General features: G+C 43.4%; 1 protein-coding gene across 1 annotated transcript; it reads left to right on the top strand.

Annotated features, from left to right (window-relative positions):
* The first annotated feature begins 12,653 nt into the window (after positions 1 to 12,653).
* Positions 12,654 to 112,810, top strand: LOC138369813 (uncharacterized). The gene is made up of 6 exons (XM_069333556.1): positions 12,654 to 12,892; positions 19,376 to 19,446; positions 78,738 to 79,439; positions 95,097 to 95,243; positions 109,465 to 109,644; positions 109,761 to 112,810. Exons 2-6 carry the CDS (start codon positions 19,441 to 19,443, stop codon positions 110,271 to 110,273), a joined length of 1,548 nt encoding a protein of 515 aa, XP_069189657.1. The 5' UTR covers positions 12,654 to 12,892; positions 19,376 to 19,440; the 3' UTR covers positions 110,274 to 112,810.
* The last annotated feature ends 31,369 nt before the right edge of the window (positions 112,811 to 144,179 follow it).

Raw genomic sequence — 144,179 nt, forward strand, 5'->3', positions numbered from 1 at the left:
TCGCAGGGGACTTTAATATTGACCTCTGCGAGCCAGAACACCCTACTGCTGTTAGCTTCCTCAACTGTATGAATTCCTGCCTCCTCATACCCTTAATCACTAGACCTACTAGAATCACTGATAGCACTGCCACGACTCTAGATCACATCTGGACCAACATAACCTCTCCGCTTACTTCAGGTATAATCACCGATAGCACTACAGACCACTACCCCACATTTCTCTTAACTAACATTAGCAAACCACCTCTAGAAACAAGGGAGTTAAGCTTTGGGCTGCACAATGAAACTGCTATAAACAATTTTATAACTGCTGCTGATAATGTCAACTGGGAGTCCGAATTAGGTAACATAGGGGACATCAACCTAGCAGTGCAATCTTTTCTACAAACAACTCTTAGCCTTTATAACACCCACTGTCCTAGGCTTACAAAACAAGTCACAAGCAAAAGGCTTAACAATCCTTGGCTTACAAAGGGAATACTGAAATCCATTAACAAAAAACACGACCTTGAGAAGAAGTATAGGTTAGGAATTGTCTCCAAAGAATTCTCAAAGAATTACTCATTATTGCTAACTAAGATAATTAGGCGAGCCAAAACTAATTACTACGAAGATAAATTTACTCAAATAAAGAGCAACATTAAACAAACTTGGAGCACAATTTCACAAATATTGGGATCAAAGAAATCTTTAAATAACAAACCGACTCTCCTGTCTAATAACGATGGTCAGCTTTCAGCCTCTGATTCTGCTATTGAGTTCAATAGGTTCTTCTCTTCCATTGGTTCATCCCTTGCAAATGATATTCCATCTTCCAGTACTGACATTAAGGACTATCTTACAGGTAACTATCCACAGTCTCTGTACCTAAAGCCTATTAACTCCACTGACGTCAATGAGATAATCCTTTCCCTTAAAACCAAGTCTGGTGCCCTTGAGGAGATACCAACTTTAATTTACAAAAAAGCCTCCAGATCTTTAGCCCCTGCTATTGCTTTGCTCTTCAACAAGTCACTTGAACTCCAAACCTTTCCAGATATTCTAAAAAAAACCGAGAGTAACGCCTGTCCACAAATGTGGTGACCCCACAGATGTTAACAACTACAGACCTATATCAATCCTGCCAAACTTGTCAAAAATTTTTGAAAAACTTATATACAAGCAGCTTTACTCATATCTAGCCAAACTCAATATACTTAGCCCTTGCCAATATGGCTTCAGACCCAAAAAAAGCACTAACGATGCACTTATTAGTATGCTTAACTCGATTCATACAGCTCTTGATAAAAAGGAGCTCCCTGTTGGGTTATTTGTGGACCTGCGTAAAGCTTTTGATACTGTCAACCACCAAAACCTTCTTCTTAAACTACATCATTATGGAGTCAGAGGACACTCCCTACAATACCTCGAGTCCTACCTTACTGACAGGCTCCAATATGTTTCTGTGAATAATACAATTTCTCCCACCCTACCCATCAACATTGGTGTTCCTCAGGGCAGCATACTTGGCCCTCTCCTCTTTCTCATCTACATTAATGACCTTCCAAATGCCTCCCAACACCTCAAACCAATTCTATTTGCTGACGACACAACCTTCATTTACTCCAGTCCTGACCCTCTTGCTCTAAATGCCACAGTAAATACTGAGCTAAATAAAGTCCATCTTTGGCTAACTGCCAACAAACTCACCCTTAACATTGACAAAACCTTCTATATTCTGTTTGGCAATAAATCCTCTAGTCTTATAAATCTCAAAATAAACAATACCCAAATTTGTAACAAATTAGATGGCAAATTCCTTGGCATTCTCATTGACCACAAGCTGAATTTCCAGGGACACATTCTAAATATATCAAAAAAAGTTTCAAAAACTGTGGGCATTCTTTCTAAGATCAGATATTATGTACCACGCCCTGCTCTGGTGACTCTCTATTACTCCCTTATCTATCCTTATCTCAACTATGGTATTTGTGCTTGGGGTTCTACTACCCAAAATCACTTACGTCCTCTAATTACCCAACACAAAGCCGCTATTAGAACAATATCCAACTCTGGCCCCAGACATCACTCGGTACCCCTACTCAAATCTCTTAATATGTTAGATATTAAGTCACTGCACATTCTCTCATGTGTATTATACATATATAAAACGCTAAACTATAATGCCAATCCTGATCTTAAAAGCTTCATAGAAGGTTGTAACAGAACCCATGAGCACCACACCAGAAATAAATACAGTTTTGATATTCCTAGAGTACGTCTTAATCAAACTAGAAATGCTCTGCAAATCAAGGGGCCCAGAATGTGGAATGACCTTCCCAACCATGTTAAAGACTGTACCTCTCTCAACCAGTTTAAGATAAAAACTAAACACTACCTAATAAATTCCCTGTAATCTACCTCACTCCTCTATTGTCAACCCATGTCTGTTATTTTTTTTTTTTTTTTCTTTTTTTAATCAACACTGTTTGTCAACCTATTGTATTTGTGCTGCTTTTTCAGTCATGTTCCCCCTTTTTTTTTATCTTTATTTGTATTTGTTCTCAACATCTTTTATTCTTTATGCTCAATTAGTATTAAGTTCTAGATATTAATGTTTTTTCTTGCCCGAAACGCATTGCGTAATAGTGGCTTTAGGCATTGTATGTACTAGCTCTATCTATATATCAATCCATTAATGTAACATCACTTGTATGTATATACCTTACCTGAATAAACATCTGAATCTGAATTGAACTCAAGAGCAGTGTCAGAGGCTGAAAGCAGACCATCATTATTTGACAGGAATATTGGTTTGTTATTTAAAATCTTCTTTGATCCCAATATTTGTGAAATTGTGCTCCATGTTTTCTTAATGTTGCCCTTTGTGTGGGTAAATTTATCTTCGTAGTATCTAATTTTGGCTCTCCTAATTATTTTAGATAGCAATGATGAGTAATTCTTTGAAAATTCTTTGGAGACGATTCCTAACCTATACTTCTTCTCAAGGTCATGTTTTTTATTAATAGATTTAAGTATCCCCTTTGTAAGCCAAGGATTATTTAGCCTTTTAGTTGTGACTTGTTTCGTTAGCATAGGACAGTGGGTGTTATAAAGGCTGAGAGTTTTTTGAAGAAAAGATTGCACTGCTAGGTTGATGTCCCCTATGTTACCTAATTCCGACTCCCAGTTGACATTATCAGCAGCAGTTATAAAATTGTTTATAGCAGTTTCATTGTGCAGCCTAAAGCTTAACTCCCTTGTCTCTAGAGGTGGTTTGTTAATGTTAGTTTGGAGAAATGTGGGGTAATGGTCTGTAGTGCTATCGATGATTATACCTGAAGTAAGCGGAGAGGTTATGTTGGTCCAGATGTGATCTAGAGTCGTGGCAGTACTATCAGTGATTCTAGTTGGTCTAGTGATTAAGGGTATGAGGAAGCAGGAATTCATACAGTTGAGGAAGGTAACAGCAGTAGGGTTTTCAGGCTCGCAGAGGTCAATATTAAAGTCCCCTGCGATAATTAGATGGTTTTTGTTCAGTCTGTTATCTAGTATTAGATTTCTAAGGTTAGAGTTGAATTCGGACACATCTGTGTTAGGAATTCTATAGACTGCTCCCACAGACAGGACAGACTCAGCACCCTAGCTTGACTCTGGAGCTGGCGAAGATATACTCCCCACAGCAGTCTCTAGTTCTAATTACTTTAAGGCATGTCAGTTCTTGGTGGTAGTAAAGAGTAGTACCACCACCTCTCTGAATTGGTCGACAGTTGTGAATTGCCGAGTAGTTAGGCATGTTAAAGAGTTGAGTAGTATCCTCTTTTAACCACGTTTCAGTAAGTATAATAAAAGAGAATTTGTTGTCAATAGTTTCAATCAAGGCACTAACATCATCGAAGTGTTTGCTAAGTGATCTTACATTCAAGTTAATTACAGAGATATTGTGGTTATGTGTTAATACATTGTTTACAGCATGAGCTGTAAAATATCTGCAATTTTGATAATTAAAGTGATGATTGTCATAGATAGTGGATAAGAGGTTTAGTTCTGGGTCTATACTTGTTTGCATAAGAAGGCTGGTTGTAGGAAAACAAGGCAAGAATGGCAATTACAAAACAAAATTTTGATATAAAAGGGGGAAAATTAAAATATAAACAAGACCTATACAAGACAAACACAAAATGAAAAAAAAAGAAAATTGAGGTAGATTGCTTACAAGTACTCTCAGGTACACTGTAAGTAATAATTAGCATTTTGAGACACAGGCAAAGCCAGGGGTACAATGGAGTAAGGGAGTATGGCGAGGCTAGGCAACCTAGGTAATAAATGAAAGCAAAGAATAAAGTTGAATAATAAACATAGGCAAGTTTAATCTAATGATTATTAACTATAAATAGTTTAGTTATGATCCTATAATTAATAAGAACTAAAGAAAATATTAGTGCACTCAATTAATTAAGTCCAATAAATGACTAATATACATTAAATTAAAATTTACTTTAATAAAGTGTAACAAAGAGACTTTGGATACGTAGCCCGCACTAGGTGACAAGGGGCCGGATTCAGGAAGGTACTTACGAAGGTTTTCCCTCTTAGCTAAGAGCGTTTTCCGTCTTAGCGCCTTCGTGGCGGCTACGTCCGTATTCAATTAACTACCCTAAGTGGAAAAACCTTCGTAAGTTCATTCCGGGATTTAAGTGTGGTTTCGACCACTCGTAGCTTTACGTACACTGGATATAAGTCATTTTTTCTCTACTACATAACACTGGGATCGATTTATGATATTGGAACATGACCAAAATATTATAGCTGGTGAATCTAGTGGAGAGGAGTCCTTCGTGTTAGTTATATATGCATTCTCTGCTTGAAACTTGAAGTAAATATGTGTTTGATGATAGTAGAATTAGTTTTATAATAGCAAGGTATTATACCAGTAGTTATTAAGTAAATAAACACTGGTGAACATGAAATATGAGAGAAGGTGATGAGCCCTGCCTGATGGGATCATTTACTATCACCAAATGCCCCTGTTCACCTAGTAGTAAGGGTGTACCTTAGCTATACATACCCATTTCTAATTTATTTAGTTTGGTTTTATTTTGAAATTAAATCTGGGTGAGACATAAAATATGCTGCACAAATGATGTTAGGTAAGGAGAAGGGTAAAAATGTCACAAACTTTATTCATTGAATACTTAAAGCTATAATTATGACTATATAGATTATTAAAAAAGAGAGAGGGAAGTAGGGGTCCAAGACCTCTTCCTGTTATACAATTTGGGTGTGGAACAAGTAATTATCAAAAGAAGGCACCATGCCGGGAAGGCTATGTACCAGTAAGGCAGTGAGGTGAGGCAGCTATTTATTTGAGAAATGCTTATTTTATTTACCTTATAAGCTGAGGCAACTTATTTTATTTGAGGAATACTCAGCTGATTCCTCTACATTTAGCATAGAACAAATTTGTGTCCAAGACCTCTTCCTGTTACTCAATTTGGCTGTGTGTAACCAAACTAGAAGTGCTCTACAAATCAAGGGACCCAGAATGTGGAATGACCTCCCAAATCATGTCAAAGGCTGTACCTCTCTCAACCAGTTTAATAGTTAAACCAAGTATTGCCTAATTAACTCCATGTAACCTAACTTACCTCCTAAATGTCAACCCATGTCTTGCTATTTTTTAAACAATGCTGTTCACCAACATGTGCAATTGCTGATTTATGCTATGTTAACCCCCCTTTTTGTATTTTTTATTCCTTCTTTCAACACAATTTATACCTAATCCCGATTACTATTAAGTTTTAGTCTGTGTTTTTTTCCCCCCCACACCTTGCCCGAAATGCTATGAGTATTAGTGGCTTTAGGTATTGTATGTACTAGCTCTGCCTCTAAATCCAACATTATGTTTGTAAATCAACTGTATGTACTTTTCCTGAATAAAATATATTTATTATTTATTTTTTAATCAGTAAGTATTAAAAGATGGCACCAAGTTGGGAAGGCTATGTAGCACGATTGTGTGTAACAATAAACCAAATTTTTTTTAACAAATAATTATGCACCTGTATGGGAAAACAAATCCTGTCAGCTGTAAAAATATTGATGCAGTTATTTAAATGAAAAATATAATGAAAGAAATATTACTGGCTTATTTTTATCCTATCTTTTTGTACTGTACAGTATATCCAAGGAAGTGAAAAATTGAGACATAATGCACAATTTAATGAATGATTAGCATGGATTAGCAGTTCAAAAGAAATATGACTTGTATTACATATCAACATGAGATCTTAATGATCCATGGTCAACATGATTTAGTAAGGATAATACAGTACTGTATTTGTAATAATACAAACTATAATTTAAAATCTTTATTACTGATTTTTTTTATTAGAAGATTAGGTATACACAGCAATGTGCTGCTACCCTATTCTATATGGAATATTACACAGTGTAGATAAAAAACTAGCTATAAGTTTATCTAATACTCCCATCTCACAGGATGGTTAGACATACTGTACATGGAATCAATTTAGAAAATACCAGCCTCAATACAAAAAACAAATCAACTCTGACTAAACAACTCTAAGCAATTTTCACAAGAGGTAAGCACTGAATCATGGAAACATTATATTATAATTACTCTTACCAGTTTCTACAAAACTCCTCTCAAACAATGTATTTTTAAACATGTTTAGGTATACACAGCATTGTGCTGCTTCCCTATTCTGTATAAAGGACCACACAGTGTAGATCAAAAACCAGCTACAAGCTCACCCAACATCCTCACCTCACAGGATGGCCAGTCATACATGGAATTAGGAGAGAACAAAATACTTAATGCTGATCTATTAGCCTCCACTGGCAAAATCTGGGTGCAGCACAAGAATATCTTCCAATATTCCTGAATGTATGAAGTAATTATAGAGCTCAAAATACCTCATACCATTTGGTATGAAGTCACTGATAACAGGACAATCACAGATATAGTGTTGGAGAGTATGTTCTCTCAAGTAGGACTGAAAACAGATGTTTTTTTCCACCAAGAGGGCTATAAACCCATGGAACCGCCTACCCGCTGAAGCCGTAAATGCCAAATTCCAGCTAAAAAATATCATTAAGACAATTGGCGGGCCCTTTAACAAGCCGCATGCTTTCTGTCCTCTTCGAGGTCACTAGATAGTTAGTGTCCCTTGGGTAAATTCAGTAAATATATACAATAATTGCCAGCGCATCTTCCGAGCAACAAGGACAGCTACACAGTATCTCTAAGAATTACGTAGGTAAACAACAAATGTAACATATTTGTTTACTACAATGTCGGTGCTGGCTGTAGAACATGAAAAAACATTGTTTTACTTCGAAATATACTAATTTTATAAGAAAATTTGACGTAAATAGGAGGCAGTAGAGCTCCGATAAGCCAGCGCTAAATCTTCAATATGAAGAATATTGCTGCTCTCTGATTGGCCAAACGAAACACAGTAGTGACCTCTATCGGCACGCAGGTGAACCAACAATTTTCTTCCTAAGTATACGTTATTGAATCGCACCTAAGCATCTTCTTAGGGCGCACTTAGGAACCTTCGTAGCAAAACCACTTACGAAGAAATACACAGAGCTTCCTGAATCTAGGTCCAGGTACCTATTGACTGCTTGTATATATATATATATATATATATATATATATATATATATATATATATATATATATATATATATATATAATATATATAATATATATATATATATATATATATATATATATATATATATATATATATATATATATATATATATATATATATATATATATATATATATATATATATATATATATATATTGGTGTATACTGGCAGCAGGTTTTCTTTCAAACATGTTTCATTGAATATGACCGCATATTCTGTATTTATTATTTTCTGGTTTAGGGCTTCTATCCCTCTAACTATTTTCTTAGCATCAGGGCTTAATTGAAATAGGAGTTCTCCAAAACTCATTTTCGTACTTTTAAGGTGAAGAAAAGAAGTGATTTACTATAGAGTGTATTACACTTATTTGTATAATTTGTACAATCATCAGCAGATTTCCTAGAATTGATCAAATCTACCCAGCCCGATGGAATCATCGCTTCCCTGGACGTTGAATCCCTTTTTACCAACGTCCCAGTCGACACAACCATAGGAATGATACTGGACAGAGTATACAGAGACGAGAGCACCCCCAAATTAGACATACCTGAGCCACACTTGAAAAGTCTTCTCGAAGCATGTACAAAGGAAGCCCCTTTCATCAGTCCACAAGGAGACATGTATTTACAAATAGACGGAGTAGCAATGGGCTCCCCCTTAGGAGTTTTATTTGCTAATTTTTATATGGGAACCATCGAAGATAGGGTCTTCAGTAGCAGACAAAAACCAACTGTATACTGCCGTTATGTAGATGACATATTCGTAATAGTAAAAGACTCAGATGAACTAATTGACCTAAAAAGACACCTAGAGAGAGAGTCAGTACTCCGATTTACACATGAAAATAGTGAAAATAACAGTCTGCCATTCTTGGATGTACTAATAACAAAAACAGGAACCTCTTTAAGCACCAACGTATATACCAAGCCCACCAACATAGGATTATGCCTGAACGGTAGAAGTGAGTGCCCCCAAAGATACAAAGCCAGTGTTCTCAATGCTTATATTCGTCGAGCGCTTACCCACTGCTCTGAATGGAGCAACGTGAGTAGAGAGTTTGAAAGAGTAACTCAGGTATTGGTGAACAACGGATATAGCAACGCGGAAATAAACGCTGCTATAAGAAGACACTTGGACCGTTGGTATAATTCAGAACCTAGAACAGAAACCACAACACCCCCAATAAAATTATATTACAAATCAACCATGCACAGTGAACATATAAAAGAGGAAAGAATAATGAAAGAAATAATCCGTAAAGGAGTAAAAAGCACTACTCCTAACCAAAACATAAACCTGATAATATTCTACAAAACCAAGAAGACTTCCGAACTCCTTATCAAAAACAGCCCGAAGCCGACGGAGAACCCTCTACAGCAGTCAAGCGTTGTATACATGTACACTTGCCCCCGAAGGATGTAACCTTCAATGTAAGTACATATAGGTATGACGTCGACCAAGCTGACGAGGCGTTTGACATGCCATCTTCAATCTGGTGCCCCTAGGAATCACATGAGACAAGCCCATGACATTACTCTAACAAGAGAAATGTTGAACAAGAATACTTGCATAATAGACAAAACCCAAGATTCAAGAAGATTACAAATTCTTGAGGCAATTCACATAAGAATAGAGCGACCTACCATGAACACCCAAATCACGGAACTATTTACTCTACCCACCATGAGAGTAAGGACAAGGCAAGAACATATCGATGCCAACACAGAAGACAATGTCCAACATAACAGGCCAATTACACTGGATTAATCTTTGTGTTTAGATAGGAGATGCCTCGTATGGGCCAATAAGCCTTCTGCAGCCCCTATGTTTATCCCTTATGTATCCCCCATGTTTTCACCTTCATTGTATTATCACCTGACCTAATGCGGGTATAAAATCAACTAGTATTGTAAGATCTGTTCACTTGAGAATGAACCATGGAGGTTCGAAACGTCGTGCAAATTATACAAATAAGTGTAATACACTCTATAGTAAATCACTTCTTTTCTTCACCTTAAAAGTACGAAAATGAGTTTTGGAGAACTCCTATTTCAATTAAGCCCTGATGCTAAGAAAATAGTTAGAGGGATAGAAGCCCTAAACCAGAAAATAATAAATACAGAATATGCGGTCATATTCAATGAAATATATATATATATATATATATATATATATATATATATATATATATATATATATATATATATATATATATATATATATATATATATATACATATGTATATATATATACATATGTATATGTATATACATATGTATATACATATATATATATATATATATATATATATATATATATATATATATATATATATATATATATATATATGCGAACAAGCCTGAATGGTCCCCAGGACTATATGCGAATGAAAACTCACACCCCAGAAGTGACTCGAACCCATACTCCCAGAAGCAACGCAACTGGTAACTACAGGGCGCCTTAATCCGCTTGACCATCACGGCCGTCAAAAGGAAGTGATAGCCGAGGCTATTTGAGCCACTTCCCCGACGGCAACTCGGATGGTAATCTTGGGCATAGCATTTCACCAAATCACCTCATTCTTTGGGGCACACGTGAGGAACACAAATGCGAACAAGCCTGAATGGTCCCCAGGACTATATGCGAATGAAAACTCACACCCCAGAAGTGACTCGAACCCATACTCCCAGAAGCAACGCAACTGGTAACTACAGGGCGCCTTAATCCGCTTGACCATCACGGCCGTCAAAAGGAAGTGATAGCCGAGGCTATTTGAGCCACTTCCCCGACGGCAACTCGGATGGTAATCTTGGGCATAGCATTTCACCAAATCACCTCATTCTTTGGGGCACACGTGAGGATTGTTCTTGTTTTTGAGAGGCTTGTTCGCATTTGTGTTCCTCACGTGTGCCCCAAAGAATGAGGTGATTTGGTGAAATGCTATGCCCAAGATTACCATCCGAGTTGCCGGTGGGGGAAGTGGCTCAAATAGCCTCGGCTATCACTTCCTTTTGACGGCCGTGATGGTCAAGAGGATTAAGGCGCCCTGTAGTTACCAGTTGCGTTGCTTCTGGGAGTATGGGTTCGAGTCACTTCTGGGGTGTGAGTTTTCATTCGCATATAGTCCTGGGGACCATTCAGGCTTGTTCGCATTTGTGTTCCTCACGTGTGCCCCAAAGAATGAGGTGATTTGGTGAAATGCTATGCCCAAGATTACCATCCGAGTTGCCGTCGGGGAAGTGGCTCAAATAGCCTCGGCTATCACTTCCTTTTGACGGCCGTGATGGTCAAGCGGATTAAGGCGCCCTGTAGTTACCAGTTGCGTTGCTTCTGGGAGTATGGGTTCGAGTCACTTCTGGGGTGTGAGTTTTCATTCATATATATATAATATTATATATATATATATATATATATATATATATATATATATACATAACTTCCAATACAGAGCTTCCTGAATCTAGGTCAAGGGGGTTAATTATGTTGACTCAATGAGAGGGATAAGGTGGGACAAACCACATTGGGAGAGGACAGTGTTGAGGTTATCCTCATTAGCAATTGTAAACATTTTACCTCCTGAGGTCTTTCTCACTTTAATCAAGCCATCTCTAACGAAGCACTGATGAATCGCATCTGGGTTTTGATGACGGATTTGACGCAGGCGGTGGAGGAGTTGCTGTCTTTTTCTAGTCAAGCACTCGTTGATGTAGATTCCCTTTCGTTGCGATGCAGCTGTCCGGACAAGATGCGATTTTATGGACTGGGAAGCTAGCTTGAGGCGAATTTTTCGCTGGTTCAGACCTGATGGAATCTTTTTGCCTACTCTGTAGGCAGCAATAATGTCGGTTTTATTTACACGCAATTCGTCTTTTATGAGAGCATGAACTATTTCAATACACTTTTCACCTTCACGTTCCACAGGAATATTTTGGGACGACACGTACAATAACATAGTCAAGCAGCTTTTGCTGGTCCTGTTCATCCTGGGAGATGGAATGTTGGGCAGATGACACATTTGCAGATGACACTAAGATCTATGATAAAGAAGGAAGTGAAAGTGATATTGAGACCTTACAAAGAGATCTACATGAACTCCACCAATGGTCAGATGCCTCGCAAATGCTCTTTAATGTCGATAAATGCAAGACCTTGCCTGTAGGGCATAACATTCCACGTCACAACTACCAAATTGCCCACACTACCTTACAACAGATAGATGAAGAATACGACATTGGAATAAGAATCCATCATTCACTAAAAGTTGCACAACAAGTGGGAGCGGCAGTAAAAAAAGCGAACCAAACCTTGGGAATAATCAAGCGTGCCTTTACCTTCAAGTAAACTAAAGTAGTCCTTCAATTGTATAAGTCTCTGGTGCGCCCCCACCTGGATTATTGCATACAGGCATTGAGACCTTATCTTCAGAAAGACATAGCTGCTCTGGAGGAGATGCAACACCGGGCAACAAAAATCATACCAGAGATTAGTCATCTCTCGTATCAGGAAGGGTTGAGGGCCACTGGCCAAACAACACTGCAAACCAGGCATGACAGGGCGGAGCTCATCGAAACACTTAAAATACTAAACAATTTGGACGATGTCGATCCGGATACTTTCTTCAAAAGGGCAGATGTAACACGAACGAGGAGCGACGGGTTCAAGCTCAACAAGCCACAATGTAGGACAGAAAACAAGAGATGCTTTTTCACCCATATGGTGGTAAACCCGGGAACAGCCTACCCGCCAAAGAGTGGATAAGGTAAACGCCAAAACTCTACTGGGTTTTAAAATACAGATAGAAAAGATCGTCCAGGCAAATGGGTAGGACCTTTGACAAGCCGCCAACTTCCTGTCCTCGTTGAGGCCACCAATATTAGTGGATCTCAGGTTAATTAAAGGTCGGCAAAGATCAGTAACCAAAGAAAATGGGAAGAGCACCGTGGCGGGTAAGCGAGCGAGCGAGTGACGTCATCACAACAAAGGTAGCTATAGACGTCTCCACGACTCGTGAAGTTCGCCTGTCTTAAAGACCTGTGTCCACAATACCCGCCAAATTGTCCCTCCCACAGTACTCTCAGGACACTTATGGCAGTGTAAGTGTGTGGTGAGGCCACACCACTGAAGACATTGAGGATATACCACGAGGGAGAGACAAAACTGTTGAAGGAAGGAGTCACTGGCTCCGCCTGACCACCTTGTTCCTCGCACTCTCATCATCCTTCGTAAGTACTTGAGTGCATTACCTGCTTGATGGGGTTCTGGGAGTTCTTCTACTTCCCAAGCCCGGCCCGAGGCTAGGCTCGACTTGTGAGAGTTTGGTCCACCAGGCTGTTGCTTGGAGCGGCCCGCAGGGCCACATACCCACCACAGCCTGGCTGATCCGGAACTTCTCTTAGAAAACAGTCCAGTTTTCTCTTGAAGATGTCCACGGTTGTTCCGGCAATATTTCTTATAGTCACTGGGAGAACGTTGAACAACCGTGGACCTCTGATGTTTATACAGCGAAGAGTTAGGGGTGACATGATAGAGGTTTACAAGTGGATGAATGGACACAACAAAGGGGATATTAATAGGGTATTAAAAGTATCAGCACAAGACAGAACACGAAACAATGGGTATAAATTGGATAAATTTAAATTTAGGAAAGACTTGGGTAAATACTGGTTCGGTAACAGGGTTGTTGATTGTTGATTTGTGGAACCAATTACTGCGTAACGTGGTGGAGGTGGGGTCCCTCGATTGTTTCAAGCGCGGGTTGGACATGTAAATGAGTGGGATTGGGTGGTTATAGATAGGAGCTGCCTCGTATGGGCCAATAGGCCGTCTGCAGTTGCCTTTGCTCTTATGTTCTTATGTTCTCTGATTGTGCCTATGGCACCTCTGCTCTTCACTGGTTCAATCCTGCATTTTCTTCCATATCATTCACTCCGGTACATTGTTATTTTACTGTGTAGATTTGGGACCTGGCCCTCCAGTATTTTCCATGTGTATATTATTTGGTATCTCTCTCGTCTCCTTTCTAGAGAGTACATTCGGAGAGCTTTGAGACGATCCCAATAATTTTGGTGTTTTATCTCAACGATGCGTGCCGTATATGTTCTCTGTATTCCCTCTATTTCAGCAATCTCTCCTGCTCTGAAGGGGGGGGGGGGGGAAGTGAGTACTGAGCTTTCTGTTCCACCATTGTCTGCTCCAACATTGTTTTACACCCCCAACATACAATTGTTAATAATAAAAATAATAAAAATTTATTTAGGAAAAGTACATACATAGTTGCAGAGTTACAGTACAAACATTCTGTTTGATTTAAAGATAGAGGTAGTACATACAATACCTAAAGCCACTAGTACGCATAGCGTTTTGGGCAAGGTGAGGTGGGGAAAAAAACACTTGGACTAAAACTTAATAGTAATTAAGCTTAAAGTATAATTGCATTGAAAGAAAAAAATAAAAATAATAAAAGATGAAAAAAGGGGGGAACATGGTAGAAAATAGCCAATATACAAGTTGGTCAACAAACAGCATTTTTTTTTCTTCAACAATAATGTTGGGGTATGGAAATAGGACTATGGAATTGTTGGAGGTGTAGATGTAGGCCAGTGGAATTGTTGGGGTAAATTATATGCCTGGCATTGTTGGGGTGTGGACATTGGCCTATCGAATAATGATAACTTTTATAATAATAATAATAATGAGAAATTCCACTGGGACTGTGTGGTGTTGCAAACCCATGACCAAGGCATTGCCAGCTGCATACTCTACTACTGTACCACCACTGACTTTCTTACAATCGGATTTCTACTGATATCACAGGAAGTCTGTGATATCCTGATATCACAGTCCTGAAGCCAGTCCAAGTTTTATGTAAGACCCCAAGCACTCAGGTGAAGGATAAAGTACTGTAGTTCAACATTGTATGCACAACTTCAGATACACAGAAAATCACACTAAGGTGATATACATCATATACGCCCTGCCCTGGTGACTCTCTATTACTCCCTTATCTATCCATATCTCAGCTATGGTATTTGTGCTTGGGGCTCTACTACCCAAAATCACTTACGTCCTCTAATTACTCAACACAAAGCTGCTATTAGGACAATATCCAATTCTGGCCCCAGACACCACTCGGTACCCCTACTTAAATCTCTGAATATGTTAGACATAAAGTCACTGCACATTCTCTCATGTGTATTATACATATATAAAACGCTAAACTATAATGCCAATCCGGATCTCAAAAGCTTCATAGAAGGTTGTATCAGAACCCATGAGCATCACACCAGAAATAAATACAGTTTTGATATTCCTAGAGTAAGACTTAATCAAACTAGAAATGCTCTACAAATCAAGGGGCCCAGAATGTGGAATGACCTTCCCGACCATGTTAAAGACTGTACCTCTCTCAACCAGTTTAAGTTAAAAGCGAAGCTATACCTAATAAATTCCCTGTAACCTACCTTACCCTTCTATTGTCAACCAATGTCTGTTTTTTTCTTTAAAGAGCGCTGTTTGTCGACATAATTGTATTTGTGCTGCTTTTTCATCTATGTTTTCATTTCTTGTTTTCATTCTACTCATTATGCTCAATTAGTATTAAGCTTGTCATTTAAGTTTATCATGCCCGAAACGCTTTGCGTAATAGTGGCTTTAGGCATTGTATGTACTAGCTATACCTATAAGTTAACAATCCTTGTAAATATTTATTGTATGTATGTACCTTACCTAAATAAAATTGTATTGTATTGTATTGTATTGTATCAATGAACAATCCACTGAGGCTGTGAGGTAATGCAAACATTGCAGGTTTGCATCATCTCACAGCCCGAGGGAATTTTCTCATTGATGTATATCACTTTTGTGTGATTTTCTGTGTAAATAATAATAATAATATTATTATTTATTCAAAAGATGGTGTGTACAAAGAACATAAGAATATTGTTCAATTGAAGGGACAGAAGTTACACATACTAATGAAGCCACTATTACGCAAAGCGTTTCGGGCAAAATTAATAATAATATAGAAATTTTTTAATTAAAGTTGTGACGGGATAAAACACTTAATACTATTAGAGAAGTAAGCTAACAAAATGAGAATGTTCAAGGAAAATAAAAAATGAATACAAAGAAGGTGATACTTAAGGATGACAAGCATAGACTATTACATTATGGAGTCAGTAGTTCTAGCAACAGTACAGGAGTTTATTTACATTAATTATAGAATGGAAATACAAGGTGTAATTTAGAAAAGCAAGTGAACTATTCCTCATAACATTTTCTCTGAACATATTTGAACATAGAGTAACATACTATAATTTAAGGTTAATTTGGCCAACAGTTTCAAATAACCAAGATCATAAAGGACACGAGTAAACACTTTATCAAAGAAATGCCTGAAATTAGATGACATTAAATGTTGATAGTAAATTTTGATAGTAAATGTAGAAATTAAATGTGTGTACTCGCTTGAATGAACTATATGGGGCATAGCCGATTCATTCCAGTGTGGAATTCATTCCATCCGTTCGGCCCCAGCAACTCCCTTTCCCCCCCCCCCCCAAAAAAAAAATACAATCACATTAATACATATGCCAGTCCACATTTGCCTTATGAAAAATTTAAATAATAAAGAATTTGTATTGCAATGAAATAAATTGATATTGCACGTTACAGTACTGTACTTACCCTACCAGTTGAGTTTTGTAGTGCAAACTTTGTTAGCCTTAATATCCTGAGAGTGCCACACATATGAATATAAATTGTTTAAAGAACAGTAACTTTTCTAACAAATGTACATTATACACTACAGTCTGTACATAAAGTACAGACCACTAGAATCACACTACTGCAGTACACTTGTATCATATAAACTACACTTTGTACATTTAATGTCATTAGAACTGTGCTGTACAGCTCAATTGGTACTCCCAGGTAAGTTATGGCTAGTGCTGGGTGCTGGTCCAGTTGCCTGGGCATCCTCGGAAGGTGAGTCCTTGCTAGTGCTGGGTGCTGGTCCTGTAGGCCTACTGTGAAACCATACCAAAACTTTTGAATCTTAGTTTGTTTCTTTCTTGTGAGCTTCATTAAAATATCTTTCATAATATATAGTTTCAGTTAAATGTCTTATCATATATCTTATCATATACATATCTTTCAGATAAAGCCATTTTTATCTGCTTTGTACACTTAAAACCAGCTTTGATTATTAGATATCATGTGCTGAGAAAGTTTATGCTTATATGCATTAGCACTTCCAACATCTACACTTAATGCCTCGCCACAAATTTTCATGTTAATGATGTATTAACTCTCTTTAAATCGACATACCTATTTAGTGCTAGCCTTGAAATTGTCTATGTTTAACTTTACAGCAAGTCTCTCAGCTGCATTTCTAATAGAATCAACTTACAAATTGTTTTATTAAAAATATTATTATTGTTAGTTTGACATTATATACATTTTATTCAGTACAGTTCTGTATTAACCCTTAAGCTGTGCATGGCATACATATACGACAGGACCTGATGGAAAAGTTCAGTTTCTCAAATTTGCTATAATGCTTTCCAATTTTTTGTGCATACTAGCAAATCCTGCAACTTTGTCTAAATGATCACAAACGCAACTTAAAAAATAAGAAAATAAAAAATAATTATAAAAGTGAATATTGAGAATATCAGATTTTGAAATCAACTGCAAAAATATAAACTATCACCAATTGTTCCTTTGGTGTTATTATGCTCTCAGAATAGTATATGATCTTCATTTTCATAGATTTAGAATACATGTTTTCAGTTTAATTTACTGTAAAAAAAAATCGTCAATGTGGCATTTGAATTATACGCCAAACCTAGAAAAAAAATTGATAACTCCAAACATGTAGGGTTTGGGAAAAATCCATTCTAATAAGATTATAGAACAGACAGCTGTGCACATTATTTGTAAAAATGGTGAGAATTGGTCAGAAACTGAATTTTTTGAAGCTGACTCAAAGTTGAAACTCTAGTTTTAGAGATAATTGAAGTTGAAGTTATTGACAATGAATAATTTAGTTCTTATTCATTAATTTACTTATTAGTTTTAATAAAGGTAGTTTGACATTCGTACTCGAATATGCGAAACTTGTAGGTCAATATGTGTTGTAATGATGTCAAGAAAAAATACCCCCCCTCCCCAAGAAACAAAATATAGTTATTAACTAGGGATTTAATTAAGGGATAAAAATGTATTCTGTATAAAAGTTATAAAGCCCTAATCATCAAAACCACCTATAGATACAAAGAAAATAGAATTTGAAATCTGAAAAACTCAGTACAAAAATTCAGTCCCAAGTTCTGCCAGTTGTGACTGATTTATTTGATGACCTATTTCATTCTATCTTGACATAGTTAGGGATGGGTATGCACTCTCCAGGATGTAGAGGTTACAACAAAATCTGATAATAAACAAAGGAGAAAAAACAAATCTCCTCCCCCCCAAAAAAAAAAAAAAATTGGACATTTGTGAAAGTAACAGAAATTAACATTAGGCAATGCATTTTTATGATATATAACAAAATAGAGCATGATAACATACTCATTATTATTGGTATTATTATGTATTACTCAGCAATGGTATACAGGCACCAGCTGCATATCCACTTTGTGGATATTTCTTGCTACTATTCTTCTTTGTACATTGGACAAGTGCTTGCATCTCTTTATTACTGCATTATCCCTCATTTCCAGTTAACAGGAGCTGTTCTCCTTATCAACAAAATGTTCTCCTTTTTAAAAAAAATTGTCTAAAATACATTTCTGAACATATTGGAATGAAACTTTCATGACACTTAAGCCAATAAGTTGGAGATTTGTTTAACATTTAATATTAATTTTCACATAATTCAAATATTTTTTGCCCAGCCCCAGCTTTTACAGCCCAGGCTCTAGCAGCTTTAGGGTTAATGCATGTGGTTTGTATTACGTAGGCTGTTAGAGAGGGAGGGGAGGCAGCCGAGAACCTGCCCATACCCCCTTCCCCTTTCCTGCCCACCCTCCTTACTCCTGCCCACCCTCCTTATTGCTGCCCACCCTTCTTACTCCTGCCCACCCTCCTTATTCCAGCCCACCTTCCTTACTCCAGCCCACCTTCCTTACTCCAGCCCACCTTCCTTACTCCTGCCCACTCTCCATACTCCTGCCCACTCTCCATACTCCTGCCCACCCTCCTTACTCCTGCCCACCCTCCTTATTGCTGTCCACCCTTCTTACTCCAGCCCACCTTCCTTACTCCAGCCCACCTTCCTTACTCCTGCCCACTCTCCGTACTCCTGCCCACTCTCCGTACTCCTGCCCACCCTCATTACTCCTGGCTACCCCCCTTTCTCCAGCCCACCCTCCTTACTCCTGCCCACCCTCCTTATTTCTGCCCACCCTCCTTACTCTTGCCCACCCTTCTTATTCCTGCCCACCCTCCTTATTCCTGCCCATCCTCCCCACTCCTGCCCACCCTCCTTACTCCTGTCCACCCTCCTTATTGCTGCCCACCCTCCTTATTGCTGCCCACCCTCCTTATTCCTGCCCAGCCTCCTTACTCATGCCCACCCTCCTTACTTTTGCTCAAAGCATAATACCTAAAAAAAATTATTTAATTTTTCTAAACATTTACTGTGTTTTGGTGGGAAAATTTAGTCATAGAAACCTTAAATTTGTTTTATTTTGCCTTAATAGGTAATACTGCTTCCAGTCTCTGCTCGGCTACCCAGGACGATAGCAAACACAACTTCTGCCCATTAATGATGGTAAGGACAATTTTATTCTTACTGTACTACCAGTGTGTGTGTTTATCATGTTGATGTCGATATCCAGTGATTGTGAGTGTATTAATCAAGATATTTTCATTAACTAGTGTATTAATGTTGGTGTTGTCATTTACCAGTGATGGCGAGTGTATTAATTATTATCATTACCCAGTGATGGTGAGTGTATTAATCATATTGGCATTACCCAGTGATGTTGAGTGTATTAACCCCTTAACTGCGTTGCCTCCAAATATGACACCCCCGCAGTGCGCAGGAAATAAATTCTCCGGAATTTTTTTTTTTAAAGTGTCAAAAACCCTTTCCTGAATATGGGTATGTAAAAAAAAATCGAAATTGTACTTACTTTGGCTGCTATGGGGTCCATAAGTTGGGGCGTGACGTCATCATTCCCATTCGCCCGTGACGTACGCTCCCGGGGCCAGTAGGGCGTGGGGCGCGCGAGTTGACGCAAATATATATTTTTTCATTTTTTGCGCACAGTTCCAAATACATTTTATTTGTTTTTACATGCTAATTCTATGTATAATGAACACGTACACTATATTATGGCAGTAAAACATCCGTACTGTCCGAAGAATCTGTGTTACGTGCAAGACACATGTGTACACGTATGTTGCACATATTTACCATGTATCATGCTAATTTATGTATATATACAATCTATTTACACACTATACACTGTCACACAGTATATACATTCACCATCAACATACACAGAACTCCTCGAGTGTGAGCAGCCACACCCAGCCAGCCAGTCCTCCCTTATTCCTCCAACATCGTACTTACTATCACCCCCCCTCCCACCATACTGTTATTCACACCAATGTTTCAGGTTCATTTATGTATATTTACAACACATTTGCACACTCTGCACTGTCACACACCATAAACACACTCAGAACTCAGCGAGTGTGAGCTGCCACACCCAGCCAGCCAGTCCTCCCTCTCTCCTCCAACATCGTACTCGCCATCACCCCTCCTCCCACCATACTCTTACTGTTTATATTACACTATTTATATATGTTATGTATACCTATCTACATGTTTTATTCACCAGAACTATGCAAGTAAGCCGGTATTGTGTCCTAACAGTACAGTTGCTACCATACACTGCATGAGAAATCACACAGCAGATGACGCTGCGATTACGACGTCACCTCCCTCACAAAAATAGCTCCTCCCACCATACTCTTGTTGCTGTTATTATACTATATACACACACTGTATATACCCATGTACATAGGTGTTCCCCGTAGTGAACCACTAAGCTAGTATGGTGAGCAAAACAAGATTGGCTCCCACACACAGTGGAGGCTACCTCAATTCTCTCCCTCCCTCACCAAAATTCCTCCTTCCACAATACTACACACAATGCTAATTATAACCACAATCCTGGTCACTAATTCCTGTAAATGAATAATTGACCACACGTTTATTTTGAAAAGGAACCTAAGAAGTCATTTGAAGATTCCAAATGGACGAAATAATGCTGTGGTGCTGTGAACATCGTGAACAGCATTGAATCACTGATATTTGAACATTGTTCCAGGTCATTATCACACTCAGGCTCTTCTATAAGACTATCATGGCTAAATAATACAGATTATATATATATTTTGACATTATTAGGCGATGCTGTGGTCACACGCTGAACAGCAGTGCTGTGCACTCATACTGCGTGCGCCGGCCTTGGTTGCTCACTCACTACTGAGGCTCCAACACCCGGGAATGTGGACCACGATTTTTTTTAAAGATGGCGTCTGTTTACAAGAGCCCTGAGGAAGCTGATGTGAACCCCACGTAGCCGCGGGAGTTTTGAATGGAACGTGAAAAATAAAAATACCCGGAGGCGCGTTGCGCAAACCAGACGTGGGCCTGCAGGCGCATTGCGCAGTTTAAGGGTTAACCCTTGTGTTGCTAAGGGCTATTTGCATCTTGTCACCCACAGGTGCATAACAAAAAAGAAAAAAAAATTGTTTCCTAACCTGTTAATTTGTGTTCCCTGACCACAAGAGAGAAAAAATTAATCGTACGTACAAATGGCATAAATGAGTCGACAATATGAGCGATGACGTCACACCCTGCATGCTTGCTCATGCAAGGTGCGGCCGAGAGGCATCGCGCGCAGTCTTCAAGCAGCCAGAATTGCTACAAATTTATTTTCGCGGCATTATTTATAGTGTCTACGCATATTTTATCACAAATATTCACTAATTGTGTTGCATATAATGTTACTTCATGTTCAATGGTAATAAATGTTGCATACATTGAGTATACACATGCGCACAAAAATGTTTTCCCATTATGCCAATATAATATGTATTCACATTGTTCATTATTATATTTACACACACATGCACACACTATTTACAGGTTTTTGTAATATTATTGCACATTTAAGAAGTCTTGGGGAGAGTGGTAGGCATTGAAGCAGTTGACAGCACACAATGGAACTGCACACGCTTCACACCATGTTTGCACATGTTTACGTTTCTGATCTCTTTTTTTTTTTGTTCTACAAACTAAGCAATCACGCTTGCCTATTGCACGCTTTCCAGCTGGTGGCAAATGTTTTAGTCTGTGTGCTTGAATGACCTCCATGTGAGCGTGCCTGGGTGTAGCAGCATGCTGCAACACTGGGTTCATGATGGGTCTTTGTATGCCAGGAACATCTTTGCCAAACTTTGCTAATAACTGTGTCCCAAGTGTAAAAGCAAACGAACGGAAACTTGGTTTACGTCAAGTTTTAACCAGATACATATTATAGCTATTCATCATGCTTATGTCAACAAGACGGAAAAACACTTTTTTCGTCCACTTCAATGTTTTCTGCACACACTCGACAGTGCCCACCATCATGTCAGATTTATCAACCAAACGCAAGTTGATATTATAGTCAAGAACACACTCTGGCTTATATACTGGTTCTTGCGTTACTCAGTTCACCTTGCCTCTGTTCATCATTGTACCATCACGAACGGTTGTCAGCAAGTTCACTTCTCTTTTGTCTTTCCACGTAACTGAGTGTATTTGATCACTTTTTCTTAGCTGGCAGTCATAAACTTCAAGTTTATTGTCAAACACTGGCATTTCCCTTCTTCTTGGCTTTACTGTACCAAACAATCCAGTTCTATTTTAAATCAAGAACCTAGCTGGCAAGGGACTTGTATAGCAGTTATCCGTGTATAAAATGTGGCCCTTGTTCATCCATGGTACCATCAGTGACTTCACCACACTACCTGAGAAACCATGTTGGTCGTTACCGGGAATGTCTACATCGCTAGCAGAATACAGAATCGTGTGTAAAACGTATCCTGTTTCACAGTCACAAAGAACAAAGAATTTCAATCCAAATCTGTTGCGTTTGGAGGGAATATACTGCTTGAATGCAACACGTCCTCTGAAAAGCACAAGGGAATCGTCGATCACCAGCTTCTGTGCTGGTACGTAGAAATCTCTGAACTTTCCAGTCACTTCATCCATATAGTGTCTGACTCTCCAAAATCTATCATCCTCTGTCCGGTCCTCATTACTTGCAAAATGAAGACACCTGAGGAGTATCTGAAACCTGTCTCAGAACATATATTTCCTGAAGAAAGGTGTTGGAATAGTCTGGTCTTTGCTCCAATAATCTGTGATAGCGTGTTTGACACAATGTTTCATCAACATACATATTGCCAAAAATGCATACATTTCACCTACAGTAGAGTTTTTCCAATGCTGCAATCGTGAATATTCTGTTATCTCTTTTCCAATGAGATGAGTCGCATTAAGGTTCATTTGGTGTACAATATATTCCATGAGCGGCTCATCATAAAATGCTGTAAAGTAATCCATTTCACACATGTCCTCACCATTATCAGGGAAAAGGTCTGTAATCCCAACTTCTTTATTGTCAAAGGCAGGAATTAGAGGAATAAAGTCATCACCATCACTCCACACAAGTACACCTGCTGTCCTGCGAGACGCAACAGCGACTTGACAGCGAGGAAGCGTTGCACACCATGGACCAGGAGCTGTAGCCCGTCTACACAAAGTACGGCCGCTATGTGAACGTGAGGTGAAATCACGTGAACATGAGGGTCTTGGTTCCTCATGTGGTGCCATGCGTCGGCGCTTGGCTGGGCGAGACGCTGCTGACGCGACAAGTTCTCGCCCGGTATCACCACTGGTACTAGCAACAGGCACGGTAACACTATGCTCTGAATCCACTTCACTAAAACCAGAAAATGAGTCACCTTCCTCTGACTCATCGCCCAAAATATCCTCGTACTCTAAATAAGCACAAGAACTGTGTGGTCGTGGGTGAATTGGAGTAGACACTGGGCGAGGAAGCACGGGTGAGCTTGTAGGCCTCGCCATGGGAGGAGATTGTATCTAATATTCACTGTTTGTGCTACTATCATCGGTCAATTGTCTGTAGTCCTTATCAATGTCAGGGTCATCAAAAATCACTTTCCTCACCATCAGAAAATAATTCACTAGTTATTTGGTCTTGAGTAAGTGATTGCGTGGTGCGTGCTCAGGAGGCATTTGGCCGTGCGTTCGCCATGGTGACCGCTGGGTAATTGGGGCCTCCCATGCATTGGTAGCGTGAGCTGGATTTTTTTTTACAAAATGGCCGCTGGTTTACTATAGCCCCTCGGCAGCATATGGGGGGCCCCCTACCCCGCTGGCCATTCAAATCTTGTGCGGTATTCCATCACGTCATATGACATGATGCACAATTTATAGCAAGTTACTCAAGACATCATATGACGTGTTGCGCAGTTTAAGGGTTAATCATGGTGTTATTACCCAATTATGTTGAGTGTATTAACCCTCTGAAATGCAAATAGCGCATAATTTTGCTCAATCAGGGGTGCGCATAACACCTTAACCACTGCACTGTGCCAAACGACAAATGCCATTCGCCAGGTACTGCGCCAACTGACAAAAGTATTTTTTATTTCTTCATATACGGTCGAAGCACGCTCGCGGTAGGTTGGGTACAAAATGGACTCTTAGGACCTACAGTGAGAGGCAGCGATCTTGGAAAAAATTCCCAGATTGTTGTAGGGCTGCTGGCTGGGTTAGTACTAAGTGAGCAACAATGGGTGGCACACGAGCCTCTGGCTCCCAAACGCGGTGTTGACTTGGGTACAAGATGGATTCCTGAGGTGTTTGCCAGATTGAAAAAAAATTCCCAGCATTCCCCATGGTCATGGGCAGGCTCATATTCAAGGTAGCAACCGTGTCGTATTCATCCATATCGAGCTCCCAGCCCTAGTCGGCCATGTTTTTAAGAAAACATCATCTGATGTTGGAATACAAGGCATATTGCTTGAAGATGAGCATGCCAATGATTTTGATAACCCAAATCTGGAAAAAGACCTAACACAGGTGTCTGCTACTAGTGATATGCATATTGAAGTGAACGATGTGGAGAGTGTGTACAGTACACAGCTCTCACAGCCCTGCCGTGCCGGACTAGGTCATCACCATCAGTGGAACAACACAAATTAATTTTTGTATGTTCCACTGGACATTTAGTGCCAAATGCAATTCATTTGGACCATCCGGGAATTCGTTAGAGCGGGGTCTGTTAGAGTGATGGTGCACTGTATTTGAAAAGAAAAAAATGCAAGAATAGAGAAGTGATTGCAAATATTATTCAGCAGATATGTAAGTAATAAAATTTAGCAGATACTGTATATAAGTAATAAAATTTACCAGATATAAAAGTAAAAATAATAAAGAACAGAAGAGTGGGAAATTAGATAATTAATTACTCTAGGAATTTAGATTCCTAGAGTAAACGAATTAAGATTCAAATAATTAATCAAATGGAATACAAATAATTAGCTAATTTAAGAATTAGATTAATATTGTAATACATGAATATTATATGGTAATAATACAACATGGGCAAAGATATGCAATATAAACGGGCAATACACAGGCCAAAAAAAAAAAAGAGAACAAAGTGAGAATTAGACAATTAGATTAAGATTGTGAATAAACAAATGGATTCAGATTCAAAATAATTAATAAAAAAAGAAACATAATTAATCTAATTAAAAATTCAGTAATCTCTTAAGATTGTAATACAGTAATATCATATGGTAATAAGACAAGTTGGATAAGGGTATGCAATAGAAACAAACACATATGGGCTGGAAACACTGATGTACTTAAAGCTTAAGAATCCATTAACAATACTGGAATATTAGACAACAAATAAGACTAGTAGCTAATATTAATGGGCAGATATATAAGTGAGAAATTAAATTATTAATTTTTAATTCACAAAGTAATGAATTAAAGATTCAGATAATTTGGCAAATTAAGAGTTCAAGGTTTATAACATTTTGGGAAATTGAAGTGTTAGTATCAACAGATAAATGGGTAAGTTGCAAATATTGTAAGGTAAGAATCTGATAAATAGACAAATTAAGTATTCAAAATATTATTACATTTTATAAAATTGAAGTCAATGTAGTAATTTTTTTTTTTTTTTTTTTTTTTTTTTGAGATATATACAAGAGTTGTTACATTCATGTACAGCCACTAGTACGCGTAGCGTTTCGGGCAGGTCCCTGGAATACGATCCCCTGCCGCGAAGAATCGTTTTTTCATCCAAGTACACATTTTACTGTTGCGTTAAACAGAGGCTACAGTTAAGGAATTGCGCCCAGTAAATCCTCCCCGGCCAGGATACGAACCCATGACATAGGGCTCGCGGAACGCCAGGCGAGTGTCTTACCACTACACCACGGAGACTGTAATAGTTATAAGAGGGTAAATTGCATGTATTTGAAGCCAATTATATAAAAAAGAAGCATATATTAATTGATATCAAAATATAAAAAAAAAACAAAATTTTAATATGGTAAGGCTTGGTCACTTATGTGTTAGTTTCAGCAATGACATTGGAAGTTTGCTGGCTTCCAGTTATGTCACAATCAATAAAGAAAGACAATAATTGTTGGGCACTTTTTATGTCACGTCTTTTGCCTGTTCTTTCTTGCCAATGATTGTTCCATTCCTGGTGCAGCACTGCTTGATAAGATTTAGGTTTTGTTTGTGAACATGATGCAGTCTGTAGAGGAGGATCAACGCTGCTTGGTAAGGCACTCATTAATATAAAGGTTGGTTTTATATTTATAGCAGATTGAATGAGATCTTACTTATCATTGGGATAAGCTAGTTTAGTGAGCTTACCTGTCTGGTGCTTTAGTGACTGTTTTTATCTATTCTGATAGATTTAATAGTATCATTAAAGTTTATCTCTGATCTAATCAGTTGATGAGCTACACCTGAGTAGTTCTCACATTCTTGTTCTTCAGGCAGTTCAGTAGAGCTGATGATGAGCAAATCATGGAGTTTTTGTTGATCCCTGTTGTTTGGAGAACCTGAAACACTTATAAATCCATTACAGTAGAACCTCGAGTGACGACCGCCTCAAATGGCGAGCAATTTGGTTAACGAACACCTCGATTGCCGACAATTCGTCTTGTTTGGCGAGCACTCGTTTGAATAATGTCAACACCACATGGTGGGGTCGCGCTGCTTCTCGCAGATTCTCGAACGCCTCCGACGATGCAAATAAATTATTTTTCTTTGTTTAACATTATACATTAATAGCTGTTTTAGTGTTTAGTGCCTTAATTTAAACACCCCGCATAGGATAGGGGGCAGCTATAGTGCAGCCATGACCGATAGTTGACAGACACCACCTAGAAAAAAAATCCTGGCCAACATTCCTGGGTGTGAGAGCTTCAATACTGAGCGAGCCACCAAGGCTGACGCATGCGGCATGAGCTCACAGAACCACTGTTCAGCTTGTGACCACAGCATCACCTAAAAATGTCAAAATATATATGTTCATGCTATTATTTAGCAATGATAGTATTACAGAAGACCCCCCTGAATGTGATCAAACTGACCAGGATTCTGATAATAGCAGGATTGTGGTGATATTTAGCACTCTGCTCCATGGTGGGAGGAGTAATGTTGAGGGAGGGAGGGTTGTGGCGTCATCTTCTGACTGTGTGTGGCCACCTTTTATTGACTGGAATTACCACACCAGCTTAGTGGTTCACTATGGTGAACACAAATGTAGATACTTATATATAACGTGTGTATAGAGTGTAATAACAGCAATAGAAGTATGTTGGGGCCACCATTTTGGTGAGAGAGGTGCATCATCTGCAAGACATGTCTTGTTGTTTACTGGTGGCCACTATGGTCTTTGGGCACCATACCAGCTTAATTGTACAGGTATGGTGAATAAAACATGTAGATACTTATATATAATGTGTGTATATAGTGTAATAACACCACAAACAGTATTGTTGGAGGAGAAATATTAGTGCATCTGGCCTCAAACCAGTGAAGGCGGCCGCCACCAGCTGACTGTGTGAGTAGCTATGTCTTATTGTCTTTACTCATCATACATGCTTAGATGTACAGTTTTGGTGAACAAAACATGTAAATACTTATATATAAAGTCTGTGTATAGTGAATAAAGGCAAAAACAGTAGCGTGAGAGGAGAATGTGGGCAAGTGAGGTGTTGTTGAGGGAGGGAGTGCCAGCGAGTGGCTGGCTGGTGTGTGGCGGTCACTCCTCGTTGCATTTTGACTCACAATACCAACTTAGTGGTTCGTTATGGTGAGTAAAACATGCAGATACCTTTATATAACCTGTGTATATTGTATAATAACAGCAAAACTATTTGTTTATTGTTTTATGAACATAATAATTGAATCACTAATATGCACACCATAATTTTGAGTATAGCGATGGTTCACACATATTATTATATAAATATATCACAATACACACTATTGAATAATATTACTGCAAAACAACAAAGAAAAAATCAATCAGAGACATTGAAATAATTAGGTAATAATATCTTTGTGGCAACAAAGCCTGACAGCTCGGGCAGAGCAGACCTTGTCTGGCGACTGCTCTGTCAACGCTTCTTTTTTGCCAGACTTCCCCACCCAATTGTGGCCAAAATATGCCACCTATGATTTTTTTGTTATTTTTTCCATGACCATGGAACACAAATGAACACTTTTATAAAACAAAAGAATTTTTTTATTTATTTTTTTTTGTTGCGCCTGTGGGTGTTGAAGCCATTATGACCTTTAGCGGCTCAAGGGTTAATGATGCTGGGATGTTGTAAAGCATTGACTTTTTTTGTAAAAAAAATGAAAGTAATTAAAAAAAAGAACAAATGTCAAAAAGGTTCATTTATTGGTTGTCAGGTAGGCTGCTCCATGTTTCTTAAAAAAAAAAAAAAACTTTGAAAAACTTTGAAAAAGGACAAATGCCATATAAGTTCGTTCAGCGTTTGTCGGGTAGGCTGCTCCATTATTGAGAAATAAATGAAAAATACAAAACAAATGGAACACATTTGAAACACAGAAAGAGTGTCATAATGGAGCAGCCTATCTGACAAACACTGAACGAACCTTTATGGCATTTGTCCGTTTTTCAAAGTGTTTCAACTGTTTTATTTTTTTATTTTTATTTTTTTTTATTTTAGAAACATGGAGCAGCCTACCTGCTGAACCTCGAATGAATCTTTTTTGACATTTGTTCTGTTTTTCAAAATTCTTCATTTTTTTTTTAAGAAACATGGAGCAGCCTACCTGACAAACACCGAATGAACCTTTTGCTATACAAAAAAAGAAAAAAAGAAAAAAAAATTGAACAAATTTTGAGAAAGAAAAATGTCATAAAGGTTTGTTCAGTGTATGTGAGGTAGGCTGCTCTCCATTATTTATAACATCGAATATTATACTGATGTTTTTTGGTGGTAGAATGGAATATTTTTATTTACATTATTTTCAATGGGGAACTTCGTTTTGAATTACGTCAGTTTCACATGACGACCACGGTGCCAGAATGGATTAAATTCGTTATTCGAGGTTCCACTGTACTACCTACCTAACTACACATACTGTATTGCATATTAATGGGTTATAAGCCAGTCCAAACAGGGTATAAGTATGGAATACTATAACTCTCATACTGGGTGGGGTGGATATTATGAGGGACTGGTGGCTCATAACAGTTGTTGCTAACGTGTGTTGGTGAGTGTATTAATATACCTGAGTCTTGTCTCTCCTTACTCATAACCTTTGTGTACCTGAGTTTTGTCTCCCCTTATTCATAACCTTTGTGTACCTGAGTCTTGTCTGCTCTTTCTCATAACCTTTGTGTACCCGAGTCTTCTGTCTCCCCTTACTCGTAACCTTTGTGTACCTGAGTCTTGTCTGCTCTTTCTCATAACCTTTGTGTACCCGAGTCTTCTGTCTCCCCTTACTCGTAACCTTTGTGTACCTGAGTCTTGTTTGCTCTTTCTCATAACCTTTGTGTACCCGAGTCTTCTGTCTCCCCTTACTCGTAACCTTTGTGTACAAGAGTCTTGTCTCCCCTTACTCGTAACATTTGTGTTCCTGAGTCTTGTCTCCCCTTACTTGTAACATATGTGTTCCTGAGTCTTGTCTCCCCTTACTCGTAACCTTTGTGTACAAGAGTCTTGTCTCCCCTTACTCGTAACCTTTGTGTACCTGAGTCTTGTCTCCCCTTACTTGTAACATATGTGTTCCTGAGTCTTGTCTCCCCTTACTCGTAACCTTTGTGTACAAGAGTCTTGTCTCCCCTTACTCGTAACCTTTGTGTACCTGAGTCTTGTCTCCCCTTATTTGTAACATATGTGTTCCTGAGTCTTGTCTCTCTTTATTCTTAACCTTTGTATTCCTGTATCTTGTCACTCCAGTAATGTGAGAGTATGTTAAATTGAACATTAGTAAATGTGTATGATTGTGTGTATTAAGTTTTCCCACAAATTTTTGTGAGAGTACCGTCCCAGCACTCTACGAGGACAGAGAGGGAGGAGCGAGACTTCACACGCTGCGGGTGTGTGGTGTGTGCTGGTGAGGAGTCCACCTCACTGTGTGGGGTTATTTACCTCCATTATATCTCTGTGACTGGAATACTGTCATTAATGGTGAGCGAGATGTTATTCCTTGGTAGTGTATTGTCCCATTTCCTGTGTTTTAATAAATGTAATGCATGTACTGTACTTTACCTGGTTGATACCTGGTTGATGGGGTTCTGGGAGTTCTTCTACTCCCCAAGCCCGGCCCGAGGCCAGGCTCGACTTGTGAGAGTCTGGTCCACCAGGCTGTTGCTTGGAGCGGCCCGCAGGGCCACATACCCACCACAGCCCGGCTGATCCAGAACTTCTCTTAGAAAACCATCCAGTTTTCTCTTGAAGATGTCCACGGTTGTTCCGGCAATATTTCTTATAGTCGCTGGGAGGACGTTGAACAACCACGGACCTCTGATGTTTATACACTGCTCTCTGATTGTGCCTATGGCACCTCTGCTCTTCACTGGTTCAATCTTGCATTTTCTTCCATATCGTTCACTCCAGTACGTTGTTATTTTACTGTGTAGATTTGGGACCTGACCCTCCAGTATTTTCCATGTGTATATTATTTGGTATCTCTCTCGTCTTCTTTCTAGAGAGTACATTTGAAGAGCTTTGAGATGATCCCAATAATTTAGGTGTTTTATCTCGTTTATGCGTGCCGTATATGTTCTCTGTATTCCCTCTATTACAGCAATCTCTCCTGCTCTGAAGGGGGAAGTGAGTACTGAGCAGTACTCGAGATGGGACAACACAAGTAATATAATAACCCATGGTTTAATAGACAGTGTCAGGAAGCAAAAATGGCCAGCAGGCGGGAGTGGAGGAAGTACAGAAGACAAAGGACAGAGGACAACAGGATCAGATACAACAGAGCTAGGAACGATTACATTAACATAAGACGAACATCGGAAAGGGACTATGAGAACGATATTGCAATCAAAGCGAAAAAACAACCTAAGTTACTACACAGTCATATAAGAAGAAAAATGTCGGTGAACGACCAAGTGACAAGACTAAGGAAGACAGAGGGGGCATATACTGAAAGTGACAAGGAAATCTGCGAGGCACTGAATGACAGTTTCCATGGAGTGTTCACTACCGAGCCTGAGCAGCTCCCATTGTTGGAAGGGGTTACCATAGATGAAAGACTATCAGATATAGAGGTGACAGCAGAGGAGGTAATGAAACAGTTGACAACTCTAGATGCAACTAAAGCAGTTGGACCAGACAAAGTATCACCGTGGATACTAAAAGAAGCAGCACAGGCCCTCAGCGTGCCTCTGGCAATGATCTTTAATGAGTCACTTATGTCAAGAGAATTGCCCAGTTGCTGGAAGAAGGCAAATGTCGTGCCGATCTTCAAGAAAGGTGATAGGGAGGAGGCACTTAACTATAGACCTGTATCACTGACAAGCATCCCCTGTAAAATACTGGAAAGAATAATTAGGCTACGACTGGTTGCACACCTGGAGAACATTAGGTTTGTGAACAAACATCAACATGGGTTCTGGACAGGGAAATCGTGCCTAACAAACCTTCTGGAATTCTATGATAAAATAACGAGGATAAGACAGGACAGAGATGGTTGGGCAGACTGCATATTTCTGGACTGCCAAAAAGCCTTTGATACAGTACCGCACATGAGACTGCTGTTCAAGCTTGAGAGGCAGGCGGGGTTGGGGGGAAAGGTCCTAGCATGGATAAGGAACTACCTAACAGGAAGGAGCCAAAGAGTTACGGTAAGGGGCGAGAAGTTGGACTGGCGAACAGTAACAAGTGGAGTACCACAAGGATCGGTGCTGGGACCAATTCTATTTCTTGTATATGTTAACGACATGTTTACAGGCGTAGAGTCCTACATGTCGATGTTTGCGGATGACGCAAAGTTGATGAGAAGAGTTGTGACAGATGAGGATTGCAAGATCCTCCAAGAGGACCTGAACAGGTTGCAGAGATGGTCAGAAAAATGGCTACTGGAATTCAACACGAGCAAATGTACAGTTATGGAAATGGGACTAGGAGATAGGAGACCAAAGGGACAGTACACAATGAAGGGGAACAGCCTACCTGTGACGACGCGTGAAAGAGACCTGGGGGTGGACGTAACACCTAATCTATCTCCTGAGGCACATATAAATAGGATAACGACAGCAGCGTACTCTACACTGGCAAAAGTTAGAACATCATTCAGAAACCTAAGTAAGGAGGCATTTAGGGCGCTTTACACTGCCTACGTGAGGCCAGTCTTAGAGTATGCCGCCTCATCATGGAGTCCCCATCTGAAGAAGCATATAATGAAACTGGAAAAGGTTCAGAGGTTTGCAACGAGACTCATCCCAGAGCTACGAGGGATGGGGTATGAGGAGCGCCTGAGGGAACTGTGCCTTACGACACTAGAAAGAAGAAGGGAGAGGGGGGGACATGATAGGAACGTATAAGATACTCAGAGAGATTGACAGAGTGGACATAGACGAAATGTTCACACGGAAAAGTAACAGAACGAGGGGACATGGATGGAAGCTTGAAACTCAGATGAGTCACAGAGATGTTAGGAAGTTTTCTTTTAGCGTGAGAGTAGTGGGAAAATGGAATGCACTTCAAGAACAGGTTGTGGAAGCAAATACTATTCATAATTTTAAAACCAGGTATGATAGGGAAATGGGACAGGAGTCATTGCTGTAAACAACCGATGCTCGAAAGGCGGGATCCAAGAGTCAATACTCGATCCTGCAGACACAACTAGGTGAGTACAAGTGACTTGAAGAGTACAACCATTGTGATGGGATCCCTGGATTTGAAAGTTCTCGTAATCCATCCGATCATTTTTCCGGCTGAAGCGATATTTGCTTTGCTATGCTCCCTAAATGTTAGATCGTCGGACATCATTATTCCCAAATCCTTGACATGCTGTTTTTCTACTATGGGAAGATTCGATTGTGTTTTGTAACCTGTATTATGTTTCAGATCCTCATTTTTGCCATACCTGAATACAGTGTACCTGAAATTTATCACTGTTAAACATCATGTTATTATCTGCTGTCCAATCGAAAACTTTGTTGACATCTGCTTGTAGTTTTTCAATGTCTTCAGCAGAGGTAATTTTTATGCTGATTTTTGTGTCATCTGCAAAGGACGACACGAAGCTGTGCCGTGTATTTTTGTCTATATCAGATATGAGAATAAGGAACAGTAGCAGTGCAAGGACTGTACCTTGAGGTACAGAGCTTTTAACATCGCTTGGACTCGATTTTATTTGATTGACTGTTACTCTTTGTGTTCTGTTCGACAGGAAATTGAGTATCCAGTGTCCTACTTTTCCAGTTATTCCCATTGACCTCATTTTGTGAGCTATCACCCCATGGTCACATTTGTCAAACGCCTTTGGAAAGTTTGTGTATACAACATCTGCATTTTGCTTTTCTTCTAGGGCTTCTGTGATTTTGTCATAGTGATTGAGTAACTGTGACAGACAGGATCTTCCCGCTCTAAATCCATATTGTCCTGGATTGTGCAATTCATTGTTTTCCATAAAACTAGAAATTTGATTCCTAATCACTCTTTCAAACACTTTTATGTGTGATGTTAGTGCAACTGGCCTTTTTTTGCCAAGGCTTTACTCCTCCCCTTGTGCAACGGAGCTATATCTGAAGATTTAAGTGCTACTGGTATCTCCCTTGTATCCAGGCTCTTTCTCCATATTACGCTGAGTGCTCTCGCTACTGGTACTTTACAATTCTTTATGAATATTGAATTCCATGAGTCAGGCCCAGGAGCTGAGTGCATAGGCATATTGTCAATTTCTCTTTCAAAGTCTTCCGAGTTTGTGGTAATATCTGTTATATTATCTGCAGCTTGAATGTCATTCATAAAGAAGCTGTCTGGGTCATCAACTTTCATGTTGTTTATTGGTGTGCTAAACATAGCCTCATACTGGCCTCTTAGAATTTCACTAATCTCTTTGTTGTCCTCTGTGTACGTACCTTCATTTGTAATTAACGGTCCAATACTGGTTGAGGTTTTGGATTTTGATTTTGCGTATGTGAAAAAATATTTCAAATTTTTCCTTATCTCTTGTATAGCTTTCTGTTCCAATTCCATTTCCTCAGACTCATATGATCACTTCAATGTTTGTTCTATTTCTTCGATCTCCCTGCTTAGGCTTGTTTTCCTTGCTTGTGATAGTTGTGTCTGCCGAAGCATTTCGGTTATTTTTTCCTTCTCCTGTACAGTCGTCTGCGTTCTCTTTCTAGAGTGGTCCTCTTTCTGCCCCTCCTCACAGGCACATGCTTCAAGCAGACCTTGTAAGCCTCAGCTGTCAGTTGAGCTATTCCCTGTGTGGGAGTTTTGTCGCATAAGACCGTCTCACATTGAATGGTTGCAAGGTCTACATTTATTTTTTCCCAGTCAATCCTCCTATTGTTGAAATTGAATTGATTGAATATTCCTTCTCACTTGTTGGGTCTCTTAGACCTACTACCGTTTTTTATGCTAGTTCGCACTTCAATGAGCTTATGATCTGAGTATGAAGTATCTGAGATTGTGATGTCTCTGATTAGTTCATCATTGTTTGTGAATAACAAGTCCATTAACAAGTCAATAACAAGTCTACTTTGATTGTCGAGTTCTGCCAATTCAAAAAATATGGTACCAGCTCCATGTTGTTACTCTTGTGTTTGAAGGTTTGAAGTGTTTATAAATGCACATTGGCTCTACATCCCTGTTTTAAAGTAACATATCTACACTATAAGTAAGGAAGTGCTGCTGCCCCTCCAACTTTATCAGCTGCTCCTTGAGCCCACAACATCCCAAACATGATGTAACAACCCCAGAAGGCAGCTAAGTACCCAGTGACCTAAATGTGACCGAAATATTCGTCAAAACCTAACCTACTAGCTCATCTCGACCTCATTAGTGTTGCTCCCTGGAGGAAGCTAACCTGACGTTTGCTGCTGCCATATCAACGAGTCTACCCCATCTGCTGCGTACATCTCTGCTGCTACCATGCAAAACAATTCTAAGTTCGGTAAGGCCGCAAAGAAAGATAGCACACCTATCAGGATGAACCCAACCAGCCAAGCTAGCAACAGGAATAACGCGGCTGTACCGACCCTCCGTGCGTCAACAATAACAAACCTTCCCAGCTGATTGAAGCGTCGTCACTGACTCGAGCCTTACAACAGTTATGTAACCATATGGAGCAACTTAAACGAGCTGCCTCCCCATGTTCTGACTTTAAGCGTCTCGCTGATAATCCATGGCTCAGATTATTGACTCAAATACATGATGACCAAAAGTCTATAATCCGAGAGCAGTCGGACCTGATAATGAAGCTACAGAGTGATGCTTTGGCCATGCACAAGATTAACCAAGATCTGTCTGTCAGAGTCGACCACCTCGAACAGGAATTAAGCTCTCTTCAGATCTCGGTTACTAACTTTAAACCAGCAGAAACCTCTAAGAAGCAAGAAGAGATGTTACAAAAGTTAGAGAACCATTTTAACTCCCTACAACAGCAACACACTGCAACCCAAGACGAATCAGACCAACTTAAGCTCCTTGATTCTGTCATCATCTCATCACATGATTTTCCCCATGAAACTGACAGAGAAGACTGTACTGCCATCGTGATCCAGGAATTGCGTACTAAGTTGAATTATTCAATCGAAGCAAGAGACATTAAGTCAGCTTATAGAGTGGGTACCAAATCATCTGGTACAAACAACAGAAAGATACGTGTGAAGTTGGATAGCTGCTCCCGCAAGTCAGACCTTATCACTGCTGCAGTCGCTAGGAAATCCAATGTTTATGTGAACGAATGTCTTACCAGATTCTGACAAAATCTCTTATTTAAACTACGTGGAATTTGCAAAAGATCCACTGCTATTAAACATTGTTTTGTGCGCGATGGTAAAATAATAGCTAGGAAGACTGACTCTGGAAAAACTTATGTCATAACCACTGAAGCACACCTCACTTCTTTCCTGGATGACTGTGGGATATCAGCTGAATAACCAGAACATAATTTGTAGTCTCACATACAACCAAAGTGTACTTAAGCTCTGCCTTTCCTTTCCAAAGGTGTTTATTTTTATTTTTATTTTATTTTTTTTGTTTGTCATCTTTGCCTGTTTTATACTCTTAATTATTTGTTCTTAGTTAATCCCCTTGTCACTAAACCTAGGGCTTTTTATTACCCTGTTAATTAACCATTACTAAGCAAATTATCTTCAAGATCATTTTTTTTATGATTATTATTTTTCTTATTATTTTTTATTTTATATTTATATTGTCAGTCTCTACTGATTTTTTGTTTTTTATTTTATGTAACTTCTGTGTCCTTCCTGGCTATCTATTGGATCTTTATTTTACTTCTAAATTGTTACTATTTTATTGTATTTGCTTTTATTCTTGTGTTTTGCTTTATCGTGTATCTTGTATCGTGATCCCTCTGCATCTCTATGCACACTGATATTGATCCTGATCAAAATCTTCTGTCTCATATCTACACCAACCAGCACATTGATCATCATTATTGCAAGTATTTCACAGCACACCAGGCTAAACACAAACTTCAAAATAGCACCTGTCTATCAGTTTATAACCAAAATGTTAGATCACTTGGTAAACATTTTGACGATTTAAATGCATTGCTCACAGCACTAGGTACTAACCTATCGTTCATTATTTTAACAGAAACTTGGCTAAATAAAGACTATACCCAACTCTACAACTTAGCTGGTTATAAAGCCATTCATAACTGTAGGCCTAATAAAAAAGGTGGTGGCACAGCTATATATTACCGAGATACATTTATCTGCAACAGTGTTATTAGTGACAGAGATGACTACTGTGAATATACTTTTGCTCAGTTTACAATTAAATCCCTTAAATCCTCTTTGGCTATTGGAGCCATCTATAGATTTCCCAATACTAACATAGCTTCTTTCTCAGACAACCTAAGGAATCTTATTATAAACAACAATCTCAACAAAAACCGCATCATTCTGGGAGGAGACTTTAATATTGACCTGGGTCAACAAAATTGCTCTCAAGTTGACTATTTCCTTAACAGCATGAACTCCTGTATGCTAATCCCCACAATCACCAAACCTACCCGAGTCACTCAAACTTCAGCCACTACCTTGGACCACATATGGACAAACATAACAGATCCCCTTGTATCTGGTATAATCTACGACAGAACAACTGACCACTATCCTACCTTTCTCATAGCGAACATGGACATAACACCACCAAAAAGCAAGAAACTTTCATTTAGGCTACACAGTGAATCAGCTTTAGAGAATCTTACAGAGGCACTTCACAATATTAACTGGGATTCTGAATTCAATAATACCCATGATATAAATTCATTAGCTAACCTCTTCCTCTCCAAAACTTTAAGCCTCTACAACCTTCATTGTCCCCTTCTTACCAAGCAAGTAACTGACAAAAGATTAAACAATCCATGGCTCACAAGTGGCATTCTCAACTCAATCAACAAGAAACATGAATATGAAAAGAAACTTAGGATTGGCCTAGTTTCAAAGGAAGTAGCTAAAAGGTACTCATCAATGCTTACCAGTATCATAAGAAAGGCAAAACTTGCATATTATGTGAATAGATTCAATGAAGCAAAAGGCAACATGAAAAGCACTTGGAAAACTATCTCTAGTATCCTAGGAACTAAACAACACTCACATAACCAAATAAAACTCTACAAGGATGGGGATATACCGCCAACTGATTTAGAAATGGCAAATGAATTTCATAGTTTCTTTTCATCGGTTGGTGCTAATCTTGCCAGTAAAATCCCACAGACTCAGACACATATTAACACATATCTCTCAGGCAGCTATCCAAACTCTCTTCTCCTTTCACCAATCAGCCCAGCAGATGTTGTGTCCATCATACACTCTCTAAAAACCAAGGCAGGGAACACCAGTGAAATTCCGTCCATTGTGTACAAGAGAGCCTCCCATGCCCTTGCCGCACCCATAGCACTACTGTTCAACAAATCTATAGAGTGTCACACCTTCCTTGATATCCTCAATAAAGCAAGAGTAACGCCAGTCCATAAAGGAGGCAATCCGGCTGACATAAACAATTATAGACCAATATCAAATCTACCCATTCTATCAAAAATATTTGAAAAAATTATTTACAAACAGCTCTATTCCTACCTCGTAAAATTCGACATACTCAGCCCCTGCCAGTTTGGCTTCCGGTCCCAAAAGAGCACCAACGATGCAATCATTAGTCTCCTTGACGTTATCTACTCAGCCCTTGACAAAAATGAGTTTCCAATTGGACTCTTCATTGACCTAAGAAAAGCCTTTGATACTGTTAATCACAACTACCTCTTACTTAAACTCCAGCATTATGGAATCCGAGGCCTTGCCCTTGACTACATTCGATCCTATCTTAGTGACAGACACCAATATGTAACCATCAATGATACAACTTCTTCCACTCTACCAATTACCGTTGGAGTGCCACAGGGCAGCATCTTAGGACCTCTTCTATTTCTTATATATATAAACGATCTGCCTAATGTCTCTAATATTCTCAAACCTATATTGTTTGCTGACGATACTACCTTATCTATTCAAACCTCAACCCACATACACTAAATAATGTTGTGAATAATGAATTAAAAAAAGTCCACTTATGGATGTCAACGAACAAACTAACATTAAACATCGAAAAGACTTACTACATCTTATTTGGAAGCAAATCATCAAATGCAATTCAGCTACAGATAGACAACATTAACATCAGTAATAAAAATGATGGCAAGTTTCTTGGCCTATTCCTAGACAAGAGACTCAACTTCAGCACCCACATTCATCACATAACTAAGAAAGTCTCTAAGATTGTTGGTATACTCTCCAAAATCAGATATTATGTTCCTAACTCTGCTCTCCTCTCACTATATTATGCACTAATCTACCCCTATCTTAATTATGGTATCTGTGCATGGGGGTCTACCACTGCAAACCACCTTAAGCCCATCATCACACAGCAAAAATCTGCTATCAGAATAATAACTAACTCTGCTTTCAGACAACACTCAGCTCCCTTGTTTAAATCCCTAAACTTGCTAAATATTAACTCCCTCCACACATTCTCTTGTGTCAACTACATTTACAAAACCCTGTTCTTAAATACAAACCATGCTCTGAAACTCTCCCTGGACAGATGTAATAGGACCCATTATCACCACACCAGAAATAAATATCTCTTTGATATCCCCAGGGTCAAACTTAATCTGTGTAAACACTCTATGCAAATTAAGGGACCTAGTCTATGGGACTCACTCCCTAGTGAATTGAAAAACTGTAAAACTTTTGCCTTATTTAAAAGCAAAACCAAAAAGTACCTAACTTCATCTTCTTAGTTTCCTACACTGAGCTTTAAATTTGCTCTGTACCTAGTGTTACCCAATCTCCTAATTTTTATGTAATATCAAACAACCTTATCATTGTGTTCATTGCTGTCTTCTTTTATGTGCTAGCCATATGCTGTATTGTGACTACCAATTTTTGTCAACTACCATTCAAGCTGTCATTGCAATCAATCTTTTATTGTTTCTGCTGTATTGTGCCTACCAATTTTTGTCAACTACCATTCAAGCTGTCATTGCAATCAATCTTAGCTACCTATGTGCTTTAATATACTGTACCTACAATTTTCTCTCATCTTCTTTTTTTTTCATTTCATGTAACTGTTATCATTTTTTTGTCTATAAATTTTGCAAGTATTTACCTCCTTAAAATTTTCTTAGATTAAGGACCTGCCTGAAATGCTGCGCGTGCTAGTGGCTTTACAAGACTGTAATTACCATATTTGTATCCTCACATTCCTTATGTACATTCTTGTATATGCATAAATAAATAAATAAATAAATAAATAAGTAAAGGATTGGTTTTGTGAGTTCGTACTCTAGGGTACGGCTTACAAGTTCATGCCCTTATACTCTTTATTTTTAAACTTTGTATACCCGAGTCTTCTCTCCTACTTGTTCTTAACCTTTGTAAAGAATGTAAAGAAAGTTTTAATCTCTTCATCAGGGACGTTCCTAATTCTATGGATTGTCTTTGTCATCCTTCTCTGTACATGTTCATCAGGGAGGTTCCTAATTCTTGGGATTGTGTTTGGCATCTCTGTTCATGTTCAAAAGTTTGTTTGCTCAATACTGTACTGAAGTTCTGCCCTCTGCGATGTTTGTCAGCAAATTAACCCATATCTCAGATGTTTCTCAGAATGTTAATCTAGCTCTGGGATGTTATTCAGAACATTAACCCAGCTCTGGGATGTTATTCAGAATATTAACCCAGCTCTGGGATGTTTCTCAGAATATTAACCCAGCTCTGGGATGTTTCTCAGAATATTAACCTAGCTCTGGGATGTTTCTCAGAATATTAACCCAGCTCTGGGATGTTTCTCAGAATATTAACCCAGCTCTGGGATGTTTGTCAGAATATTAACCCAGCTCTGGGATGTTTCTCAGAATATTAACCCACCTCTGGGATGTTTGTCAGAATATTAACCCAGCTCTGGGATGTTTGTCAGAATATTAACCCAGCTCTGGGATGTTTGTCAGAATATTAACCCAGCTCTGGGATGTTTCTCAGAATATTAACCCTGCTCTGGGATGTTTCTCAGAATATTAACCCAGCTCTGGGATGTTTCTCAGAATATTTACCCAGCTCTGGAATGTTACACTCCCCAGCCTAACTGCTGGACCTCAATCTTTCGTTTATTCCATCTATTCGTTTGCTGTCCGGCCCCAAGCGGCGCCTTAACTCACGAGAGGCTTATGTAGTTTCACATCCGACCACTGCGTTGCAGCGGCGCAACCTCTGCACCTGCTCGACGACCCTGTATTGTTTTTGTGGCTAACTGCGGTGTGCAAAGACTTTTCCCCTCTTACCATTTTATATCTGGGCATATATTTGGGGGGAAGACCCTTTGGCTTCTTGGAGCTATCCAGGCTGATATGGATATATATTTGACTTTGGCATCAGTCAAAATGCTACTCGAAAAGTATGTCAAAAAGTACTCAGAATGGAGTACTTAGGCCTACCAGAGACCACAAGCCAGAACCTGGACCCCTCAGAGAGGCATGAGGAGCAATGGGCTATAGAAATGCACATTTGGTTTGGAGCATTCTATGTCTGTCATCGAACGGATCAGGCACCCAAAAGGTAAGCGCCCCAAAACAAACCCCTATTCTGGTTAAAACTGTTACTGAAATTCAAATGAGTGGACAGAACTCCCTAAATGAAAACGAGTAAACGAGCATGACGTCACCATGTGCCATGCCGCTGTCTACGCAGGTCCACCCCTCCCAAGAAGGGGGAAAGGGGAGCCCCAGACCCCAGTTTGTGAGCTGATGTGATAGGCAGCGGTCGTGCGACTCTGACTCCAGATTTGTCCTCTAGCTCTGTGCCTTATGGTGTGGTGCTGTTTTTTGGTGGTGTGTGAGCCAGGAGTAAGTACTGCCCTTGGGACTTAGGGCCACCTTCCACAAGTCACCTTGGGATCTACCTCTGCTTGGTCCTTTGCTGCTCGGTGATCAGCCACTCTTAGTGTGCTGGGGTTTTTTTCTGCATCCTTGGTTGCCTTTGGGAAGGGATAGTTTGCACTGGAACTGCACAGCTAATTATCACCTCTCATAGCTGCCGGCTCTGTTCCGCCTGGGTACGTTGTCCTCTTGCGGGGTTTTTCTTTTGTTTCCCAGCCTGGCGGGGGTTGCCCCTTGTGTTCGGTTATTACCATTGAGTCTTAGTGGTACCTCCACTAGTTCCCCGTGAGTGGACATGTCCCGAGGGTGCAGCATTTAGTGGTTTTCTTGGTAGACTTGGGTGCCGGGTCGCAGTACCCTGCCTGGGCTTTCATTAGTGATGGTATACCAGTTTAAGGGCCATGAGAATTCCCGTGGGGCACTTGGGTCTAATAGATGTGACCCTTAGGTCCCCTCTCACTTTGTGCGAGTTTGAGGGGTTGCTCTGTCTCCTTGCCTCTGGGTGACTCTCACTGTGTTTTCCTCCGTCGTGGTGCCTGTTGGGTTGGTGACACCTTCGACCCAGATTTCTGAAAGTTTTGTAACTTGTTTGTGACTCAGTTCACCCAGTCCACTGATGATTCTATTTGGGTGCAGGCAGCTCAGGCATTGCATGCACAGTTTAGGTTGCTGCAATGCGCTCTTTTGATAGCTGCCCCATTTTGGTTATAGAGACCCGTACAGTGGTTCCTCAGCTTACAAGCGCCCCCTGGTTACGAGTTTTTTTAGTTACGAGCAGGATTTGCTCGGAAAATTTGTATCGGGATACGAGGGTTGCCTTAGGATACGAGGGTGTTGATACACGTACGGGCCGACTAGCACGTGGTGGCACGGAAATCGCCGCTCAGTTTACCAGTGCCTCGCGCCCAGTGACTATCCTGCCTAATTCTTCACCAGGATTTACAGTGTTTTGTTGGATATTTGGCCATTTGAACAAAAATGTTGTTATTATATATCTTGCAATGGGTCCCAAGAAAGCCAGTGGTAAGGTTCAACCTAAGAAAATAGTTGGGAGTAGAGGATGTTCCTTCCTCATTAAGAAAATGTGTGAAGTATGGGAAGAACTGCAAAGTTTTGTTGAAAAAACTCGCTCAGATAAAGCTGTAGCAGGCCGTTGTATTGATCTTTTAAATGACAATGTGATGTCTTACTACAGACAATTGTTAAAATGTAGGGAAAAACAAGTGTCTTTAGACAGATTCTTAGTAAGACAAGCAAGCAGTGAGCCACAAGCAGGTCCAGGTGGTATGCAGGCAAAATGTGCCAGAGAGTGCACGCCAGAGAAGTCCTCACTGCCTAATGTTATAATGGAAGGGGACTTCCCTTCCAAACAGTAACATCTCTCCTTCTCCCCCTCCTCACCATCTTCCATATGCCAACAGCAGTCATCAGCAAGGGTAAGTAATAACTTGAACATAGTTTTGTAGTGTAGATTTCGATGAATTAGGTATAAAATTTGGTTTGAAGTTAGTTTTTTGTGTAGTCAGAAACATATTAATTCATTTCCCATTATTTCTTTTGGGGAAATTAGCTTCGGTTTACGAGTTTTCGGGTTACGAGCTGTCTCCAGGAACGGATTAAACTCTTAAACCGAGGTACCCCTGTACTTGGGGGTGGTAGTCACCTTGACTCTGGTTCAGTCCGCACCTCCTCGTCCTTTCCCTGCTGTGGTTCATTCTGGTCCCCCCCCCCTCCGCCCTGCTTCCGGCTCCGAAGTGTCTAAGGACTTCAGGGTCGGAGCAGGGTTTAGCTGGTTTTGTGACTTGGGCAGTCTCGGAGGATGCCCCGTTCCGGGCTGGGGATGGAGGCATTTGAGTTGGTTCTTCCTGCTGTGGCATCTGGGTCTGACCAGTGGTTCCTATTCCTTCCTGCCTTTCCGGCTGCTCCGGTTTTTCTTTTCAGGCTGGGACTTTGGAGGACGACTCAGCCCCGGGTCCTGATGTGGAGGTTCCCGGGGCTGGGGAGGGGTTGACTTGGGGGCTTTGGGGACCCCGCTTTTTTTTTTTACCCTTGGAGCGAGGCTTGTTGTTACTAGGAGTGGTTTTTTTTTTCCCCCCCTCCTCTGCGTACGAGTTGGTTTTGTGTCAATCCCTCTTCGGGTTTGGTGTCCCTTCGGGTCCATTGGTCCCATACTTCCAGAGGTTATCGGCTTCCCACATCTTGCCTCATGAGGTGCAGGAGGCCATTGCAGCTTGCCTCCATCATGAATCCGTCTTCATTCAGGTTTGGGTCTTCATCTCTTTACCGGGTTTGTTATGAGGTTCTGGAGTCGTCCTGGCTAGCAAACTGCCCCTTGTTTTTGTTGGAGGCTTGCCATACTTTCTGTCATTCCCGCACGCTAGAATGGCACGAGGCGCTAATGGTAGTCCAGGTTTACCTCGGGGGGGGGGGGGGGGGGGGGGGGGGGGGGGAGGGCGAGTTTGAGCACCTCAATGCATGCATTTTCACCCCTGCCCTTCCTCAGAATATTGGTGTAGTGCAGCTCCACGTGCAGGTTCCCTCCCTTTCAGCTGCACTGGTTGCTGAGGACTTGCACGCTCGTGGCCTGTTGTCTATGGTCTTGCAGTTCTTTTTCCTCCTGGAGCTATCCTCGGATTGGCTTGAGGATGTGGAAGTGCTTGGGGCTGTTCCTGGGTCTTGTGCCTGGATCTCGGCGACGCATTTTTTGATGCTGTTTGCGACGATCCTGAGGAATGTGGTGGGTCTGTTTTTCGCTTCGCGTCTCATGTGTCAGCAGGTGGTTCTCGCTTCCTCCTTTGAATCTGCTTGGGCCTTGGCTCTTAGGTTTTCTTCACCTTTTTGTCCTTTGCTGTCTGCAGAGTCTGCGGTTGGGCAGTGCTGCATAAACTCGCTAATCCGGACTATATGGGAAGCATCCCCAGCCGGATTAGCACGTTTTCTGGATTAACGTACTTTGTGACAGTACAGGAATTGGGGCGGTTAAGGCAGGCAGGGTGGGAGGGAGGGAGAGACTTGGAGGTAGGCAGGCAGGCAGGCAGGCAAGGGGGACGGAGGGGGGCAGGGAGTGAGGGAGGGAAAGGCATGCAGGCAGGGGGGAGGGAAAGGCAGGCAGGCAGTGTGGGAGGGAGGCAGGCAGGGGGAGGGAGGGAGGCAGGCAGGGAGGAAGGCAGCCAGGCAGGGAGGAAGGCAGCCAGGCATGGAGGGAGGAAGCAGGCAGGGAGGGAGGGAAGCAGGCAGGCAGGCATGGCGGGAGGAAGCAGGCAGGGAGACAGGCAGGCAGGCAGGGAGGGAGAGAGGGAGGGAGGGAGGGAGGCAGGCAGGCAGGCAGGCAGGCAGGCAGGCAGGCAGGGAGGGAGGGAGGGAGAGAGGGAGGGAGGGAGGTAGGCAGGAAGGGAGGTAGGTAGGTAGGCAGGGAGGGAGGGAGAGACTGGGAGGTAGGCAGGCAGGCAGAGAGAGAGGAAGGCAGGCAGGCAGGCTATGTGACCAGTGGAGCAAAGAGAGTGTATGGGATGTGGGGGGGGGGGTGAGGAAGTGAGTGTGAGAGGAAGAACAGCAGTGAGGATGACTCCCTCCCTCCCTTCATGACTCCCTCTCTTCCTGGTGGTGGTGTACAAAGAGTGTTAGGCCGGGCTTATCTCTCAGTGGTAAAGGTTCACATTTTATATTCGGTGGCAAGTAGACCCTTGGTTTTGGAGAGATTTTTAGGTATCAAACTCTCTATCATTATACGCTGATCCGCCCAAATATCCGCCAGTCTGGCTTCTATAAACAGTTTGGCCGGATAGGGAGATAACTTTATCTGGCCACGATTTTTGCTGGATTAGGGCGTTTTCCGAATTGGCAGATCCCGCATTAGTGAGTTTCTACAGTACCTGCAGGCAGCCTCTTCTAGTTGCTGTCCGATGTTGGACTTGTTGGTTCTCCAGGAGGCCCGAGGTGGGTGGGGGGTTCTTCCCAGAGAGGTTATGCCAAGGCTCGGGGTTCCTCTCATCATGTTCGGCTGGTGGTGCCAGTTTTTGAGCTGGCACCACCTTCGGACCTGTCTTCATCTGATCGGTGTGGTGATCGCTCTGTGTGTAAGTCGGGTTCTCGCAAGGGATGTCGGCCCTTTCGCTGTTCGCCCCATTGACGTGGCAATTGGGGGGGGGGGGATGGCCCCTTCTCCTTCAGGGAGTTCAGGGCTAGTGGGGCAGGCCTCCTTTTCTGTGTTCTGTCGAGTCATCTTGGAGCGGCTGCATTTGGGCATGGTCGAAACGATGACATCCATCGGATGGGTTTCCCGTCTGTTCCCAGTCCCGTGTGTGGACCTGTGGTTCGTTCTGGACTTGTCACGTCTGAACCCCTGGGTTTTTTGCCCCTCCTGTCGGATGACTAGTCTGTCCCAGGTCCAGCTGCTTTTGGAGCCAGGCGCTTGCATGGTGCCCCTGGACCTCCGGGTCGCATATTGGCACATTCCAATTTATCCGGGGTTCAGGGACTGGCTGGATTTTCTTGTGGGGCATCTCAGTTACTGCTTTTGTTGCCTCCCATTCGAGTGGGATCTGGCTCTTCTCGTGTTTACACGCCTTACCTTTGTCGTGGTGGCCCGTCTGCGTTTGTTAGGGGTTTGGGTGCTTGCCTACCTCGACGACTGGCTGGTGTAGGCTCCCAGCCAATCTGCGTGTCTGTTTGCAAGGGATTTGGTGCTTTCCCAGCTCGCCGGGTTTGGATTCCTAGTGAACTGGAGGAAGTCCCATCTGGTTCCCTCTCATGTTCGGACTTGGTTGGGTCTTGTGTTGGACTCTCAGACTGCTTCCTTGTCTCTCCCTCCGGAGTCTCTACTTCAGCTTCAGTCCTGCCTTCAATTGTTTCTGGGGTGCTCTCAGGTCACTCGACAGTTTGTCGATGATTTGTGCGGGAGTCTGAACTTTACTGTGTTGGTCTACCTGCCGGGTTGAGTTTGGCTATGTTGTCTGTTCTGGCTCCTTCAGGGACGTCTCTTTCGCCTCTCTCACGATCGCTGGGTTCTGCCTTCAGGGGGCCTTGTGTCGGTTGTTGCGTCGTCGGCTTCCTCTTCGTGTTTTCAGGGTTCAGTGCCTCGGTGCCTACCTGAGCCCTCGCTCAATGTTTTTACGGACGCGTTGTCTCTTGGCTGGGGCTTTGTGACCAGTGCTTGCCTAGCGAGCACTCGCCAGGACAATGTTCCTGGCCCTAGCTGGGCGTGTGTCGCATTTGGTCAGCGGTTGCGGCCTCTTGCTTTGTTTTCGGGTTGGTATGCAAGTGGCGACTGCCTCCCGGGTTAGTCCCACGTTTTTTCTTTGGGTAAGTAGCTCAGGCGAAACAAAGGGGTCTCTCCCTCCCCCAGAAAATCAGCCTTGAATGTAATGAAACGTCAGTTTCTGGGTGAGACCGAGAGACTCCCTGGCAACCCTCCATCTCAAGCTAAACGAAATTTCTTTCATCCTAAACCTGCCTCCAACACTAGTAGCACTGTACTATGCCTTCCCTTCATATCTGAACTCAAAACTTTTACCAATACCTTTCGTCCTCTAGACATAAAGCTCGCCTTTCGACAAACTAACACACTTCGTAGCAATCTAGTTCATACTGCTCCTCCTGCTTCTAATGCTGCTGGTGTCTACTCTATATCCTGTTCGTCTTGTCCTCTCCAATACTTTGGCGAAACTGGCCGTACTCTTAATGACAGACTTAAAGAACACAAGAGAAATGTTAAAGTCTGCAGACACTAACAATGCTCTCTTCTGTCATATGAGGGATTCTAATTATCCTATTGATTGGTCTTCCTCCAAAATAATCTTTCCTGCCTCTACTCTACACAGACGCCATCTTGTTGAATCGGTTTTAATACACAACGTACCCAACATGAACTTTAGTCCTGGCTTTGTTGCTGTGGACTCTTCCCTTTCACAATATATACTCAAATGCTCTAATCTTTCTAACAAACGTGACCTAACATAAGCTTACCCTTCCATTTATCTTTCTTTCTCTTTCCTTTTCTTTCTCTCTTCTCTCTTTTTTCTGTTCATTGTTTTCTCTTATGTTCCCTTGCTATCCTCTTCTTATTCCTATTACTCATTCCCCTTCTCATTCAGTGGTTATAATAGGAGCTGCCTCGTATGGGCCAATGGGCCTTCTGCAGTTCTTATTCCTACTATTATCCCCTCTACTACACCTTACCTTGCTCCTCACCTCTCTCTTGCCTATTTATTGCCTGCATCAACTTCCTCATCTCTTCGTTAAGAGAACATAAAAAACATCATCACCAAAAAACTCTCACATCTCAACAAAGCCTACCTGCACCAGAGAATAGCTGAAGGTTCGCCATCTGCAACATGGTATCTTCAGGCAACCAAATTAGAAAAGTTAAATATCCCAAAAGGAATCCACAGGGAAATAGCAGTTAGGTTATATAGACTACGTCTTGGTTACAGATGCAACTGGGAGATTGGTGAACCCCAACAGAGAGAGTGCATCTTCTGCCAAACTGTCACAGAAAAGTCATTACTTCACTATCTTCTGGAATGTGAAGCAACCAATGGCCTTAGAAGAGCTTTAAGAGTTCCTGAATCATGCAGTGGCCACCCTGAAGCCATCAACACAGCCACTCTCCTGGTCAACAAAGGTGTCCAGCAGCTGGACACCCTCATAAAGACTGTGAAGCAGTATCCTCCCCCGCGATAACAGCTTGATGGTTAAATGCAACCTCAGAATACTGAGAAAAAAAAAAATTGTACCACTTACGGGCTATTCATGCCCGTGCCACCTCTTGGGTGGTTTAATCTTTATCAATCATCAATTCCTCATCACAATCGACTTGAGAATGGTCCAGGACGGACCGAAACGTCGTCGTCCCTTCACCTTCTATAATTGGGTATAAATTGGATAGGTTTAGATTTAGGAAAGACTTGGGTAAATACTGGTTCGGTAACAGGGTTGTTGATTTGTGGATCCAATTACCGCGTAACGTGGTGGAGGTGGGGTCCCTCGATTGTTTCAAGTGCGGGATGGACAAGTATATGAGTAGGATTGGGGGGTTATAGATAGGAGCTGCCTCGTATGGGCCAATAGGCCTGCTGCAGTTACCTTTGTTCTTATGTTCTTATGTTCTAGTGTGTGGTCTGGTCAACATTCTTCAGCCACGTTATTGTGACTCATTGCCTGCAACCCTCCATCCCTCCAGTAGGCGTTTTTTTTTGCATGTTTTGACATCCAGCCTCAGAACTGGGGTGTAGATAGCCGGCACAAGGAGTCTGGGGCTCCCCCTACCCCCTTCCCAGTGAGAAGGGAGCTGGGCAGACAGCGGAGCGGCACGTGGTGACGTCATGCTCGTTTGCTTGTTTTCATTTGGGGATTTCTGTTCACTCGTTTGAATTTCAGTAGCAGTTTTTAACCAGAATAGGGTTTGTTTTGTGGCATTTACCTTTTTGGGTGCCTGACCCGGTCGATGGCAGAAATAGAATGCTCCAAACCACATGTGCATTTCTATAGGTCATTGCTCCTTGTGCCTCTCTGAAGGGGCCAGATTCTGGCTCATGGTCCCCGGTAGGCCTAAGAACTCCATTCACTTGACTGGTGCCAAAGTCTAATACAGTATATCCATATCAATCTGGATAGCTCCGGGAGCCTCCGGGTCTCACCCAAAAACTGGTGTAATTACCTAAGTGTAGTTACAGGATGAGAGCTACGCTCGTGGTGTCCCGTCTCCCCAGCACTCTTTGTCATATAATGCTTTGAAATTACTGACGGTTTTGGCCTCCACCACCTCCTCACTTAACTTGTTCCAACCGTCTACCACTCTGTTTACAAAAGTGAATTTTCGTATATTTCTCCGGCAGCTTTGTTTCGTTAGTTTAAATCAATGACCTCTTGTTCTTGAAGTTCCGAGTCTCAGGAATTCTTCCCTATCAATTTTATCTATTCCTGTTACTATAATGAACGTAGTGATCATATCGCCTCTTTTTCTTCTATCTTCTAGTTTTTGCATATTTAATGCCTCTAATCTCTCCTCGTAGCTCTTGTCCTTCAGTTCTGGGAGCCACTTAGTGGCATGTCGTTGCACCTTTTCCAGTTTGTTGATGTGCTTCTTAAGATATGGGTACCATACAACCGCTGCATATTCCAGCTTTGGTCTAATAAAAGTCGTGAACAATTTCTTTAGTATTTCTTCATTACATTCAATGCTTTTTTTTGCATCCTGGTAATATATCAGGAAATGCAGGGAATCTGTTGTTCATGGCTTCAACAAGTGGTAGAGCCAAGAGAAAACAGGTTGTGATGACTTTTGAATAAAAAGTTCAGCTTATAAAGGAAGTTGAAAGTGGATTTCCTAGAAGTGTTGTGTGCACCAAGTACAGTGGCACCTGGACTTACAACTGCCCCTGCTTACGAATTTTTTGAGTTACGACGTAAATTTCGTCGGAAAATGCAACTTGACTTACGTCCTTTGCCTCGACAAGCGACTTTGTTGATACACATATGGGTCGACCAATCCCGTGATTCCTGGAGGCACGGCCGACCTGCCCTCAGTTTACCAGAGCTGCCTGCTTGGTGACGATCGTGCTAGTAAAGAATTTAATTATTTTTGTGCTTTTTGTTTTTTGAACATAAAAGTAATTATTATATATCACGTAATGGGTCTCAAGAAAGTCGGTGGTGAGGTTCAACCTAAGAAAGCACATGTGAGGATGACCATAGAGGAAAAACAAGAGATCATTCATAAACATGAAAATGGTATGAGGGTTGTTGATATAGAGTAGAGGATGTCCCTTCCTCATTTATTAAGAAAATGAGTGCAGCATGGGAAGAATTGCAAAGTTTTGCTGAAAAATGTCACCCAAATCAAGCTGTAGCAGGCTGTTGTGTTAACTTTTTATCCCTTAAACTGCACAAAGCATCATATGATGCTTTGAGTAACTGTCAACAAATTGGGCATAGTATCATATGATGTTTAGGAGTATCATGCAAGATTTAAAAGTCCCACGGCTACACGTGGTTCACATCAGCTTCCTCAGGGCTCTTATAAACAGATGCCATTTAAAAAATCTTGGGCAACATTCCCGGGTGTGAGAACCTCAGTACTGAATGAACCACCAAGGCTGGCGCATGCAGCATGAGCTCATAGCACTGCTATTCAGCTTGTGATTACAGCATCACCTAAAAATGTAAAAAATATATGTAACTAGTATTATTTAGCGATGATAGTATTACAGAAGACCTCTGACTGTGATAAAAATGACCGGGATTCTAATAATAGCAGGATTGTTGTGATATAAATAAATAAATAATAATTTGTGCTGTGCGTTGTATTGGGGGAGGAGTAATGTTGAAGGAGGGAGGGCTATAGTGTCATCTGTTGAATCTGTGTGGCCACCTGTTACCGTCTGCACTCACCATACCAACTTAGTGCCCTGGAAACACAAACCGAAACCGTCTCTATTTTCCGCTTGTTACAGCTTGTAATAAAGTTGTTACATCTTGGCTTAACATGTTTATGACGTATTAGAACGTTGTTACAACTTGCTATATTGGTTGTTATCACTGGTTAGGTGGTGTTAAAACGTGTTCGAACGTTGTACCAACGTCGTAGTTTCGTTGTGTGTGTTTGGCGGGTGGTTCCCTATGGTGAACACAAATGTAGATACAGTACTTACATATAATGTACTAGTATTTTCTGTTGCCCAGTCGAAAGCTTTATTAATATCTGCTTGAAGTTTTTCAATGTCTTCAGCAGAGGTAATTTTCCTACTGACTTTTGTGTCATCTGCAAAGGATGATACGAAGCTGTGACTTGTATTTTAGTCTATATCTGATATGAGAATAAGGAAAAGCAGTGGGGCATGGATTGTACCTTAAGGTACAGAGCTTTTAACTGTGCTTGGACTCGAATTTTTATGGTTGACTGTTGCTCTTTGTGTCCTGTTCAACCGAAAGCTGAGTATCCAGTGTCCTACTTTACCGGTTATTTCCATTGACCTCATATTGTGTGCAATTACTCCATGGTCACATATATTGAATGCTCGGCAAAGTCCATGTATACCACATCCACATTCTGTTTTTCTTCTGAAGCCTCAGTGACTTTGTAGTAGTGATCAAGTAGCTGTGAGAGGCACGATTTTCCTGCTGGAAATCCTTGTTGGCCTGGGTTGTGAAGGTCATTGGTCTCCATAATACTGGTGACCTGACTCCTAATCACACCCTCAAATACTTTTATTATGTTGGACGTTAGTGCAACTGGTCTATAATTCTTTCCCAATGCTTTGCTCCCTCTCTTGTGTTGAGGGGCAATGTCTGCTACTTTAACCCTCAAACCGCTAGGGGCCCAAATGGAATTCACACCCACAGGTGCAACAAAAAAAAAAATCCAAAAAATTCTTTCGTCTTATAGAAGTGTTCATTTTTGTTCCCTGATCACGGAAAAAATAACAAAAAAATCGTAGGTGGCATATTTTAGCCGCAATAGGGTAGGGAAGTATGGCAAAAAAGGGGCGTTGGCAGAGCCTTCGCCAGACGAGGTCTACTCCGCCCAAGCTGTCAGATGGCAGTTGCCACAAATATACTATTACCTAATTATTTCAATGTCTCTGATTGATTTTTTCTTAGTTTTTTTACAGTACTGTAATATTATTCCATACAGTGAATTGTGGTATACAGTGGTACCTCGCATAACGATCGCCCCAAAAGATGAACATTTTGGGTAACGAATGGCCCGATCGGCGTCAAATCATCCCGTATGACGAACGCAGGTTTGAGTAACGTCAACACCACATGGTGGGGTCGCGCTGCTTCTTGCACATTCTTAGACTCCGACTCCGACGATGCACATAAATTATGTTGTTCTTGTTTAAAGATGCTAATAATGCTGGGATATAAAAGGGTGACTGCTGAGATGTTGCAAAGCATTGACGTTTTTGTAGGAAAAAAGAAATGAAATGTCTGATATACAACAAATGTCAAAAAGGTTCGTTCGGTGTTCGGCAGGTAGGCTGTTCCATTATAACAATCTTTCTTTGTTTCAAATGTGTTCAATTTGTTTTGTATTTGTCATTTACGTTTCAATAATGGAGAAGCCTACCTTACATACACTGAATAAACCATTATGATATTTTCCTTATTTCAAATGTGTTAAATATTTATTTTTCATTTGTCTTATAGCAAAAGGTTCGTTCGGTGGTCGGCAGGTAGGCTGCTCCATGTTTCTTACATACAAAAAACGTAAATAATAAAAAAAAATGAAGAATTTTGAAAACCAGTACAAATGTCAAAAAGGTTCGTTCGGTGGTCTACAGGTCGGCTCCTCCATGTTTCTTAACCCTTAAACTGCGCAACGCGCCTGCAGGCTCACGTCTGGTTTGCGCAACGCGCCTCCGGGTATTTGTATTTTTCACGTTCCATTCAAAACTCCCGCGGCTACATGGGGTTCACATCAGCTTCCTCAGGGCTCTTGTAAACAGACGCCATCTTTAAAAAAAATCGTGGTCCACATTCCCGGGTGTGGGAGCCTCAGTAGTGTGTGAGCAACCAAGGCTGGCGCTCGCAGCATGAGCGCACAGCACTGCTGTTCAGCATGTGACCACAGCATCGCCTAATAATGTCAAAATATATATATAACTTGTATTATTTAGCTATGATAGTGTTATATTAGAGCCTGAGTGTGATAATGACTGGGTACAATGTTCAAATATCAGTGATTCAATGCTGTTCACGATGTTCACAGCGCTAGCCACAGCACCAGAGCATTATTTCGTTCATCTAGGAATCTTCAAATGATTTCTTAGGTTCTTTTTCAAAATAAACGTGTGGTCAATTATTCATTTACAGGAATTAGTGACCAGGATTGTGATAATAGCAGGAATGTGGTTATAATTAGCGTTGTGCGTAGTATTGTGGAAGGAGGAATTTTGATGAGGGAGGGAGGGCGAGAATTGAGGTAGCCTCTATTGTGTGTGTGGCTGCCACTCTTGTTTTGCTCACCATACTAGCTTAGTGGTTCGCTATGGGCAACACATATGTACATGGGTATATATAGTGTGTGTATATAGTGTAAGAACAGCAACAGGAGAATGTTGAGAGGAGCTATTTTGGTGAGGGAGGTGACGTAATCGTAGCGTCGTCTGCTGTGTGATTTTTCATGCAGTGTATGGTGGCCACTGTACTGTTTGGACACAATACCGGCTTACTTGCATAGTTCTGGTAAATAAAACATGTAGATAGGTATATAGAACATGTGTAATAAGAACTATAGCAATATGGTGGGAGGAGCAATGTTGGCGAGTAAGATGTTGGAGTGAGGGAGACTGGCTGGGTGTGGCTGCTCTCACTCAAGCTGTTCTGAATGTGTTCATGGCCCATACGAGGCAGCTGCTATTGGCCCATGCGGGGCAGCTGCTATTGGCCCATGCGGGGCAGCTGCTATTGGCCCATGCGGGGCAGCTGCTATTGGCCCATGCGGGGCAGCTGCTATTGGCCTATACGAGGCAGCTGATATTGGCCCATACGAGGCAGCTGCTATTGGCCCATACGAAGCAGCTGCTATTGGCCCATACGAGGCAGCTGATATTGGCCCATACGAGGCAGCTGCTATTGGCCCATACGAGGCAGCTGCTATTGGCCCATACGAAGCAGCTGCTACGCGGTGTTCTGAATGTGTTGATGGTGAATGTATATAGTGTGTGACAGTGTATAGTTTGTAAATAGATTGTATATATACACAAATTAGCATGATACATAGTAAATATGTGCTGCATATGTGTACACAGGTTTCATGCACGTAACACAGTGTCTACGGACAGTACGGATGTTGTACTGCGATATTATAGTGTACGTGTTCATTATACATTGGATTGGCACATAAAAACAATGAAAATGTATTTGGAAAGGTGCGCAAAAAATGAACGAAAATATATTCGCGGCAACTCGCGCGCCCCGCCCCGAGCGCCCCACCGCCCCCGAGAGCTTACGGCACGGGCGCACGGGGAATGATGACGTCACGCCCCAACTTCCGGACCCCATAGCAGCCAAAGTAAGTACAATTTCGACTTTTTTTTTGCATACCCATACTGAGGGAAGGGTTTTTGACACTTCAAAAAGAAAAAAGAATTTTTTCCAGAGAATTTATTTCCTGCGCACTGCGGGGGTGTCACATTTGGAGGCAACGCAGTTAAGGGGTTAAATAAAAAAAAAAAAACGAAAAATAAAAAGAATGTTGAAACAATTTGAAAAATGGACAAATGCCATAAAGGTTCGTTCACTGTTTGTCGGGTAGGCTGCTCCATTATTGAGACGTAAGTGACAAATACAAAACAAATGGAACACATTTGAAACAAAGAAAGATTGTCATAATGGAGCAGCCTACCCAACAAACACTGAACGAACCTTTTGCTATAACGAATATGAAAGACAAGGGCTGCTGGCTGGGTTAGTACTGCGTGAGCAACCATTTGTAGTACACGTGCCTCTGGCTCTCAAACACCTGTCCCACACAGTGTTGAAAGACTGCGCTCAGTCAGTGCAATTCAGACCCTATTGTTTGAAGAACATAAGGGTCATAACATTGGTGACATTACCCCTAGTGTTTACAGTGCAGAGAACAACATTCAAGATGGCCGCCTGCAAGAGGAAATACAAAACAGAGCTTGATTTTGCTGGATTCGGTGAAGAAAGCATTGAGATAACCAGTCTATTCAACAAGGTGGTAAAATTAGATACTATTGTGACGTCTCATGTAGAAATAATTAGTAAATTGAAAGAAAGTAATGACCATTTAAATAGCAAAGTTGTATGTCATGAGGGTGTATTGAAAGACTTGCGCAAGGATAAGATTCAATTGGAAACTAATTGCAAAGCCATGGAAGAAGAAATTAAATTCTTAAAAATAGATTTGGAAGAAGTTAAAGTAAATTTAAACATAAATGACTACAATAGGTTAGGTAAGGAATTTCAACAGGAGAAACAGCTTTTGTCAGCACAGATGGAGGAAGTTACACAGGGAATAGAACAGTGCAAGAAAGATATGCAACTCACTTATGCACAAGTGGCCAAGGAGAAGGAAAAAATAGAAGAAGCAGTAAAGGAAGTCAAACACTGCAGCAACCAAGATAAAATAAACATTAGGCTAGAAGTGAGGAAAGAATTGGCATCTAACACGAAGTTGGTGCAAAACACAGTTGATCGGAATAAGTCCCTGATCATTTTTGGCTGCAAGGAAAAGGAGATAACATCTAGGTCAGAAAGAGCTGTAGAAGAAGAAAAAGTAGTAGATAAAATTGTTGGCCTCGTGGAAGGTCTTACAACCATAGAGAATGTCTGCGACTACAGGCGAATAGGCAGATATGTAAAAGGGAAAGATCGACCTTTGAGGATCACCCTAAATGGTACCAAACAAATGGAAGAAGTATTAAGGAATGCTAGAAAATTACAAAGTGATGAGGATGGGAAAGTGTGGTCGTTAAGACGAGATCTTTCAAAAGAAGAAAGAGAGAAGCTGAAACTGAACCTCGCCGAGGCAAAACATTTAAATGAGAGTAGGAATGAAGACGAAATCAATTCTTTTTTTCTACAAAGTGATAGGGGTAGGCAGGCCAGTAAAGTGGTACTGTTACGGCCCTCTCGGGTCGCAATCGGGTTCTTTCTCTGATGTTGTTAGAGGCAGCAACATCAACGTAACGCAAGTAAATTAAAGCGGAAGGGAAATAAATGTAAAAACTTAATAATATAATTATTACCGTCACCATAAATAATATATAAAAGGTTACACAGGGGGGGGGGGTTAAACACTATTATGTACAACGTTGTCTTCTTCTGAAGACACGGAGTGTTCCACGGTGCTCGACGTTGCTAAGGTCTTAGTCCTCTGGTGGCCTCACGACGAATCCTTCGATTCTCTTGAGTCTACCCTGGCCACAGACCAGCCAAATCACAGTTCCACTGGGGGCACCGTCGTGGAGGCCTTCAACCACAAAATCCAGCCTGTAGCTGGCAGGTTCCAATCAGCAACGCTGGTTAGGCCACTCCACGATTGATACTAAGGTCGCGAGCCCTAGTCAGGAGCCTCGTGTGATCCCACAGGTCACTCTCCTCACTACAACACCCCAGTGGTTAAGCGTCTCCACCAGTCAGTCCCAGGTACGACAATCCCTCAACTGCCCCGTCACAGGCAGGTTAACACCACAGTGTTCATCCGGGGGGTGACTCACAGCTGCTGCAGCAAATACTTGGAGACAAGATGGCTGCCTTGGGTAGACTGATCCAACTTCCATTACAGCAGTCCCAGGTCGACTCTGTAATCAGACACGTCATCAGTAATAGGGACACTCTAGGGCACCTCACTTACAGGCTTAGACACAAACGCCCACCTATCCACTCCATAGATGGCGTTGCTGTCTAAGCTCCACCTCACCAGAGGTCAGCAGCGGCTGTGTTATGAGCTGATCAGGACTGGAAACTAGCCCTTGTGGCCAGTATATCTCGTCCTCACTAGATGGCGTCGTCCTTTTGGAGGGGGTTTCGGGAGCTGACCCACAGATGGCGCGGTCGTCACTGCTCCGTGCTCGGACGCTGGGCTCGGGTCCGTAACAGGTACATAAAGGCAAACCAACAAAATCATTAGAGAAAGGGGGAGTGAAAAATAAGAAGAGGGGGAACAAGTTCCTCAAGATTGCATACACCAACATAGATGGAGTAAGATCAAAGATACTGGAGTTAAGTGATATAATACAGCTGCAGACACCAGACATTGTTGCACTCACGGAGACAAAACTTGAAGATGCTATTTTAAATGAGGTCATATTCCCAAGGGGCTACTCAATTTGGAGACGGGACAGAAAAATCAGGAAAGCCGGTGGCGTTGCTGTGCTGGTGAAAGAACACCTAAAGGTGAACGAAATAATGACTGCCAATCCACAAGAAGTTGACATAATAGCACTAGAGATCTGCCATGAGGATGATAAACTAATGATCATAAATGCATATAGTCCACCGTTAAGCAGCACATGGTCAAAGGAGGAGCTAGATAGTAAACGAGAAGGTCTTATAACAATAATGAGAGAGATCATAGCGAGAGCGGATAACGATAGTTCACGACTGTTGATAGTCGGCGACTTCAACTTGAAATCCATAGACTGGGAAGCATGTGAAGCTAAAACAGAAGGTTTCTGGACCTGTAAATTTGTAAACCTCATCCTGCAAACATTCTTGTATCAACATGTTAAACAAGCTACGAGGATGAGGGAAGGGGACGTTCCCTCCATGCTAGATTTGATATTTACCAGGAAGGAGGAAGAAATATTTGACATTCAGTACCTTCCTCCCTTGGGTAAAAGTGACCATGTCTTTTTGGGAATAAAGTATGCAATGCGTTATAATCTGGAAGAAAATATGATGGTCGATGCAAATGAAAAACCTGACTTTAGGAGAGGACATTATGGCAACCTTAGAAATTTTTTTAGTGAGTATAATTGGACAGACTTGTTGCTAGGCAAGGAAGTGAATGAGATGTATGTCAGGTTTTGTGAAATATATGATAAAGGCACAAAAAAATTTATACCAAAACAGAGAATCAGAACTAGGAAACAGGATTGGTTCAACAGAAAGTGCGAGAGGGGCCAGAGACCAAAAGACACAAAAATGGAATCAATACAGGAAGAGGCCGAACCCCCAAACATACCAGCGATACAAAGATGCGAGAAACAACTACACGGCAGTGAGGAGAGAGGCAGAAAGAAATTTTGAAAAAGGGATTGCAGACAAATGCAAAACAGAACCAGGTCTGTTCTATAAATTCATAAACAACAAATTGCAGGTAAAGGATAATATTCAGAGGTTGAAAATGGGAAATAGATTCACGGAAAATGAAAAGGAAATGTGTGAAACATTAAACGAAAAGTTCCAAAGTGTGTTTGTGCTAAAGGAAATCTTCAGGGAACCAGATACAATAGAGCAGTCGGATCTGATAATGAAGCTTCAGAGTGATGCTTTGGCCATGCACAAGATTAACCAAGATCTGTCTGCCAGAGTCGGCCACCTCAAACAGGAATTAAGCTCTCTTCAGATCTCGGTTACTAACTTTAAACCAGCAGAAACCTCTAAGAAGCAAGAAGAGATGCTACAAAAGTTAGAGAACCATTTTAACTCCCTACAACAGCAACACACTGCAACCCAAGACGAATCAGACCAACTCAAGCTCCTTGATTCTGTCATCATCTCATCACAGGATTTTCCCCATGAAACTGACAGAGAAGACTGTACTGCCATCGTGATCCAGGAATTGCGTACTAAGTTGAATTATTCAATCGAAGCAAGAGACATTAAGTCAGCTTATAGAGTGGGTACCAAATCATCTGGTACAAACATGATAAAGATACGGGTGAAGTTAGATAGCTGCTCCCGCAAGTCAGACCTTATCACTGCTGCAGTCGCTAGGAAATCCAATGTTGATACCTGGTTGATACCTGGTTGATGGGGTTCTGGGAGTTCTTCTACTCCCCAAGCCCGGCCCGAGGCCAGGCTTGACTTGTGAGAGTTTGGTCCACCAGGCTGTTGCTTGGAGCGGCCCGCAGGCCCACATACCCACCACAGCCCGGTTGGTCCGGCACTCCTTGGAGGAATAAATCTAGTTTCCTCTTGAAAATGTCCACGGTTGTTCCGGCAATATTTCTTATGCTTGCTGGGAGGACATTGAACAACCGCGGACCTCTGATGTTTATACAGTGTTCTCTGATTGTGCCTATGGCACCTCTGCTCTTCACTGGTTCTATTCTACATTTTCTTCCATATCGTTTACTCCAGTACGTTGTTATTTTACTGTGTAGATTTGGTACTTGGCCCTCCAGTATCTTCCAGGTGTATATTATTTGATATCTCTCTCGTCTTCTTTCTAGTGAGTACATTTGGAGGGCTTTGAAACGATCCCAATAATTTAGGTGCTTTATTGCATCTATGCGTGCCGTATATGTTCTCTGTATTCCCTCTATTTCAGCAATCTCTCCTGCTCTGAAGGGGGAAGTGAGTACTGAACAGTACTCAAGACGGGACAACACAAGTGACTTGAAGAGTACAACCATTGTGATGGGATCCCTGGATTTGAAAGTTCTCGTAATCCATCCTATCATTTTTCTGGCTGTCGCAATATTTGCTTGGTTATGCTCCTTAAACGTTAGGTCATCAGACATTATTATTCCCAAATCCTTTACATGCTGTTTTCCTACTATGGGTACATTTGATTGTGTTTTGTACTCTGTATTATGTTTAAGGTCCTCATTTTTACCGTACCTGAGTACCTGGAATTTATCACTGTTAAACATCATGTTATTTTCTGATGCCCAGTCGAAAACTTTATTAATATCAGCTTGAAGTTTTTCAATGTCCTCAGCCGAGGTAATTTTCATACTGATTTTTGTGTCATCTGCAAAGGATGATACGAAGCTGTGACTTGTATTTTTGTCTATATCTGATATGAGAATAAGGAAAAGCAGTGGTGCAAGGACTGTACCCTGAGGTACAGAGCTTTTCACTGCACTTGGACTAGATTTTATATGGTTGACAGTTACTCGCTGAGTCCTGTTTGACAGAAAACTGAGTATCCAGCGTCCTACTTTACCGGTTATTCCCATTGACTTCATTTTGTGTGCTATCACGCCATGGTCACATTTATCGAAAGCCTTTGCGAAGTCCGTGTATATCACATCAGCATTCTGTTTCTCTTCTAATGCCTCAGTGACTTTGTCGTAGTGCTCAAGTAGCTGTGAGAGGCACGATCTTCCCGCTCGAAATCCATGTTGGCCTGGGTTGTGAAGGTCATTGGTCTCCATGAAATTGGTGACCTGACTCCTAATCACTCTCTCAAATACTTTTATGATGTGCAATGTTAGTGCAACTGGTCTATAATTTTTTGCCAATGCTTTGCTCCCTCCCTTGTGTAGAGGGGCTATGTCTGCTACTGGTATCTCCCCCGTGTCCAAGCTTTTCCTCCACACTATACTGAGTGCCTGTGCTACCGGCACTTTGCATTTCTTTATAAATATTGAATTCCATGAGTCTGGACCTGGGGCCGAGTGCATCGGCATGTTTTCAATTTCTTTTTCAAAATTTAGTGCACTCGTGTTTATATCAGTTATATTTACAGGGGTTTGAATATCCCGCATAAAGAAATTGTCTGGATCTTCCACCTTCATGTTATTTATTGGAGTGCTAAACATGTCCTCATACTGCTTTTTTAGGATTTCACTAATTTCTTTGTCATCCTCCGTGTATGAACCTTCACATGTACGAATAGGTCCAATACTGGCAGTGGTTTTTGCTTTTGATTTCGCATATGAGAAGAAATATTTTGGATTTTTCTTTATTTCCTGAATGGCTTTCTGTTCTAACTGCCTTTCTTCAGTTTCATATGAGTGTTTCAATTTCCGCTCGATTTCTTCAATCTCCCTATTTAAATTATTCCTTCTTTGACGGGAAATTCGTGTCTGCATAAGCAGTTTTTTTTTTATTTTTTTCCTGCGTTTATAGTGTCGTCTGCGTTCTCTTTCTACGTTAGATCTCTTTCTGGCTTTCCTCAAAGGAACATGTTTCAGACTTGATACGCTTCTGAAGTCAGTTTTTCTATTCCTTCTGTAGGACTTGTATTACTTAGAACAGTTCCCCATGGAATGTTTGTAAGTTCCCTGTTTATTATCTCCCAGTCTATCCTTTTATTATTAAAATGGAATTTACTGAATAGCCCCTCTCGCTTTATCAACGTTTTAGGTCTATTCTGAGTATTGATGGTCGTTTGCACTTCAATGAGCTTGTGATCTGAATATGTGGTATCTGATATCGTAATGTCTCTGATAATGTCTTCATTGTTCGTAAAGACCAGATCTAGAATATTTTCATTTCTCGTTGGCTCCGATATCTGCTGATTGAGTGAAAATTTGTCACAGAATCTAAGTAGTTCTCTAATCTGTGGTTGGTTAGGTCCTGATAGATTTCCTGGTATAATATTATTGTTTGCTATTTTCCACCTGAGACTAGGCAAGTTGAAGTCACCTAGGAAGATAATATCAGGTATCGGGTTCTCCAAATTATCAAGGCTATTCTCTATTTTGCTTATCTGTTCTGTGAATTCCTCAGCCGTTGCATCTGGTGGTTTGTATATTAGTATAATCACTAAATTTATTTTCTCTATTTTTAATCCCAGTACCTCTACCACCTCATTTGTAACGTTTAGGAGCTCCGAGCATACAAGGTCTTCCCTAATATACAGACCCACTCCTCCATGTGACCTAATTTCATATCGCACCTGTATAGGTTATATCCTGGAATCCAGATCTCACTGTCCAACAATTCCCCTGCATGGGTTTCTGTGAAAGCTCCAAATACTGCATTTGACTCCGTGAGGAGGCCATTTATGAACTGTACTTTGTTATTTGTTCTTGTTTTTAGTCCTTGTATGTTGGCAAAGATGAATGAGGTTACTCTATTAGTGATAGTTTGAATGGGAGACTTTTTCGGCAAGCCTATTATGCGTGGACATAATGAGTTTGTTCTGACCAGTACTGATTGTTGTAGGGCAGTTGTCTGTCGTAGTTGTAGTTCCCTTTCGGTGGGTAATTGTATCTGTAATTCTGGAATGCAAGTGGATCTGGCATCCAGTTCCATACACTCTCCATGCTGCTCCTTTTGAATTCTCTGCCGGTCTGGTATAAAAAATTTATAGAGTTTCCTCCAAATTCATTATCCTGCTTGCCACTCTTTATGTAGCATTCCGTGCCTTTCACGTGAAAGTGTGGGCAGCTGAGGTCATAGCATTTTCTGTCCTCCAGTGAGGTTTGGCACATGTCAGGATGGAAAAACCTACATATTGATCCAAATCGACACTCACCTTTCCTAAGCATATTTAAACATTTTTTGGGATGTTGGTAACTGCATTCTAATCCTTTCTTATTACCAGCATATCTATGTCTGCATATGCCCTTTGCATAAAATTTGCATAAGTCTGTCCTTCTGTTCTGAATTGCTCTATCGGGAACCGTCGTAGTGTCTGTACCTATCGAGCTGTCAGTGCTGTCTGTTACACTTTCTAGTTTACTGTCATCTACATCCTGGCCTACTGAGTCAGAGTTTACAACTTCCTGAGTTTCAGCCTCAGTTTCATCCCTGACTATATCCTCCGCCCCTTGTATATTAATTTTGTTGTTCCTTTCCCACTCCTGGATGGCTGGTAGGCTTCCAATGAATGATGTTTTCCGATCATGCGTCATGTTATCTAGAAGGTTTTTTAGGATATTCCAAGCTGGCAGGTCATTTTTACACACCCAGAGCAAGTGGCCAGCTCTCAATGCCGTAGTGTTACTCACTCCTGTACAAGCCGAATGGAATCTAGTCTTACAGATATAACATTCAATTCCCGTTACCTTCGTCTTTAAGAAGTTGTTACAGTGGCCACAAATTTGTTTATTTACTCCCATATTGCCTTGTTTTGTTGTATATATCTATATATTTATAATATTATATGTATATTGTATAGTTGTAACAATATATATATGTATATATATATTTATATGTTTAATATTTATAATATTATATGTATACCGTATATTTGTAATATTATGTATGTTATTTTGTTTAAACTTTATGGCAGGTACTTAGCGTAGGGTGCGAAGCTGGTTCCCGGTCGGTACAGGTGACCTCTTGTTGTCCCAGGTTGATGTCACCAGTTTCCAGTTACCCGATTTATAACCGCTGATGCCGCCTCTTGCCACTATTTTATATTTCTAGTATTCTATATTTATAATATTCACTTCCAACTTATATGTTGTTTTGATACCCGTTCCACATCACTGTTCCACGAATCACCGTTCACTATTTTTTTGTTTTTTTTTCCTAATACACGCATGTACATAAAGCCTCTTCACTGGCTCACACACTGCCTCCCGTTTATTCTCTATTTAACACAAAGTTCTATTGTTAATGACTATTTTCAATTTTCCAGCGGGAATGTTTATGTGAACGAATGTTTTACCAGATTCAGACAAAATCTCTTATTTAAACTACGTGGAATTTGCAAAAGATCCACTGCTATTAAACATTGTTTTGTGCGCGATGGTAAAATAATAGCTAGGAAGACTGACTCTGGAAAAACTTATGTCATAACCACTGAGGCACACCTCACTTCTTTCCTGGATGACTGTGGGATATCAGCTGAATAACCAGAACATAATTTGTAGTCTCACATACAACCAAAGTGTACTTAAGCTCTGCCTTTCCTTTCCAAATGTGTTTATTTTTATTTTTATTTTATGTTTTTTGTTTGTCATCTTTGCCTGTTTTATACTCTTAATTATTTGTTCTTAGTTAATCCCCTTGTCACTAAACCTAGGGCTTTTTATTACCCTGTTAATTAACCATTACTAAGCTAATTATCTTCAAGATCATTTTTTTATGATTATTATTTTTCTTATTATTTTTTATTTTATATTTATATTGTCAGTCTCTACTGATTTTTTGTTTTTTATTTTATGTAACTTCTGTGTCCTCCCTGGCTATCTATTGGATCTTTATTTTACTTCTAAATTGTTACTATTTTATTGTATTTGCTTTTATTCTTGTGTTTTGCTTTATCGTGTATCTTGTATCGTGATCCCTCTGCATCTCTATGCACACTGATATTGATCCTGATCAAAATCTTCTGTCTCATATCTACACCAACCAGCACATTGATCATCATTATTGCAAGTATTTCACAGCACACCAGGCTAAAAACAAACTTCAAAATAGCACCTGTCTATCAGTTTATAACCAAAATGTTAGATCACTTGGTAAACATTTTGACGATTTAAATGCATTACTCACAGCAATAGGTACTAACCTATCGTTCATTATTTTAACAGAAACTTGGCTAAATAAAGACTATACCCAACTCTACAACCTAGCTGGTTATAAAGCCATTCATAACTGTAGGCCTAATAAAAAAGGTGGTGGCACAGCTATATATTATCGAGATACATTTATCTGCAACAGTGTTATTAGTGACAGAGATGACTACTGTGAATATACTTTTGCTCAGTTTACAATTAAATCCCTTAAATCCTCTTTGACTATTGGAGCCATCTATAGATTTCCCAATACTAACATAGCTTCTTTCTCAGACAACCTAAGGAATCTTATTATAAACAACAATCTCAACAAAAACCACATCATTCTGGGAGGAGACTTTAATATTGACCTGGGTCAACAAAATTGCTCTCAAGTTGACTATTTCCTTAACAGCATGAACTCCTGTATGCTAATCCCCACAATCACCAAACCTACCCGAGTCACTCAAATATCAGCCACTACCCTGGACCACATATGGACAAACATAACAGCTCCCCTTGTATCTGGTATAATCTACGACAGAACAACTGACCACTATCCTACCTTTCTCATAGCGAACATGGACATAACACCGCCAAAAAGCAAGAAACTTTCATTTAGGCTACACAGTGAATCAGCTTTAGACAATCTTACAGAGGCACTTCACAATATGAACTGGGATTCTGAATTCAATAATACCCATGATATAAATTCATTAGCTAACCTCTTCCTCTCCAAAACTCTAAGCCTCTACAACCTTCATTGTCCCCTTCTTACCAAGCAAGTAACTGACAAAAGAATAAACAATCCATGGCTCACAAGTGGCATTCTCAACTCAATCAACAAGAAACATGAATATGAAAAGAATGTTAGGATTGGCCTAGTTTCAAAGGAAGTAGCTAAAAGGTACTCATCAATGCTTACCAGTATCATAAGAAAGGCAAAACTTGCATATTATGTGAATAGATTCAATGAAGCAAAAGGCAACATGAAGAGCACTTGGAAAACTATCTCTAGTATCCTAGGAACTAAACAACACTCACATAACCAAATAAAACTCTACAAGGATGGGGATATACCGTCAACTGATTTAGAAATGGCAAATGAATTTAATAGTTTCTTTTCATCGGTTGGTGCTAATCTTGCCAGTAAAATCCCACAGACTCAGACACATATTAACACATATCTCTCAGGCAGCTATCCAAACTCTCTTCTCCTTTCACCAATCAGCCCGGCAGATGTTGTGTCCATCATACACTCTCTAAAAACCAAAGCAGGGAACACCAGTGAAATTCCGTCCATTGTGTACAAGAGAGCCTCCCATGCCCTTGCCCCACCCATAGCACTACTGTTCAACAAATCTATAGTGTCACACCATCCCTGATATCCTCAAAAAAGCAGGAGTAACGCCAGTCCATAAAGGAGGCAATCCGGCGGACATAAACAATTATAGACCAATATCAAATCTACCCATTCTATCAAAAATATTTGAAAAAATTATTTACGAACAGCTCTATTCCTACCTCGTAAAATTCGACATACTCAGCCCCTGCCAGTTTGGCTTCCGGTCCCAAAAGAGCACCAACGATGCAATCATTAGTCTCCTTGACGTTATCTACTCAGCCCTTGACAAAAATGAGTTTCCAATTGGACTCTTCATTGACCTAAGAAAAGCCTTTGATACTGTTAATCACAACTACCTCTTACTTAAACTCCAGCATTATGGAATCCGAGGCCTTGCCCTTGACTACATCCGATCCTATCTTAGTGACAGACACCAATATGTAACCATCAATAATACAACTTCTTCCACTATTCCAATTACCGTTGGAGTGCCACAGGGCAGCATCTTAGGACCTCTTCTATTTCTTATATATATAAACGGTCTGCCTAATGTCTCTAATATTCTCAAACCTATATTGTTTGCTGACGATACTACCCTTATCTATTCAAACCTCAACCCACATACACTAAATAATGTTGTGAATAATGAATTAAAAAAAGTCCACTTATGGATGTCAACGAACAAACTAACATTAAACATCGAAAAGACTTACTACATCTTATTTGGAAGCAAATCATCAAATGCAATTCAGCTACAGATAGACAACATTAACATGAGTAATAAAAATGATGGCAAGTTTCTTGGCCTATTCCTAGACAAGAGACTCAACTTCAGCACCCACATTCAACACATAACTAAGAAAGTCTCTAAGACAGTTGGTATACTCTCCAAAATCAGATATTATGTTCCTAACTCTGCTCTCCTGTCACTATATTATGCACTAATCTACCCCTATCTTAATTATGGTATCTGTGCATGGGGGTCTACCACTGCAAACCACCTTAAGCCCATCATCACACAGCAAAAATCTGCTATCAGAATAATAACTAACTCTGCTTTCAGACAACACTCAGCTCCCTTGTTTAAATCCCTAAACTTGCTAAATATTAACTCCCTCCACACATTCTCTTGTGTCAACTACATTTACAAAACCCTGTTCTTAAATGCAAACCATGCTCTGAAACTCTCCCTGGACAGATGTAATAGGACCCATTATCACCACACCAGAAATAAATATATCTTTGATATCCCCAGGGTCAAACTTATTCTGTGTAAACACTCTATGCAAATTAAGGGACCTAGTCTATGGAACTCACTCCCTAGTGAATTGAAAAACTGTAAAACTTTTGCCTTATTTAAAAGCAAAACCAAAAAGTACCTAACTTCATCTTCTTAGTTTCCTACACTGAGCTTTAAATTTGCTCTGTACCTAGTGTTACCCAATCTCCTAATGTTTATGTAATATCAAACAACCTTATCATTGTGTTCATTGCTGTCTTCTTTTATGTGCTAGCCATATGCCGTATTGTGACTACCAATTTTTGTCAACTACCATTCAAACTGTCATTGCAATCAATCTTATATTGTTTCTGCTGTATTGTGCCTACCTATTTTTTGTCAACTACCATTCAAGCTGTCATTGCAATCAATCTTAGCTACCTATGTGCTTTAATATACTGTACCTACAATTTTCTCTCATCTTCTTTCTTTTTCATTTCATGTAATCTGTTATCATTTTTTTGTTTATAAATTTTGCAAGTATTTACCTCCTTAAAATTTTCTTAGATTAAGGACCTGCCCGAAACGCTGCGCGTACTAGTGGCTTTACAAGACTGTAATTACCATATTTGTATCCTCACATTCCTTATGTACATTCTTGTATATGAATAAATAAATAAATAAATAAATAAGAATTCCAGAGAACAACATAGAGCACATAGAGCTGTCTAGAGATGAAGTGGAAAAAATGCTTAAGGAGCTAAATAAGAACAAAGTAGTTGGTCCAGATGGAGTTTCACCATGGGTTCTGAGAGAATGTGCACCTGAGCTCAGCATTCCTCTTCAACTGATTTTTCAGGCATCCCTGTATACAGGAGTTGTAGCTGATGTGTGGAAAAAGGCTAACATAGTTCCAATCTACAAAAGTGGAAGCAGGGAAGACCCCCTTAATTATAGACCGGTATCATTGACAAGTGTCATAGTCAAAATATTGGAAAAAATAATTAAAACTAAATGGGTAGAACACCTGGAGAGAAATGATATAATATCAGACAGACAGTATGGTTTTCGATCTGGAAGATCCTGTGTATCGAATTTACTCAGTTTCTATGATCGAGCAACAGAGATATTACAGGAAAGAGATGGTTGGGTTGACTGCATCTATCTGGACCTAAAAAAGGCTTTCGACAGAGTTCCACATAAGAGGTTGTTCTGGAAACTGGAAAATATTGGAGGAGTGACAGGTAAGCTTCTAACATGGATGAAAAATTTTCTGACTGATAGAAAAATGAGGGCTGTGATCAGAGGCAATGTATCGGACTGGAGAAATGTCACAAGTGGAGTACCACAGGGTTCAGTTCTTGCACCAGTGATGTTTATTGTCTACATAAATGATCTACCAGTTGGTATACAGAATTATATGAACATGTTTGCTGATGATGCTAAGATAATAGGAAGGATAAGAAACTTAGATGATTGTCATGCCCTTCAAGAAGACCTGGACAAAATAAGTACATGGAGCGCCACTTGGCAAATGGAATTTAATGTTATTAAATGCCATGTTATGGAATGTGGAATAGGAGAACATAGATCCCATACAACCTATATATTATGTGAGAAATCTTTAAAGAATTCTGATAAAGAAAGAGATCTAGGGGTGGTTCTAGATAGAAAACTATCACCTGAGGACCACATAAAGAATATTGTGCGAGGGGCCTATGCCACACTTTCTAACTTCAGAATTGCTTTTAAATACATGGATGGCGATATACTAAAGAAATTGTTCACGACTTTTGTTAGGCCAAAGCTAGAATATGCAGCAGTTGTGTGGTGCCCATATCTTAAGAAGCACATCAACAAACTGGAAAAGGTACAAAGACATGCTACTAAGTGGCTCCCAGAACTGAAGGGCAAGAGCTACGAGGAGAGGTTAGATTCATTAAATATGCCAAAACTAGAAGACAGAAGAAAAAGAGGTGATATGATCACTACATACAAAATAGTAACAGGAATTGATAAAATCGATAGGGAAGATTTCTTGAGACCTGGAACATTAAGAACAAGAGGTCATAGATATAAACTAGCTAAACACAGATGCCGAAGAAATATAAGAAAATTCACAAACAGAATGGTAGACGGTTGGAACAAGTTAGGGGAGAAGGTGGTGGAGGCCAAGACCGTCAGTAGTTTCAAAGCGTTATATGACAAAGAGTGCTGGGAAGATGGGACACCACGAGCGTAGCTCTCATCCTGTAACTACACTTAGGTAACTACACACTTAGGTAATTACAACGGTCGGATGCCAGTGATACAGCACCTATAAGGATGATACAGCGAGCGTATCCAGTTGTAGCTCTGAGCCCCACCCTTGCCATCTCGAATTTATATAGATGATACATAGATGAATCGTTTTCTGCGTTCAGCGATGATGCATCTGATACAAGTAGCATAGATGAACAGTGTTAGCGGCTTCCATGGTGGTGTTGTTCATTGATATTTTCAAGAATACCTTAATCTCTTCCTGACTGATGGACACTCTTTGAGGCTAGCTGAATCTCTTCCTGACTGACGGACACTCTTTGAGGCTGGCTGAATCTCTTCCTGTGTGGGACCTTACAAAGCGATCTTTTCAAGACTACCTTACAAATTGAGCTTTTCCTATAATCGTTTCAATACTACCTTGTGCTTTGCAAGCTTGGCTACATACCACCTACAAGTACTAAAGCCAAGGGTGCATGCAAGTGCGTTATTTGCAAGCACACAGAACGATGAAACAGGAAACGAAAATCTATCTGTAGCTGGTGCAAGGAGAGCAAAGTCGCGCTATGTACCATAGACTACTTCGTTGACTATTACGCACCTCCAAAGTACTGAGTGTGTAATACAGTGTGTTACTGTGTAAATAGTGTGTGAAACTGTAAATATTGTAATTTTAGTGATTTTTTACCACATAATATTGTGACAATAAACATTTATTGTGGACACATTACTGACACATGTATCACAGTTCCATGGAAAATTATGAACATTGTACTGTATACATATTGTAAAGGTCACAAATATGCATCATATACGGTAAAAGAAACAAATAAAACCGCATTGGAAATGCATAGAAAAAATATTTGAAAATATATTTGTGGCAACACGCGTTGCTTGAATGGCCTGCGCGACCGTGTCTGGGAGCTTCACACACGGGCGACCAGCTCCTGATGACGTCACAACGCACCTTGTCCACGCCCTCACAGCCAAAGTAAGTGGAATTTGGTAATTATTTTTACATAGACATGTTCAGGTATGATAATTTATCATTTTGCAAAGAAAAATTATATTTTGAAGAACGTTTGATGTCATGCACACTGGGGGAATTTCACAATAAACACAGTGCATCACACTGGTTACATGGGGGACACTCGTTTTGTATGACGTCCGTTTCACATGACGAACATGGAACGGATTAAATTCGTTATGCGAGGTACCACTGTATTTATATAATAAAATGTGTGAACCATCGCTGTACTCAAAATTATGGTGTGCATATTAGTGATTCAATTATTATGTTCATAAAACAATAAACAAATAGTTTTACTGTTGTTACAGTATATACACAGGTTATATATAAGTATCTGCATGTTTTGTTCACCATAACGAACTACTAAGTTGGTCTTGTGAGTCAAAAAGCAATGAGGAGTGACCGCCAAACACCAGCGAGCCACTCACTGCCACTCCCTCCAACACCACCTCACTCACCCTCATTCTCCTCCCACAATACTGTTTTTGCATTTATTCACTATACACAGACGTTATATATTCGTATTTACATGTTTTGTACACCATAACTGTACATCTAAGCTTATATGGTGAGTAAAGGCACAAAGATGTACCTACTCACACAGTCAGCTGATCGGCGGCCGCCCTCAAGGCCAGACGCACTAATATTTCTCCTCCAACAATATTGTTTGTGGTGTTATTACGCTATATTCACACATTATATATAAGTATCTACCTGTTTTATTCACCATACCTGTACAAATTAGCTGGTATGGTGCCCAAAGACCATAGTGGCCACCAGTAAACAACATGCCAAGTCGTGCAGACGACGCTCTTCCTCACCAAAATGGCGGCTCCCAACCTCTCGCTGTGATCTCACACTATACACACGTTATATATAAGTATCTACATTTGTGTTCACCATAGCGAACCACTAAGCTGGTATGGTGAGTGCAGTCAGTAAATGGTGGCTACACACAGTCAGAAGACGACGCCACAACCTTCCCTCCACAGCCTTACTCCTCCCTCCATGGAGCACAGCGCTAAATATCACCACAATCCTGCTATTATCAGAATCCTGGTCAGTTTTATCACAGTCAGGGGGCTTCAGTAATACTATCACTGCTAAATAATAGCAGTATCAAATATATTTTGGCATTTGTAGGCAATGCTGTGGTCACACGCTGAACAGCGGTGCTGTGAGCTCGTGCTGCGTGTGCCAGCCTTGGTGGCTTGCTCAATACTGACGCTCTAACACCCAAGAATGTTGGCCTGGATTTTTTTTCTAGGTGGTATCTGGCAACTATCAGTCGTGGCTGTACTATAGCTGCCCCTATCCCAGGCGGGGCGTTTAAATTATAGCGCTAGACATGAAATCATATATAAATGATGTGCGCGGTTTCGGTTTTGTCACTGATATCATATATATATGATATGCGCAGTTTGAGGGTTAAGTGCATCTGGTATCTTCCCCATGTCCAAGCTCTTCCTCCACACTATGCTGAGTGCCTGTGCTACTGGCACCTTGCATTTCTTTATGAATATTGAATTCCATGAATCTGGGCCCGGGGCTGAGTGCATGGGCATGTTTTCAATTTCTCTTTCAAAATTTAGTGCGCTCGTGTTGATATCAGTTATATTTACTGGGGTTTGGATATCACGCATAAAGAAATTATCTGGATCTTCCACTTTCATGTTATTTATTGGAGAGCTAAGCATGTCCTCATACTGCTTTTTAGGATTTTACTAATTTCTTTGTCATCATCTGTGTATGAACCTTAACTCGTACGAATGGGTCCAATACTGGCAGTGGTTTTTGCTTTTGGTTTCACATATGTGAGGAAGTATTTTGGATTTTTCTTTGTTTCCTGAATTGCTTGCTGTTATAACTGCCTTTCTTCAGTCTGATATGAGTCTTCCAATTTCCGCTCGATTTCTTCAATCTCCCTATTTAAATTTTTCTTTCTTTGTAAGGAAAGTTGTGTCTGCTTATGCATTTTCATTATTTTTTTCCTTTTTTTATAGTGTCATCTGTCTTCTCTTTCTACGCTGGACCTCTTTCTGGCTTTCCTCAAAGGAACATGTTTCAGCCAGACTTGATATGCTTTCGAAATCAGTTTTTCTATTCTCTCTGTAGGACTTGTATTACTTTCAACAGTTTCCCATGGAATGTGTGTAAGTTCCCTGTTTATTGTCTCCCAGTCTACCCTCTCATTATTATAATTTAATTTACTGAATAACCCATCTCTCACTTGATCATTGTTTTAGGTCTATTCTGGGTATTGATGGTAGTTGACACTTCAATGAAATTGTGATCTGAGTATGTGGTATCTGATATCGTAATGTTCCTGATTATGTCTTCATTGTTTGTAAACACCCGATCTAGAATATTTTCATTTCTCGTTGGCTCTGATATCTGCTGGTTGAGTGAAAATTAATCACAGAATCTAAGCATTTCTCTAATCTGTGGTTGGTTATGTCCTGATAGATTTCTTGGTATAATATTATTGTTTGCTATTCTCTATCTTAGATTTGGCAAGTTGAAGTCACCTAGGAAGATAATATCAGGTATCGGATTCGCCAAATTATCAAGGCTATTCTCTATTTTGTTTATCTGTTCTGCGAATTCCTCAGCCGTTGTATCTCGCAGTTTGTATATTAGAATAAAAACTAAGTTTATTTTCTCTATTTTTACTCCCAGTACCTCTACCACCTCATTTGTAAAGTCAAGGAGTTCCAAGCATACAAGGTCTTCCCTAACATACAGACCCACTCCTTCATGTGACCTAAATTATCCTATCACACCTTTATAGATTATATCCTGGAATCCAGATCTCACTGTCGAAGAATTCCCCTGCATGGGTTTCTGTGAAAGTTCCAAATACTGCATTTGACTCAGTGAGGAAGCCATTTATGAATTGTACTTTGTTTTTTTTTTCTTGTTTTTAGTCCTTGCATGTTGGCAAAGATGAATGAGTTTACTCAATTTGGGATAGTTTGACTGGGAGACTTTTTTGGCAGGTACATTATGTGAGGACATGTTTAGGTTGTTTGGCCCAGTGCTGATTGTTGTAGGGCAGTTGCCTGTCATAGTTGTAGTTCCTTTTTGGTGTACTCACCTAGTTGTGCTTGCGGGGGTTGAGCTTTGGCTCGTTGGTCCCACCCCTCAACCGTCAATCAACTGATGTACAGAATCCTGAGCCTACTGGGCTCTAGCATATCTACATTTGATACTGTGTATTGAGTCAGCCTCCACCACATCACTTTCTATAGTGCATTCCATTTACTAACTACTCTGGCACTGAAAAAGTTCTTTCTAATGTCTCTATGGCTCATTTGGGTACTCAGCTTCCACCTGTGTCCCTTTGTGCGTGTACCACCTGTGTTAAATAATCCATCCTTGTCTACCCTGTCAAATTGTAATTTGTATCTGTAATGTATCTGTATTTGTATCGGGTGTGTAATTGTATCTGTGATTCTGGTATGCAAGTGGGTCTGGCATCCAGTTCCATACATTCTCTATGTTCCCACTTTTGAAATCTCTTTTGGCTTGGTATAAAAAATTAATTGAGTTTCCTCAAAATTCATTATCTTGTTTGCCACTCTTTATGTAACGTTCCGTGCCTTTCACGTGAAAGTATTGGCAGCTGAGGTCATAGCATTTTCTGTCCTCGAGTGAGGTTTGGCACATGTTAGGATAGAAAAACCTACATGTTGATCCAAATTGACAATGTCCTTTCCTAAGTACATTTAAACATTTTTTGGGATGGTGGTAACTGCATTATAATCCTTTCTTATTACCAGCATATCTATGTCTGCATATGCCCTTTACATAAAATTTATATATCTGTCCTTCTGGTCTGACTCGCTCTATCTGGGACTGTTGTAGTGTTTGTACCTATCATGCTGTCTATTACACTTTCTAGTCTATGGTCGTCTGCATCCGGGCATACTGAATCAGAGTTTAGAACTTACAGAGTTTCTGCTTCAGTTTCCTCCCTGACTATAGTCTCTGCCCCTGGTCTATCAGAATTATTGTTGTTCATTTCAAACTCTCTCTGGATGGCTGGTACGCTTTCAATGAATTATGTTTTCCGGTCATGCGTCGTGTTATCTAGAAGGTTTTTTAGGATATTCCAAGATGGCAGGTAATTTTTACACACCCAGAGCAAATGGCCAGCTCTCAGTCCCATGGTGTTACTCCTGTACAAGCTGAATGTAATCTATTCTTACATATATAACATTCAATTCCCGTTGCCTTTGACTTTAAGGTTTATTAGTGGCAGCAAATTAATTTGTTTACTGCCATTTTGTCCTCTTTTGCTGTGCACTTGGAATGGGGTTGTCAGTGTTCTATATTTGCACGAATGCCAACCTCTTGTACTTATCTAATCTTGAAAGTGTGTATTACAACATACAATATGTAAGACCAGTTTGTCTGTTCCCTTTATCTCAAACCCTACCCAGCTGCATGTTCCAGGGTATACTGTAGATGGCAACCTGGAGTTTAGTGAGTGGCTCCACTCCCTGGCTGTTCCGTGGGTCACCATCACCACCAGTGTGGAGGTGCCAGTTTTCTATTTAGTGTCCTTAGTATTTCAGTATTTAGTAAACTGTCCTCAGTATTTTACTATTTCTAATATTACAGTATATGTATATTTAAATTTATATGCTTAACCCTTATGTACAGGTACTTATCGTATGTAGAGGAGTACAAGTCACTGTTGTTGACCGTAACCTTCCCCTCAGGTCTCTGGGTTGATGTGTCCTGTTGCCACTTCTTTGTTCTTAAACCATTAATGACTGGTTGGCTGTATCCATTATCATAAGGAATTTTATGCTTACTTTCTGGCTTCCTCTGTTGACTTACTCTATTATTTATTTATAGATTCCCATTCCCATATTTCAATATAAATTCACAGTATATTCTCACTGGGGACGGCTCTAGCCCTGGTCACCTCGTGGCTAGTGTATACACATTCAAGGGTGTTGCCTTATTTTGGCACTCTTATACATCTCCACTTTTTCACATGGCAATATTCCTACATTTCAACTTTTATGTGTCGTGTTACCCTTCACTGTAACTTCACTGAATCACTGTTTTAGAATAGCTAATACAGTGTAACCTCAGTATTCGGATTTAATTGGTTCCTGAAGGAGAGACGAATGCCAAAAAGTGCGAATGCCGAATAATTTGTTCTCATATGAAATAATGTAAATTGGAGTAATCAGTTTCAGACCACAAAAATAAATATAGTTATACAATAATTAAATGAAATAAATGCTAACACACTTTACCAACACTTAGACATATGTTGATGGCATATGTGGAAGGTGGTGAGGCAGAGGAAGAGAGATGTTCTTTGGTAGGGGAGTCCCATACCATTATAACTTCTGGTAGTTGTGCTTCTGGGATTCTTTCTCTTTTCTGTCTTTTTCTGTTTCCCTCATTACACTCACTGGATGCTTTTCTTACAAGAAACTTGTCCAAGGATGATTAATTTTGTCAGCACTTTAACGTCTCAACTGCTCAACATGCCTGCAGGCCCTCAATGGGGGGGGGGGGGGGGGGGGCTTGCAATGCGCCTCCGGGGATCTTATATTTTTAGCGTATGATTCAAAACTCTTTAATGGCTACATGGGGTTCACATCAGCTTCCTCAGGGATCTTGTAAACAGACGCCATCTTTAAAAAAAATCGTGGGCAACATTCCCTGGTGTGAGAGTCTCAGTACTGTACTGAGTGAGCAACCAAGGCTGGCACATGCAGCATGAGCTCACAGCACTGCTGTTCAGCTTCTGACCACAACATTGCCTAATAATATCAAAATATATATATAACTTGTATTACTGTATTTAGCCATGATAGTATCACAGAAGAGCCTAAGTGTGATAATGACTGTGTACATTGTTCAAATATCAGTGAATCAATGCTGTTCACGATGTTCACAGCGCTAGCCACATCACAGCATTATTTCGTCCATCTAGGAATCTTCAAACGACTTCTTATGTTACTTTACAAAATAAAGCTGTGGTCAATTATTCATTTACAGGATTTAGTGGCCAGTATTGTGATAATAGCTGGATTTTGGTGATAATTAGCACTGTGCGTAGTATTGTGGGAGGAGGAAGTTTGGTGAGGGAGGGAGGGAGAGATTCCAGATAGCGTCACTGTGTGTGGCAGCCACTCTTGTTTTGCTCACCATACTAGCTTAGTGGTTCGCTATGGTGAACACATATGTACATGGGTATATGCAATGTGTGTATGTAGTGTAATAACAGCAACAGGAGTTTGTTGGGAGGAGCTATTTTGGTGAGGGAGGTGACGTCGTAATCGTAGCGTCATCTGCTGTGTGATTTCTCATGCAGTGTATGGCGGCTACTGTGCTGTTTGGACACAATACCGGCTTACTTGCATAGTTCTGGTGAATAAAACATGTAGATACGTATACATAACATGTGTAAATAGTGTAATAAAAACATTAACAGTATGGTGGGAGGAGGAGTGATGGCGAGTACGATGTTGGAGATGTGAGGCTGGGAGTGGCAGCTCACACTTGAGGAGTTCTGAGTGTGTTTATGGAGAATGTATATAGTGTGTGATAGTGTATAGTGTGTAAATATGTTGTAAATATACATAAATGAACATGAAACATTGGTGTGAATAACAGTATGGTGGGAGGAGGAGTGATGGTGAGTACGATGTTGGAGGAGTGAGGGAGGACTGGCTGGGTGTGGCAGCTCACAGTTGCGGAGTTTTCAGTGTGTTTATGGTGTGTGTATATAGTGTGTGATAGTGTATAGTGTGTAAATAGAATGTATATATCCATAAATTAGCATGATACATTGGAAATATGTGCAGGATATGTGTACACGTGTCATGCACGTAACACAGTGTCTTCGGACAGTACGGATGTTCTACTGCCATAATATAGTCTACGTGTTCATTATACATAGGATTGTCACAAAAAAAAACAAATAAAATGTATTTGGAACTGTGCGCAAAAAATGAACAAAAATATATTCGGGGCAACTCACGCATCTTGAGCCGGCGCCCTACTGGCCTCGGGAGAGTACGCCATGGGCGACCGGGGATTAATGACGTCATCTTGAGGTTATCTTGAGATGATTTCGGGGCTTTTTTAGTGTCCCCGCGGCCCGGTCTTCGACCAGGCCTCCACCCCCAGGAAGCAGCTTGTGACAGCTGACTAACACCCAGGTACCTATTTTTACTGCTAGGTAACAGGGCCATAGGATGAAAGAAACTGCCCATTGTTTCTCGCCGGTGCCTGGGATCGAACCCAGGACCACAGGATCACAAGTCCAGTGTGCTGTCCGCTCGGCCGACCGGCTCCCTTTGGTTGATGACCGGTTCCCATGACCAACCACGAACTTACGGACCCCATAGCAGCCAAAGTACAATTTCGACTTTTTGTTAACATATCCATACTCAGGGAAGGGTTTTTGACACTATAAAAAAAATCCAGAGAATATATTTCCTGCGCACTGGGGGGGGGGGGGGTGCCGTATTTGGAAGCTGAGCAGCCCAGTGGTTAAAATGTTTCTAAAGTGAGACATGGCAATGTCTTTCAACAGGTTTATAACACTGTTTGTCAGGGTGATAATTTTCAAGAAAATGTTTTCCATTTTGCACACCTTCCTTTGATTAGAGAACTATATTTAGGAATACCAAACTCTGTATCGAGAGCAGACACACGGGCACCACTTTCATATTCAGCTACGAGTTCTTTCTTCATCTGTGTCTTGATTCAAACCATTTGTTTTTTTTTTTTGCTTGGCCCTTATCACTAACTTCATAAGTGACATGATGACTTATTTACACTAAGAATATCAAACATATCCAAAATATCCAAGAGAAAAGTGTAGTGGGTTGTGTAGTGAACAACAGCTATGGTGAAACTGAAGCGACAGAGACGCATGTTTACTTCTGAACGCTGTGCAAACGGATGAACACTGTGTCTGAATACTGTAAAGTGTGAATTGGAAGCAGTGCAAATATTGAGGCTCCTCTGTACAAGGAAATTATGTAAATATTATATAATTTGTATTGAAAAATACAGTACAGTACTGTAATATTACTTTTTGTTGCAAATACATCTAGCTTAACCAAATATTCTTTTCCACAGGATAACAAGCCAGAGGAATGTTCAGTGTGTTTTAACGATTATGGCGACAATCAGCTACGGCCTCGCACACTGCCGTGCGGCCACACATTCTGCTCCCAGTGTATTGACAATGCTATCAAGAATGGTCAGGTGACCTGCCCCAGCTGCCGGGCCCAGCACGCTGCCACAGCTGCTACTCAGTTCCCAATCAGTTATGGTATGGAGGCCCTTATCAGAAAACTAAAAGGTATTGAGGTTGTGCCAGGGGAAACAGTACCAGCAAAACCCATTAAAACTCCTGCGAGAGGAATCGGCAAGAAGTTACGTTCCCTGGTGCAGGAGCAGAAGAGCATCATCAGCAGCCTCATTACTAGCTGTGAAGAGGTACTGTCCCAGCTGGGGGAGTACCGGGGGCAGCTGGGGGACTGGAAGACTCACCACCTCCAGCTCCAGGACAGACTCTATGCTCTGGTAGAGCAGAACAAGTCAGCAATGAAGCTCTTGGAACTGGAGGATACCAGTGTGGTGGATATGACAACACAAGGAGAGGAAGGGAAGACTCAGCTGCAGGCCATGTTGGGGAGCCTTGACACAGTCAACACCCTACAGGAGGTTGACACAACCATAGACACAGCTGATGAGTGCAGCACGAAGGTAGAAGATTGGCTCCAGAAGTGCCAGGAACTCTTCCCAAATGTCAAGACTGTCCACACCTCAGTGAAGGTACGCTGCTGAAGGTCACATTGTTCTCACCCAACTGAGTGTAGTATTGCCTCTATATAAACACTTTTGACATGGAGACACATCAAGATGAGAGTAGACTTTATATATAGGAAACTTTCTGGGGGGAGCCCCTTCTGCTCCACGAAGCTATCCGGGCTGATATGAATGTATTAGACCCCTGACATCAGTCAAGAGAATGGAATTCTAGGCCTAACACTGACCACGAGCCAGAACCTGGCCTCCCCTCAGAAAGGCACGACGAGCAATGGTCTATAGAAACCCTGTGTGGTTGAAAGCATTCTATATCTGCCATCGACCGGGTAATGCACCCAGAAAAGTAGGCATCCCAAAACAAACCTCTATTCTGGTTAAAAGATTGCTACTGGAAGCCGAACTATTGGACAGAACTCCCCAAATGAAAAATGAGCAAACGAACATGGTGTCACAACCTTCACCGTGCCGCCGTCTGCGCAGCAACCCCCCCCTCCCCGGGAGGGAGTAGGGGAGCCCCAGACCCCCGTGCCGGCTATCCACACACCAGTTCTGTGGCTGATGTGCTTCCTGGATGGTTGTGCGACTGGCTCTGAATTTTCCAGTGCTGTACCTTGTGATGTGGTCCTGTCCTGTAGTGGTGTGCGAGCCAGGAGTACTTTTACCAGTACTTGGTCTGTATGCGCCTAGGGTTACCTTCCCTAGGTAGGTAGCCCTAGGTTACTGCCTGTAAGTACTGCCCATGGAGCTTGGGGCTACCTTCCACAAATTACCTTTGGGGTCTACCGCTGCTGTGGGCTTTTGCTGCTCGGTGATTACCCTCCATTGGAGTCAACTGGGGTGCTTCATGCACCCCTCTTTGCCTCTGGGAAGGAAGTAGTTTTCGTCACTGGTTGGGACGCGAGGTACTGTGCAGCTAGTTGTCACCTACTCATAGTGGGAGGCTCTGTTCCGCCTGGGCACGTTGTGCTCCTGTGAGATTTTTTGTTTTTTTATTGTTTTTGTTTTCCTGCCTGGTGGGGGGTCTACCCCTTGGTTTTGGTCCTCGCCCCAATTATATCTTGGTGGTCCTCTACTAGGTACCCGTGAGTGTACATGTCCCGTGAGTTCAGCAATTTGGAGTTTGTTTTGGTAATTTTTGGCGCTGGTTAGCAGTTCCTAGTCTAGGCTTCCCCTAGTGAGAATACGCGACAAAGGGCCCTGGAAAACCCCATGTGGCTCAGTGGTCTGATGGAGGCGTCCCTCGAGTGCCATCTTGCTTCGTACGAGTTTTAAAGGTTGCTCTGTCTCCTTATCTCAGGGTGACACTCACTGTTTGTGCCTCCGTCATGCTGCCTGTTGGGTCGGTGACACCTTCAACCTGGAGTCCCGCGAGTTTTGTTCCTTGTTTGTACTCCAATACACCCAGTCTACTGATAATGATTTCGGGTGCAGGCAGCTACGGCATTACATGCGCATTTTAGGTTGCTGCAATGACCTAGGTTGGATGCTCACCCGGAAGCCCTGAGACTGCCCCATGTTTGGTTATAGGGACCCAGATTTGGGGGTGTTAGTCGTTTCGACTTTGGTTTCGTCAGTGCCCCCTTTTTCCTTCCCCTGCTGTTGTTCGTTTTGTTCCTCCTCCCTCCCTCCCCCTTGCTTCTGGCTCCGTTGCATCTGAGAGTTTCAGAGTCGGGGTAGGGTTTAGTTGGTGTTGAGACTCGGGCAGTTTCAGGGGATGCCCCTTCCTGTGCGACGATGGAGGCATTCAAGCCTGTTCCTTCAGCTGGTGCTTCTGGGTTTGACCAGTGGGCCCTCTTTGTTAAAGCTTTTCCGGCGGCTTCTGCCTTTTCTTTTGAGGCAGGGGGCTTGGAGGACGGCTCAGCCCCGGGTCCTGATGTGGAGGCTCCCGGGGCGGGTGGAGGGGTTGACTTGGGAGGCTTGGGCCTATTTCACCCCGCTTGGTTTTTGGTACTCTCTGAGCAGGGCTTGTTACAGGGGGTAGGGTTTTCTTATCTTCCTTCCCTGTACGAGTATGATATGGCATTGACCCCTCCCCGGATTCGGTTCTGTGTTTCCTTGTGTGCTTCAGTCCAGTCCTTCCGGAGGTTTTTGGCCTCTTGCATCCCGCCTCATGAGGTGCAGGAGGCTCTTACGGTGGTTCAGGTTTACCTGGGGGACAACTTTGAGCACTTCAATGCGTGCTTGTTCACCCCTGCCCTTCCTCGGGATGGTGGCATTGTGCAGCTTCACATGCAGGTTCCCACCCTTTTAGCTGCCCTGGTTGCTGAGGATTTTTGCGCCCGTAGCCTTATGGTGTTGGTCTTGCGGTTCTTTTCCCTTCTCGAGTGGTCTTTGAATTGACTTGAGGAGGACATGGAGGCACTTGGGACCGATCCTGGGTCTAATGGTTTTGGGTTGGTTTTGGCAGTGCGGGCATCGTCTGCCCTGTTGAAGCTGTTCGCGTTGATCCTGCGGGATGTGGTGTCTGTTTTTTGTTTCTTATCTCGCATGTCGGCAGGCGGTGATCGTTCAATCCATGGAATCAGCTTGGGCTCCGGTTCTTAGGTTTCTTTGCCTGTTTGTCCTTTGCTGTTTGCAGAGTCTGCGGTGGTGCAGTATCTTCAGGTAGCTTTTTCCGGTTGCCGTCCCATATCGAACTTGTTTGTTCTCCAGGGGGCCTGTGGGGAGGTCGTCCCAGAAGGGTTGTGCCAGGGCTTGGGGTTCTTCTTGTCGTGGTAGGCCAGTGGTGCCAGTTTTGGGGATGACACAGCCTTCGGAACTGACGATGGCTGGTTAGCGTGGTGATCGCTCTGCTCATAATGGGCTTTTCGTATCGTTTCTGATGGCCTGCGGTGGTGTTGGGTGGCCCCCTCCTCCTTTAGGGGGTTCGGGGCTGGTGGGTGGGTCCCTCAGGTGGGTTCCGCATGTTTCCGGTTCTGAAACGGGACTGTACAGACCTGCAGTTCACTCTGGACTTGTTCTGTCTGAACCCTTGGGTCTCCTGCCTCTCCTTTCGGATGTCTACTCTGTCCCAGGTCTGTCTTTTCTTGGAGCCGGGCACTTGGATGGTGTCCCTTGACTCCGGGATGCATATTGGCATGTCCCAATTCATCTGGGGTTCAGGGACTGGCTTGGTTTTGTTGTGGGGCATCAGGCTTACCATTTTCATTGCCTTCCATTCGGCTCGAATCTGGCACCTTGCGTGTTCACACGCCTTACCCAGGTCGTGGTGGCCCATCTGCTTTTCTTAAGGGTTCGGGTTTTGGCCTACCTCGATGACTGGCTGGTGTGGGCTCCCAGCCAGTCCGCATGTCTGCTCGCCAGGGATTTGTTTTTTCCCAGCTCGCCTGATTCGGGTTCCTGGTGAGCTGGAGAAGTCCCATCTGGTTTCCTCTCAGGTTCGGTCTTGGCTTGGTCTTGTGTGGGACTCTCGGAGTGCTTCCTTGTCTCTTCCTCCGGAGGCCCTTTGGCAGCAGTCCCGCCTTCGCCTGTTTCTGGGGGGCTCCTGTGTCACGCGGCGGTTGCTCAAGGGTTTGTGCGGGAGTCTGAGCTTAGCAGTGATGGTCTACCCACCGGGTTGGGTTTGGCTTCGTTGGCTGTTCTGATTCCTTTGGGGTCATCCCTTCGGCCTCTCTCGTGATCGCTGGGTTTGACCTCTGCGGGCCTTGCATCAGTTGCTGAGTCGCTGATTTCCTCTTTGGGTTTTTCGGGGGTTCACTGCCTTGCTGCCTACCCGAGCCCTCGCTCAATGTGTTCATGGACGCATTGTCTTTAGTCTGGGGGCTTTGTGACCAGTGCTCAGAGGACCAGTCAGGGGCGGTGAGGTCTTTCCTTCCTGACCCACCGCTTGATGTGGGAGTTCGCGGCGGTGTGGCTGTCACTTCGTAGGGTTCAAGTTGCTCGCGGATTGATGGTCAGGCTCCATTTGGAATGCTCCCCAGTGGTTCATTGCCGGGGTTCGATGTGGTCTTTGGCTCATTGGGGTTGGTTGCTTCGGGTGACTCGTCTGCTGAGTTCTCAGTGTTTGGCTCTCCTGGCAGTTCACGTTCGGGGGGGGAGGGGGTCCAACGTCCTGGCGGACGGCCTGTCTTGGTTCATTCCACTGTCCACGGAATGGACAGTCGACGCTGACTCGTTCAATTGGCTCTGCCGGACATACGGGCTCCTGGAGGTGGACCTCTTTGCATCTGCATAGTTGGGGCGCCTCCCATTATATGTGGCACCCTGGCACCCTTCCCCAACTGCAAGGCTGTCAGGGTCGACGCCTTCAGGCAGGACTGGTCAAGGTGGGGTTTCCTGTACCTCTTCACCCTGGTTCAGCTGTTACTCCAGATCCTAACTCGCTTGGAGACTACCAAGGGAGAGTAGTCCTCTTAGCTCCTTGGTGGCCGGCCCAGCCTTGGTTTCAGGTGCTGCTTGCTCGATGTCCGAACCCCGCGGGTCTTCCCGTGGCTCTGCCGCATTCAGTAGATCGGACCGGTCCATTACGTAGCTGGTTCTATCTTCTCCTTGAGTCTTCATGTCCGGTCTTTTTGATGTGGGTCTATCTCCGTTTGTATGGTGATCAGGTGGCTTTGTTAATGGTGTCCCACCTGCATGCTTCGTCTCTGTGGCAGTATGAGGTTTCCTTGCGGTCCTTCCGTTATTTCTTATCCCTTCGTAGGTCTCTGATAGGGTTGTCCTCTCCTTCCTTTCGTTGTTGTTTTGGGACCGTCATCTTGTGCAGATTACTGTATAAACCCGCTAATCCGGACTATATGGGTAGGACCCCATGCCAGATTAGCCGGTTTTCTGGATTAACATACTTTTTCACCGCATGAGTCCAAAAGTGACCATTTCCAAAAATGTTTGTACAGACAACCACTTGGTTTGCAAACTTAAGTTATCCAAAGGCAGGCATGGAGGGAGCTGTCAAGTCAGTCAGTCCAGTCAGTCAGTCCAGTCCAGTCAGTGGAGGAGAGGTAGTGAGGGATGTGTAATTACCTAAGTGTAGTTACAGGATGAGAGCTACGCTCGTGGTGTCCCGTCTTCCCAGCACTCTGTCATATAACGCTATGAAATTACTGACGGTTTTGGCCTCCACCACCTTCTCACCTAACTTGTTCCAACCGTCTACCACTCTGTTTACAAAAGTGAATTTTCTTATATTTCTCCGGCAGCTTTGTTTCGTTAGTTTAAATCTATGACCTCTTGTTCTTGAAGTTCCAGGTCTCAGAATTCTTCCCTATCAATTTTATCGATTCTTGTTACTATTTTGAACGTAGTGATCATATTGCCTCTTTTTCTTCTATCCTCTAGTTTTTGCATATTTAATGCCTCTAACCTCTCCTCGTAGCTCTTGTCCTTCAGTTCTGGGAGCCACTTAGTGGCATGTCGTTGCACCTTTTCCAGTTTGTTGATGTGCTTCTTATGATATGAGCACCATACAACCGCTGCATATTCCAGCTTTGGTCTAACAAAAGTTGTGAACAATTTATTTAGTATTTCTCCATCCATGTATTTAAAAGCAATTCTGAAGTTAGTGTAGCATAGGCTTCTCGCACAATGTTCTTAATGTGGTCCTCAGGTGACAGTTTTCTATCTAGAACCACCCCTAGATCCCTTTTTTTTCAGAATTCTTTAAAGATTACTCACATAATTTATAGGTTGTGTGGGGTCTATGTTCTCCAGTTCCACATTCCATAACATGGCATTTATTCACATTAAATTCCATTTGCCAAGTGTTGCTCCATATACTTATTTTGTCCAGGTCTTCTTGAAGAGCATGACAATCATCTAGGTTTCTTATCTTCCCTATTATCTTAGCATCATCAGCAAACATGTTCATATAATTCTGTATACCAACTGGTCTATCGTTTATGTAGACAATGAACATTACCGGTGCGAGAACTGAACCCTGTGGTACTCCACTCGTGACATTCCTCCAATCTGATATCTTGCCTCAGTTTACGGCCCTCATTTTTCTGTCAGTTAGGAAATTTTTCATCCATGTTAGAAGCTTACCTGTCACCCTCCAATATGTTCCAGTTTCCAGAACAACCTCTTATGGGGAACTCTGTCGAAAGCCTTTTTTAGGTCCATATAGATGCAGTCAACCCAACCATCTCTTTCCTGTAAGATCTCTGTGGCTCGATCATAGAAACTGAGTAAGTTCGTTACACAGGATCTTCCAGATCGAAAATCATACTGTTTGTCTGATATTATATTGTTTTTCTCCAGGTATTCTACCCATTTAGTTTTAATTATTTTTTTTTCCAATATCTTGACTATTACACTTGTCAATGATACAGGTCTATAATTAAGGGGGGTCTTCCCTGCTTCCACATTTGTAGATTGGAACTATGTTAGCCTTTTTCCACACTATCAGCTACAACTGCTGTAAACAGGGATGCCTGAAAAATCAGTAAAAGTGGAATGCTGAGCTCAGGTGCACATTCTCTTAGAACCCATGGTGAAACTCCATCTGAACCAACTGCTTTGTTCTTACTTAGCTCCTTGAGCATTTTTTCCACTTCGTTTCTAGACACCTCTATGTGCTCTATGTTGTTCTCTGGAATTCTTATTGTATCTGGTTCCCTGAAGACTTCATTTTGTACAAACACACTTTGGAATTTTTTGTTTAATGTTTCACATATTTCCTTTTCATTTTCCGTGAATCTATTTCCCATTTTCAACCTCTGAATATTATCCTTTACCTGCAATTTGTTGTTTATGAATGTATAGAATAGACCTGGTTCTGTTTTACATTTGTCTGCAATCCTTTTTTCAAAACTTATTTCTGCCTCTCTCCTCACTGCCGTGTAGTTGTTTCTCGCATCTTTGTATCGCTGGTATTTTTTGGGGTTTGGCCTCTTCCTGTATTAATTCCATTTTTATGTCATTTGGTCTCTGGCCTTCTCGCAATTTCTATTGAACCAATCCTGTTTCCTAGTTCTGCATCTCTGTTTTGGTATAAATTTTTTTGTGCCTATATCATATATTTCACAAAACTTGACATACATCTCATTCACTTCCTTGCCTAGCAACAAGTCTGTCCAATTATACTCACTAACAAAAATTTCTAAGGTTGCCATAATGTCCTCTCCTGAAGTCAGGTTTTTCAACTGCTTCAACCTCCTTATTTTCTTCCAAATTATAACGCATTGCATATTTTATCCCCAAAAAGACATGGTCACTTTTACCCAAGGGAGGAAGGTATTGAATGTCAAATATTTCTTCCTCCTTCCTGGTAAATATCAAATCTAGCATGGAGGGAACGTCCCCTTCCCTCATCCTCGTAGCTTGTTTAACATGTTGATACAAAAATGTTTCCAGGATGAGGTCTACAAATCTACAGGTACCAAAATCTTCTGTTTTAACTTCATATGCTTCCCAGTCTATGGATTTCAAGTTCATGTCGGTGACTATCAACAGTTGTGATCTATCGTTATCCGCTCTCGCTATAATCTCTCTCATTATTGTTATAAAACCTTCTTGTTTACGATCTAGCTCCTCCTTTGACCATGTGCTGCTTGGCGGTGGACTATATGCATTTATGATCATTAGTTTATCATCCTCATGGCAGATCGCTAGTGCTATTATGTCAACTTCTTGTGGATTGTCAGTCATTATTTCGTTCACCTTTAGGTGTTCTTTTACCAGCACAGCAACACCACTGCCTTTCCTAATTTTTCTGTCCCGTCTCCAAATTGAGTAGCCCCTTGGGAATATGACCTCATTTAAAATAACATCTTCAAGTTTTGTTTCTGTGAGTGCAACAATGTCTGGTGTCTGCAGCTGTATTACATCACTTAACTCCAGTACAGTGTATCTTTGATCTCACTCCATCTATGTTGGTGTATGCAATCTTCAGGAACTTGTTTCCCCCTCTCCTTATTCTTCACTCCCCCTCTCTCTAATGCTTTTGTTGGTTTGTCTTTATGTACCACTTTACTGGTCTGCCTACCCCTATCACTTTGTAGAAAAAAGAATTGATTTCTTCTTCATTCCTGCTCTCATTTAAACTTTTTGCCTCGGCGAGGTTCAGTTTCAGCTTCTCTCTATCTTCTTTTGAAAGATCTCATCTTAACGACCACACTTTCCCATCCTCATCACTTTGTAATTTTCTAGTATTCCTTAGTACTTCTTCCATCTGTTTGGCACCGTTTAGGGTGATCCTCAAAGGTCGATCTTTCCCTTTTACATATCTGCCTATTCTCCTGTAGTCGCACACATTCTCTATGGTTGTAAGACCTTCCACGAGGCCAACAATTTTATCTACTACTTTCGCTTCTTCTACAGCTCTTTCTGACCTAGATGTTATCTCCTTTTCCTTGCAGCCAAAAATTGTCGGGGACTTACTCCAATCAACTGTGTTTTGCACCAACTTCGGGTTAGATGCCAATTCTTTCCTCACTTCCAGCCTAATGTTTGTTTTATCTTGGTTGCTGCAGTGTTTGACTTCCTTTACTGCTTCTATTTTTTTCTTCTTCTTGGCCACTTGTGCATAAGTGAGTTGCATATCCTTCTTGCACTGTTTTACTCCCTGTGTAACTTCCTCCATCTGTGCTGACCATAGCTGTTTCTCCTGTTGAATTTCCTTACCTAACCTATTGTAGTCATTTATGTTTAAATTTATTTTAACTTCTTCCAAAATTATTTTTAAGAGTTTATTTTCTTCTTCCATGGCTTTGCAATTTGTTTCCAATTGATTCTTATCCTTGCGCAAGTCTTTCACTAAACCCTCAAGACATACAACTTTGCTATTTAAATGGTCATTACTTTCTTTCAATTTACTAATTATTTCTACATGAGAGTTCACTATAGTATCTAATTTTACCAACTTGTTGTATAGACTGGTTATATCAATGCTTTCTTCATTGAATCCAGCAAAATCAAGCTCTGTTTTGTATTTCCTCTTGCAGGCGGCCATCTTGAATGTTCTTCTCTGCACTGGAAATACTAGGGCAACTTTTTCTGGTCTGATTTTTCACTTCCCTCAGCACCTTCCTGTTATCTCACCTATTTTTCAAAAGCACTATACCTATATGTTCTCTGGGACACCACTCACTACCATCATCCTGTACTACAATACTTAGGATTGTTGAAATATGCTGGAGCTCCTCTGATGCAAGTGTTGACCCTGGGGGTGTCACCTTCTTGAAAAGGTGTGTTATGAAGTCAGCGTGTTAATTCGCTGACAAAGCACCGAACAAAGTCTCCCACCATATTAAAATTTATATCTTAGCTTTATGCTATTAAATGTTGATTTTTGTGTTAAGTGTACAGTCTTATGATAAATTAATAATTAACATGTTTTATTGCTTCCTGTTTATTAATTAAACAAATACATTTTTACTTATGAATTATGGACAGTTGAACTATGTGACCAGTATAGCAGTGTGTATACAAAATGGGGGGGGGGAGGGCTGGCTCACTCCAATAACCCTAACACACTCGACCCTGTTAGCCAGATTTGTTTCTTAAATTCTGGATGTACATGCTCATATATATTTTTGGATGCAGAATTTGTCTAGTAATATTATTAGGATAATAAAAAGTTATAAAAGTACTTGTTTTATGAATGCTTTATTATATTCAATGGAAATTCTCCAGGCTATTTCTGGCTGGCAATCTACTGCCACCTACAGAAGGATCTCTTGGGGAGGGAGGCAGTGAATGTGGGTGGGACAGAGGAAGTGAGCAGCAGTGAGGGTGACTCCCCCCCCCCCCCTTCCTGGTGGTGATGTACAAAGAGTGTTAGGCCGTTGATCCGGCCAAATTTCTGCTAGTCCGGCTTCCATGGACATTTTTGCCAGATAGGGAGATAACTTTATCCAGCCATGATTTTTGCCGGATTAGAGCATTTTCCGGATTGGCGGATTCCGGATTAGTGGGTTTCTACAGTACTGTCGCCTCATATCGTGCGGCACTGGCAGAGCTACTGCAGCTTGCGTTCGGCATTGATGTTTTTTCTGCACTGTTCCGCAAGCTGTCTCGTGTTGTTTCACTTCCGAGCCTGCTCATGTGCCACCTGAACCGTCCTGGTCGTTGGACCGGGTGCTCTCTTTTCTGTCTCCTCGGTTTGTGGTGGCCCCTTCGGTTCAGGACTGTTTCTCCAAGGGTCTTTTCTTATTGGGATTGGCCTCTTGAGGTTGGGTTGGTCAGCTTCATACTCTCCTCCTGCACAGGGGGTTTCTGCTCTTTTGGTCCTTTGGTTTCGGTGGCAGGTTTGTATGGCTGCAGCCGTCTCCTTTTCTGGCAAAGAATGAGACTGCTGCTTTCCAGATTGGTCCTTCGGTTGTTGATGCTTAGTTTGTTCAGCCAGGGGTACATCATGTGTTGTGTCCAGTTGCGGCTTTCCGCCGTTACATGCGTGCCACGGCCTGGATGGCCGGGAACGAGCTTTGGGTTGACCTGGTTTCCCAACTTCCCTATTGCAGGGTTCTGGTCTCCCAGATTGTCCACAGGATTATTTGGTCCAGCCAGCCTGTGGTGTATCCTTGTGAACACGACGTTCGTAAGTTTGCTGCGTGGGCTGCCATCTTTGGTAACGTCTTGGCCTGACATTCGGTCATTGGGTCGGCAGTTGCAGCCAGTTGTCTCGACTTTGAGTTAAGGAGCAAGTGGAGACCGCCTCCAGGGTAAGTCCCTCCTGTTTTTGTCTTTGGGTACGTAGCTCCGGGGAGTCAAAGGGGCTCCCCCAGAAAACCAGCATTTAAATAAATAAATAAATAAATAAATATGTTTATTCAGGTAAGGTATATACATACAAGTGATGTTACATTAATGGATTGATATATAGATAGAGCTAGTACATACAATGCCTAAAGCCACTATTACGCAATGCGTTTCGGGCAAGAAAAACATTAATATCTAGAACTTAATACTAATTGAGCATAAAGAATAAAAAGTGTTGAGAATAAATACAAATAAAGATAAAAAAAAGGGGGAACATGACTGAAAAAGCAGCACAAATACAATAGGTTGACAAACAGTGTTGATTAAAAAAAAGAAAATAACAGACATGGGTTGACAATAGAGGAGTGAGGTAGGTTACAGGGAATTTATTAGGTAGTGTTTAGTTTTTATCTTAAATTAATGTAATTAAATGCCAGAGGTTCCCTCGGCAACCTCCCTCCCTCCATCTGGTTGACAGTTTTTTGCGTGTTTTGACATCCAGTCTCAGAACTGGGGTGTGGATAGTCAGCACGGGGGTCTGAGGCTCCCCCTTCCCCCTCCCAGGGAGGGGAGAGCTGCGCAGAAAATAAAAGGGTGACTGTTGTGACGTCATGCTCGATTTTCAGTTGGGGAGTTCTGTCCAATAGCCTGGCTTTTAGTAGCAATCTTTTAACCAGAATAGGGGGTTTGTTTTTGGGCATTTACCTTTCTGGGTGCCTGACCCCTGTCGATGGCAGACATAAAAGGCGTCCAATAATATGGGGGGTTTCTATAGGTCATTGCTCCTTGTGCCTATCTGAATGGGCCAGGTTCTGGCTCGTGGTCCCTGGTAGGGCTGAGAACTCCATTCACATGACTGATGCCAAAGTCTAATATATCCATATCAGCCTGAATAGCTCCGGGGTGCCTCCGGGTCTCCCCCAGAAAATGGCATTTCATTACATTCAATGCTGTATTTTTTGCTCTAACACCTGAAACATTGTTAATAATAAAGTCAACTGTCATCTTGGTGTTTCTCTACACTGTGGTCAATACAGTACTCAGTGTTCACTACACCCATGTCAACTGTCATCTTGGTGTTTCTCTACACTGTGGTCAGTACTCAGTGTTCACTACACCCATGTCAACTGTCATCTTGGTGTTTCTCTACACTGTGGTCAGTACTCAGTGTTCACTACACCCATGTCAACTGTCATCTTGGTGTTTCTCTACACTGTTGTCAGTACTCAGTGTTCACTACACCCATGTCAACTGTCATCTTGGTGTTTCTCTACACTGTTGTCAGTACTCAGTGTTCATTGCACCCATGTCAACTGTCATCTTGGTGTTTCTCTACACTGTTGTCAGTACTCAGTGTTCACTACACCCATGTCAACTGTCATCTTGGTGTTTCTCTACACTGTGGTCAGTACTCAGTGTTCACTACACCCATGTCAACTGTCATCTTGGTGTTTCTCTACACTGTTGTCAGTACTCAGTGTTCACTACACCCATGTCAACTGTCATCTTGGCATTTCTCTACACTGTGGTCAATACAGTACTCAGTGTTCACTACAACCATGTCAACTGTCATCTTGGTGTTTCTCTACACTGTGGTCAGTACTCAGTGTTCACTACACCCATGTCAACTGTCATCTTGGTGTTTTCTACACTGTGGGTCAGTGTAGAGAAACAACATTACTTATATTGCCAATATACCTTGAGGTTACCTTGAGGTGCTTCCGGGGCTTAGTGTCCCCGCGGCCCGGTCGTCGACCAGGCCTCCTGGTTGCTGGACTGATCAACCAGGCTGTTAGACGCGGCTGCTCGCAGCCTGACGTATGACTCACAGCCTGGTTGATCAGGTATCCTTTGGAGGTGCTTATCCAGTTCTCTCTTGAACACTGTGAGGGGTCGGCCAGTTATGCCCCTTATGTGTAGTGGAAGCGTATTGAACAGTCTTGGGCCTCTGATGTTGATAGAGTTCTCTCTCAGAGTACCTGTTGCACCTCTGCTTTTCAACGGGGGTATTCTGCACATCCTGCCATGCCTCCTGGTCTCATGTGATGTTATTTCTGTGTGCAGGTTTGGGACCAGCCCCTCAATTATTTTCCACGTGTAAATTATTATGTATCTCTCCCGCCTGCGCTCAAGGGAGTACAGATTTAGGCTCTTTAGTCGGTCCCAGTAATTTAGGTGTTTTACTGAGTGGATTCTAGCAGTAAAGGATCTCTGTACGCTCTCCCGGTCAGCAATTTCTCCAGCTTTGAAAGGGGCTGTCATTGTGCAGCAGTACTCCACTCTAGAGAGCACAAGCGTTTTGAAAAGTATCATCATCGGTATAGCATCTCTAGTGTGGAAATTTCTTGTTATCCAACCTGTCATTTTTCTTGCAGTTGTGACGGCTACTTTATTGTGTTTTTTAAAGGTAAGGTCTTCCGACATGAGTACACCCAGATCCTTTACATTGCCTTTTCGTTCTATGTTATGATTTGCCTGAGTTTTATACGTGGTTTCTGTTTTTATATTTTCAATTTTTCCATAGCGCATGAGCTGGAACTTATCCTCGTTAAACACCATATTATTTTCTGTAGCCCATAGAAAGACCTGATCTACATCTGATTGGAGGTTTGCCGTGTCCTCTATGTTGCCAACTCTCATGAAAATCCTAGTGTCATCTGCAAAGGATGATACAGTGCTATAGGTTGTGTTCTGGTCTATGTCCGATATGAGGATGAGAAAAAGTACTGGAGCAAGCACAGTACCCTGGGGGACTGAGCTCTTCACGGTTGATGGGCTGGATTTTATTTTGTTGACTATTACACATTGTGTTCTGTTAGTCAGGAAATTGTAGATCCATCTGCCTATTTTCCCGGTAATTCCTTTTGAACGCATTTTATGTGCACTAACACCATGGTCACATTTATCAAAGGCTTTTGCGAAATCTGTGTAAATTACATCAGTATTTTGTTTGTCTTCCATAGCATCTAATGCCATATCATAGTGGTCCAGCAACTGTGACAGGCAAGAGCGCCCTGTTCTGAAACCATGTTGTCCGGGGTTATGGAGATGCTGTGATTCCATGTATTTTGTGATCTTACTTCTTAGCACTCTCTCAAAATTTTTTATGATGTGCGATGTTAGTGCTATCGGTCTGTAATTTTTTTGCCTCTGCCTTATTTCCTCCTCTATGGAGTGGTGCTATCTCTGCTGTTTTTAGTATGTCAGGGATAACGCCAGTATCTAGGCTTTGTCTCCACAGAATGTGAAGGGCCTGCGATAGTGGTTTTTTACAGTTCTTGATGAATATGGAGTTCCAAGAATCCGGGCCTGGTGAAGAGTGCATAGGCATACTGTTTATGGCTTCTTCAAAATCTAGTGGGGATAGGATGACGTCTGATATATGATTTGATGTTGGTATCATATCCATGAAAAATTCATTTGGGTTATCAATCTTTAGTGCATTTAATGGCTCGCTGAAAACAGAGTCGTACTGCTTCCTCAGTAACTCGCTCATTTCTTTGTTGTCATCGGTGAAAGTTCCATCTCCCTTTCGCATGGGCCCGATACTAGATGTGGTTTTTGATCTTGATTTTGCATAGGAGAAAAAATATTTCGGATTTCTCTCTATTTCACTGATGGCCTTTTGCTCTCTTTGCCTCTCCTGGGTTTTGTATGATTCTTGTAGCTTGAGTTCAATTCTTTCTATTTCTCTACCTAACCTTCTTCGCCGTTCTTGAGATAGGGTGCGACTCTCAAGTTGTTCCGCGATTCGTTTTCTTCGCCTATATAGGGAACGACGTTCCCGTTCCAATCTGCATCTCTTTCTCTTTTTTCTTAGGGGTATGCGGTTTGAACATATTTCTAGTGCTACTGAGCTTATTTTTTCCAGGCACTGGTTCAGGTTTGCATTTTCTAGTTGTTCTTCCCAGTTTATTTCTGTGAAGTCCTGGTTTATTTGCTCCCAGTGTATCTGTTTATTATTGAAGTTGAATTTGCTGAAATCTCCTCCACCGGGAATCTGGACTGGTTTTGAAGGTCCATTCCCCATGGTTGTCAGAACTTCAATTAAGTTATGATCTGAGTAACAGGTATTTGTAATCATTATGTTCCTGATCAATTCATCATTGTTAGTGAAAATGAGGTCCAGCGTGTTCTCCTTCCTAGTTGGTTCTACTATTTGCTGGTTTAAGGCAAACTTATCGCACATCCGTAGCAGGTCATTTGCATGTGCCTGTTCATTTAGGCTACTTCCTGGTATTCTTTCTGATATTACTGTATTAGCCAGGTGCTTCCATTTCAGGTGCCGTAGGTTGAAGTCCCCAAGCAGGATGATGTTCGGAGCTGGATTTGTGAGGTTTTCCAAGCATTGTTCTATTTTCATTAGTTGGTCTTTAAACTGCTTAGGGTTTGTCTCCGGCGACTTGTATACAAGGACAACAACTACATTTAGGATCTCTATTTTGACTATCAGCACTTCCACCATATCATTTGAGGTGTTTAGCAGCTCAGTACAGATGAGTGTGTCTTTGATGTAAAGGCTGACCCCACCCTGAAGCCGGTGTTTCCTATCACATTTGAAGAGATTGTATTCTGAGATCCATATTTCACCATCAAGGTAGTCATTTGTGTGGGTTTCCGTATATATTTTATATTGTCATATATTTTATTGCCTGTCTCTACTTCCTTATCACAATCAACTTGAGAATGGTCCAGGACGGACCGAAACGTCGTCGTCCCTTCACCTTCTAGTGTTGTGGTCTGGTCAACATACTTTAGCCACGTTATTGTGACTCATCACCTGCTTATATTGTCAAATTACTTTACTCAGGGCTTGATGCTTCATTATAGCCCAGTTTCTTTACTCAGAGCCTGATAGCCTTTATAGTCCAGGTTCCGCCATTAATGTTTGTGTTGGTAATGACAGGTACAGGAGACCATCAGGGAGGCCCTGGAGATGATGACCACAGAGACAGGTGCCACAGCTGACCCCGTACACCTGGGAGACTCAGCCTCCACCATTAATGTTTGTGTTGGTAATGACAGGTGCAGGAAACCATCAGGGAGGCCCTGGAGATGACGACCACGGAGACAGGTGCCACAGCTGACCCCGTACACCTGGGAGACTCAGCCTCCAGCATCATGAATAAAGTTCAGGAAATCACTGGACAGATCCACCAGAAGCAATTAACAGTAAGTTTCTGATTTCCTCTCATAGGTCATATCACAAGATATTGAGTTGCGTTTTTGAGGAGAGGAAGCCTGTTCTTAGGTTTATCGAGGTTCCCCAAGGTCAACTACTGACTTTCCTTAACATACAATGCACAATAGTTGCCTAACTCCTGGATAAATATTTACTGGTAGGTGAACAGACCTAACAGGTGAAAGGAAGCATGTGAACCATTTCTGTCCTGCATAAAGATTGAACCTGTGATCCTCTATTGAACCCGGGATCCTTGCCCCCCTCACAGAGGCGCAGAGAGTGGGTGACACTCCACCAACCTACCGGGAAAGCATCCAGGAAGACAGTGAACCAAAACAGACCACTGCTGGGTTCGAAGAGACTGAAGCCTTGAAACTGCCAACAAACTCCCAGACAATGCCAGCACCAACCCCTTGCCAGTACAGGGAGGCTGGAATTACAGGTCCAACACCAACCCCCCTGCCAGTAGAGGGTGGCTGAAGCTACAGGTCCAGCACCAACCCCCCTGCCAGTAGAGGGGGGCTGAAGCTACAGGTCCAGCACCAACCCCCTGCCAGTAGAGGGTGGCTGGAGCTACAGGTCCAGCACCAACCCCCTGCCAGTACAGGGAGGCTGGAGCTACAGGTCCAACACCAACCCCCTGCCAGTAGAGGGTGGCTGGAGCTACAGGTCCAGCACCAACCCCCTGCCAGTAGAGGGAGGCTGGAGCTACAGGTCCAGCACCAACCCCCTGCCAGTACAGGGAGGCTGGAGCTACAGGTCCAGCACCAACCCCCTGCCAGTAGAGTGAGGCTGGAGCTACAGGTCCAGTGGTCTAGCACCAACCCCCTGCCAGTACCTGGTTGATACCTGGTTGATGGGGTTCTGGGAGTTCTTCTACTCCCCAAGCCCGGCCCGAGGCCAGGCTCGACTTGTGAGAGTCTGGTCCACCAGGCTGTTGCTTGGAGCGGCCCGCAGGGCCACTTACCCACCACAGCCCGGCTGATCCGGAACTTCTCTTAGAAAACCGTCCAGTTTTCTCTTGAAGATGTCCACAGTTGTTCCGACAATATTTATTATAATCACTGGGAAGACGTTGAACAAGCGCTGACCTCTGATGTTTATACAGTGTTCTCTGATTGTGCCTATGGCACCTCTGCTCTTCACTGGTTCAATCATGCATTTTCTTCCATATCGTTCACTCCAGTACGTTGTTATTTTACTGTGTAGATTTGGGACCTGACCCTCCAGTATTTTCCATGTGTATATTATTTGGTATCTCTCTCGTCTCCTTTCTAGAGAGTACATTTGGAGAGCTTTGAGACGATCCCAATAATTTAGGTGTTTTATCTCGTCTATGCGTGCCGTATATGTTCTCTGTATTCCCTCTAATTCAGCAATCTCTCCTGCTCTAAAGGGGGGACTGAGTACTGAGCAGTACTCGAGACGGAACAACACAAGTGACTTGAAGAGTACAACCATTGTGATGGGATCCCTGGATTTGAAAGTTCTCGTAATCCATCCGATCATTTTTCTGGCTGATGCGATATTTGCTTGGTTATGCTCCCTAAACGTTACATCGTCGGACATCATTATTCCCAAATCCTTGACATGCAGTAGAGGTGGGTTAAAGCTACAGATCCAGAACCAACCCCCTGCCAGTAGAGGGGGGCTGGAGCAACAGGTCCAGAACCAACCCCCTGCCAGTAGAGGGGGGCTGGAGCTACAGGTCCAGAACCAACCCCCTGCCAGTAGAGGGGGGCTGAAGCTACAGGTCCAGCACCAACCCCCTGCCAGGAGAGGGGGCTGGAGCTACAGGTCCAGCACCAACCCCCTGCCAGTAGAGGGGGGCTGAAGGTACAGGTCTAGCACCAACCCCCTGCCAGTAGAGGGGGGGCTGGAGCTACATTTCCCACACCAACCCCCTGCCAGTACAGTGGTGGGCTGGAGCTACAGGTCCAGAATCAACCACCTGCCAGTAGAGGGGGGGGGGCTAGAGCTACAGGTCCAGGACCAAGCCCCTGCCATTAGAGGGGGGGGGGCTGTAGCTGCAGGTCCAGCACCAACCCCCTGCCAGTAGAAAGGGGCTTGAGTTACAGGTCCAGCACCATCCCCCCCTGCCAGTAGAGGGGGGGGGGGGCTGAAGCTATAGGTCCAGCACCAACCCCCTGCCAGTAGAAAGGGGGCTTGAGTTACAGGTCCAGCACCAATCCCGAATTCCAGGAGAGGGGACTGGAACTACAGGTCCAGCAACAACCCCGTGCCAGTAGAGGGGGGGGGGCTGGAGCTAAAGGACCAGCACCAACCCCTTGCCAGTAGAGGGGGGGGGGCTGGAGCTACAGGTCTAGCACCAAATTCCTGGCACTTGAGGGGGGCTGGAACTACAGGTCCAGCACCAACCCCCATGCCAGTAGAGGGCGGCTGGAGCTACAGGTCCACCACCAACCCCCTGCCAGTAGAGGGGGCTGGAGCAACAGGTCCAACACCAACAGTCTGCCAATAGAGGGGGGCTGGAGCAACAGGTCCAGCATCAACCCCCTGCCAGTAGAGGGGGGGACTGGCGCTATAAATCCAGCACCAACCCTCTGCCAGTAGAGGGGGGCTGGAGCTACAGGTCCAGCTCCAACCTCCGGCCAGTAGAGTGGGGCTGGAGCTACAGGTCCAGCACCAACCTATTGCCAGTAGAGGTGGGCGGGAGCTACAGGTCCAGCACCAACCTCCTGCCAGTAGAGGGGGGCTGGAGCTACAGGTCCAGCTCCAACCCCCTGCCAATAGAGGGGGGCTGGAGCTACTGGTCCAGCAGCAACCTCCTGCCAGTAGAGGGGGGCTGGAGCTACAGGTCCAGCATCAACCCCCTGCCAGTAGAGGGGGGGACTGGCGCTATAAATCCAGCACCAACCCTCTGCCAGTAGAGAAAGGCTGGAGCTACAGGTGCAGCAAAAAAAACCTGCCAGTAGAGGGGGGCTGGAGCTACAGGTCCAGCACCAACCCCCTGTTAGTAGAAGGGGCTGGAGCTACAGGTCCAGCACCAACCCCCTGCCAATAGAGGGGGGCTGGAGCTACAGGTCCAGCACCAACCCCCTGTTAGTAGAAGGGGCTGGAGCTACAGGTCCAGCACAAACCCCCTGGCAGTTGAGGGGGGGCTGGAGCTACAGGTCCAGCAACAACCCCCTTTGCCATTAGAGGAGGGGCTGGAGCTAAAGGTCCAGCACCAACCCCTTTCCAGTAGAGGGGGGGGGGGGCTGGAGCTACAGGTCCAACACCAACCCCCTGCCAGTACAGGGGGGCTGGAGCTACATCTCCAACACCAACCCCATGCCAGTAGAGGGGGGCTGGAGCTACAGGTCCAGCAACAACCCCCCTTGCCATTAGAGGAGGGGCTGGAGCTAAAGGTCCAGCACCAACCCCTTTCCAGTAGAGGGGGGGGCTGGAGCTACAGGTCCAGCACCAACCCCCTGCCAGTACAGGGGGGCTGGAGTTACATCTCCAACACCAACCCCATGCCAGTAGAGGGAGGCTGGAGCTACAGGTCCAGCTCCAACCTCCGGCTAGTAGAGTGGGGCTGGAGCTACAGGTCCAGCACCAACCTATTGCCAGTAGAGGTGGGCTGGAGCTACAGGTCCAGCACCAACCTCCTGCCAGTAGAGGGGGGCTGGAGCTACAGGTCCAGCTCCAACCCCCTGCCAATAGAGGGGGGCTGGAGCTACTGGTCCAGCAGCAACCCCCTGCCAGTAGAGGGGGGCTGGAGCTACAGGTCCAGCACCAACCCCCTGCCAGTAGAGGGGGGCTGGAGCTACTGGTCCAGCCCCAACCCCCTGCCAGTAGAGGGAGGCTGGAGCTGTAGGTCCAGCACCAACCCCCTGCCAGTAGAAGGGGGGGGGGGCTGGAGCGACAGGTCCAGCACCAATCACCTGCCAGTAGAAAGGGGCTGAAGCTACAGGTCCAGCACCAACCCCCTGCCAGTAGAGGGGGGCTGGAGCTACAGGTCCAGCACCAACCCCCTGCCAGTAGAGGGAAGGGCTGGAGATACAGGTCCAGCACCAACCCCCTGCCAGTAGAGGGGGGGCTGGAGATATAGGTCCAGCACCAACCCCCTGACAGTAGAGGGGGGGCTGAAGATACAGGTCCAGCTCCAACCCCCTGCCAGTAGAGGGGGGGCTGGAGCTACTGGTCCAACAGCAATCCCCTGCCAGTAGAGGGGGGGCTGGAGCTACAGGTCCAGCACCAACCCCCTGCCAGTAGAGGGGGGCTGGAGCTACAGGTCCAGCACCAACCCCCTGCCAGTAGAGGGGGTTGGAGGTACAGGTCCAGAACTAACCCCCTGCCAGTGGAGGGGGGGCTGGAGCTACAGGTCCTGCACCAACCCCCTGGCAGTAGAGGGGGGGCTGGACGTACAGGTCCAGCTCCAACCCGCTGCCAGTATAGGGGGGCAGGAGCTACAGGTCCAGCACCAACCCCCTGCCAGTATAGGGGGGCGGGAGCTACAGGTCCAGCACCAACCCCCTGCCAGTAGAGGGGGGGGGGCTGGAGCTACATGTCCAGCACCAACCCCCTGCCAGTAGAGGGGGGCTGGAGCTACAGGTCCAGCACTAACCCCCTGCCAGTAGAGGGGGGGCTGGAGCTACAGGTCCAGCACCAACCCCCTGCCAGTAGAGGGGGTTGGAGGTACAGGTCCAGCACCAACCCCCTGCCAGTAGAGGAGGGGCTGGAGCTACAGGTCCTGCACCAACCCCCTGGCAGTAGAGGGGGGGGGGCTTGACGTACAGGTCCAGCTCCAATCCCCTGCCAGTATAGGGGGGCGGGAGCTACAGGTCCAGCACCAACCCCCTGCCAGTATAGGGGGGCGGGAGCTACAGGACCAGCACCAACCCCCTGCCAGTTGAGGGGGGCTGGAGCTACAGGTCCAGCACCAACCCCCTGCCAGTAGAGGGGGGCTGGAGCTACAGGTCCAGCAACAACCCCCCTGCCAGTAGAGGGGGGGGGGGCTGGAGCTAAAGGACCAGCACCAACCCCCTGCCAGTAGAGTGGGGGCTGGAGCTATAGGGCTAACACCAACCCCCTGCCAGTAGAGGGGGGGGGGCTGAAGATACAGGTCCAGCTCCAACCCCCTGCCAGTAGAGGGGGGGGGGCTGGAGCTACAGGTCCTGCACCAACCCCCCTGCCAGTTGAGGGGGGGGGGCTGGAGCTACAGGTCCAGCACCAATCCCCTGCCAGGAGAGGGGGGCGGGAGCTACAGGTCCAGCAACATCCCCCCTGCCATTAGAGGAGGGGCTGGAGCTAAAGGTCCAGCACCAACCCCCTGCCAGTATGGGGGGGGGCAGGAGATACAGGTCTAGCACCAACCCCCTGGCAGTAGAGGGGGGCTGAAGCTACCGGTCCAGCACCAACCCCCTGCCAGTAGAAGGGGGGGGGGGGGGCTGGAGCGACAGGTCCAGCACCAACCCCCTGCCAGTAGAGGGGGGGGGCTGGAGATATAGGTCCAGCACCAACCCCCCTGCCAGTAGAGGAGGGGCTGGAGCTACTGGTCCAGCAGCAACCCCCTGCCAGAAGAGGGGGGCTGGAGCAACAGGTCCAGCACCAACCCCCTGCCAGTAGAGGGGGGCTGGAGCTACAGGTCCAGCACCAACCCCCTGCCAGTAGAGGGCGGGCTGGAGATATAGTTCCAGCACCAACCCCCTGCCAGTAGAGGGGGGGCTGAAGATACAGGTCCAGCTCCAACCCCCTGCCAGTAGAGGGGGGGCTGGAGCTACTGGTCCAGCAGCAACCCCCTGCCAGTAGAGGGGGGCTGGAGCTACAGGTCCAGCACCAACCCCCTGCCAGTAGAGGGGGGCTGGAGCTACAGGTCCAGCACCAACCCCCTGCCAGTAGAGGGGGGCTGGAGCTACAGGTCCAGCACCAACCCCCTGCCAGTAGAGGGGGGCTGAAGGTACAGGTCTAGCACCAACCCCCTGCCAGTAGAGGGCGGCTGGAGATGCAGGTCAAGCACCAACCCCCTGCCAGAAGAGGGGGGGCTGGAGGTACAGGTCCAGCACCAACCCCCTGCCAGTAGAGGGGGCTGGAGCTACAGGTCCAGAACCAACCCCTTGCCAGTAGAGGGGGGGGGGCTGGAGCTACAGGTCTAGCACCAACCCCCTGCTAGTAGAGGGGGGCTGGAGCTTCAGGTCCAGCACCAACCCCCTGCTAGTAGAGGGGGGCTGGAGCTACAGGTCCAGCACCAACCCCCTGCCAGTAGAGGGGGGAGCTGGAGCTACAGGTCCAGCACCAACCCCCTGCCAGTAGAGGGGGGGAGCTGGAGCTACAGGTCCAGCACCAACCCCCATGCCAGTAGAGGGCGGCTGGAGCTACAGGTCTAGCACCAACCCCCTGCCAGTAGAGGGGGCTGGAGCTACAGGTCCAGCACCAACCCCCTGCCAGTAGAGGGGGCTGGAGCTACAGGTCCAGCACCAACCCCCTGCCAGTAGAGGGGGGCTGGAGCTACAGGTCCAGCACCAACCCCCTGGCAGTTGAGGGGGGGGGGGGCTGGAGCTAAAGGACCAGCACCAACCCCCTGCCAGTAGAGTGGGGGCTGGAGCTACAGGTCCAGCACCAACCCCCTGCCAGTAGAAGGGGGGGGCTGGAGCGACAGGTCCAGCACCAATCACCTGCCAGTAGAGGGGGGGCTAGAGCTACAGGTCCAGCAACAACCCCCCTGCTAGTTGAAGGGGGGGCTGGAGCTACAGGTCCAGCACCAATCCCCTGCCAGGAGAGGGGGGGGGCTGGAGCTACAGGTCCAGCAACAACCCCCCTGCCATTTGAGGAGGGGCTGGAGCTACAGGTCCAGCACCAACCCCCTGCCAGTAGAGGGAGGCTGGAGCTACAGGTCCAGCACCAACCCCCTGCCAGTAGAGGGGGGGGCAGGAGATACAGGTCTAGCACCAACCCCCTGGCAGTAGAGGGGGGGGCAGGAGATACAGGTCTAGCACCAACCCCCTGCCAGTAGAGGGGGGCTGAAGCTACAGGTCCAGCACCAACACCCTGCCAGTAGAGGGAGGCTGGAGCTACTGGTCCAGCACCAACGCCCTGCCAGTAGAGGGGGGCTGGAGCTACAGGTCCAGCACCAACCCCCTGCCATTAGAGGGGGGCTGGAGCTACACGTCCAGCACCAATCCCCTGCCAGTAGAGTTGGGCTGGAGCTACAGGTCCAGGACCAACCCCCTGCCAGTAGAGGGCTGGCTGGAGCTACAGGTCCAGAACCAATCCCCGGCCAGTAGAGGGGGGCTGGAGCTACAGGTCCAGCACCAACCCCCTGCCAGTAGAGGGGGCTGGAGCTACACGTCCAGCACCAATCCCCTGCCAGTAGAGTGGGGCTGGAGCTACAGGTCCAGCACCAACCCTCTGTTAGTAGAAGGGGCTGGAGCTACAGGTCCAGCACCAACCCCCTGGCAGTTGAGGGGGGGCTGGAGCTACAGGTCCAGCAACAACCCCCTTTGCCATTAGAGGAGGGGCTGGAGCTAAAGGTCCAGCACCAACCCCTTTCCAGTAGAGGGGGGGGGGGGGCTGGAGCTACAGGTCCAACACCAACCCCCTGCCAGTACAGGGGGGCTGGAGCTACATCTCCAACACCAACCCCATGCCAGTAGAGGGGGGCTGGAGCTACAGGTCCAGCAACAACCCCCCTTGCCATTAGAGGAGGGGCTGGAGCTAAAGGTCCAGCACCAACCCCTTTCCAGTAGAGGGGGGGGGGGCTGGAGCTACAGGTCCAGCACCAACCCCCTGCCAGTACAGGGGGGCTGGAGTTACATCTCCAACACCAACCCCATGCCAGTAGAGGGGGGCTGGAGCTACAGGTCCAGCTCCAACCTCCGGCCAGTAGAGTGGGGCTGGAGCTACAGGTCCAGCACCAACCTATTGCCAGTAGAGGTGGGCTGGAGCTACAGGTCCAGCACCAACCCCCATGCCAGTAGAGGGGGGCTGGAGCTACAGGTCCAGCACCAACCCCCTGCCAGTAGAGGGGGGCTGAAGGTACAGGTCTAGCACCAACCCCCTGCCAGTATAGTGGTGGGCTGGAGCTACAGGTCCAGAATCAACCCCCTACCAGTAGAGGGGGGGGGCTAGAGCTACAGGTCCAGGACCAAGCCCCTGCCATTAGAGGGGGGGGGGCTGTAGCTACAGGTCCAGCACCATCCCCCTGCCAGTAGAGGGGGGCTGAAGCTACAGGTCCAGCACCAATCCCCTGCCAGTAGAGGGTGGCTGGAGCTACAGGTCCAGCACCAACCCCCTGCCAGTAGAGGGCGGCTGGAGATGCAGGTCAAGCACCAACCCCCTGCCAGTAGAGGGGGGGGGCTGGAGGTACAGGTCCAGCACCATCCCCCTGCCAGTAGAGGGGGCTGGAGCTACAGGTCCAGAACCAACCCCTTGCCAGTAGAGGGGGGGGGGGGCTGGAGCTACAGGTCTAGCACCAACCCCCTGCTAGTAGAGGGGGGCTGGAGCTTCAGGTCCAGCACCAACCCCCTGCTAGTAGAGGGGGGCTGGAGCTACAGGTCCAGCACCAACCCCCTGCCAGTAGAGGGGGGAGCTGGAGCTACAGGTCCAGCACCAACCCCCTGCCAGTAGAGGGGGGGAGCTGGAGCTACAGGTCCAGCACCAACCCCCATGCCAGTAGAGGGCGGCTGGAGCTACAGGTCTAGCACCAACCCCCTGCCAGTAGAGGGGGCTGGAGCTACAGGTCCAGCACCAACCCCCTGCCAGTAGAGGGGGCTGGAGCTACAGGTCCAGCACCAACCCCCTGCCAGTAGAGGGGGGCTGGAGCTACAGGTCCAGCACCAACCCCCTGGCAGTTGAGGGGGGGGGGCTGGAGCTAAAGGACCAGCACCAACCCCCTGCCAGTAGAGTGGGGGCTGGAGCTACAGGTCCAGCACCAACCCCCTGCCAGTAGAAGGGGGGGGGGGCTGGAGCGACAGGTCCAGCACCAATCACCTGCCAGTAGAGGGGGGGCTAGAGCTACAGGTCCAGCAACAACCCCCCTGCCAGTTGAAGGGGGGGCTGGAGCTACAGGTCCAGCACCAATCCCCTGCCAGGAGAGGGGGGGCTGGAGCTACAGGTCCAGCAACAACCCCCCTGCCATTTGAGGAGGGGCTGGAGCTACAGGTCCAGCACCAACCCCCTGCCAGTAGAGGGAGGCTGGAGCTACAGGTCCAGCACCAACCCCCTGCCAGTAGAGGGGGGGCAGGAGATACAGGTCTAGCACCAACCCCCTGGCAGTAGAGGGGGGGGCAGGAGATACAGGTCTAGCACCAACCCCCTGCCAGTAGAGGGGGGCTGAAGCTACAGGTCCAGCACCAACACCCTGCCAGTAGAGGGAGGCTGGAGCTACTGGTCCAGCACCAACGCCCTGCCAGTAGAGGGGGGCTGGAGCTACAGGTCCAGCACCAACCCCCTGCCAGTAGAGGGGGGCTGGAGCTACACGTCCAGCACCAACCCCCTGCCAGTAGAGGGGGCTGGAGCTACAGGTCCAGCCCCAACCCCCTGCCAGAAGAGGGGGGGAGCTGGAGCTACAGGTCCAGCACCAACCCCCATGCCAGTAGAGGGCGGCTGGAGCTACAGGTCCAGCACCAACCCCCTGCCAGTAGAGGGGGGAGCTGGAGCTTCAGGTCCAGCACCAACCCCCTGCCAGTAGAAGGGGGGGGGGCTGGAGCGACAGGTCCAGCACCAATCACCTGCCAGTAGAGGGGGGGCTGGAGCTACAGGTCCAGCACCAACCCCCATGCCGGTAGAGGGCGGCTGGAGCTACAGGTCCAGCACCAACCCCCTGCCAGTAGAGGGGGCTGGAGCTACAGGTCCAGCACCAACCCCCTGCCAGTAGAGGGGGGCTGGAGCTACAGGTCCAGCACCAACCCCCTGGCAGTTGAGGGGGGGCTGGAGCTACAGGTCCAGCAACAACCCCCCCTGCCATTAGAGGAGGGGCTGGAGCTAAAGGTCCAACACCAACCCCTTTAAATTAGAGGGGGGGGGGGCTGGAGCTACAGGTCCAGCACCATCCCCCTGCCAGTACAGGGGGGGCTGGAGCTACATCTCCAACACCAACCCAATGACATTAGAGGGGGGCTGGAGCTACAGGTCCAGCTCCAACCTCCGGCCAGTAGAGTGGGGCTGGAGCTACAGGTCCAGCACCAACCTATTGCCAGTAGAGGTGGGCTGGAGCTACAGGTCCAGCACCAACCTCCTGCCAGTAGAGGGGGGCTGGAGCTACAGGTCCAGAACCAACCCCCTGCCAGTAGAGGGGGGGCTGGAGCTACAGGTCCAGCACCAACCCCCTGCCAGTAGAGGGGGGCTGGAGCTACTGGTCCAGCCCCAACCCCCTGCCAGTAGAGGGAGGCTGGAGCTGTAGGTCCAGCACCAACCCCCTGCCAGTAGAAGGGGGGGGGGCTGGAGCGACAGGTCCAGCACCAATCACCTGCCAGTAGAGGGGGGGCTGGAGATACAGGTCCAGCACCAACCCCCTGCCAGTAGAGGGGGGGCTAGAGATATAGGTCCAGCACCAAACCCCTGCCAGTAGAGGGGGGGCTGAAGATACAGGTCCAGCTCCAACCCCCTGCCAGTAGAGGGGGGGCTGGAGCTACAGGTCCAGCACCAACCCCTTGCCAGTAGAGGGGGGCTGGAGCTACAGGTCCAGCACCAACCCCCTGCCAGTAGAGGGGGTTGGAGGTACAGGTCCGGCACCAACTCCCTGCCAGTGGAGGGGGGGCTGGAGCTACAGGTCCTGCACCAACCCCCTGGCAGTAGAGGGGGGGGGGGCTGGACGTACAGGTCCAGCTCCAACCCCCTGCCAGTATAGGGGGGCGGGAGCTACAGGTCCAGCACCAACCCCCTGCCAGTATAGGGGGGCGGGAGCTACAGGTCCAGCACCAACCCCCTGCCAGTAGAGGGGGGGGCTGGAGCTACAGGTCCAGCACCAACCCCCTGCCAGTAGAGGGGGGCTGGAGCTACAGGTCCAGCACCAACCCCCTGCCAGTAGAGGGGGGCTGGAGCTACAGGTCCAGCACCAACCCCCTGCCAGTAGAGGGGGTTGGAGGTACAGGTCCAGCACCAACCCCCTGCCAGTAGAGGGGGTTGGAGGTACAGGTCCAGCACCAATCCCCTGCCAGTGGAGGGGGGGGCTGGAGCTACAGGTCCTACACCAACCCCCTGACAGTAGAGGGGGGGGGGCTGGACGTACAGGTCTAGCTCCAACCCCCTGCCAGTATAGGGGGGCGGGAGCTACAGGTCCAGCACCAACCCCCTGCCAGTATAGGGGGGCGGGAGCTACAGGTCCAGCAATAACCCCCTGCCAGTAGAGGGGGGGGCTGGAGCTAAAGGAGCTCCAGTTTGGGCTGGAGCTAAAGGACCAGCACCAACTCCCTGCCAGTAGAGTGGGGGCTGGAGCTATAGGGCTAACACCAACCCCCTGCCAGTAGAGGTGGGGCTGGAGCTGTAGGTCCAGCACCAACCCCCTGCCAGTAGAAGGGGGGGGGGCTGGAGCGACAGGTCCAGCACCAATCACCTGCCAGTACAGGGGGGCTGGAGCTACATCTCCAACACCAACCCCATGACAATAGAGGGGGGCTGGAGCTACAGTTCCAGCTCCAACCTCCGGCCAGTAGAGTGGGGCTGGAGCTACAGGTCCAGCACCAACCTATTGCCAGTAGAGGTGGGCTGGAGCTACAGGTCCAGCACCAACCTCCTGCCAGTAGAGGGGGGCTGGAGCTACAGGTCCAGAACCAACCCCCTGCCAGTAGAGGGGGGGCTGGAGCTACAGGTCCAGCACCAACCCCTTGCCAGTAGAGGGGGGCTGGAGCTACAGGTCCAGCACCAACCCCCTGCCAGTAGAGGGGGTTGGAGGTACAGGTCCAGCACCAACCCCCTGCCAGTGGAGGGGGGGCTGGAGCTACAGGTCCTGCACCAACCCCCTGGCAGTAGAGGGGGGGGGCTGGACGTACAGGTCCAGCTCCAACCCCCTGCCAGTATAGGGGGGCAGGAGCTACAGGTCCAGCACCAACCCCCTGCCAGTATAGGGGGGCGGGAGCTACAGGTCCAGCACCAACCCCCTGCCAGTAGAGGGGGGGGGGGGGCTGGAGCTACAGGTCCAGCACCAACCCCCTGCCAGTAGAGGGGGCTGGAGCTACAGGTCCAGCACCAACCCCCTGCCAGTAGAGGGGGTTGGAGGTACAGGTCCAGCACCAACCCCCTGCCAGTAGAGGGGGTTGGAGGTACAGGTCCAGCACCAATCCCCTGCCAGTGGAGGGGGGGGCTGGAGCTACAGGTCCTGCACCAACCCCCTGACAGTAGAGGGGGGGGGGCTGGACGTACAGGTCTAGCTCCAACCCCCTGCCAGTATAGGGGGGCGGGAGCTACAGGTCCAGCACCAACCCCCTGCCAGTATAGGGGGGCGGGAGCTACAGGTCCAGCAACAACCCCCTGCCAGTAGAGGGGGGGGCTGGAGCTAAAGGAGCTCCAGTTTGGGCTGGAGCTAAAGGACCACTACCAACCCCCTGCCAGTAGAGTGGGGGCTGGAGCTATAGGGCTAACACCAACCCCCTGCCAGTAGAGGTGGGGCTGGAGCTGTAGGTCCAGCACCAACCCCCTGCCAGTAGAAGGGGGGGGGGGGCTGGAGCGACAGGTCCAGCACCAATCACCTGCCAGTAGAGGGGGGCTAGAACTACAGGTCCAGTACCAACCCCCTTCCAATAGACGGGGGGGATGGAGCTACAGGTCCAGCACCAACCCCCTGCCAGTAGAGGGTGGGCTGGAGCTACAGGTCCAGCACCAATCCCCTGCCAGTAGAGGGGGGGGCTGGAGCTACCGGTTTAGCACCAACCCCCTGCCAGTAGAGGGGCTGGAGCTACCGGTCCAGCACCAACCCCCTGCCAGTAGAGGGAGGCTGGAGCTACAGATCCAGCACCAACCCCCTACCAGTAGAGGGAGGCTGGAGCTGCAGGTCCACGAACCCCCTGCTAGTAGAGGGGGGCTGGAGCTGTAGGTCGAGCACCAACCCCCTGCCAGTAGAGGGAGGCTGGAGCTACAGATCCAGCACCAACCCCCTACCAGTAGAGGGAGGCTGGAGCTGCAGGTCCACGAACCCCCTGCCAGTAGAGGGGGGCTGGAGCTGTAGGTCGAGCATCAACCCCTTGACAGTAGAGGGGAGGGATGGAGCTACAGGTCCAGCACCAACCCCCTGCCAGTAGACGGGGACTGGAGCTGTAGGTCCAGCACCAACCCCTTGACAGTAGAGGGGAGGGATGGAGCTACAGGTCCAGCACCAACCCCCTGCCAGTAGAGGGGGCTGGAGATACAGGTCCAGCACCAACCCCATGGTAGTAGAGGGGGGCTGGAGTTACAGGTCTAGCACCAACCCCCTGTCAGCAGAGGGGGGAGGGCTGGAGCTATAGGGCTAACACCAACCCCCTGCCAGTATAGGGGGGCTGGAGCTACAGGTCCAGCACCAACCCCCTGCCAGTAGAGGGGAAGGATGGAGCTTCAGGTTCAGCACCAACCCCTTGCCAGTAGAGGGGAGGGATGGAGCTACAGGTCCAGCTCCAAACCCCTGCCAGTAGAGGGGGGGGGGGCTGGAGCTACAGGTCTAGCACCAACCCCTTGCCAGTAGAGGGGGGCGGGGTGGGGGGCTGGAGCTACAGGTCTAGCACCAACCCGCATACAGTAGAGGGGGGGAAGGTGGGGGGCTGCAGCTTCAGGTCCAGCACCAACCCGCTGCCAGTAGAGGGGGGGGGGGCCTGGAGCTACAGGTCTAAAAAAAATAATGGGGCTGACACTGTCCACAGGTGATAATGGGGCTGACACTGTCCACAGGTGATAAGATTGACCACAGGTGATAATGGGGCTGACACTGTCCACATGTGATAATGGGGCTGACACTGACCACATGTGATAATGGGGCTGACACTGACCACAGGTGATAATGGGGCTGACACTGACCACAGGTGATAATGGGGGTGACACTGACCACAGGTGATAATGGGGGTGACACTGACCACAGGTGATAATGGGGCTGACACTGACCACAGGTGATAATGGGGCTGACACTGACCACAGGTGATAATGGGGCTGACACTGACCACAGGTGATAATGGGGCTGACACTGACCACAGGTGATAATGGGGCTGACATTGACCACAGGTGATAATGGGTCTGACACTGACCACAGGTGATAATGGGGCTGACACTGTCCACAGGTGATAATGGGGCTGACACTGTCCACAGGTTGAAGACCTCCGCAGGATGAGTGAGCCCGTCAAGAGGCTGGTGGAGGCTGGCCGGGTGTTAGCCGTCCAGGAAGACCAAGATGGCCGCCGCTCCGCCAGGATAACTCTACAAGACGGACAGCTGTACCTCCACTCACTCCCGCGTCAGCCCACGCCTGCCCACGCCCACACCCTCCAGGTTACTTTATTACACTCACTAGTCTTACTGACATTACTGACTTACTGAGTTGTGATAACTAATATGATAACATTTTGTTATACAGTTATCAGCATGATTTATTTCATTTTCTGCAGGAGAGTGAGGTTGTGGGCATGCTGGACCCCTCCTGCACCCTGGTGTTCCTTGACCTCGGGTGGGCGGGGTCAACAAGAGGGCGGGTCACCATCCGGCTGACCCCTGACACTCCGCTGGCCAGACAGTTTGTGTTGTTGTGTACGGGCCAGCGGGGCCACACCTACCGCAACACTAAACTGTTGCGGGTGGTGGACAAGGGTCAGCCGGGGGAACGTGTGAGGGGCGGAGACTACGAGAGTAATGATGGTAAGGGAGGAGCCCCAATGCTACCCGACCTCCAGGGGCGGTACCGGAGGTCAGGTCAGGCAGGAGCTGTGCGGGCCTTGGGTGGGCTGGAGGGTCCCAGGTGTGCCCAGTTCGTCATCACCACCAGGGACCTCCCGGATGGTGTCCAGTGGTCAAATGTCTTCGGTGATGTGGTGAGCGGCCTGGATGTGGTGAGGGCAGCAGTCAACCACAGTGACATTACGGAGGTGATTGTGGTGGACTGTGGTGTTGTGCTGCCACTCTAGTTCACTGTACCACCACCATCACTACTGTGGTAGTGTGCTGCCACTCTAGTTCACTGTACCACCACTGTAACACGGGTTTAGGTCCCTCTCTCTTTACTTCCTTCTTTCTACTCCCTCTACCCGTATTCTTACTTTTTATTCTCTACCAAGGGACTCCAAAACTTTTAACAAAGCCAACTCCACGCCACGTGGTCCTAAGACGATTGACCGACTTAGGATTCTACACCCAGTATGACGTGACCTAAGCTCTGAACAAAACCCTAGAGTCACCTCTGCTGCCACCACCAGACCAGTAATACAAGAGCAATGATCGAGGTCTGGATCGATCACGCTAATTAATCAACCTAGGGGGCTTGATCCCCACTATAAAACGATGACCTTGAGTGTGGAATAAATTACACGGTAATGATGATTCCGATTCGATGTTAGAATCGGCGCCCAATACAACTCTGCATCGTGTGGACCACGTGACCAGGACAAGTTTACACATAACCAAATGGAAACAATAAAATGCAAATTAATAACAAATTTAATTTATTAAAAGAAAACTAAAACAAAATCTAAATGTGTTCACTCCCTATCACTTTAACACTCCCTACTTGACCTGAATGGCAAATGAGAAGACTATTTCTATACATAACCATAGCAACTATACCTTGGGCGACCAGCTAGATGTCTTGGGGAGAGGTAAGATGTTTGACCTCTCCCAGCTGCTCCCGTATTCACACTGATTTGTCCTCGTCTGGCCTAGCCCAGACTAGAACCTTGTATCCTTCCGCCTAGTCAAAGTTTTACCAAGTTACTAGCCAGGTTTAAGTTATAACAATTAAACTCTGTTGTACTTAATTGATCCAGACTGGTTGAATTATTTTACTTTAATTAAATTACAAACATCTAACGGCAGAGCTGTTCCCGATCACAAAAATGGTTATTAAAACTTTGAGAAATATTAGACATGTCAACCCTGCTGACCTATGACCGCCGGTCACTCCGCTTTAGAAGTTACATCTGATTCGTGACGTCACTGATGGTGACTTAAACTCAATAATTAGAATACTCTTGATATTGTATCCAGTACTATTATACAATACAATTTTAATGCAAAATGAATAAAGGCTAATTTTCTCTAAATTGCTGAATACTATAGGATGGTTCATTATACGCAGCTATGAACAAAGCGTTGGTTATTTCCACCGCGAATTCCCCTGGGGGTCAGGTCACCATGCGGCTCAGCTTCCCATTCTCTTTTGTCGATAAACCACTCTGGATAATTCTTACAACAGCCTAGTTTGTTACACCACGATCACTACTGTGGTGTTGTGCTGCCACTCTAGTTCACTGTACCACCACGATCACTACTGTGGTGCTGTGCAGCCACTCTAGTTCACTGTACCATCACCATCACTACTGTGGTGTTGTGCTGCCATTCTAGTTCACTGTACCACCACCATCACTACTCTGGTGTTGTGCTGCCACTCTAGTTCACTGTACCACCACCACCATCATTACTGTGGTGTTGTGCTGCCACTCTAGTTCACTGTACCATCACCATCACTACCGTGGTGTTGTGCTGCCACTCTAGTTCACTGTACCACCACCATCACTACTGTGGTGTTGTGCTGCCACTCTAGTTCACTGTACCACCACCATCACTACTGTGGTGGTGTGCTGCCACTCTAGTTCACTGTACCACTACCATCACCATCACCCCTGCATCACCATGGACTGCGTGTTTTGAGGACAATGTAACTTAAGGACAGACCTTTATCACTATATCATCATAACTTCACTATCTTTGGTATTTAACACTTTGGTATTTATACTTTGGTATCATATACCTGACAATGACAGCTGTATCACCATCAATGCTATATCTTCTCAGTACTGTAACCTATCATTGCTGTATCACTATAGCTTCACTATCACCTCTATATATCACCATCACCTTAGTGCCCACACTTGGGGTTATATACTGACCATATTAAGTAACAAATTGTTGGTGTCACCATATGACAGCTGTTGTCACTGTTATGTCACCAACAGCTCACTATCACATAACAATGTCACTGCTACACCAACATCATTTCTCTTTCTCCGCATTATCACCTCACACTGATAGATTTCCTCCTTACATTCACTGTTATATCACTATCATTGCTACAGTACCACTACCGCACCATCACTACTATATCACCATCACTGTCATATCACCATCACCTCACTACCACTACTATACTACCATCACTTCACTATCACTGCTATTTCACTATCACTCGGGTGTGTTGTGATATTACCATACTGGACCATGGTGTGTTGTGATATTACCATACTGGTCCATGGTGTGTTGTGATATTACCATACTGGTCCATGGTGTGTTGTGATATTACCATACTGGTCCATGGTGTGTTGTGATATTACCATACTGGTCCATGGTGTGTTGTGATATTACCATACTGGTCCATGGTGTGTTGTGATATTACCATACTGGACCATGGTGTGTTGTGATATTACCATACTGGACCATGGTGTGTTGTGATATTACCATACTGGACCATGGTGTGTTGTGATATTACCATACTGGACCATGGTGTGTTGTGATATTACCATACTGGTCCATGGTGTGTTGTGATATTACCATACTGGTCCATGGTGTGTTGTGATATTACCATACTGGTCCATGGTGTGTTGTGATATTACCATACTGGTCCATGGTGTGTTGTGATATTACCATACTGGTCCATGGTGTGTTGTGATATTACCATACTGGTCCATGGTGTGTTGTGATATTACCATACTGGTCCATGGTGTGTTGTGATATTACCATACTGGTCCATGGTGTGTTGTGATATTACCATACTGGACCATGGTGTGTTGTGATATTACCATACTGGACCATGGTGTATTGTAATATTACCATATGGGTGTGAGGTGGTGTTATGACCACACATACACCAGTATGATCATACTGTAGCTGGTGTATGATGTGCTCAAACTGTATAGTGATGTCTTGGCTGATTAGCCTAGTATCACGAATATTAATTTATGTAGTTATTCTTTTTTCAACAACACACTAGTATTAAATGTGTATTGCCAATGTATTCCACATATATATCTATGTATATTATATATCTGTACCATAAGTCCTTGCCATGTATTTGTGGATATATATTAGAAGTCTAGTGAATAGCAGTAGCCTAATGTCATCTAGCTTGAAAAACATCCGTATATGCTTATATTATGGAATGCTACATAATGCTGTATAGGAAATATTATGTGAGCTATGATGGAGAATGTATAAATTTAGGTCTTGGATGTATTACTGTCATGTATACTGTGTAATTTCCCTTTCATTATTGTTCATTGCATTGTTCTCAAACACTAAATTAGATTTTGGCATTGTGAGATGTATACCACATAGACATGCTTTTGATACAGATGTATATATTTACACTTTATATTGTATTCATGTATACTTATGTATAATGGCTGGCGGGCAGACGTCTTGAAATCCTCCCCTAACCCCTCCTCCCCTCTCCCGCCAGTGTTACCATGTCTTGCCAATATGAATTCTTTGTTCACTTTTTTTTATATCATGATATAATCTTTAATGTACTGAATTACTGATATGTATTATTATGTAAGGTTGTGTATTATAGTCTTTATTTTGTTGATATATGAATTAGAAGTTCTTGATCGAGATATGTCTGTATATGAGCTTGAGATATTTGAAAGAGAGGAGTCAGCTGACTCATAGAGGTGGATACAGTGTCACTCCCAGCCAGCATGGCTCTGGGCGGTCACTCTTTGATTGTCTCAGTCGAGCGCATGTGTTGCCGCTACGGTCCGGGTTTTGTGACCTTATTTGTGTCATTTGACTGCTAGGATATTTGTCATGTTGCAGTAATGTATACCATGGATCAATTCTACCATTGTGCATCCTTTATACCAGGTGATAGGTGCTGTTATATATCTTAATGAGGTGGGTAGCTGAGGATCTTAAGTGATGCCATTGTGCTGTATATGATATTGATTCCTCATACCTCATTTGTTAATGGTTGTGACACCACCACCACCACCCTGTATTGGTATTAGCAGCATAATAGGCGCTAGTGTCCCACTGCGCCACGATAGAGCCTGGCGTCAGCTAGTGCTGATTGTATGGAGTTTTGAGACCTGTTGATGATCATGCCCAGCTTTGAGAAGCTGGATAAATCATTGAGTGTGATTTTATAGATTGTATTCTTTTTTATGTTATGTTCATTTATGTTAATGCCCAGTAAACTGGTATATTTTTTGTTAGCCTTTCACTCCCCTAGATACTTATTGATATTTGGCAAGTCTATGTTTTCCATTGATCTTCTGACCATTGATCTCCACTGAAGCCTGACCAGGATATAATTATAGGACACAATTCCTCCATGCACTCTGGTGGATTTTCACACAATCCCCCCATGCACTCTTGCTGTCATCTAGGAATGTTCTACCTCTGATGCTCCTCTTTTAATGCACAGAGTAATGACACTAACATGTGATTACCCCCCATGCACTGTGTCAGGGTGCATGGGGGGGGGATTGTGTGAAAATCCTGGTCTGGCTTCAGTGGAAGCCTCAGGAAACCTTCGTGTGTTCAGCAGAACTCCAGATTGCAGTCCTTTTCTATGTCATGGCCTGATTGTCTGGGGCATGAAAATACCCACCACATAGGTTCGAATCCTCATCATGGCTCCTAAGGATTTTCTCACTAATTTAATTATTCCCATCCTAATTAGTAACAATATGTATTCGAGAAATAGTGATGGGCTTTAATTACTCTCGGTTCACTTCCACACCTGCAGAGGTAGGAAATAAACTCCTTAGTCAAAAAATAGAACATTTAATACAAATAAATGACGATGGCAAATATTGATATTAACTGAGGCTGGACCCACAACCCCTCAGTGTACTCTTCTTGAACTCTCCTTAACACTCCCGTTACACCATGTTACAAACATGTTGTTAATTGTCTTGTATCACACGTGACTGTCTCCTCTGTAACTGAGGTGAACCTTTGGTCAAAACTGTACATATATCTAATGTGCTCATGGGCTCAATATCTTCACCACATAACCTTCGCTTCCTGGCCAAAAATAGTTACCAATAAATCAACATATGGTCAAACACTCCACATAATGGACAACAATAAATGGGTACACTAACTTGCACATATATGTCTAATATTGGTAAGTCCCTTGACGATTGTTCATCAATAACATTCCCTGAGGTAATTAAGATCAGCCATTCTCGACACCAAGACAAAAGAATATTACATGCATGGAAAGGTATGAGCAGTTGGTCATAGGAGACACTGCTAACGACTCGTTGTTGAGTGCCTTAAACACTCCAATGGGATGTTGGGGTAATGTTTACACTGATGCTTCTGGCAGCGTGGCGCCTCCCTTGCTGGCTGAGACCCAGTAACAGTCTGGGCTTCACACTCTCCTCCAAATATATCAACCCAGCCTCTTTTTTACACATTGCTTTTGTAACTATGTGTACCTGTGTACTGCTGTGTAACTATGTGCACCTGTGTACTGCTGTGTAACTATGTGCACCTGTGTACTGCTGTGTAACTATGTGCACCTGTGTACTGCTGTGTAACTATGTGCACCTGTGTACTGCTGTGTAACTATGTGCACCTGTGTACTGCTGTGTAACTATGTGCACCTGTGTACTGCTGTGTAACTATGTGCACCTGTGTACTGCTGTGGGAGTGGACGGGGTTAGAGGGAAAGACCCAGCTTAAAAAAGGTGAAACGTATAAGAGTCAATATCTTCACTAGTTTATAATCACATCTCCACCATTCTAGTTCTCTTCACACAATGGGACTTTCCACCTGCAGAGTCCATAATGATGTAATTTAAGAAGAAGGTTTTGGTGGTTGACAGTGTCAAAACCCTTACGCAGGTCCACAAATAACATAACAGGGGAACTCATTTTTATCAAGAGCTGCATGTATCAAGTTAATGATACTAATAAGTGTATCGTTAGTGCTTTTTTTTTGGGGGGGGGGGGGGTCTGAAGCCTTATTGACACGAGATAAGTTCTGTATATTGTGTTTGGCTAGATAAGAGTAAAGCTGCTTGTAGATTAGTTTTTCAAATATTTTTGACAAGTTTGACAGAATTGATATAGGTCTGAAGTTGTTGACATCAGTGAGATCACCACATTTGTGGACAGGGGTTACTCTCGCTTTTTTTAGAATATCTGGAAAGATTTGGAGTTCAAGTGACTTGTTGTAGAGCAATGCAATGGCAGGAGCTAAAGATCTGGAGGCCTTTTTTGTAAATTAGAGTTGGTATCTCCTCAAGGGCACTAGACTTGGTTTTAGGGGAAAGGATTATCTCATTAACATAAGTGGAATTAGCAGGCATTAGGTACAGAGACTGTGGATAGTTACTTGTAAGATAGTCCTGAACATTAGTCGTGGAAGATGGAATATCATTAGCAAGAGATGACCCAATGGATGAGAAGAACCTATTGAATTCAATAGCACTTTCAGAGGCTGAAAGCAGACTATCGTTATTGGACAGGAGTGTTGGTTTGTTATATGAAATCCTTTTTTTAATCCAATATTTGTGAAATTGTGCTCCATGTTTTCTTAATGTTGCCCTATGTTTGGGTAAATTTATCTTCGTAGTATTTAATTTTGGCTCCTCTAATTATTTTAGATAGCAATGATGAGTAATTCTTTGAAAATTCTTTGGAGACGAGTCCTAACTTATACTTCTTCTCAAAGTCATGTTTTTTATTAACAGATTTAAGTATCCCCTTTGTAAGCCAAGGATTTTTTAGCCATTTAGTTGTGACTTGTTTCGTTAGCATAGGACAGTGGGTGTTATAAAGGCTATGTTTTTTTAAGAAATGATTGCACTGCTAGGTTGATGTCCACTATGTTACCTAATTCGGTCTCCCAGTTGATATTAGCTGCAGCAGTTATAAAATTGCCTATAGAAGTTTCATTGTGCAGCCAAAAGGTTATCTTCCATGTATGTAGAGGTGGTTTGTTAATGTTAGTTAGGAGAAATGTGGGGTAATGGTCTGTTGTGCTATCGATGATTATCCCTGAAGTAAGCGGAGAGGTTATGTTGGTCCAGATGTTGGTATTGGTATTTGTATATCCTTTTCTTTACTGTGGGAGTAGTGAAAACTGTCTTCAAATGGTAATGAAGCAAAAACCTCCTACACTTTCCCTCTCAACTGACCTTGTATTATAGCCACCCCAAGAGTCCTATGGCCATTTCAGACTAGTAGCTAATTTTGCAAAGTGCAGTAAAAATAATTTGGGGTCCTTCTCATTAAACTGGGGTAGTTCAAACCCCTCTAGGAAAATATATGCCACAACCGGAAGAACCATTACTACCAGCAGATGCAGTAGTAACCAGCTTTTTCACTTCTAGCCAAATCTGAGCCTCAGCCATCTGATGTTTAATTCTAAGTGACTCTAACTCTATTTCTCTCTTCTTAGTTTCTTCCTCTTTCTGCTTAGTTTCTTCTTCTCCCCTGAGTTTAGCTACCTCTAACTCAGCTTCTCCCTGTTTAGTGTCCTCTTCACACTTAAATTTCCCCGACTTCAATTTGTCTGAACTAAAGTTCTAATTCCTGTCTTCTGATTCTAGCTGCATTCTCAGCCTCATCAGGGTAAGCCTCTAACACCTCATCATCTAACATACTATCTTCTACCAGATGGAAAAATATGGTTCTCAATAATTTATATATAGTCATTCTAGGCACAACATCCAGCTCTAGGATCTTACCCATACAAGTAAGTAATTATCAAAAGAAGGCACCAAACCGGGAAGGCTATGTAGCACCATCAAATGTGCGGAATAATCAGAGGGCGCTAAATATCACCAAGGATGCCAATACGAGAACAGAAACACATAAGGCGAACGATATCAAAAGTATCCGAGTCACCAAGAATTCTATTGAGGGACAGGTGACCGCGAGGGGCAGTCGGAAAGCAAGACACACGCTCGTCCCGGAAGTCAGGACATTCAAGAAGGACATGCACGACTGTAAGATGGACAATGCAATTAGGACAATAAGGAGCAGGGCGGCGCTCCATCAAGTAACCATGGGTTAAGCGAGTAGGGCCAATACGCAACCTCGCCAGAGCAGTTTCCCATCGCCGGTTATGGTGGTAGGAGGATCACCACGAGGAAACAACATTTAAGAGTACGGAGTTTGTTACCAGTAACAGATGACCAAGAAGCCTGCCAACGGGTAAGGATGGAGGAATGGATAACCGGGTCAAAGTCGGAATATGGAATACCTTTACGAGAGATGGGACAAGAGAGGACAGTTTCCTTGGCGGCAGCATCCGCACGCTCATTTAAAGACACAACAATATGGCTGGGAACCCAACAAAACTCAACTGACTTAAACTTACTGTGAACAAGAAACAGCCAATGCTGGATCTCGACAACTAATGGATGAACCGGATTAAAGGACCCGAGAGCCATGAGGGCACTACGAGAGTCAGCAACAACCACAAAGGAAGACTGACAACGAGAAAGCAGGAGACGAAGAGCATAGAGAATAGCATAAAGCTCCGCTGTAAAGATGTTAGTCTCCGGAGGTAAGCGACACATATAAGTGCGATCAGGAAAAACAACAGAGTAGCCAACACCGTCCGCAGACTTAGACCCATCGGTGAAGACAGAAACGGAGTGGGAGTGAGAAGAAAAGTGCTCAAGGAAAAGGCGTTTTAGAATCGTAGGAGGGGTAAAAGCTTTAGTGACGCGGGTCAAGGATGTACAAAACTGAGGAAGGGGGACTCTCCATGGGGCCAAAGAAGGAACAACACGAGGAGAAACATTAGAAACACGAACGGAAAGAGAATCCTGTAAGCGAGATAACCGGACAGAAAGAGGGAGGTGGTGAAGAGAAACAGGAACCACAGGAGGGGTAAAAGTTAAAGCATGATAGAGGCGAGAGGAAGGATGTTGTAAGGAACGTGCAAGATAGCGAAGACAGTAGCGATTGCGGCGGTCCTGGAGAGACAGGAAGCCAGTGTCAACATACAAGCTAAGAACGGGAGTCGAACGAGAGGCACCAGAACTGAGGCGTAGCCCAGTATGGTGCAAAGCATCAAGACGGCGAAGAGTAGAAGGAGAAGCAGACGAGTAAGCAGGACAACCATAATCGAGCTGAGACAGGACGAGAGAGGAATGCAAAGCAAGGAGAGTGCGCCTATCCGCTCCCCAAGAAGTATGGGACAATACTCGAAGGACGGTAAGGGCCTTAGAGCACTCAACACGGAGGAAAGAGATATGGGGAGACCAAGACAAACGAGTGTCAAGGAATAACCCCAAAAGCTTTGCGGAATCTTTGTACTCAAGGGGATGACCATAAAGTGACAAAGAGGGATGAAGAACGACCCGTTTCCGAGGAAAAGACATGGCACAAGTCTTAGAAGTAGAGAACCTGAAGCCATGATCGGTGGCCCAAGACGACACGGCACCAATCGCAAGTTGAAGCCGGCACTGAAGGAGAGGCGAATCATCACCCTGACAGCAAAGGGTAAGATCATCGACATAGAGAGCGGAGAAGACACCTGAAGGAAGAGAGGAAAGAAGACCATTGAGGGCAACCAGAAAAAGAGTAGTGCTCAGAACACTACCCTGGGGCACACCTTCGTATTGCTGAAAAGAGGCAGAGAGAGCGGTACCAAGGCGCATTCGAAATGAACGACGAGAGAGGAAGCTGCGGAGAAAGAGAGGGAGATGACCACAAAGACCAAAAGAATGAAGCTGGGATAGAATATGATATCGCCAAGTGGTGTCGTAAGCCTTTTCCAGGTCAAAAAGGACGGCAACAACGGAGGTCCTTGCAGCAAAAGCAGTACGAATATAGACCTCCAACTTCACCAGGACATCTGTCGTGCTGCGGCACTTGTGGAAACCAAATTGAGAAGGGGAGAGGAGGTGATGGTGTTCCAGTGACCACATCAGACGAACGTTAATCATACGTTCAAAGAGTTTGCAGACACAACTTGTGAGGGCAATAGGGCGAAAGTCCTTAGGGGAAGTTCCCAGAGGTTTGCGAACAGGGAGGACAACGGCATCGAGCCAGTCCTCAGGGCTTGACGACGACTCCTAGATCCGATTATACAGACTCAGTAAATACTGAGACGTGCACGGAGGGAGATGGCGAAGCATCTCATAATGAATACCATCGGAGCCCGCCGCCGTAGAACCGCAGAGGGCCAGGGCAGAACGAAGTTCAGAGAGAGAGAAGGGATCGTTATAGGAAAGTCGAAGACGAGTGCAGAAATCTAAAGGACGAGACTCAAGGACAGGTTTACGAAGAAGGAAAGATTGGGGAAGATGAAGACCAGAGCTAACAGAAGAAAAGTGGGAACCCAGTTCGGTAGCAACCTGCAACGGGTCCGCCACAAGAGTACCATGGAGGTGAAGGACCGGGGAAACATCGGGAATGAACTTACCCGCTATCTTGCGGATACGCTTCCAGATTTGTGGCAGGGAAGTTTCGGACGTAATTGTGGAGACATAAGAAGCCCAACATTCACGTTTAGCTGTACGGATGGCCCTACGGGCCACTGCGCTCGCTTTCCGAAAGAAAAGAAACGAATAGGTCGTCCGCCGACGGCGGTGCCTCTTCCAGGCTGCACGCTTACAGTGGACAGCCCGAGCACAGTCCGCATTCCACCAGGGAACGCACTTCCGTGGACCTCGAGAGGAAGAGCGAGGAATAGAGCGGAGGGCAGTGTCGAAGACAGTGTCATGAAAAAGGAGGAGAGCGCGAGGGAGAGGCAGAAGGGAGAGGTCAGAGAGAGCAGCACTGAGGGTAAATAGGTTCCAGTCCGCCTTAGCAAACTGCCACCTAGGGAAAGAGGGAAGGGCGAAAAAAGAAAAAGGAAACAAGGATGGGGAATGATCACTACCATGGAGGTCATCAAGAACCTGCCACGTGAAATCTAAGTAAAGAGAAGAAGAGTAGAGAGAAAGATCAAGACAAGAAAGGTTGCGAGTCCGAGAGTACAAATGAGTGGGCTCACCAGAATTCAGAAGAGACAGGGAAGAAGAGAGGAGAAACGGCTCAATTTGTTGTCAACTACCATTCAAGCTGTCATTGCAATCAATTTTAGCTACCTATGTGCTTTAATATACTGTACCTACAATTTTCTCTCATCTTTTTTTTTTCATTTCATGTAATCTGTTATCATTTTTTTGTCTATAAATTTTGCAAGTATTTACCTCCTTAAAATTTTCTTAGATTAAGGACCTGCCTGAAACGCTGCGCGTGCTAGTGGCTTTACAAGACTGTAATTACCATATTTGTATCCTCACATTCCTTATGTACATTCTTGTATATGCATAAATAAATAAATAAATAAATAAATAAATAAAGGCGACCCAGGGTATTCGTTAGAACGTCACCCTAAAGAGAATGACGACAATTGAAGTCACCCAGCAGGAGCACAGGCTCCGGCAAGGAGTCTAGGAGGTGTTTCAAATCAGGAAGAGAAAGCGGGACACTCGGGGGGGGGAGATAAATGGAACAAACTGTGTACCATTTCTCCACAAAGATACGAGCAGCAGAACAATGGAGAGGCGAAGGAAAAAGAAAAGGAACAAAGGGAACATCAGCACGAATCAAGAGAGCAGAAGAATTAGAAGCCCCAGCAACGGCTGGGGGGGGGGAGGGCAGAGAAAGGAATAGCCACGAAAACGACCAGGATGAGCACCAAGCATCGGCTCCTGGAGACGGACACAAAAGGGCGAAAACCACGAAATCAGAAGTTGGAGTTCGAGTAAATTGGTGTAATAACCTCGAACGTTCCATTGAAGAATGGATAACGACGAGAAGAGAAAGGACAAAAACAGAGAACAAGGAAGAAACAAAGGCGAAAGAGCAACAAAGCACGTTAAAGAATATCAGGGTCGGGATCAGGGTCAGCAAAGTCAGGGTTAGGGGGCATGGGTAAACTGAGCAAAGACGGAGGGAAGGAAACGGGAGAACAGATCAGAGGTGGGTGGGCGTGGTCCGGAGGAGGAGGAGGAAGAGGAGACAATGGAGAGGAGCAGTCAAGGACAGCAGCAGGAAGAGGGGGTGGGGGGAAGAAAGAGGGGAGCACACCTCAGCAAGGGCAGCAACCGAGAGGGAAGCGGGGGCTAAAGAAACCTCCATAGCAGGAACAGGGGGCGCAACCATCGAAATGGGAGGGAAAGGAGCGAGAGAAGCAGAAGTAGGGGTCGAGGAAGAAAGCAAAACCTTCTTACCCGCCAGGGAGGAGGAAGGAGAGGAGCCAGGCTTAAGCTTCTGACTTAAAGAGACAGATGTCCCAGCAACCACGTACTGGGCAGCGGATTCTAGCGTCTCAACAGGAGAAGCTGAACGAGAGCACACATGACGGCCGTTTGGAGAGCGATGGACATCAGCCCGCACCGACAGGCGGCGGGGAGAGTCAAGAGACGGAGGGGAAGGATGGGAAGGAGGAACGGAGGGAGACGAGGAAGAAGACACAGGAGACAAGACAGACCGGGTAGAAAGAAGGGGAACCCCAGACAGAGGACCAGGAGGTGGATCCTTCGGGAGAGAACCCAAAGGAACAGAGGAGGGGGCAGTGGGCGCATCAGGGTCCAAGGCCCAGAAACGGTTGTGAGTCTGAGGAAGGTGGGAAGGACGAGGAGAGGAAGAGCGCAACACGCGAGCATAAGAGATATTAGCATAAGGCGGGAGCCGGCGAACCTGGCGTCTCGCCTCAGGAAAAGTTAAACGCTCCCGGTGCTTCAAGTTGAGGACGGCTGCCTCAAGCTTGTAATGGACACACGCACGGGAGAAGGTAGGATGGGCCTCACCGCAGTTGAGGCAACGAGCCTGGGGAGAAGTGCACTCCGACTTGGAGTGACCTTCGCCACCACAAAAAAGACAGAGAGACAGTTCCGGAGCAGCGGAGGGCACCATGCCCAAACCTCCAGCACTTGTTACAGAGCCGGGGAGAAGGAATGTACTCCTGGACAGAGCACCTGGCACCAGCAAGAATGACAGAGGGTGGAAGGGTCCTACCATCAAAGGTAATCTTCACAACCCGGAGGGGTTGACGGCGACTACCACGAGGGGGACGAGTAAACGTGTCCACCTGGAGAATAGAATGGCCCAGGGCAGCAAGGATATGTCGAATATCGTCGTGGCAGTCGCACAGGTCCCGAACACCGGTCGCAACATGGGGCGGGAGCAGAATAGTGCCAACACTGCCATTCAACTGAGCGTTCTTCGAGACCCGAACAGGGGTCTCACCAAGGCAGGATAAGGCAGCCAAGCGGGAAGCAGCATCCTGAGAAGGAGCAGCAATGACACGTGTACCGAGACGAGTGGGGTTGAAAGTAATTGAGGCATCCACGGAATCAACGAGATGTCGATGGAGGGAGAAATCGTCAGGAGGTGCAGAATCAAGAGGGAGGAGATCAAAATATTTGACCCACGAAGCGGGACCAAACAAGGCTTGATAGGTAGCAGAACTGGAAGGAATTGAGCGAGGGCGGCCGTGACGAGGACGGCGGTGAGAACCCCCAGAGAGAGAGGGGTTAAAAGGCGCAGTAGTTACAACTAGAGAAGGAGCCGCGCCAGGGGACGAGGTAGTCACCACTGGGGGCTTGGGGCTTGACCCAACCACAGAGGAGGGAGGGGAGCCAGGGGAAGGAGTCAAAGAGGCCAAAGGATGAGCAAGGTCGTGGCCCAATGCAGCGGAGGCTACAGAGCCCGGTCTTCCAACACGGACCGACTCAGGGGCTTGGTCGCCCACCCCACGAGCCTGAGAAGGTAAAGCAGAAACAGTCAAAACAGGGGTTATCATCATTACGAAAAGGAAAATTCATTCACGAATGTGCCCCCACACCCACCATGGAGCCACAATTAGAGGCAGGACACCCAACAGGAAGCTATCGCCGATCTTGCCGGGGCCTCCTAGGGGTGCGTCGTGAGTATACACCCCACAAACGCCACCTTAAGAACCGACAGTCCGTCGAGATCGGGTTCAGTAACGAAAGGGGGATTGACAATAAAAGGTTCCCCTCGCTCTCGACGTCGGGTACTGCAGTTCTACGGGTGCAAGAGTATGCCTCCTCCAGCACCCGGGCGTCAAAATAGAAGAAGTCCAAGGGAAGAACCAGAACAAGCAAAAGGTCAGCAGGAAACGGCAAGCAGATAGGAGAAGAAGGGGGAGAAAAACGAAACAGAAGGAAAAGGAAAAGGTGCTCAGCAGAATTGGAGAGGACGGCAGCAGGAGCACAAGGCTAGAAAAGGACAGAGGACTGTCCCAAGGAGCATCACACTTCGGCAGCCGCCCACTAAGCACCCCTCACGGCAACAACGAGCTGAGCGGGGAGGGGGGTACTTTGAGCAAGTCAGTTCTTGGTGGTAGTAAAGAGAAGTACCACCACCTCTTTGTACAGGACGACAGTTGTGAATAGCCGAGTAGTTAGGTATGTTGAAGAGTTGAGTAGTGTCCTTTTTTAACCACGTTTCAGTAAACACAATGAAAGAGAATTTGTTGTCAACTGTTTGAATCAGGGCATTAACATCAAAGTGTTTGCTTAGAGATTGAATAACCATTCAAGTTAATTACAGAAACATTGTGATTACATGTTAAAACATTGTTCACATCAAGAGCTGCTTAATACTTGCAATTTTGATCATTAAAGTGATGATTGTCATAGATACTAGATAAGAGGTTTAGGTTTGGGTCAATACTAGTTTCCATAAGAGGACTGTTTGACAAAAAAAAAGCAAAAAAGAATTATAAAAAGATCTATATATAAAAAAAAATAGAATATATATATAATTATACACAAAATGAGAGGTTGCTTAAAGGTACTTTCAATAGATGACTAATACAAATCAACTAACAATTAATACAGGTAATTCTATTAAATAAAAACTTACTATAATATTATAATTACAATATTGTTAATTACTTAGGTTACACTAAAACAAAATGAGGTAGAATAGCTAGAGGTACACTGAATGATAAAGTTTAAACTAGAGGACACAGGCAAAGCCAGTGTTCAAAAGGAATAAGGGAGTATGGAGTATATAAAAAATATAGTAAAAAACAAGAAAAGAGAATAACAAGATCACAATTTAAAAAAAATAAAATTACAACTTTTTGAATGGAAAGGCAGAGCTATAGTACACATTGGTCGTTAGACGAGACTATAATTTGTATTCTGGTTATTCAGCTGTTATCCCACAGTCATTCAGGAAAGAATTGAGGTGAGCTTCAGTGGTTATTACATAGGTTTTTCCAACGTCAGACTTCCTAGCAATAGTTTTACCATCTCGCACAAAACAATGTTTAATTGCAGGAAAATTTTTGCGGAATCCACTCAGTTTATGTAAGAGATTTTGTCTGAACCTGGTCAGACATTCATTCACAAAAACAATAGATTTACTAGAGACTACAGAACTGATAAGGTTTGACTTGCAGGAGCAGCTATCTAATTTCACGCGAATTTTCCTGTAATTTGAACCAGATGATTTGACACCCACTCTAACCTGATTTGATGTCACTTTTTTGGATTGAATAACTTATCCTGCAGTTTCTTGATCAAGATGTGTTACGGCCACTATGGGTTGCAACCGGGTTCTTTGCTGTTGGAACCAAAGTTCTGGTATCCGACCCCAAGTTAGTAGTGGCTTTCAAGGAGTGAGCTTGGTAATGCAAGTAAAACACAATGGGAGAGTTGCAAGGAATACGATACTTCATCAATTATCAATATATTCACATATAATCACTTTCCCATCACCTTAAATACCATCATAAAGGAAGTATTACCACACTGATATATACACAAGTGTCGCTCTCATAGGACACTAAGCGCTCCTCGATGCTCATGTGATGCAGCCTTGTCAACTTCCGTGTTTCCTCAACACACAGTACCGTCCTCAACCAGTACTGGGAAACACCAACGAGTCTACCCTAACCATGGGCCAGCCTATACACAGTCTCACTAGGTGCTTCTTGTGAACACCCACAATCACTCTCCAGCCTGGTGCTGGCAGAGAACATCAGCCTCGCGCTGCTGGGCCTCTTCACGAACAAAAAAAAGGGTAGCGAACCCTTGGCAAGAGCTTCTTGCAACTAGCTAGTTACACTCCTCCATAGCACCTTACTGTCAGTCGTCTCTTCCTCTAGCCAGTCCCGGGATACGCCGAATTCTGTCACTGCCACTTCACAGGCAGACAGCAGATACTACACAGTTCCTCATCGGTGGCGGCTCACTGCTCACATAAAGCAGAATGGAGTAGAGAGATATAGACTGCCCTGGGTAGACTGACTGTCCTCGTACCTCTGCAGCCCTACGTCGCCTCTGTGGATACAGACACGTCATCAGTAAACTGGCCAGCACTTGGGACACTAGGAAATACCACTTACGGACTTTGACATAAACATACAACTCCTCCTACAATAGATGGCGCTGATTTTCTAGGCGCCACCTCACCAGAGGTCGGCAACAGCTATCTCTTGAGCTAACCAGGACAGGAATCTAGCGCCTCTTGCAGGTATCATCCTGCCGCCACCAGATGACGTCGTCCATTTTGTGGGGGTTTCGGGAGCGGACTCGCAGATGGCATTGACGTGGCTGCTCCATGCTCCGACGATGGAGTCGGGTTCGTAACACGATGGCAGCACAGTCTTCTCCGTCAGGTTTCATGGGGAAAATTACCCAGCAAACATTTTCATGTTTTTAAAACATCCTAAAAACGACATTTCATTGTTTTCAGCACGTTTATAATTACGTTTAGAAAAGGTTTTTTGAGAACTTTTATATACGACCTTAGAACGTAAATAATTAACATTTCTAAAAACTTTTTTATAATCTTTTAATTACCTACATTAAAACGTTTAGGGTAAATTAGGGTATAATAATTTTTTAATTCATATCTGAAATAGAAAGGGAGAGAAAGAAAGAAGACATATCTGAGAAAGAAATGGACATCCTATATATGTATGTGTAAATTACAAATAAATAGGGTACAAAAAGAGAATTAAAATATTATATTTATTTAATTAAGAATGAGTAATACAACAAAATATATGTAATAGCTCGAAATATATAGACTATATCTATAACAGAATATAAAAGTAAAAATTTAAAAATCTATAAAAATCTATATATGCAATATGTGAACACAATAGATTTTGTGATCAAGCAGCCTGTGATTCATGTCATGCTGAGATCAGTCTGACGTTACAAGCAGTTATTGTTACTTAAAACTAAAACAAGTAAAATTTTCCGAGTATACATATAACACTATAGTTTTTCTATGACTAATAATAAAAATCTATTAATCAAAAGTTTAGGACTAATTAACTAAAAATAAAAATCTACAAGTGAATGTAAACACAGTCAAGTATAATATTCATGTAGAAAGAGAAAGAAAAAGAGAGAGAGAAGGAAAGAAAGAGAAGGAAAGAAAGGGAGAAAGAGAGAGAGAAAGAAAAGAAAAAAGTCATGTATAATATTCATATTAGCACCATGCAATATAACTTAGATTAAGTAAAAATCTCAGACATTTTTAAATCAAATGAAATATGAGAGCCAGAGAGAGAGAGCGAGAGCCAGAGAGAGAGAGAGTCAGAGCCAGAGAGAGAGAGCCAGAGCCAGAGAGAGAGAGAGCCAGAGAGAAAGAGAGAGCCAGAGAGAGAGAGAGAGAGCCAGAGCCAGAGAGAGAGAGAGCCAGAGCCAGAGCGAGAGAGAGCCAGAGAGAGAGTGCCAGAGCCAGAGAGAGAGAGAGCCAGAGAGAAAGAGAGAGCCAGAGAGAGAGAGAGAGAGCCAGAGCCAGAGAGAGAGAGAGCCAGAGCCAGAGCGAGAGAGAGCCAGAGAGAGAGTGAGTCAGAGCTAGAGAGAGAGTCAGAGCCAGAGAGAGAGAGCCAGAGCCAGAGAGAGAGAGAGAGCCAGAGAGAGAGAGAGCCAGAGAGAGAGAGAGCCAGAGAGCGAGAGCCAGAGAGAGCGAGAGCCAGAGAGAGCGAGAGCCAGAGAGAGCGAGAGAGCCAGAGAAAGAGAGAAAGAGAGGGGGAGAGAGAGGGCCAGAGCCAGAGAGAGAGAGAGCCAGAGAGAAAGAGAGAGCCAGAGAGAGAGAGAGCCAGAGAGAGAGAGAGAGCCAGAGAGAGAGAGCCAGAGAGAGAGAGAGCCAGAGAGAGAGAGCCAGAGCCAGAGAGAGAGCCAGAGCCAGAGAGAGAGCCAGAGCCAGAGAGAGAGAGCCAGAGCCAGAGCGTGAGCCAGAGCCAGAGAGAGAGTGAGTCAGAGCTAGAGAGAGAGTCAGAGCCAGAGAGAGAGAGCCAGAGAGAGAGAGAGAGCCAGAGAGAGAGAGAGAGCCAGAGAGCGAGAGCCAGAGAGCGAGAGCCAGAGAGAGCGAGAGCCAGAGAGAGCGAGAGCCAGAGAGAGCCAGAGAAAGAGAGGGGGAGAGAGAGAGAGAGGGCCAGAGAGAGAGAGAGCCAGAGCCAGAGAGAGAGAGAGCCAGAGAGAAAGAGAGAGAGAGAGAGCCAGAGCCAGAGAGAGAGCCAGAGCCAGAGAGAGAGAGAGAGAGAGAGAGAGCCAGAGAGAGAGAGAGAGAGAGAGCCAGAGAGAGAGAGCAAGAGAGCCAGAGAGAGAGCAAGAGAGCCAGAGAGAGAGCAAGAGAGCCAGAGAGAGAGCAAGAGAGCCAGAGAGAGAGCAAGAGAGCCAGAGAGCAAGAGAGAGAGAGAGAGCCAGAGAGAGAGAGAGCAAGAGAGCCAGAGCAAGAGAGCCAGAGAGAGAGAGCGAGAGAGAGAGAGAGAGAGAGAGAGAGAGAGAGAGAGAGAGAGAGAGAGAGAGAGAGAGAGAGAGAGAGAGAGAGAGAGAGAGAGAGAGAGAGAGAGAGAGAAAGAGAAAGAAAGAGAGAGCCAGAGAGAGAGAGAGAGAGAGAAAGAGAGAGACAGACAGACAGAGACAGAAAGACACACACACAACAAAAGAGGAGACAGAACAAAATTAAGGCAAGGAGAGAGAAGACAGAACAGAAACAACAGAGAGAGGAGAGAAATGAGAAATCATTGAAGAGAAGGGGAAGAGAAACACAAGATAAGAAAAAAATACAAGAAAAATATACAAGATAAAAATGACATAAATGAATACCACAAATATAAAAAGTAAAGGAAGAGAGAAGCTAGAAGAGACAGGAAACGAGAGGTGTTAGAAGAGAGGAGGAAAGGAGAGATTAAAAGTTAAGAAAAACAGGAGAGAAACGTAAAAGAAATAATAAAAAAGGGACATTTGTGAGGAGAGAAAATAAAGAGACCAGAGAAGACCATATATCAAGAGTGTGAGGATAAAGACTTATATATTTTCTTAGTAGACATCCTCTGGCTCTTGTTGCCCCTCTTGTATACGAATTGTACTTGCAAGTTTTCCCTGAAAAGATATTAACAAAATTAATATTTAATTATTTATTTATATAAATTACACACACACAAACTTTATATATTATATATATATATATATATATATATATATATATATATATATATATATATATATATATATATATATATATATATATATATATATATATATATATATATATATATATATATATATAGACCAATTATATATATATATAATTTCGTAAACCTCACCCTGTAAACATTCATGTTTCTACATGTTAAACAAGCTATGAGGATGAGGGAAGGGGATGTTCCCTCCATGCTGGATATTATATTTACCAGGAAAGAGAAAGATATATTTATCATTCAGTACCTCCCTCCTTTGGTACCTCCCTTTTCCTCCTTTCAGTACCTCCCTCCTTTTACCCAAGTGACATTGTCACTTGGGTAAAAGTGACCATGTCTTTTTGGGAATAAAGTATGCAATGCATTATAATCTGGAAGAAAATGAGCTTGAAGCAGTTGAAAAACCTGACTTGTGGAGAGGTCATTATGGGGAACTCAGATATTTCCTTAAGGAATTTGACAAACACTTGCTGTTAGGACATGAAGTAAATGAGATGTATGTCAAGTTTTGTGAAATATATGATAATGTCACAACAAAATTTATACTAAAGCAGAGATGCAGAACTAGGAAAAGGGGAAAAATTGCCCAAACATACAAGCAATACAAAGATGCGAGAAACAACAATAGCAGTAAGGAGAGGGGCAGAAAGACTATGACTTTCGGTCATATTCAACAACACAAATATACATACACACACACACATTATTGGAAAAAATTGGAATTGGAATATTGGAAAAAATAATTAAAACTAAATGGGTAGAACACCTGGAGAGAAATGATATAATTTCAGACAGACAGTATGGTTTTCGATTTGGAAGATCCTGTGTATCGAATTTACTCAGTTTCTATGATCGAGCAACAGATATATTACAGGAAAGAGATGGTTGGGTTGACTGCATCTATCTGGACCTAAAAAAGGCATTCGACAGAGTTCCACATAGAGAGGTTGTTCTGGAACCTGGAAAATATTGGAGGGGTGACAGGTAAGCTTCTAACATGGATGAAAAATTTTCTGACTGATAGAAAAATGAGGGCAGTAATCAGAGGCAATGTATCGGACTGGAGAAATGTCACAAGTGGAGTACCACAGGGTTCAGTTCTTGCACCAGTGATGTTTATTGTCTACATAAATGATCTACCAGTTGGTATACAGAATTACATGAACATGTTTGCTGATGATGCTAAGATAATAGGAAGGATAAGAAATTTAGATGATTGTCATGCCCTTCAAGAAAACCTGGATAAAATAAGTATATGGAGCACCACTTGGCAAATGGAATTTAATGTTAATAAATGCCATGTTATGGAATGTGGAACAGGAGAACATAGACCCCACACAACCTATACATTATGTGAGAAATCTTTAAAGAATTCTGATAAAGAAAGAGATCTAGGGGTGGTTCTAGATAGAAAACTATCACCTGAGGACCACATAAAGAATATTGTGCGAGGAGCCTATGCTACGCTTTCTAACTTTATAATTGCGTTTAAATACATGGATTTTGATATACTAAAGAAATTGTTCATGACTTTTGTTACGCCAAAGCTAGAATATGCAGCTGTTGTGTGGTGCCCAACAACAGAAGTTGGCCCATATCTTAAGAAGCACATCAACAAACTGGAAAAGGTGCAAAGACATGCTACTAAGTGGCTCCCAGAACTGAAGGGCAAGAGCTACAAAGAGAGGTTAGAGGCATTAAATATGCCAAAACTAAAAGACAGAAGAAAGAGGTGATATGATCACTACATACAAAATAGTAACAGGAATTGATAAAATCGACAGGGAAGATTTCCTGAGACCTGGAACTTCAAGAACAGGAGGTCATAGATTGAAACTAGCTTAACACAGATGCTAAAGAAATATAAGAAAATTCACTTTCGCAAATAGAGTGGTAACCGGTTGGAACAAGTTAGGTGAGAAGGTGGTGTATGCCAAGACTGTCAGTAGTTTCAAAGCGTTATATGACAAAGAGTGCTGGGAAGACGGTCTCATCCTGTAACTACACTTAGGTAATTACACACACACTATATATATATATATATATATATATATATATATATATATATATATATATATATATATATATATATATATATATATATATATATATATATATATATATATATATGTATGTATATATATATATATATATATATATATATATATATATATATATATATGTCGTACCTAGTAGCCAGAACGCACTTCTCGGCCTACTATGCAAGGCCCGATTTGCCTAATAAGCCAAGTTTTCATGAATTAATTGTTTTTCGACTACCTAACCTACCTAACCTAACCTAACCTAACTTTTTCGGCCACCTAACCTAACCTAACCTATAAAGATAGGTTAGGTTAGGTTAGGTAGGGTTGGTTAGGTTCGGTCATATGTGTAAGTTAATTTTAACTCCAATAAAAAAAAATTGACCTCATACATAATGAAATGGGTAGCTTTATCATTTCATAAGAAGAAAATTAGAGAAAACATATTAATTCAGGAAAACTTGGCTTATTAGGCAAATCGGGCCTTGCATAGTAGGCTGAGAAGTGCGTTCTGGCTACTAGGTACGACATATATATATATATATATATATATATATATATATGTATATATATATATATATATATATATATATATATATATATATATATATATATATATATATATATATATATATATATATATATATATATATATATGTCGTACCTAGTAGCCAGAACGCACTTTTCAGCCTACTATGCAAGGCCCGATTTGCCTAATAAGCCAAGTTTTCATGAATTAATATATTTTCTCTATTTTTTTTTCTTATGAAATGATAAAGCTATCCATTTCATTATGTATGAGGTCAATTCTTTTTTTATTGGAGTTAAAATTAATATAGATATATGACCGAACCTAACCAACCCTACCTAACCTATCTTTATAGGTTAGGTTAGGTAGCTGAAAATGTTAGGTTAGGTAGTCGAAAAAACATTAATTCATGAAAACTTGGCTTATTAAGCAAATCGGGCCTTGCATAGTAGGCTGAGATGTGCGTTCTGGCTGCTAGGTACGACACATTATATATATATTTATATATATATTTATTTATATATATATATTTATATATATATTTATTTATATATATATATATTATATATATATATATATATATATATATATATATATATATATATATATATATATATATATATATATTAGTATATTTTGGTAGCAGTCTTTCCTGTAGACATATATTATTAAATATGACCGAAAAAGTAAGATTAATAATTCTAACACGAATTTTCTCAATCTTTCATACATTACGCTTCACTGTTGGAGGTAAATCAAAAATCACTTCTCCAAAATTCATTTTTTATTTCTAGTCTGACGCGACACGGGCGCGTTTCGTAAAACTTATTACATTTTCAAAGACTTCACAAATACACAACTGATTAGAACGTATCTCTGATTTTATATCTACATTTGAGTGAGGTGGGAAGGGTGATGTGGCATTAACACAAGACAGAACAGGAGGGGATATTAATAGGGTATTAAAAGTATCAACACAAGACAGAACAGAAACAATGGGTATTGAATAGAAGTGTTTGTAGAAAGCCTATTGGTCCATATTTCTTGATGCTTCTATATTGGAGCGGAGTCTTGAGGTGGGTAGAATATAGTTGTGCAATAATTGGCTGTTGATTGCTGGTGTTGACTTCTTGATGTGTAGTGCCTCGCAAACGTCAAGCCGCCTGCTATCGCTGTATCTATCGATGATTTCTGTGTTGTTTACTAGGATTTCTCTGGCGATGGTTTGGTTATGGGAAGAGATTATATGTTCCTTAATGGAGCCCTGTTGCTTATGCATCGTTAAACGCCTAGAAAGAGATGTTGTTGTCTTGCCTATATACTGGGTTTTTTGGAGCTTACAGTCCCCAAGTGGGCATTTGAAGGCATAGACGACATTAGTCTCTTTTAAAGCGTTCTGTTTTGTGTCTTGAGAGTTTCTCATGAGTAGGCTGGCCGTTTTTCTGGTTTTATAGTAAATCGTCAGTTGTATCCTCTGATTTTTGTCTGTAGGGATAACGTTTCTATTAACAATATCTTTCAGGACCCTTTCCTCCGTTTTATGAGCTGTGGAAAAGAAGTTCCTGTAAAATAGTCTAATAGGGGGTATAGGTGTTGCGTTAGTTGTCTCTTCAGAGGTTGCATGGCTTTTCACTTTCCTTCTTATGATGTCTTCGATGAAACCATTGGAGAAGCCGTTATTGACTAGGACCTGCCTTACCCTACAGAGTTCTTCGTCGACTTGCTTCCATTCTGAGCTGTGGCTGAGAGCACGGTCGACGTATGCGTTAACAACACTCCTCTTGTACCTGTCAGGGCAGTCGCTGTTGGCATTTAGGCACATTCCTATGTTTGTTTCCTTAGTGTAGACTGCAGTGTGGAAACCTCCGCCCTTTTCCATGACTGTTACATCTAGAAAAGGCAGCTTCCCATCCTTTTCCGTCTCGTAAGTGAAACGCAGCACGGAACTCTGCTCAAATGCCTCCTTCAGCTTCTGCAGATGTCTGACATCAGGTACCTGTGTAAAAATGTCGTCAACATACCTGCAGTATATGGCCGGTTTCAAGTTCATGTCGACTAAGACTTTTTGCTCGATGGTACCCATGTAGAAGTTTGCAAACAGGACACCTAGGGGAGAACCCATGGCGACCCCATCTACTTGCTTATACATGTGCCCATCCGGGCTCAAGAAGGGTGCCTCTTTAGTACAAGCTTGGAGTAGTTTCCTCAGAATACTTTCTGGCATGTCAAGAGTACAGACTGGCAAAGCGACTAAACGGCCTGCTGACTCCTTATGTTCCTTGCGCCTTCAGCCTGAAGTCTCCAAAGGAATTTGTGGACTTACTGCGGGGCACACGGGCCACAGGGATAAGAGCCTCGTTGGACGTAGAATCGCTGTTTACCAACGTACCTGTGGACGAGACAATCGGAATGATAGCCGACAGAGTGTATCGTGATCCAGCCTGTACTCCTCTTGACATGCCAGAAAGTATTCTGAGGAAACTACTCCAAGCTTGTACTAAAGAGGCACCCTTCTTGAGCCCGGATGGGCACATGTATAAGCAAGTAGATGGGGTCGCCATGGGTTCTCCCCTAGGTGTCCTGTTTGCAAACTTCTACATGGGTACCATCGAGCAAAAAGTCTTAGTCGACATGAACTTGAAACCGGCCATATACTGCAGGTATGTTGACGACATTTTTACACAGGTACCTGATGTCAGACATCTGCAGAAGCTGAAGGAGGCATTTGAGCAGAGTTCCGTGCTGCGTTTCACTTACGAGACGGAAAAGGATGGGAAGCTGCCTTTTCTAGATGTAACAGTCATGGAAAAGGGCGGAGGTTTCCACACTGCAGTCTACACTAAGGAAACAAACATAGGAATGTGCCTAAATGCCAACAGCGACTGCCCTGACAGGTACAAGAGGAGTGTTGTTAACGCATACGTCGACCGTGCTCTCAGCCACAGCTCAGAATGGAAGCAAGTCGACGAAGAACTCTGTAGGGTAAGGCAGGTCCTAGTCAATAACGGCTTCTCCAATGGTTTCATCGAAGACATCATAAGAAGGAAAGTGAAAAGCCATGCAACCTCTGAAGAGACAACTAACACAACACCTATACCCCCTATTAGACTATTTTACAGGAACTTCTTTTCCACAGCTCATAAAATGGAGGAAAGGGTCCTGAAAGATATTGTTAATAGAAACGTTATCCCTACAGACAAAAATCAGAGGATACAACTGACGATTTACTATAAAACCAGAAAAACGGCCAGCCTACTCATGAGAAACTCTCCAGACACAAAACAGAACGCTTTAAAGGAGACTAATGTCGTCTATGCCTTCAAATGCCCACTTGGGGACTGTAAGCTCCAAAAAACCCAGTATATAGGCAAGACAACAACATCTCTTTCTAGGCGTTTAACGATGCATAAGCAACAGGGCTCCATTAAGGAACATATAATCTCTTCCCATAACCAAACCATCGCCAGAGAAATCCTAGTAAACAACACAGAAATCATCGATAGATACAGCGATAGCAGGCGGCTTGACGTTTGCGAGGCACTACACATCAAGAAGTCAACACCAGCAATCAACAGCCAATTATTGCACAACTATATTCTACCCACCTCAAGACTCCGCTCCAATATAGAAGCATCAAGAAATATGGACCAATAGGCTTCCTACAAACACTTCTATTCAATACCCATTGTTTCTGTTCTGTCTTGTGTTGATACTTTTAATACCCTATTAATATCCCCTCCTATTCTGTCTTGTGTTAATGCCACATCACCCTTCCCACCTCACTCAAATGTAGATATAAAATCAGAGATACGTTCTAATCAGTTGTGTATTTGTGAAGTCTTTGAAAATGTAATAAGTTTTACGAAACGCGCCTGTGTCGCGTCAGACTAGAAATAAAAAATGAATTTTGGAGAAGTGATTTTTGATTTACCTCCAACAGTGAAGCGTAATGTACGAAAGATTGAGAAAATTCGTGTTAGAATTATTAATCTTACTTTTTCGGTCATATTTAATAATAAATATATATATATATATATATATATATATATATATATATATATATTTATATATATATATATATATATATATATATATATATATATATATATATATATATATATATATATATATATATATATATATATATCGGACAATTAGTAAAAAAAAAATTTTAATTATTTTACCCTGTACCTAGATTTACCAGACCTGTTTGGTGCATGTTTCAGTACTTCAGAAATCTGGAAGGTCACATCCTCGTCCTCAACTTGTGGATGTGCGTTGATAGATGATTCTGTAAAATTAAGTTATTTATATAATAATAAATTCAGTATAACAATAATATTCTGTAAAATTAAAAGTAATTTATACATCAATCAGATAAAACTCTCCAGAGATGGTGATACACAACATATAAAGGACAAGTTTCAAAACAAAATATGCATTTAGGAATAAGGTTTTGTACATGTAGGTAGCACATGAGAAAATAAGTGGAAGGAGATCAAGTTTATATTAACATGTTAATGGCTTTGTTAAGGCTTTGCAGGAATGAAAAAATATTAATAATATAATATCACCTACCAACTAATTGTACATCATTTATAAGTCAATTATTTGCATTATTATTATTCAATACTAATGATATAAAAATGCATTTTGTAATCTACTATTTATGCAAGTATTAAGCACAGGATCATGAAATAAACTGCAAAATACTGTAATGGATAAACCAATTAAGTTTACATTTTCCTATAGCTAAGTCAGTCAGTTCTATTAGCAGCAGAGAACAATTATGCCCAACCTCTATTAAATGAAACAATCTTAAGAGCAAGTGATAGAAATATAATCATTTATGCTTGGGAAAATATTATGGAATGGTTCCAAATATGAAAAATATTAAGTTTTTTGGTTAAAATTTTTTAACTTAAAATTTAAATTTTTAAGTGAATTTTAAACTTTAAAAAAATTATTTAATTTTTTGGTTACTTACTTAAAATAACATTATATAGTTCTTGTTTTTGTAGAAATGCCAATTTCTTCTTTTGCCCTTCCAGACTGTATAGTGACCACAGGCCGTTTGTTCATATCTTCATTATTCTTCGAACCGTGGTTGCACAATCAGACCCACGTACACTGGTTAAAAGCAACACCTAAAAGCAACAACAAAAATGTAGTACACTGACGAATATATATGTATATATATATATATATATATATATATATATATATATATATATATATATATATATATATATATATATATATATATATATATATATATATATATATATATGTATGCCATATACATATATATGCTATGTTGTATGCTACAACTTGGCTGATAATAAAGCCATTCACAACTGCAGGCCTAATAAAAAAAGGAGGTGGCATAGCAATATCTTACAAAGATACCTTCATCTGCAATAGTGTCATTAGTAATAGAGACGACCATTGTGAATATACCTTTGCCAAGTTCTCCAGTAAATCCCTTAAATCCTCCTTGACTATAAGTGCCATCTATAGATTTCCCAATACCAACATAGCTTCATTCTCAGATAACGTAAGGAATCTTATCATAAATAACAATCTCAACAAAAATCAAACCAACTTAGTGGTTTGTAATGGTGAACAAAACATGCAGATACTTATATATAACCTGTGAATAGAGTGTAATAACAGCAAAACTATTTGTTTATTGTTTTATGACCATAATAATTGAATCACTAATATGATTCACTAATATATAATCCTAATAATAATCACTAATATGATTCACTAATATATAATCCTAATAATAATCACTAATATATAATCCATTGAGCATGCTGCATCTCTTTCAGTCTCTTTGCAATTTGAACAAGAGGGTTTTTAATTGATCGAACCATATTCTTAAAGTAAAGTAAATGAGATGTTCCATATTTTGCAAAATATACGATGAAGGCACACAAACATTCATACCAAAACTGAAGGGCAGGATTTATGAGGAGACATTAGAGGCATTAAATATTCCAAAACTAGAAGACAGAAGGAAAAGAGGAGATATGATCACTACGTACAAAACAGTAACAGGAATTGATAAACTTGATAGGGAAGATTTCCCGAGGCCTGGAATTTCAAGAACAAGAGGTTATAGATTTAAACGAACTAAACAAAGAGGCCGAAGAAATGTAAGATAATTCACTTTTGCAAACAGAATGGTAAACGGTTGGAACAAGTTAGGTGAGAAGGTGGTGGAGGCCAAAACCGTCAAAAGTTTCAAAGCATTATATGACAAAGAGTGCTGGGAAAATGGGACACCACGAGTGTAGCTCTCATCCTGTAACTACACTTAGGATTTCCATAAGTACTTTCGTATTTCAATAATATATCTTCAGAAGGAATCATTCCTCCTGAAATAATTTACATTTACTTGATTCCTTTTGAACATGTATTATTTAAATATGAAAGTACTTAAGGAATTTCCCGTTTCAATTCTTCTTCCGTGGTCTGACACTCACATTTTTCACCACATGTTAATTTCCGTGATTTACACACACACACAAATTTATACACACACACATATAATATATTATATATATATATTTATATACTATATATATATATATATATATATATATATATATATATATATATATATATATATATATATATATATATATATATATATATATATATATATATATATATGCATATAAATATATTATATATATACTGATAATTAGCTAAAAATATATTCAAGTAAATGTAAATTATTTTACCTTGCACCTAGATCCACCAAGCTTGTATGGTGTGCATTTCAGTACTTCGGAAATCTGGAACGATCTGGAATCTCTTATCTGCAATGAAACAGTACATATTATTGCACTTGCCACAATACCACACAAGAATCAGTACTCCTTACCACACAATCAGTACGACTTTTTTCAGCGAGCCACTGAACACACTGAAGATTGATAACCCAAATGAATTTTTCATGGATATGATACCAACATCAAATCATAAATCAGATGTGATCCTATCCCCACTGGATTTTGAAGAAGCCATAGACAGTATGCCTATGCACTCTGCACCAGGCCCTGACTCTTGGAACTCTATATTCATCAAGAACTGTAAAAAACGTTATCGCAGGCCCTTCACATTCTTTGGAGACAAAGCCAAGATACTGGCATTATCCCTGACATACTAAAAACAGCAGAGATAGCACCGCCCCATAAAGGAGGAAATAAGGCAGAGGCAAAAAACTACAGACCGATAGCACTAACATCGCACATCATAAAAATCTTTGAGAGAATGCTAAGAAGTAAGATCACAAAATACATGGAATCACAGCATCTCCATAACCCCAGACAACATGGTTTCAGAACAGGGCGCTCTTGCCTATCACAGTTGCTGGACCACTCTGACATGGCACTAGATGCCATGGAAGACAAACAAAACGCTTTGACAAAAAAAAGCCTTTGACAAATGTGACCATTGTGTTATTGCACATAAAATGCGTTCAAAAGGAATTACCGGAAAAATAGGCAGATGGATATACAACTTCCTGACTAATAGAACCCAATGTGTAGTAGTCAACAAAATAAAATCTGGACCATCAACCGTAAAGAGCTCAGTCCCCAAGGGTACTGTGCTTGCTCCAATACGTTTTCTCATCCTCATATCGGACATAGACAAGGACACAACCTATAGTACTTGATCATCCTTTGCAGATGACACTAGAATCTTCACGAGAGTAGGCAACATAGAGGACACGGCAAACCTCCAATCAGATGTAAATCAGGTCTTTCTATGGGCTACAGAAAATAACATGGTGATTAACGAACATAAGTTTCAGCTCATGCGCTACGGAAAAAATGAAAATATAAAAACGGAAACCACTTACAAAACTCAGTCAAATCATAACATTGAACAGAAAAGCAACGTAAAGGATTTGGGTGTACTGATGTCAGAAGGACTTACATTTAAAGAACACAATAAAGTAGCCGTCACAACTGCAAGAAAAATGACAGGATAGATAACAAGAACTTTTCACACTAGAGATGCTATACCGATGATGATAGTTTTCAAGACGCTAGTGCTCTCTAGAGTGGAATACTGCTGCATAATGAAAGCCCCTTTCAAAGCTGGAGAAATTACTGACCAATACTTATGCATTTATCTTCGGTTTAACACAACAGGCACCAGACACACGCTAGGCATCATACACACTAGGATAAAACAAACATTAGGCTGGAAGTCAGAAAAGAATTCAAAGAATTTTACTGGAAAGGCTTGCTGTTAGGAAAGGAAGTAATTGAGATGAATTAATGCACAGTATGTCAATTTTGTGAAATATATGATAAAGGAACAAAAACATTTATACCAAAACAGAGATGCAGAACTAGGAAACAGGATTTGTTCAACTGAAATTTCAAGACGGCCAGAGACCAAAAGACACAAAAATGGAATCAATATACAAAGAGGCCAAACCCCCAAACATACCAGTAATACAAAGAGAAACAACTACACGGCAGTGAGGAGAGAGGCAGAAAGAAATTTTGAAAAAAAGAATAAACAAATGTAAAGCAGAACAAACCATATTCTATAAATACAGCAACAACCAATTGCAGGTAAAGGATAATATTCAGAGCTTTTAAATGCATGGATGGCGAAATACTCAAGAAATTGTTCACGACTTTTGTTAGACTAAAGCTGGAATATGCAACGGTTGTATGGTGCCCATATCTTAAGAAGCACATAAACTGAAAAAGGTGCAAAGACATGCTACTAAGTGGCTCCCAGAATTGAAGGACAAGAACTATGAGGAGAGGTTAGAGGCATTAAATATACCAAATATACTACACAAATATATATACTACACATACACAATACTAGGATGCACAATAAACTACCCTACACAGGCTGAGTATGGTGTGTACAATAAATGATTAGCTAAAAGATAAGAATGAGTTTGTATAAATGGGGTTAAATCAGAGTGGGAAAATGTAAGTGGAGTTCCTCAAAACTCTGTCCTGGGACCTCTGTAATTCATAATATATACAAATAATTTAGACTCAGGTTTGATCAGCAATATTTGAAAATTTCCAGATGATACAAATGGGATTTTTTTCTGGATTCAGGATTATTTTTTTTATGGCTGAAAACATGTTATCAGCAATAAAAGAAATACAGTATTGCTGGAACAACCGTCGACACCTTCAAGAGAAAACCTGAACATCTTCAAGAAGTGCTGGACAAACAAGGCTGTGGTGGATATGTGGGCCTGAGGGGCCTGTCCAAGCAACAGCCTGTTGGACCAAGCTCTCACATGTCAAGCCTGGCCTTGGAAGGGCTTGGTGAGTAGAACAACTACCAGAACCCTATAATGCATGTATCAAGCAGATAACTAGGTTGTAGAGGATAGATAGATGGAGGGGGTGCAGCAGTGGCTTGTGAAGGGCTGGAGCGTAAATGGACATGCCCAGGAATAAAAAGCATTAGGGTAACAGAACATAGCCCATAAAAATAGTAATGACTGTGAATGAATAATTATATGAATGCAATAATATTTCATATCTCAATATACTAAGCAGGGTGCAAGACGAGGTACTGGTGGTGATAGTGGTTGGTACAAGTCCTCACATCCCCACAGACACCAGTAACAGCCCTCACCTCCCAACACAGTACCCTTGCTCCTTACTCAACACCCCCTTGGACCTTTATTACAGAAAAATAGAATCAATTAATATAATAAAATATAAAATATAAGTGTTTACTTACGATAATACTATCGGTGGAACACAAAATCTTCTTCTTCTTGATAGTAGGTGCAGTTTGCATGAAGGGTTTGTCTTCGCCATGACTGAACTGACGACAAAATGGCCGCTGTGTTGATATGGCGTCAGATGACGCTGTGACGTCACAGGTGATCGAGGAACGCTTTGCGCAATTACTCCCTCGTCGCTTGACCCCATCATTAATAATTTTGTTATTTTATGGGCTTAGACTCGGTTACAAGTATCTCTGGGAATTCTCATTATCTGCTGATGTAGACCTGACCAAATGTAAACTGTGTCAACAAAATTATTCGCACACCCTCCGTCACTATGTGATGGAGTGCGAAAAGATACGTGAATTTAGAGACAATTCTATAACCAATGTTCCAGCGATGTGTCAATATTTCATTCAAAATGATCTGCTACCAGAAATTTTAGCCAAATATCCCCAGTTTGCTAACTGTAGGTAGTAACTAAGTGATTGTAACCTATCCACCGCTGCCCACTGGATGGGGGGCGGTGTGCAGGACAAACATATAAATTTTGACACTAGGTCTCCACATATGTCAGTTGCTTAATTTAGAACCTGTACTTGAGGTCGATCTCGAACCCATTGTTGATGTGATGACTTATATTGAATTTTGTAACTAGCTCATCAAGATTGTAACTTGCTTAGCTAAATGAATTGTGGGGTTCAGTCCCTGAGCCCATTATGTGCCTCTGTAACCCTTTCCACTACCGCCCACAAGATGGGTATGGGGTGCATAATAAATGAACTAAACTAACTAAAAACTATTATTTTATTTTTATTTATTTATGTACAAGAAGTTACATTGGGGGTTAACAGAGAATATAGAAAATAAGTTGAATTAACATTCTTGTAAAGCCACTAGCACGCATAGCGTTTCGAGTAAGTCCTTAAACAGATTTTTATTTATAAATTAACAGTAAAATTGATAAAAAATGTTAGCAGGTATTTTACAGCTTTTCTTTACAGGTACAGATAATTTTAAGTAGAATAATTACAGTAAAATCAGCAAAAGTGTTTGCAGGTAATTTGAAGAAATTTTGACACAAAAGCAGATCAGAATGATACACAATAAAGAAACAAGGATTACTAGGTACATGAGGATAGCGTTTCAGGGTTATACATTGGTTCACTGAAGCACAATATGAAGATCATTTCGAGGAAAAGTTTCAAGGAATAATGCAGTAGTATATGCACTGAATACAACAACCATGATATCAGATGATATCTAAGATTACAATGTTAAAGTTATATGGCTTAGGTACAAATATTGGGGGATTGAGTAACACTAGATACAGTGTGAAGATAAAGCCCATGGTAGAAAACTATGAAGATGAAATTAGGTACTTTTTGGTTTAATTTTTGAATATGGCAGAAGTTGGACAGCTTTTCAAATCATTAGGGAGTGAGTTCCATAGACTAGGTCCCTTTATTTACATAGAGTGTTTACATAGATTAAGTTTGACTCTGGGGATATCAAAGAGATATTTATGTCTGGTGGGGTGGCCATGTGTTCTATTACATCTGTCCAGGAAGAGTTTCAGAACAGGGTTTGCACTTAGAAAAAGGGTTTTATAAACTTAATTTACACAGGAGAATGTATGGAGTGAATTTATGTTTAGCATGTTTAGGGATTTGAACAAGGAAGCTGTGTGTTGTCTGAAGGTAGAGTTAGTTATTGTCCTGATAGCAGATTTTTACTGGATGATGATGGGCTTGAGGTAGTTTGCAGAGGTTGAACCTCAAGCACAAATACCATAAGAATGATAGGGATAGATAAGTGCATAATAGAGTGAGAGGAGAGCAGAGTAGGGTACATAATATCTGATCTTAGAGAGTATACCAACTGTTATAGAAACCTTTTTAGTTATGTGTTGTATATGGGAGCGAAAGGTGAGTCTCTTGTCTAGGAATAGGCCAAGGAACTTTCCATCATTTTTATTGTTAATGTTTACATTAGCTATCTGAAGCTGAATTGCATTTGTTGATTTGTTTCCAAATAAGATATAGTAGATCTTTT

This window comes from Procambarus clarkii, chromosome 29 (assembly GCF_040958095.1).
Source record: "Procambarus clarkii isolate CNS0578487 chromosome 29, FALCON_Pclarkii_2.0, whole genome shotgun sequence".
Lineage (NCBI taxonomy): Eukaryota > Metazoa > Arthropoda > Malacostraca > Decapoda > Cambaridae > Procambarus > Procambarus clarkii.

Bases quoted from the DNA above. Each gene is read 5' to 3' on its own strand.
- LOC138369813 (XM_069333556.1), top strand. The intron at 95,244-109,464 runs GTAAGTTTCTGA...CACTGTCCACAG, and splicing joins TCCACCAGAAGCAATTAACA to GTTGAAGACCTCCGCAGGAT. The intron at 109,645-109,760 runs GTTACTTTATTA...CATTTTCTGCAG, and splicing joins CCCACGCCCACACCCTCCAG to GAGAGTGAGGTTGTGGGCAT.